Source organism: Uloborus diversus, chromosome 4 (genome assembly GCF_026930045.1).
Source record: "Uloborus diversus isolate 005 chromosome 4, Udiv.v.3.1, whole genome shotgun sequence".
Classification (NCBI taxonomy): Eukaryota; Metazoa; Arthropoda; class Arachnida; order Araneae; family Uloboridae; genus Uloborus; species Uloborus diversus.
Genome location: NC_072734.1, coordinates 142,925,016 through 143,069,194, shown reverse-complemented (window position 1 = coordinate 143,069,194; position 144,179 = coordinate 142,925,016). Strand labels below are relative to the sequence as shown.

The window sequence follows — 144,179 nt, the reverse complement described above, 5'->3', positions numbered from 1 at the left end:
CCTCTTTTTCAAATGGATGCGTCGTAGGCAAAAGAAGTTGTAATGTTAGTCGGCAATTTGATATACACATGGTCTCCACATGGGGGAGACCAGGGGGTTACATCAAAAATGGGGTCCGGGATAAAAATAAAAAAAAAAGAATACCGGAGCATACCGGCATTTCAACATTTCAAGAAAAAACTTAAGTCAAAATTATTTTATATGGATATTTTAAAAATTGACAAAACTTGAAGGGTATCACAGCTTGAAATTGCAAGTGGACTTCTTGTAGGACCTTGGATACGTATATTTTGGTATACGATACCAATATGTATGCATAGTTGAGATGTGAATGCAATTTATAATGGTTGCTTCTGAAAAAACAATGCAACTTGTACCTTTAAATATCACAAAATATGTAAGCCTAAAAGATAGATTTTTGTTTTATATAACGAATAATATTTAGTCATCAAAACACTAAAGATTCACTTTAAGCAAAACACAGAATGACTTTAGTCATTGCCCATTACAACTTTGCCTTCGGTGTGCAATGGAAAGTTTTAGATCTTGCCTTTTTTCTGCTTTTTATGAAATATTACATATAAACAGCACAAAGACGGAATGTAATTATTTGTGTTCTTTTTCACGCTTAATAGCATGAGCGTAACTTTTCCACAGTTATTTGCAATTGTCTGATGTTTCAGCCATTTTCAGATTGAATTCAAAACGGAAATTATTTTTTTTTTAATATACTATCTTGGATTAAAGCATGACGACGGTTACATTTATTACTTAAAGCCAAAAAAACGATTTATATTTGCAATGTTACAGCATAAGAATTTATATTATGTTTAGTTATCGAATAATTAATGTAAGACTCAATGCTTGATGCAAAAAAATGAGAATTTTTTACTCACACATTTGGCAAAAGGATTATTTTTAATTTGCTAAGAATGTCGTAATTTTCGTACTGGATTCAAAACAAAAATGATATATATATATATATATATATATATATATATATTCATCTTGACGAGTCAAAATTATAATTTTGATATTTTGATGAAGCATGCTTCAAATTTGCAAATCCAATTTAAAACGTTGGCATATTTAGCTTATGTAATCGAATGAGTACTGCACACTTTAATGCGAAGAGTTGAAATTAATTAATTCACAATTCAAGCATTATTTGAAATGTTTACATGTTTATTAGATACGTGAAGCGCTGTGGTAATAATGTTCTGTATTTATTTATTCCTTAGGAAAGCGATCCTGTGCAGGTGAGGCGTTTACAATGATGCAGGCGTTTTTGTTTTTAACAGCAACGGTACAAAACTTTAAGGTTTGCCCGGCAGAAGGATCGGCAACTAAAGCATCAATATTTTATGAGCCTGAAGACATGAAACTAATACTGAAGCCCAGACATCTAAAGTAACATTGAGAGCTCTAACTGGAAATGAAAGTTAGCTCGTCACCGAACAAAGTGTAGAAAACTTCCTTGGAGCATCTTGATGACCATTGAATCAATTGCCTATTTTCAATCACTAAATGTAATACAATAGTCCAGTAAGTCCGAGGTAAAGCTTGACCACGAAAAGAAGCGGATGACCTTGAAGCGAAACATCATTTGTATCATTTGTAATAGGTAGAATCTGCCAGAAAGCACCCGCCTTCTGTTCGTGGTCAAGCTATAATCGTGGCTTGAGCTACCTCGGATTATTGAAAAATTTGGTTATCCGGAAAATTCTTCCAGATTAAAATGTTACAGCTTTTAACTGACATAAGGAGAAGCACCTTTTACTTCCTTTTACAAGGAACAGCAAGTTTTATATTCGTGAAAAATGTATTATTGGAATTTGAACATAAATTTCGCTTTCAATTACTTCTGCGATTTTGACTCGCATTTATGTGGGCAATTTTTTAGGCAACGAAACATTTTGACAGTGCCCGAATCCATTTCGATGAGTGTTGCCAGACCTCTGTATCTATGTGTTTCCGAGGGTATCTATGTATCTCGTAGAACACAAAAACTTTAGCTGTGGAAGTTTAAACTTCATATATACGACTCGCGCGGCGTAAAGTTGTGATTTTTTTTTTTTTTTTTGACTGCAAACGAGTATTCTAAAAGACATATTTGCACGTTCTTTGTGACAAAACAATGTGAATTTTAAGTTATCTCCAAGACATTTCTCAATTCGTATTTTGTAGTCAGAATATTTCGCACTACTTAGGCTAATGGTGGGTAAAAATGAAATTTTTACCAACCTCTGAGTGAATTTTTTTTATTATTATTTACTGTATGCAGTTAAATAAGTTTAATAGGGACGAAAGATTTCGATTTTCATATTTTGATGAAAATCATCTTTAGCAACTAAAAAATATTACTGAAAATGTAAAGTTAGCACCTCGAATCAAGCAGAACATAGAATTTTCGAGACTCAGATTTTCGAAACTATACTGTATTGAATATCTGGTGGTGTCCTACTTAAGTTCGAAAAACACCAGACTGAGTTAATATGATGTTTTGTTTTTGCAGAAATAAAACTCTATCAGTCTAGCATAGTAACCTCTCTAGTATATAATATGTTTGTAAATTTGCAATTACCCTGAAGTCAGCTGTGTAAGTGATGCGTAAAGAATGAACCAGGGATGCAGAATCGGAGGCAAAATGATTGACTCCGATTTCAGTAGTTGCAAAGCCTCCGACACCTGTATACAAAAATCTGTTTGAGCTCTACTCAGCAGCATTTGTAGAGTTGCCAACTCAGAGGGGAAATTACCGCCTCCGAGTTCTGGAATTTTAAAGCCTCAGATTTTTGACTCCTTTACCCCAAGTCAGACCAACTCCATGACTCCGATTCCGACTCTGCCACCATGGAACAAACTCATGTCATTGTGAAACGTTTTTGTTGATGTTCTAATGCAATTTGGGAGATTCAAGCTGCTTTTGCGAAGCAAGAAAGAATTGAGGTAGAAGAGAGCAGCTCTTGAAAAAGTGAGGCTCCACTATAAGGACAAGACCATAGGGGGTTAACATCATTGAGATACCGTAAAGACCTCCATCCCGATGAAGGCGTTCAATGAATGTCGGCAACAGCAGCAGCATCGCTGAGAGGCAAGATCTCTCAGCGATGCTTTCTTGCTTTGAATCTACTAATACTGATATTCGAGAGCTGTTAGAAAAGTATTCAGTATTTGGGGGGGGGGGGAACCTGATGGATATGAATTAAGTGTGCTTGCCTGAGATTAATTTTGAATATTTAAGCGCATGCGTCAATTTTTTCCCGTCTGTCAAAAACGTCAGTCACTGGCAAACACAGTTTGACTAAGTTAGTGCGTTCTCGTTTTTTTTTTTTTTTTTTCACGAAAAATGACAGAGAAACTGGAGCAGTGATGCAGCGATAATCTTTTTTTATTAAGAGACCGACAAGTGGAAACCATTCGCCAATTGCAGACCACTTTCGGTGACAATTTCTCAGCACATTTATCGCACTTGGTTATGATAGTTTTGTCAAAAAAACAGACTCGTGTGGGTCGATATGCTCTATAATCTCCTGATATAGCTGCTTGCGACTTCTGGCTGTTCTCCAAACTTTAGGAGCGATTGAAAAGTACGATATTTCGAAAAAGAAATTTCTGCAATAACAAACAAACTGCGCTCCACTCCGAAGCAAGCTTTTTCTGAATACTTTCAACAACGGCAGCATGGCTGAGAGAAGTTTGGGGAGTCCCAGAAAGACTACTTTGAGGGTGATAAAGTTTTAAACGCCTAGGTTTCCCAGTTTTTTTTTCCTCAGCCAAAGATCAGATACTTTTTTTACTGTCCTCTTATTTTCAGTAGCAGCTGGAAGCCAGATAACAATCATTTCTCATTTACAACTTGTAATTTTGTCTTGGTTAATAAAAATCATTTTTCAACCCAATGTCATTTTCCTAGCACAGTACAGAAGTCTCTTAAAAATCTGGATTGATGTGACGGATGGTCGAACTATAAATGGCAGTTTTCTGAAAACGGGAAGCGCCAAAGGCCAAAAGTACACAATGCAAGTCATTTGTATTATGCGGAAGAAATGCATGGGTTTTACCGATTCTTGATTTTTGAAAATCCAGATTATCAGTTTGCATTTTGGTGATCCAGATTGGTTAGAGTCGACTGTATTTTACTTTTTATTTTCAACTTTTTCAACAAGTACGACTTTTCTACTTATTAAAGCATGATACGTATAAGGTTTTCAAACGCGTAAAATCATTTGAACAATGATAGCTTAGCATTATATAAATTAGAACTTAGCAAGAGATGAAAATTTTTTTGGATTCAGCAATAGTTACCGCATTGATCTTTTTTATTGAGAGACAGACATGTGGAAACTATTCGCCAATTAATTGAGACCCTTAATATTCAATGCAGTATTAATTTAGTTAATATTATGATTATTTGCATTTTAAATAATTTTTACTATTAGTCAAGTACATGCGGGACAAAGTGGATGGGGCAAAGTGAAATAGCTCATTCTGTTATGTCCCTCAATCATTTACTAAACCACTTACATTTTTATTTATTAATTCATTCATTTTCATTCCTTCACTTGGCAATTTGCTTATTTATTGATTCATTCACTTTTTTTTTTATTCAGTCATTCTCTTACTCGCTCAGTTATTTTGCTTCGCATATTAACTAATTTCATATTCACTCAACTTCTTGTTCATTTGTTCAAAAATATATTTTCAGTTGAATAAAGAGTGCATCATTAGAAAAATATTTTATTTTTCACTTTGCCCCACAAAAAAAAGGTGAAAATTTTCCTTTTTGTTTTTTTCGAGAGCGTAAATTTATTTATAAAAATAAAAAATACTGTTTCAATGCAAGTTTTATTAAAAAATACAATGTTCTTTTTGAGTACTGCAATATTCAAAACAAATTGACAGTTTGTTCATTTTGAAAAAGCTCAGTCATCTCCACTATTTCACTTTACCCCACATTCCCCTACATAATCTACAATTGTAAGCAGACTAAAAGTTTTTGATGTACACTGACTGCCTACTCTATAGTAAAAACACCATATTTTGAGCGTTTTTCAGCAGCATTTTTCAGCTACTATGTCTTTTAAAAAACAACCCCCGCCTTCTCTTCTGCGAACAATAAGTATACATTTGTTACATTTGATTCACATGTTATCCAATTGGGAACTAGAAAATGATAACGTCACGGCGCTTCAACCGATTGGGTCGTTAAAAGGTCAAGATATCACTTATCGTTCTCGTCATACCGCAATGAGAAGACATCTATAACGTAAGTTTTCTGCTCTCATTTTTAAAGCACATGTTAAACAATCTCTACGCTCTTTTTGTTAAACTTCGTTATTTAGTGCTATGTTTATAGGCGGTGTTAGAAGGGGCAAGGAGAGGTAGCTGCCACACCCACTGTAAAATCATTTTTACTTTATTTTTTATTTATTTATTTATTTTTTTTTTTAATTTTTTTTTTTTTTTTTTTTTTTTTTTTTTTTTTTTTTTTTTTTTTTTTTTTTTTGTACTTGTTGCTTTCCCAAACTCAAATTTTCTGACAAAATAAAAATTTTTGCTCATTAATTGAGGTTATTTCTTTTTAATTGTGCATTGGATTACAAGCTTAAAAAAAGGTAATAATTAGTAATAAAAAAAACTGGGAAATTACTAAATGTTTCAAAATTGTTTTTAGGTTCAGTGAAAAACAACAACCATGCATAAGCTTTACCAGGGGTGGATACAAATAACCATTTTAGAGGGGGATCATGCTAAAGAAGCCCCTCCCCCTCCCAATAAATGAACGTAGGGCTTTAGATACGAAAAATTTCTGAAACTGCTTGGGGGTCAAAAAAAAGCACCAAATTGGACAGGAATAAGGTACCTACTTGGGGATAAACTTTGCAAATGAATTTCTTAAGCAATGGAACAAAGTAGTAATTCCAACATTTACTTCCAAAAATAATTAGTGAATTAAAAAGATCCTACTGTAACCATTTACATTTTATGCATAAAGTGTTTGAACACAACGTGGACGGATGCTGTTTTCGACGGTTCAGGGGTGGGGGTCATGACCCTCATAATTATCCCCTTGTATCCACTGCTAAGCTTTACATCCTTGAAAAGGTTTTAGGATGAGTGATGAACATCAACCATACAAGAGCTTTACAACCTCAAAAATATTTTTAAGTTGAGCGAAGAATATCAATCACACATGCTGAATCGTTGCTTAGAGATACAGGGTGTCCCGAAATAGATTAACTGTTTTCAAAAATTTATAACAGGAAAACGGTAAATGATAAAAAGAAAATAATTCTTGCAGAAGATTCATGTGGTGAGCCGTAAATTTTTCCCAATGAGTTCCAAATTTTAGTTGAAATTTTTCCAATAGATGGCGCTGCATATAGTAAGTTCGTAAATAAAAAAAGATAGAAAATTACATCATAATTTTTCGAAAATAATGAACAGAAGAACAAAACAATATTTTCAAACAATCGTCGGCTGTAATCACATGTCGCAATCCGAGGAAAAATCAGTGGATTTCAATTCTTTTTTGACTTACAGGCTTACTATGTGCAGTGCCATCTATTGAAATATTTTTGAACTAAAATTTGGAACTCTGAGGGGGAAAAACTTAGCACCCCTGTTATAAATTTTGGAAATAGTCAGTCTTTTTCAGGACACACTGTATAAGACAATATGAATCTTGTTGTCTTATTAGAATGTGTCTTGTTGTCTGTACTATTATTCCTTCAAAGATCAGGGACAATACTTTTTTCTTGAAAGGATTTGAATCATAAAGATCCTTTTACTTACATGTATCGTACTATAGTAGAATTGGCTACCTAACGAGAGACTAAAATTATTCCGGGAGGGGGGAGGAGTGGCCCAAGAAAACAACGCCTCTGCTTGCTCCTTCCTAAAGGGAAGTATGGCTACGCCCATGCTAATGATGGAAAATTCCGTATTGTTGGACTTAAACTGTTTTAAAAAGTACCCATCCGATTTAAGCTGTTTTATAGAGTTTCAACATAATGCTGAATGGTCTGGTTTCCTTCAGTCATGAATACTACTTTTAGTCATTGAAATGGATAGAATGAGCAAAAAAAATAACATGGACGGAGAAAATACTTTCATTTTCCCAACAGTTTTTTTTTTTTTTCAATTAATTTTTTAAACCGCTGATTTTTCAAACAATGCGTGGTCTTGATGACGTCACAAATGATGCACTTGCCGCATCTTTCTATCGCGTTTCCACGCTATAATAATCCATAAGCGAATTAAATATTGCGCTCTACGCTTGCTATCAACCATATCGTTTCCAGTACACGTGAGTAAAGATGCGAATTAAATATTTTGCACTGTGAATGGCAGCACTGAATGGCATTTTATCATTTGTGATTCATCGGCAGAAGCAGTAAATAATGAAGGCGCTCCGATTTAAATATTTTTTTTCAAATTATTTTAAAAATGGTCAGATCCTATGTTTTTAAGAATGCTCTTTCAGAAAAAAATACTTTTAAAATTTTGGAAACGACCCCATTAGGAATCATTCCTAAAAAAAAATCTGCTAAGGATCATTTTGAGAAAATGTTCAATTTTGAATAAAAAAAAAAGTACTGCTTAAGCTTACAATTCCTTATGCTAATGTAGATTATTCTTGCCTCCGTTTCTAAAAAAAATTGACAGTAGAGATGACTTTCCTTAATCACAGCTTTAATTAACTTGGTAAGTTTTGATCATTTGAGGCAATGAGAAGCAAAGGTATGTAAGTGGACATTTTTAAGTTTTGAGTGAAACGCGTTTAAAGATAACATCCTAGGTAGGCTTTCATTGAACGTTGTTTCTAAATCATGCTGTATAGCAGCAACTACTAGGGCTACTAGTACCATCTCTTGCCCCTAGACCAGGGGAGATTTTCACCTACCATGTGTACCTCCAAATTTTTAATTTTGCCACTTACATCCCTTTGCTTTTCACTGCCTCGTTTGGAATATTGTAATGACAGACAGAAAATGTGTTCATAATATTTGTAAACGTTGCAATGAGAGCTAGAAGCATAAAAAAACAATCAACAGCCTAAATGATTAAATAAATGACACAAATTGCTTGAGGGGAAACGTAGAGTTTAAAATCTCTTACCTTCCCCACTCTCCAAATGATCGCTAGATAAATTCAAGTAAGATACAAATCTTTGTAATGTTTGTAATTCGTCTGTGTAATAAACTGGTTGAAATTTAAACTAAGAAAAATTTATTAGTTAAAAAAATAAATATTAAATAAAAACAAAAACCCCAACTGCGTAAAAACCAAAAAAAACTAAAAAGAAAAATGTATAAGCCCAGTAGATTAGAAAGCTATTAAGTACTACTGAATAACTGCACCATTGAAATAGTTTTATATTCGTACACAGATAAGACATATCATAAATTCAAAAACAGAATAGAAGGACCAACAGTCGGGGCCCATTCCTTTTTGAATCAAGGAACCCCGTAAAATTTGAATGGCCCCGACTGTTGATCCTACTATTCTGTTTTTTATTTATGATATGTCTTATCTGTGTACGAATATAAAACTATTTCAATGGTGCAGTTATTCAGTAGTACTTAATAGCATTTTAAACTACTGGGCTTATACATTTTTCTTTTTAGTTATTTTTTTGGTTTTTACGCAGTCGGGTTTTTTGTTTTTGTTTAATAATTTTTTATTTTACACTTTTTAGTTAATTTTCATTGACTTAGTCATTATGATTATAAGACTCGCAATCTTGTCATTTCATTGAGAGAGTTTGCATCGTGAGGTTTATTAAGCAACTTGCGGTGGTTTAAACTACAGATAATTAGTCCCTCTAGGGACTTAACTCGGCTGAAAGCTACATGTGCTTGACCTTTAGCAAAAATGTAGGAACTAAGTCAACCACAGCACAGCTATATAAACAACCTGTATAACTCATGATGATGCGAGGTAGCAAACATCGTCAAACAAATCTTTCTCGCAAAACTGAAAAAGCCTGTCGCGAAAGTACACGCAGCGAAACTCAGTCCCCTGAATCACGACAAAAACAAATGAGGGGAAAGTACATCCGGAGCGAGGGTGGAAGTCCAACCCACCGCCTCAAGTGTGAGAAGTAATCGCTTAGACCACTCCGCCACTGAGGCCCCAATTAGTAGACGCTAGTAAACAAAATATTCAGGCAGTGAAAGCTACCTGCATTTGCCTCACGCTGTGTCGCACGCAGGTAGTGAGCGACACAGCGACTGCGTGCGACCCGATCCCGAAATAACAAAATGGCAACTGGTTGTTGATATGGAGAATTTTGCTTACTGTCATGTGTTTAGAGACACTCCCAAGGTTTAGACAAATCGATTGACGTAAGAATTACCATAATTGGCCAAGGCGTTTAGCCTGTAGAACGCCACATAGAAACGGACATACATACATAGACTGATAAACACATTACCCTCCTTTGTGTCGCGCACGCGCAGTCGGGTAAAAAGACAGTTTCCAAAACATCATAGATGTGCTTTCAGAACACCTCGGTATTAACTACCGTGGTAATGACATTTTAGAGAATTAAGCATATTTGGAGCTAAACCATAGCAATTTAAAACGAATAAAAATTTGTATTCTGAATGTAATCTAAAATTCTTTATAAAGGATCGTGAAATCTATTCCATTTTTGCTTTTCTGTAATACTGATCGTGGTAATTACGCTGGTACTTGGACGCACCTAGCCTTCAGAAGAATCTATTTTCATGAAGGTTCATTAGGTAAAGTAAAAATGAAGACCGGAAGGGAAAAATGGGGTTGCGATGAAGAAACTATAGCGAGTCAGTTTTACTTTTTTGCCAATGGAAAGCAGTTGTTGCCGCAAATTGAACAGTACAATAATAACGAACCACATAATGAAAACTCATTAAAACTAATCTTTTAAGTAATTCAACTCATTCTATCAATCCTCAAAATTGCGTACGTTATTCTTTATAATAATAATAGATATCAGGAATTAACTTTAATCAGCAAATCTGTACTTCAGAGCAAGAAGGACGTAAGTCACATTATGGTAACTTTACAGGAGAGAGTAAAAACTTTTTTCTGAGACGCGAGCTCTTTTAACCCTAATACAAAATTGCAAAGGACCTTTTTTTAAAGAATTGCGTTTAGATGTCTCGATGCAGAATAGGCTTCTACGTACAATGCACTAATAAACGGAAAATCGGTTTTTGGACTTACCTGTCTGGCTCTGAGGTACAGACATTACAAATTTAAAATGTACGTCGCCACTCAAAGAAATTACTTCAATCTCAATTTCAGTATTGTAGCCGATAATAAAATCATTCAGTGAAAAAGGGGTAGAGAAGAGGTCCACACACTCCCAAAATGTTGCTAAACTCGTAAACATGGCAAACGTTCTTTCTTCTTTCTCTAGCAATTTAAACCCTTTAAATCACATTGGCTTCGTTTGAGGCCCTCATTTTTTCCCCAGCCAATTGTCGAGGTCAGTGTCATCTTCTTTGCAGGTACTACAGCCTGTTGCTGGCCAAGACCGTCTCTCTCAGTTTTTCCCACCTAACCCTATCCCGTGCAATGGCCCTCCACTGGTTCACTCCTATAAGTCCTTTCCTACCCCATCCAGCTATCTGACTGGGGGTTTACCTCTTCGGCGTTTTCCTCAAATGTTAGTAAAGATGACTCTTTTTGTACTGAACGTACAGTGGTGGTAAAAAAAATTGCATCACCCGCGTCGCAAAGGAGCAGAATATCATCCCGACTGCATTCAACACACAGTCAAGCATCACGTATCCCAGATGATTTGGGGATGTATTTCTGATCAAGGAGTTGGTGGGCTTCACTTTGTGCAAGGAACAGTAAACGCTCAGGTGTATATCGGCATTTTGAAGGAGAAATTGCTTCCTACTATCCGGGATCACTTTACTTCAGTTCCAAACGTCATTTTCCGGGATGAACCTGCTCCGTGCCATAAAGCAAAACTGGTGAGTAACAATTTATAAACCTTTATCCTGCCATTAGACTTAAATTGACATAAGGTTAAGTAATTTTTCTTCTCTTAACTCACACGCAGGTTCAGAAATGGGAAAATGAGCATGGGGTTAGCAGTTGCCTTGGCCTGGAAACAGATCCAATCTATTTAAACAATTATCGGATTCCTGCTGTTAAATGTTTATTTCATAAGTTTCGCAGAATTTCACATACATTCATCGTTAATCAGTCGACCAAAACTTCTCACATAATCCCATTGTAGTGAAAAGGCGAGGGGGATGCAATTTTTTTTTTTTTACCAGCACTGTATCTTCATATCGAAATATGTGACTCAGCCATCTAATGCGAGACGCGTTTATAACCTTTAAGATGCTAGGTTCACTATACTTGACCATACTGAAGTCAGTGTCAAGTGGCCGAAAATAACTGACTTCAAACGAAGCAATCGTGTCTCAAAAGGTTAAGGCAATAGATTCATTTCTGCCTGCATCACATGTGATTGACAGATACCAACTCGTTAGTCGCACTATGCGTTGCTTCAAAATTATCAATAATGTAAAATAATTTCAATAGTGTAATGTCCAACTTTTTTTATACAAAAACTGTTTGTTTTTTTTTTCTTTATTATAAAAAGTCAATTTTTTCTTAGAGATCTGAAACACTGCTACACTTTAAATTCTATGGATTTTGAGCTGCTTTAAATTTCCTACGTTTAAAATTGTACTCTTTCCATTTTTAAAGGAACCATTCATTCTTCAAAAAGAAAATGTTCCTTTCTCCTGAAACACTTAACTTTACACCAACTACCACCGCTCTTGTCGCTGTTTTCCTTGTACTCATCACAACATACTTCATCCGGAGGGACAGAGGTTTACCACCAGGGCCAACAGGACTACCGTACTTTGGATACTGGTTCTTTCTCAAGAAGAAAGGCTCCCATCTGCAATTGCAAGAGTTGGGCAAAAAATACGGAGATATTTTCTGCTTCAGAGTGACTGGTCATTTGCTCATTAATCTAGGCAGCATCAAAGCTTTGAAAGAGTTTCAAGTTCTTAAGTCTGATTGTTTTGCTACAAGACCGAGTAGTTACGTTATAACTGAGCATGTGTTTGGAGGAGGTAAGTTTTAAAATGATTTTCATTCAATAAGTTAGAACAAATGTAATGCAGGATGGATCAAAAAACTTCTTTGAGACATTTTGCTTTGTGAGCCACACTGTATTTCAGGGTAGTTCAAAATACATGCAGAAAAAAAAGGTTTATCCTATATAACAGGATACCCCTCAATACTTTTAGACTTGTGGATAGAAATATAATGCAAGAATTTTAGCTTCCAATTTCAACTGAAAGAGAGTGCTCACCATCTCCCCCAAACTTCATAAGTATGGGAGGGGATACAAAAAACATGTTGAACTGAAAAAACAATACTGCATATTATAATATACACAAGTAATATGCATATACATTGCAATAAAATAATTATTTACAAAAAAAAAACAGCTGGGGAAAATGAAATGTTTCTAAATGTGTGACATTTTCTATGCTACGGCTAATGTTAGATTAATGGGTCATTGAGCACCCTCTTAAGATTTGAGAAAGAAGCTGAAACTTTTACAGCATAATATTGTAACTTAATTCGTATTTTAAAAAATCTTGTATCACCATGTAAATTTAGGTTTAAACTTGATATACCGTTCCATCCCAGATTTCCCTATACCTTAAAGCTTAAATTTCGAAGGGTACCCCCTTCCTCTTTTTTTTTCTCGCTGCACAACTGTTGTGGCTTTTTTCCTGATCTACTAGTGGACATTAATGTTCTGGAAGCAAACCTAACCTAGCGTCGTCGTAATGCTGTGAACAGGAACTACGTAGCCTTCACAATGCTGCCAGGTTAGGATTGTCCCATCTATAGTCATTTCTCTTCCCCAAACCCTAAAAATCCCAAAAGAGCTTAGAAAGGATCTACATAGAAAAATATCTGTGCACTCTCGAAATATTTTCTATCAATTTGCATAGGCAAAGCTCCTTATGTCCTGTTGCATCCTCTTATAAGTCGACTGACAATAAATTTGGACATCTATGCTTTTTTTATAGCTAGATTACAACCGTTAAATTTCTTATTGAAATATTTTGCAACTAGTGGTGCCCGTACGGCTTTGCCCGTAGTAGAAAACTAAAAGTTATTTTGGTTAGCCTGTATGTTTACAAATGGTGGTGTATAGTGAATTTCTCACAAATTGGCTGTCCCATGTTATGGTTCCACGTTATGGTTGGTTATAGAAAAAAATACAATAATAAAAAAAATAATGATAACAATTCTGTTTAAGCAGTGAGTAAATACATGAATGAAATTATTATAATCAATATCAGCTTGAAGTTAAGTAAATATAACATAAATATTTATTTTTATCTGTTAAAGGTCGTGAAAGCAAAATATTATTTCGCTTCATTAGTTCTCGAAACACGTCACGAAATTTACAACTAATTAAAAAAAAGTATTTATGTAATTAATTCTACAACATTCTCATTTCGTCAATTATTTAAAGGAATAGAAATATTCTAACTCGTAAAAAATAAACATCGCACAGCTCAATATTAATAGCAGACGAATTCGGCAAGTTAGTGATGAAAAATAAAATTAATTTTTCCATCAAAATACTGTGCAAACTTCCTGTGTACGAAAGCCGTACATCGTCCACTATATTGTCCCTTTATTACAACCAATTTCCAGTAGTTTTTTTCTTTTTTTTTTGCTTTAATAGCTGCCTCTAAAAATATGAGAAACTTAGCATCATTTACATTGATCTGCTGCGATTGTCGGGAGCGGCTCGCCGACAGCGCCCTCTAAAAAGGTGAACAATCGTTGCCACTTCTAAATAGGAAAGATTTAATTCCTCCTTTCTACCTCCCTGGTTTTAAGATTTCAGGCGAACTTCGCGCAAAAACTTATTACGCGCAAAAAAAAATTATTGGGACTACAGGGCTCCTGCACTTCTTTAGTTAGAAATTATGCATGTCTACAAAGTTCAAGACCAGTTTTTTCCCATCCTGTGTTACAAAAAAAAAAATGCTACTTACGTTTAAGTCTTGACCAATGCTTTTTGATTGTTCTTCTTAAAGTTTCTATTGAAATTCAGTAATATCATTCAATTCAACCATCATTCTTTTTGAATCAACCTGTGCATTAAAAATAAACAGAATTTGAAATAGAAAATAATTTCAGGCGTGGCTGCTGCGAGTGGGGAACAATCCAAAATATTGCGACGGTTTTTACTGAACGCCTTCAAAGAATGTGGTTTGAATTCCAACGCGACATACCATGAGCGGCTGAATGGCATCCTTGAAGACTTGGGAGCTTCTCAAGGAAACCCCGTGGACATATCAGCCATCGTGATAAAGAGGAGTGCTACTATCATGAGTAACGCGGTATTTGGACATCAAGGATTTACTGAAGACGAAGTAAACGAGTTTAATGAAGATTATGGCAAACTTGCATTGGCATTGGCATCTATCAAGCTTCTTCTTGGACAAATTGCCAGGTGAGTGAGTCTTAATGTCTTCCGTTATGTTTTAGGTTGTTATGAGTAGTTTTTATTTTTCCAAGTTTATTTAAGAAATAATATCAATTAATGAGAAAAAAAAAGGAACTGTTTAACTATAAGTTTTGAAGGTAATAGTGTACTTCTTTTTAATTCAGGAAAACGTTGAACTTCCAACGCTAGGAAAAAATCTTAAAATTTTAAGGTAAAAAAAAACTGACATCCACGTTGCTAGTACTTTTTAATGTAAATTTTATTTTACTTTAAAATTTTACGGTAGATAAAAACGCAAACGGTGTGGTTAAATGCGCTGGTTAAAAAGAACAACATACCAGCAGCGGGATTCAAACTTGCCTACTCTCTGTAATTGCAGCACAATGCGCTAGCTCCTATATATTATAAAGAGATAAAAAACATTTAACCAAATATTTTGAGAAACACTGGACAGAAATAAATGAGATGTGGTATGCAGTTTATTGTACAAAGCCATAATTAAACTGTCGTTTAGTAATACGAGTGATGCCAAGAGTCCTATCAGTTCCAAAATTTAGGTGGAAAGATGGTGCTGATGGTGGAAAGATGCTGCTGATGGTGAAAAGATGCTGCTGATGGTGGAAAGATGCTGCTGATGGTGGAAAGATGCTGCTGATGGGCTAGCATGGCGTATCGTCGCCTCTGACAAACACACAGCGTGTGCAATGAGTCATCATGATGGTAATAAGAGAGTTCAAGAGTGCTTTTGTGGAAGTCGCTCCCACACCTCTTTCATAGCACTTTTTAACCCCTGAACGGGTTCGGGGTGAAGAAAGTCGTGCTAAGGGTTGCCAAATTTAAAAACTGTAAATACGGGACAGACTGTTAAGGAGGAAGGGAGAGTTCCATAAAAAACGGATGAAGTCTGAAAGTTGAATTTTCACAACCTTAAGTTTAATGTTAAATTTTTCTCTCTCATATTCATGAAGAAAAGAACCATACGATAAGCAATGCATATGCAAACAAACTACTCTTTTTAGAACTGCACAGTTATTTTTCATCTTGAATACTACTGAGAAAAGTTCTAACACGGTTCTCAATATTTGGAACATTCATATTTCTCCATTATTAACCCTTTTTCAGACTTGGAAGATATAGCAGTCGTATTTACAGATGACAAATATTTAAAGAAAAACTGCTTCACCAGACAATCGGGAGCTCAAATTGACTAAACTAATTTTATTGCGTCATTAATAAAAAAAATTGACTCTTAAACTGAGAAGAAATAGAATTAAACCTTATAGTTGGGACAAACTAAAAGAAGATAACAAAAACAAATTAAAAGCCGAAATTTTGAATGAATAAAAACTGACCTGTGTTTACTGTAATGCAATAGTTATTCCAATATAATGTTCAAAAACCCTATTTTTTTTAAATAGCTTTTTTGATACTTACTACTGTAACAATTCTTTTCAAGTTTTTACATGTTTTCAAGTTGTGATATATTTTATTGCAACTTATAGTTGTTGAATTGACAAAGAGTTCTGCTTTAACTAACTGAAAAGAACACTAACTTCAGAACAGAAAGACATTATGCTTTAAACAATTTTTACATATATAATTTTACATTTACATATATTTAACTTTTAATTTAAAGCAACCATCTACGAAATTTATAGTAACTTCACTAACCTATTCAAGCAACATTTAGATAAACAAATGTCTAATCAATATATTTCTTTTGAAACGATCCGTCTGAACAAGAACAAAAAAATATATAAATAAATCGAATTATTCCACTTTTGCCAAATTTAACTTTCTTTTTTTCAGTCAATATTATTCTCCAACTAATATCTTGGAAATAAATCCTTTTGTTCTACGGGATGCATCACCAATGCTTGAGAAATAAGGCTAGTTGAGTGATTTTTTTTAGAACAGGTGTATGACTTTTTTAGGACAGGATTATAACTTTTTTTTAGGACAGGAGTATGACATTTTCCGTACAATTTGCCTGTTGCGTAATCCCAGGATTAAAATTAAGGTAACTAATGTTAATTTTCGATTATAAACTCTTAATCCAACTACACACTATATATGAGTAGAATTATTATTTTTCTTTTATTTAACACAGAAATTTTGTCCAGGAGAATGACAGCAAAAATGTTACATACCCATTTTTGAAATTTAAAGTTTTAGTAAGAACAGCAGACAAATCGTATTAACAAAATACTCAAGGAATCCAACAAAATAGTGATAATAATTAGTTTTATAGTACAGCAGATTAAAAATTCCTCTTTTTTATCTATAATAATTGAACTCATTCCTAGGACAGGAGAGTGACATGGAAGCCTGGGGACAAAGTTCAAAATGATGTACCTTGATGGGTTAAATTTTTAAATTTATTTAAAGAATGCTATTTTACACCTTTAAGTATGCTTAATTTTGTACTACAAATTAAATTTGTAGAATGTTGATATAAAATTTTTAAATAATTTAGTCCATTTTTAATTAGTCCATTTAAAGAACGGGTGGGAACACGCTAAAAGTGTGACTTTTTGGTCATTGAAACTTTTTTGTATGAAAAAACTAAATGAGTTATTGTTTTAATAAGAGTAGAATAACATCACATAAGTTATTTCTGACTATTAGAAAAATGAAAACACTTTCTGAGTTAAACAATTTTTGTGTTAGGCTACTGGGACATAATATTGTTAGGATTTTGGAGAATCACCCAGTTATTTATAATACGCATATTAATATCAGCTATTGAAAATATGAATTACTTTTAGGATTTTAAATTGTTTTTGCGCGTTTTTGTTGGAAAATTTTAAGTGACTTTTAACGTTTCAATCGAAACATGTAGGAAATATGGTTTTTTTTTTAATACATTTTTTTTTTCTAGTTGATACTTTGTATCAAGTTATAAAATGGTTACTCGCAGTCAAGTACAAAAGAATTGAAAAAAGTCAAAGCTTAAACTTCCTGGTTTAAAGTGCAAGTAAATACATCCAAATGTCATACCCACAAAAATCGTTTGAGCGATACATAACTTGCCCAAATGAAGAGCCAAACTTTATTTTTACTGAATTTTTTCAGTTAAATATTAAAATTATTTTCGTGTGGTATTTCATTCCTTAACAAACCACTTCACTTCCTTACCTACTCTTAAAAACGATGTATCTAAATTATTTACAATTTTATGTTATGAACCTATGTATCAAAGATTATTTTTCTTTTTAGTGACATGAATTTGTCTTTTGTTTCAGATATACACTCCTTCCATTCTATTCTGGGTATCACGAATCGAAGTTGTACGCAGAAAAACTCTTTCGTTTTGTTCAACAAAAGATAACGGAACACGAGTCGACGTACGATAGCAACCACATTCGAGATCTCATTGACGTATACATCAAAGAACGGAATACCAGAGAACAGAAAGGGGACAGCACATTCAAATATTTTACAGGTAAGTCTATTTTTCTTGGTCTAAAACAATTAAAGAACGCTTCAGCATTCAAGAGCTCTATGGCTTTTATGTACAGTCTGACGCTGATGAGATGGAAAGACTAATGCCAAGATTACTGGAGGAAACGGAAGCATCTATTAGTTTTTAGTGATGCCAGTTTTTGCAGATGTATGTTTGTCTCTAAGTTAAGCAGAGTCACATTAAAATGAGCAAAGTAGGTGCAGCAAATGTTTCCCCTCATTCAGATAGACTCGTTCTAACTGAACTTATGCCAGTTCTACAGTAACCATGGTGTTTGTTCCTGTAATGTTTGTACGGATGTTGGCAAGAAAACTGAGATTTACTTGAAACTATTATATTGACTTAACATAGGTACAGTAAATTAAAATAACATTGTATATAAAATTAAAACCCTTCTTTGTTTTATAAAAATTCTGCGACATGCAGTGTAACGGATGAGTGTCTGAATGCTGTTGAGATACGTCAGGTAGGAAGCCGCCCGTTCTCACGGAGCTCAGCTGTTTTATGCTCACAATCACGTGTGCTGCTCTCTGCGGACAGCGCATTTGCATAATGGCGCATACACATGGGCAGACTATACAGAGATATTTTTTAAATATACAAATATTGTTACATTTTTGCATTGAAGGATGGCCTTATTGAACTTCTAGTCATAATAAAAGCGACTAAGTCATAATAAAAAATTCTCTCATTTACAGCAAGCTCCTATATTCATTGTTTATGTGTGTGAGTGTCATTTTTTCACGTTCTCCAATTTCTCCACAAAATTCTCACTTAGGGGCTTGCAATAAATGATGTCACAGATCTTTTCATCGAATTTGACCTCCTTCCCTCCTTTGACACATTGTGTCACACATTTCCCACACCTCCTTTCTTCACATGTCGCGATATATTTCATAAGCATATTGTAATAAAAAATGCGTAACACCCTCACTCCCTGGTCCAAAACTGTCACAATTCCATGAACCACCTCCCCCCTTCAAAGTGAAATCATTTGGGGATCACACCATTTGCTGAGTGAAACACTTGAAGGTTTTTTTTTTTTTTTTTTACAATTGGCTCCGTACACATTTTTTTCCCTTGCAACTGAAAGGACTAATTAAATGCAAAACAATATTTAAACTATCTACAGTCTAACTGTATTTATATTTTACAGATACAGTTCTGCGTCAGACTTTGTTGCAAATCGTTGGAGATGGTATGCTTTCGGTTCCGGCATTTGTCAACATTTTCTTCAAAGCACTCCTTGATTATCCGGAAGAACAGGATAAGATGTATGAAGAAATTGCTGAAGTGATTGGACCGGATAGACTGCCAACTATCGAGGACAGAACTTCATTGCCTTACGTCAATGCTTTCATATACGAGGTTATGAGAAAATCAGATTTCAGTCCAATGCTTCCAAGTGTTGAATGTACAAGTAAGGTTTTATTTCGTTGCTTATTGCGTCAGCATAACGGTTTATTCCTTTTTGTATCAACTTAACCCTAGTTGATACATTTCGAAAAGAAAATGTAACACATTTTTTACTTTCTTTTACAAAAAAGGAAGTATTGTATTCGCGAAAAAATGTTCACTCAAAACTCAACCTTAATTTCCATTTTGCTCACCCCCGAATGAATGCTGAGTTTTTTTTTTTTTTTTTTTTCCCCCGACTCGACCACACGTAGATAGATGCTTAAGAATGTATAGACAAGCGAAATAACCAATTTGACGATTCCCGGGAAAAAAACAACGAGTTTTCTCGTGACGTCTGTACTCTGTATGTACGTATGTATGTGCGTATGTATGTCGCATAACTCAAGAACGGAATGTCCTAGAAAGTTGACATTTGGTACGTAGACTCCTAGTGGGGTTTAGTTGTGCACCTAGTTTTTTGCTTGCATTCGAATGCTCCAAAAGGGGTCTTTTGCCCTTTTTGGGGAGAAATCATTGTTAATTTTGAGGAACTTAAGTGGTGTCATAATTTGGGGGACACTTGGCGATATATAGCCAGTCTTTTAGTCGCCAAGTTTTGTCGCCAACTAGGTGGCAAATTCGGCGATTTTTTTTTTTTTCATTTTAATTTTAATTTTTATTTATTTATTTTTTTTTTATCTGGTTTCAATTTGACCACTGTTGGTGATATTTAGAGAGTTTAGAGAGTATCGCATTAAAACTGCCAATAATGAGAAAAAGACATTAAATTGGAGCAAAAGGAAGTCATGTGATGCACACATCAACTCGTTTTTTATATATATTCAAAAAAATTACGTCAACAAAGTTTTTTAACTCATTAATTAACAAGAAAATAGTAATAGTTTTTCATGAAATTTTAGTTTGGTAAATAACATTAGCAACAAAATTTAATAAAATCAAAATGTAAAAAGTGTATCAACTATGCCTGATCTCCCCTAATGAAAACAATCATTTTGGTGAGATTAAATTGAAAAACCAGCGTTAATGAAACACAAATTCTAGCGAAAATACAGCCTATAGCTATTTCTGAAGTTTCAGAAGTAGATATATGCCGTATTTTCTTCAGAATGTGTGCTTTATTTATCCTGGTTTTTCACTTTAATCATATAGTAGCACAAAGCTTATTTGATCATTTTTCGGTTCATTATTTTGGTACTTGACAATAATTATATTTTAATATGTAAAATTTCGCAAAAGGTTTTGCAGTTTAAAATCGTTTGGATTGTTTAAGCAATATTTTTATTGGATTTTAAAAAATCTGGGAATTTGCAACGAAATAAAGTAATTCAATTTTTTAAACCTGAGAAAATTTTAGTACTACCGTGTCTTTAATTTATGTATTTGCTTTTCCCTCATCTTTCGTTGTTAAAAATGTTAAATTATGTACATTTTAGTTTTTTATTAGTTATTTTAGCTCTGTCCTCGGGAACATTCTTTTCTGTAAAAATTCAAATTATTACAAAAAGGTGAAAACATTTTGAACACGAACTCGAAAATAGCAAAAGACAAGCTTTTATGACAAAATAAATCTGTTAGTTAACTTCCTAAACTCAAAACCTCAGTTTAAAAGTAAAAGAAAGTTCTTAGTTTGGTCCGTTGCGAGATATTTAATGAGTTAATGAATCAAAATTGCAACCACTTTTGATGGCTCGTAAAATTATTTCGCGCTGGGTTCAATCTGTCCATCCATGATATTCTCACACTAGAACAACTACAGATTACGATTCTAAAAAGAAAATATCTGAACCTAATATTTTTACGGAACTAGCCCCATAGAAGAATGAGTGCCAGTCTGCCAGTTCCTATTCTGAGCATCAGAAGGGGCTTTACAGAGTTGGAAAATCTCTAGACTAGGATTTCTGAAAAGTAAAGCTACTGGCTACCAGAGACAAAAAAAAATGGTTGCTAGCAACTTTTGATTTTTAATAGCCATTTTTAAAAATACATATACTCAGAACAAAAAAACAAATAACCTTAAGGAAGTTTGCTCTGAATTACATTGCCAAGATAGAATCGACTGATGCGCTGAACGACTCAGGTATAAAAGTATGTTGTCGCAGCACGATAAAGATACGATTTTTAACAAAGAAAGAAACATATGGTCGCCATTTTTGGTAGCCATTTTCAATGAAATGGTACCCGTTGGTGACTGTCGACCGCTAGTTTAGAGCTTTAGGAGATGGGGTCGGTCGCAATGCATTTGTAAAGGCCCCTTTATCCATCACAGGGCCATGTAAAACATCTTTACGTTTATCGTAATCTGTAGGTGAGAATATCATGGATATAGTAATTGAGAATATCATGGTGAGTGTGAGAATATCATGGATGGACAGATTGAATCCAGCGCGAAATACTTTTAAGAGCCATCAAAAGTGGTGGCAATTTTAATTCATTAACTCATTAAATATCTCGCAACGGACCAACCTAAGAACTTTTTTTTAACTTTTAAACTGAGGTTTTGAGTTTAGGAAGTTAACTAACAGATTTATTTTGTCATAAAAGTTCATCTTTATGTTTTTGTATCCCCTCGGGGTCCCAGATGATCATAGGTGCCCCTTGCAATGGTAGCATTTCCAGCATGACAAATACACCATTGACACTGTGTCTGCAAAAGGTAAAAAGTCAATGCGTAGTCCCATTAGAATCAACAATGCTGAAATTGTTATTGAAAATTTACACCCAATATTGCAACAGAAAGTTACTACTACAGGCATTATAGAGTTGAACTCGGTTTATGCGAAATGTCAAAAATCCACGAATTTGTTCGTTTTATGAGTGACACTGTGAAAAAACAAAGAAATGCGTACCGGTATTTAAAATCATTACTACTAAGACACACATTGTAATCTAACTATTTGTACAATGAAAACAAACCACTAATTTCTTGTAAATGAATGTTTTTGAAAAATATTGAAAAAAGAAAATGGTAATCGACAATCTCGGAATAGGTTGTAATCCACAATGGAAGATGAAGAGTTTTTATCTTCGGGTAAATTGAAATGTCCACAGATAAATCAATCTACTGGCTTGATTTTCTATGCAAAATATTTAATATTTTCTTCTCTGTACACATTGGGACTCCTACTACCTAACAAAATATTGAGTAATTTCTAAAAAAGTAAATTACGGTATTCAACCACGAATAGTTTGAGTAAAGGGGTCACAAATTTTTGTTCGTCTTAGTCGAGACTTTTAATTTAATGTATACACTATATGACTAAAAATATTGGGACACTTTCAAAAATTCACATTTTTACAGATTTCTCGAGAAATACAAGACCAATTGCTCTGTAATTTTTTTTCACATAAAAGGTATACTTCAGCCGCCATTTTTCAACAAAAATTAGGTCGACTATTTATTTAGGGGACGAACAACAAATTGAAGAAACAAAAAAGGTTTTTGATCATTTTTCACAGTAAATAGCTGGGAATAAACTATAAATTTCAGAAATAAGTTTAAAACCTATCTAAAATTTATTTTTATGTTTTCGTGAAAGTATCTCTTATACCAACAGAGATATAGGCATTTCTTTCAAAAATGCATTTTTTTTTTAAATTTTTTTTAAGGTTTTCAGCTCATATCACGCAGAGTTTTCCGTCAAACGTTTTTAAAGTTTCAGAATATTTGATAGCATATTAGGAAAACATAATAATAAAATTCGATGTTAAAATATTGAAAAGTTAATGAAATATGAATTAATTTTTCACTGCGCATGCGCGAAAGATAGCAATTTATAACCTTCATAATCGGAAGCTCAGATATATTCCACATCTCATAAAAAAATTCCACCTTGATATCTTTAAAATCTAAAAAGTTATCAGCGATCTAATGAATTTTAGTAATTCTGGGCTAGACGACGAAGCATGAGGGATCGTTGGCAAATAATACGTTCTTATCGTGAATCATTTTGTAACGATAGCAGGAAAGTGTAAACGCTCGCTCACTCTGTAACGATAGCTGTTTGCGAACCCCCCCCCCCCCTTACTATTCGTCACCTAAGAATTATAGAAATTCGGTTGCTGATAACTTTTTTAATTTTAAAGATATTGAGGTGGAATTTTTTTAATGAGTTGTAGGATATATCTGAGCTTTGGATCATAAATGTTATACATTGCTATCTTTCGCGCATGTGCAGTGAAAAATTAATTGCTGTAAACGTTCATATTTCATTAAATTTTCAATATTTTAACTTTAAATTTTATTATTATGTTTCTCTAATATGCTGTCAAATATTCTGAAAGTTTAGTAACGTTTGATGAAAAACTCTGCGTGACATGAACAGAAAACCTTCAAAAAAAATTTGTATTTTTGAAAGAAATGCTCCGTGAGTATAAGAGATACTTTCACGAAAATATAAAAATAGTTTTTTGATAGATTTTTAACTTATTTCTGAAATTTATAGCTTAATCCCAGCTAGTTACAGTGAAAAATGACAAAAAACTTTATTTTGTTTCCTCAATTTGTTGCTGATTCCCTAAATGAATAGCAGACTTAATTGTTATTGGAAAATGACGGCTAGAATGTACTTTTTATGTGAAAAAAATTACTTGATCTTTTATTTCTCGAGAAATCCATAAAATTGTTAATTTTTGAAAGTGTCCCAATACTTTTAGTCATATAGTGTATGTATTATGCGTGAAATTTTTAATGTAATTAGATAGCAAAGCAAACTTATCGAACAAAATTTTCGTTTTAGCCGTGTTTTCGTATTAAACATGATCGTATTTGGAGAGTTCAACTGTAATTATTTTTTTCAACAGCCGAAACAAATATTCGAGGATATAGAATACCAAAAGGAGCTGTCACTTTGGCAAACTATTGGGCTGCTAACCATGACCCAGGAACCTACGATGATCCTGAAACTTTTAACCCTTCCAGGTTTGTAGCAACGCCGGAGAAACCTAGAGCTGAGCTTCCCATGTTATTTGGAGTTGGTGAGTTATGTTTAAATATATTTACTAAAACGTGAGTTAAATCAGTTATGGTCATTTGCTGCAGTTAAATAATTGGGAGATTCATTGCAATGTAGTCAGTAAGATATTTAGCGAGACTAATCCCGCTATTTCCAATCTCGCAATTTGGGGATTTAAAATCTCGCAATTTTTTTTCCATTCAAACGTTTTCCAACTTTTATGCCACTCATAAAGTGACTATTTTCACAAACATCATCTGAAATTTGAATCACTTTTTTCGTGTATCTGCAAGAAGAGCAAAAAAACTCTGTCTCCTATGACAAACTGTGGATTTACCATTTGAGAACACAACAAAAATAGTGTATATTTTTCTGAGAATCAATTGGTATTCTCATTTGAGGTTTCAGTTTTCACACGTTCAGCAATAGAGAAAATGCGTATAATTGAATAAAAACGTTTTTGAAAACTATCACTAAAGATCAAAATTAAAAAAATAACGCTGTAGAAAAAATAGGGGAAATTACTGATTGCAAAACCCGCTGGAGTAGACTGACTGAAATTTTGGAGCACTTCTGTAAGTTTAAGGATTGCACTCAAAACCTTAAACTTACAAAAATGCACAATATTTTTTTCTAAAGAAGAAAGCAATGAAAAACCTGACAATATTTATGTTTTCGGCACGAGAAGAGATCAAAACTTGGATGAACAAAAAAAGAAAACTCGCATGACAGTGCAGTAAATTAAACTGCTCTAGTTTTTGAATGTATCTTTTAAGTGAGAGGTAAAATTATCAAAGTTATTCAAAAACTTTTACTGCGACTGCAACTTGGTGAAACCAGGCAGCAATCACCTATTGCTGTAATGAATCAAATGCACTGATAAAATCACAAACGATAATGAAGCCTCAAGGGTATTCTCAAGCAAGTTAAATTGGATACAGCAAAACAGATGTCAAATAAAAATAGTTTTTGTCCGAAATTTACAGTTTTTGACTAAAAACCATGCACAAGAAAAGAAAAACCTACTTCAGAAATTGATGAAGTTTCTCGGAATCTTTTGAAAAATGTGCACGATTATTCATTCTCAGTAAAACCAACTGCACTAGAGTGTTTTCTTCTAGCGCATTATTTTTTGAGCAAAAACCCTTTCTCATTCCACGCGAACAATGCTTTGTTAAGCCGCATCGGACTTTTTTAGCTGACACTTTTGCGTACCAAACGATAATTGCAAATTCAAATCCGACTTTGTAACACTCTCGATTGGCGTACGGAATTCGAGAAAACTACTAATTCAAGTAACAAAAGCAGTTCTTCCTAAAAAGCAAAACTTTTTCTATTTGACATTAAAATACTAAATTTTAAGAAGAATAAAGTCTATATCAGGGGAATAGCGCCTCACAATTCTGAAATCCCGCAGGACTGAATTCGGCGCGTGATTGGAAATCCAAGTTAGAAATTGACTTCAGTCGGTAGATTTTGAAGATGCAGAAAATTGATAGCATCCATGTCGTATGATTATTCAGCATGTAAAGTATCCCTCGAGTACTCGTTAGACTTCGAAACTCTTGCCAAAAATGAATTCCTAGCGCAGTTTCGCTTTGAAGAGGACCCAGGTGTCTCCATCTAAGGGGAAAACAGGGTATCAGAATTACCTTCGCCTCCACCGATGGTGATGCTATGTAAAAGAATGGAATTTTTAAAAAAATGGAAAAGCTATTAATACTACAAGAAAATAACCTACAAACTTTTAATTTTATGGATAGTATACAGTAAAAATATTAATTTGCAAATATCACGATCGAAGAAACGAATTCCTTAAAAAATTACAGTTGCAAAAACGGATAACTAACAAAATTGTTCTGATCAAATTGTTTCATCAGCTCTTTTAATTTTCCAAAACATATTGTTTATTCACTTGTTTTCAAGATGTTATTTTCTGCATTTAAAGGCTCGAAATATATATATATATATATATATATATATATATATATATATATATATATATATATATATATATATATATTTTTTTTTTTTTTTTTTTTTTTTTTTTTCAAAAAATTCAGAAAGCAACATTTTAAGATTAACCTTTTCACAAAAATAACTGAAAATTTCCACAATAAAATGACGACGGAAAATAAATCATTATGTCACAGTTTAAAAACACTTTTAACACAAATAAATTTTATTTATTTGTTTATTTATTTTATTTATTTATTTATTTATTTATTTTTTATTTATTTATTTATTTATTTATTTTTTGGTAACGTTATCCCAAAAAGTGGTATAAAGATAACATACCTAACTCCAAAATTTGTGAAAAAAATATTTGCAAATACTAACAGAAGAATTTTTAAAGTTTTAAATAAGAAGTAGGAAACCAACCCGCTCTCCCCTACTTTACACAAAGAAAAGTTTGAGAGTTTGAAAACTAACTAATTTTGGTCTTGCAGCTAATCAGATTTGCTTTGATGAGACAAAATGTCTTCTGAAAGCTTCTAAAAAGAGTTACAAAGTCGTAACGATTTATTTTATGCTCAAACGTTTCAATATTTATATCTTTCAAAAAACACCGCACTGTTCTTTGAAAATTTCACTTAATTCTCATTTTAAGCCAAAAGCAGAAATGCCGTGATTGGCTTAATATTGTATTTATGATTTCGACTACATTTTTTCTCACTATTTTTCTAGGCAAAAGAGCCTGCCTTGGAGAAATATATACAATGACACAGGCTTTCCTAATCCTTACATCTGTCGTACAGAAATTTCATCTCTCAAAACCAAGCACAGAAGATGATTCTATTCCTGTAAATCCCTGGCAGACATATGTGGTTGCTCATCCAAGAAAAAACAACTAAAACAATTACTATCTACATCACTTATCAAGTTTACATCAGTAGAAGTTTAAATCATTCGATGTTTTTGTAAAAAACATTTCATGTCTAGTAAAATTATTTCTGATGCAAAAGTGTTGTTTCATTACTTTACTTCCATTTCAACCATTCTTTTACTTTACTTCCATTTCAACCATTCTTTAATATTAAATAATAATTTCTTAAAGCAGTGAGTTGCCGCCCTTAAGCCAAGGCTAAGGCAGAACTACAACCCAAATTCAAAATAATAGAATATCAGAACTGTTTGAACAAAACTTGTCCCTGAGTCGGGAAAAATGAACGCATGCAAATTAAAAAGTCTAAAACTCATTATTCATGAATGGGTAAATCAATTTAAACAACTTTTCAGACATTATTTTAACAATTTATGGATCAATAACAAATTGGAAAAATAGATAGATTTTTCATATGGGTCAAAAAATTAGAATAATATATTCATTCAATATGAATTTTAAAAAGTAGAGAAAATATTTGCATACCTATTAACCAATAGTTGGTCACAAGTATGGAGCTTAGAGCCCGGATAATTTTACGCTCTTTTAAAAGCCTTTTATTGCCAAAATTGGTCGTCAAGGTGGTATATAGGGAAAAAACGAAGTTACATATTGCATCATTTCTTAAACTTAGAAAAAAACTATCCAACTCAATTTAAATAAACGTTTCACAATCTATGGTATGTAAGATTTTAAAGGAACATAGAAGGACTGACCAACTAAACAGTAACCGAAGTAAACGAGGTAGAAAAATTGTGGCAGAGATGAACCCAAATTAAAGTAAATCGTCCAAAATAATCGGTGAAAATGCTTCTTATGTCTATAAGTGTTGGAAAGAATGTATAGTTACCTTGTCCTTGTTCACGCCAACTACACTTGGACGATTGCCTTCAGTTTTAACTGCGGATCTACGAAGTAACACCAAAGATAAACATGAAGCAGAAACGTGTACGACTCTTCTGGAGCAAAGAAAAGCTCATACAGGGGCAAAAAAGTTGGAAAAGTAGCATTATATTCAGTAAGGAATCTTTTTTGAAATATCTGTCAACAAAAAAAGGTGTTCGGGTTTGACGTTTGAAAGAAAAGCGTATAAGAAATCTTGTGTAAGACGCTCTTTTCTACTTGACACATCCTTTATGGTTTGTGGGTGCATGAGAGCAATTGGAATTGGAAAATTATATATATCTTAAAATAAACAATGAGAGACTTCCGCTGTTTATCAATAATACTGCATGATACTTCATCTGGGGCACAGCAGTTATATTTAGTGAAACATTTTATCTTTCAGCAAGATTCTACTCCGTGTCATGTCTCTAAATCGACTCATAGATTTTAAACAGAAAGAGAAATTTCGGTATTAAACCGGTCAAGCAACTCTACCAATCTCAATACAATCAAGAATTTGTGGTACCGTCAAAACCAAAGAAAGCGGTTCAAGACCTGGTGCCCGCCAACAAAATTGAGCTCGTTGCCGCATTGAAGAGGGTATGGAAACAGTGTCAGAAATGATTAATGTAAACAGGTGGTAGAATCCGTGAGTGAAAGGATTAAAGCATTGAATCCAGCAAGAAATGACGCATTCTAGTATTGATATTGTTTTTTTTAATTGTTTTTACTAATTTAATTTGAATATTCTAATTTTTTGACTCAATATAAACCTTTATTACTATAAACTTTTGGATTATTCTGTCTAAGATTATTTTTAATTGAGTAGGGTAGACAGGAGCACGTTTACGCAGTGCCCTTTCTTCAAAACGAATTATAACCGGAGAGCCAGTGGTCATAACATATTGATGCTGCTCCCTAGCAAATATCCTCACATGTTTTTGAGCATCAGTCGAGCTTCGGTCTAGCATCCAAAAAGAATAATCTGTTTTCTACCAAGTCGAGTAAATTTTGAGTTGAACGTTTTGAAGCTTATTGTGAATAAATAATACTTAGTTAAGAAATAACCAATATATAAAAATTAGCAGAATTTTATCCTTTTTTGAGAATTGCATTTGTATAAATTGAAATGTCATTAAATTTTTTTTGCACGCAAAAAAATAAATCCAAACTTATCGACGGGGCAAGTTTACACGTTGACGTCTGAGTACCTTTATACGCACGTTCTTACTGGGTCTTACTTCTAAACGTGTCATGACGCTTTTTTTGCTCCGAACTGTCTCGAAACTTTTTAGTATTTTCAGGCTATTTAGTTTTGAAAATCACCATTTTATTTTTAATTGAGTTACAAATTCATATCTTATAGCTTACAATCATGTAGTGCTGTCTTCATGCCCGTTCAACTTTTACTTTATACACTATTCAGTCTGTCATAAATTTGCTTAGTAAGATATTATGTTCAAAACACTCACAGAACCACGTTAGGTGTCAAAATTAATATGGGTAAACGTGCAGCGTGTCCGGGGCAAGTTTACGCAACCGACTTGGACTCAAACCTTGCGTTTGACGAACCTCACCGGTCGAACGGTAAATAACCGGTTACTAACCGCATCGTTCTAAGATCAACCGGTTACCGCACCGGTTACCGTTCTGAGCTCTTGATTGGTTGATTGGGGCACGTGATCATTGGCTGTCACGTGATCAACTAACCGGTCGTTACCGGTCGTGCTCGTCGAACGTAAGCAAAAATAATTTTTTAACGGTTAAAAACAAACTGCGCAACAACTGAATATACCAATTTGACTCCATTAACTGTTTTATAAAACCGCAATGTCTAAAATTTTCTAAGTTTAAATATTAAATTTAGAAAATTCATTGAAAACATTCACGTAAACTTGTCTCGGTCTACCCTATATTTGAAATGAAATGCACACTTTAAGGTCTAAGAAAGGTGGCACGTTCATTTAAATACCTAATTTGCACTTATCTTTGGTTAGAATAAACTTTTTTCCAAAAAGTGAGAAGTATTCTATTATTTTAAATTTGGGTTGTACATACAATGTACCGGCAGTCCATTTATCACATCCAGAGACAGCAACTGCAGTTTCCGGATGTGAGAACCGGGATGTCGGTATATTGTGTGTAGGAATTTCATTCTTTCTTTTTTTAATGTTGTTTTTATGACGTGAATATTGCTAATTAATTACAAATAATAATATCTTAATCAACAATTTACCTTATTATTCACTTTAACTTCAAACTATATAATGTATTAATGTGCATATTTCATAATAGAATTTTTTTATTTCGCGCAACCAGAATTTAGCTTCAGGCTGGAGGAGCGTTCATACCCAAGTTTCGACAAATCCAGGTACCTGGTCGCCCGGGTGACAAAGAAAAAAAAACCTCTTGTAGACTTTTTTTTTTTTTTAGAACAAAAATTTTTCCGAAGGCATGTTACACTAAATTTTCCTGTAAACTCTGAGAAATAATTTGGCACATGAAAAATTTCTGTGGCTTCCAAAACCATTTTTGTCAACCTCTGGTCATAAGTTTTAGCATGTCAAATACGATGGTAAAATTAGCAATACGTGTTAAAACTAAAAGTTCAGGCGGTTGACCCCACACCCTCCTTGTTGTGTCGCTGTTCTTTTGGCGAATATATGAATATGTTTGAACTAAAAAAAATACAAAATTATCATCTAGAACAATCAATCTTGGTAAGAATATCGTAACTAATCACAAATAAACATCATAAAAATGTTGAATTTTCTGACCATTTTGTTGAAGTTATATCAATGAGTGTCCATTTGTATCGAGAGAGAAAAAACATCCTACAACAAAAATAAACTTGGCTTTGAAAGCAATATCATCTTATCCAATTGCGATAGCAGAAAGTTGACGTCATATACTCGAGTTGTGTGGTTGAAAGGTCAACACACATCGTCACTTTTACCATGTGTATTTAAAGGAACACAAGCGAGGAAAAAGTAAGTCTTTTTTACTATTTTCCGTGGCATTCGCTTTTTGGGTGCAAAGTGAAGCAATCATTTTTCCTCACATTGCGAAATACATTATGTAAAATGCGAAGTTTTAGTAATTTTAGTTTTAAAAAAAACATAAAATTATAAAATTTAAAATATTTCATACTATTTCATTATTGAAGTACTCTTTAAAAATATTTACAGGAAGTATTTTTAAGAAGAAAATTAACTTAATACCAAAAATTAAACGAATTATGAATCTGCATCTTGATTAGTTTCTAATTTATACATCTGAAAGTTTTGTTTTTTTTAATGGAAGAGGAGGAAACAAGAAAGTACTCAACAATTATATTAAATAAACTCAAATATGTAAGTATTTCAGTAAAAAAAATTAGCAAAACAAAAGTAATTGACCCCAAAACAACTTTTGAATTGATAAAATAGAACAAATAAATTTGAATGGTAAAATCAGGGGTGTAGAATCGGAGTCAAACTGAGCTTGGGGTAAAATAATTTGAGTTGCACTTATTTTGAGGAAAAGGAGTCGGAATAAGAATCTTTGAAATTCGGAGTCGGAGTCGGTCACTTTCCCTTCGACACTCCGTCCTTTGAAAATTAGAAAATGCACATGAGAGAGAAGAAACAAAACACGCTGGGTGTTTTTTTTTTTTTTTTTTTTTTTGTCATGAAGCTCAAAATATAAATGAAGTGACATCCGGCGGTAGCACATGAAGGTCTGGGTGACGCATCCGGATATCGCATGAAGACTGCAAAAGAGGAAAACCTCGTACGCCACCCCAGTCGTTCCACTGGAAATAGGGAAAAAACATTTTTTTCCCTTCCCATTCATTTCTAAAATTTTTACTTAAGAAAATTATTTTTAACGCTACCGGTTGTCCAAGTAAAGAAACTATTAATTTTGCATTTGTAAAACGCAAAAGTCTCTTCTGACAGACTCTTGTTCTTCCTCTGATTAGTCGTTTGTTTTACAAAAACATACAAGTTTTAAAAATATAACTTGCAAAAAATCGACGAACTTCAGTTCATAAAAATGAGCCGCCTTAAATACTTTTCATACTATAAAAATGCGGGAATTTTTGGTTATTGTTGCTGTTATGAATATTATTATCTTTGTGCAAATAAAATTCATGTAATGATACATTATTATATCAGATGCATTTAGCAGCATCTTAATGATACAATTGTAACTATAAAGTTATCTACCTTAGTACCAAAAGCATCTTGATCTACGATTTCTCAAAAATTTTGTTTCTTCTGTAATTTGAACCTTTTGGTCGATATTATCACGCTACAAAGTGATTTGGAGCTAGCTCCTCTCAATCAAGTCGAGAACCGCAGCCAAAAACCGGTTTCATTTCAAAACGAACTCAAACTATGCTTCTGAAATGAAATCGGGTTTTGACTGCGATTTTCGACTTGATTGAGAGGAGCTCGTTCCCAATCACTTTGTAGCGTGATCATATTGACCAAAAGGTACAAATTACAAAAGAAACAAAACTTTTGAAAAATCGTGGATTAAGATGCTTTTGGTACTAAGGGTCTCATTTTTAATGTAGAGAACCTCATAGTGACAATTTTATCATTACTGTGCTGCTAAATACATCTGAGATAATAGTATATCACTGTATGAATTTAAATTGTATAATGACAGTAGTAATAATAACAACAACAATAACTTTTTAAAAAACATTGTTTTAATTTATCGTCCTTTCAAAATGGCCATGTAACATCAACAATAAAATTATTGTATATTGCTTAACCCACTCAAACCTGTTTGATTTTCAGGAAATTGAAATACCACATGAACTCATTTGAAATTTGAATGAAAAATGAAAATGAAATAAGGCTAATTTTCTTCAAAATTAGCTTAATACAAATTATTTTTATCTGAGAATAATTAGGCGATACTGCTATTTTAAGAAAGAAAACAAAAATGAAGTTTCACACTGAAAGTTATTCAACCGAAAAAACGTCTTTTGGACAAATAAAGTGGGCAGAGAGTAAAAGTTTTCTCTCTCTTCTGTATTTTTTTTCAAATTATAAATTAAACTGTTTTTCTTACTAAACGCCTCAAATAAATTTTTATAATAAGTGTTAAACCAATAAATATGTTTAAAACTTGCCAGATTGACCTACTTACGTATCACTTATATCTTTCATCAAAAACGATAAGAAGTGTACACACAGAAAAAAAAAATGCTTGAAGAATGTGTTGAAAAATAATCAAAATGAAAGTGTTATCTTTTTCTGGGGGTTTCTTTTGAAGAAAGGATTTCTATGTACATGCGCAGTTGTGACAGGTGTCGATATCGGATAAAAGCTTGACGAAAAGTAATACACATTTTTATTTTATGAGACGTTTAGCTAAATCGTTTGAAATTTGAACTGTATTTTTTTGTAATATCAATGCATAGAGCAGGAATTTTTTCTTCACACATTTGCTACTAGTCAAGTTTTTACTGTTATAATTTTCATCCATATTTAGGTCAAATTTCCAAAAAAACTTACTCAAATATCCTAAGAACTTTCGATGTGTAATGTGTAGAATGCTAGATAATAGGGTTGTTCCTTCAGTCAAATCTAGTAATTTAGTCACTAAAATTGATAGAATAAGCAAAAAAAAATAACATAGATCCAGAAAATTCTTTCATTTTCCCAACAGTTATTTTTTAATTAATTTTTTTAAATGTCCGATTTTTCAAACAAGGCGTGGTCTTGATGACGTCACAAATGATGCTCTTTGCCGCATCTTTGTACCGCGTTTCCACGTTATGATAATCAAGAAGCGAATTAAAATTGCGCTCTACGCTTGCTATCAGCCATATCGTTTCCAATACACATGAGCAAAGATTCAAATTAAATATTTTGCTCTGTGAATGGCAACACAGAATGGCATTTCATCATTTGTGATGTCATCGGCAAGAAAAGTAAAGAATGAAAGTGCACAGATTTAAGCAATTTTTTTAAAATATTAAACTTAAACAAATTATATTTAAAAAAAAATGGTCAGATCCTATGTTTTTAAGCATGCTCTTTCAGAAAAAAATACTTTTAAAATTTTTAAACGACCCCACTCAGATTAGTATAAACTTTTAAATTACACGGATTACGTGCGATTAAGACAGATAAATAGACACTGGGTGTGTGAGCTTTAGGGTACCTTAGTCAAACATTTCTGAAAGTTTAGATGTGCAGCCATTTATTTTCAGTTATCTTCCAGCTATTTTAAATGTCAACAATCGTTCAAAAAAACTGGTATTAAATGTACTAATAACCTATTTATTTCTTGCGTCATGAGTTAGACGCTCGCGGCTAGATGTTTCACTGAATCATAGGTAAAATTTGTCCAAATGCTTATCTCTGCAAAAAAATAAGAAATCAGTTCGGAAAATGTACTAATTCTTTAAATTTTTAATACTACCAGAAATGTTGTTTTCAATAGTTTAATTTCATACATATTAACAACCTTCGGGATGCTGTGAAACGTGTCAGAATAGTCAAAATGACCGTAGATCAAATTTCGTTTGTTCCTTGTCATATACAAATGTCGTAAGCAGAACCAAAACGTATTTTTAAAAGTTGTGACGCGACTGGAAATTGAATTTTTTTTTTTAAATAGTAGTACGAATTCACAACATTAAAGTTTTGCCACATTTTCCTGTGCATCAGCTATTGTAATTGGCACAAGAAATAAGCGCTTAGTGTTTTTAACGATACAGCAAAACAGCTTTCATTTTAAGGTAAATAATATTATGAAGGAGCGTGGAAATTCTTCAGGGGGGTCGTAGAGGTGTTACTGTGAAGGTCGAAGATGTGGAAAATGTCAAAATTCACTTGCCAAAGATATCGGCGAAAGACCGAATATTTTCGGTGTGATCCCCGGTGGAAGTCGACATCATCTAATATTAGTCTTTTACTGTAACAGCGCTATTAAATGGAAAATAGTTATTTTATGTAACTTTGCCACTTTATACAGACTTTTTAATAGTCATTTTATGTGCAAGACAGAATATTGCATTAAAAAATTAACAATTAAAAACGGTAACAAATAATTTTTTTCATTACTTTTTGCTATGAAAATTGCCATCAGGTGTAGGGTATGAAATGCCTCAATTTCGTGAAGCAACCATGAAAGCTTTGTTTCTATTAGTATTCTATTTTTTAAGATACTTTCAGGCAAATGAAACTATTATTATTCTATTTTAAGATACCTTCAGGCAAATAAGACTATTATTATTATATTTTAAGATACTTTCAAGCAATTCATGTTATAACGTTCTACGTATAATTTTTATTGATATCTGTCCACGGTGTTTTGCACCGGATGACAGGTCACAGTGAAGAAGAGCTTTCTCTTAATAGTTGAATATGCATACTGGAACAGTTTACTCAATCAGCATGCAGTGAACAAACTGTCCAAAAATAAAGAGAAAAAAAATGGTATCGCAAAAGCCAAAATAAGGAAAGCAAATTTTTCAAACAAAACGCCAAATCGGTTGTTGGATTTCTGAAATGATTCGTGATGCTCCGATGTTCTCTCAAAAAGAAAGAAAAGAAAAAGAAAATGTGATTTTTTTTAGTTAGTTTATTTATATGTTGCATAATTTCAGTAGGTAAAAAACCATACTTTTTCCTTCCCTTCAAATTGAGCATTCAAAACTATAATTTTTATAGTACACAGTCAAAAACTGTTTGCTGGATTTAGTCAGCGTGCTGAAATGTGGGTTTTTTCCGTGTTGTTATGGTTTAAAATAAAATTCTTATTGTTTTCACTTTACAGTAGTTGATAGTCTTTGTTTTTATTTTTATATGCCTAAACTCCTCTGGTTCACGGGTCTCCACGAGCATACCCCTCTTAATCGGTGGCGGCGCCCATGTCCTCTGGTCCAGGGCCTCCGCGAGCATCTCCCTTCCCTCTGCGGTGGCTAGTGCCTCGGAGTCGAATTATTTATAAACGACCTTCTCGGCCTTACACGATCCTTTTTACGCGAAAACAGTTTCCAGCGCACAACATCTAGCATCCAGCATCAAGCCCCTGGCATTCATTTGAGTTTTGGCGCCTTGAATTCAAATTATGGTTTAGATAAAAGTTATTAGTTGAAGCGAGAAACCCAACGAATAGGGTCCTGTCGCAATTTGAAATTGCGAAAGCCATAATTTGAATCCAAAATCTCCAAATTCAAATTTTTTTAAATTATGTTTTATTTTTTTATTGTTTCATGCAAAAAAAATTATAGCGACTCAAAGACTTTTCTTCTATTTTTTTAAAAAATCACATTTGCAATTAATTCTTTTTTGTAGGAAAGTAACTCATCTTAAAACGAAAATGCTGCCATTCTCAGCTCTAGCATTTAACTTTTCACCCACTACCATTGCACTCGTTGCTGTTTTCGCTGTACTGGTTACAGTATTCTTCAGAGCAAAAGACAAAGGAGTACCACCAGGTCCAACGGGATTACCTTATTTAGGATATTGGCCTTTCCTGAACAGCAAAACATCTTACTTGCAGTTACAGGAATTGAGCAAACAGTATGGTGACGTATTCAGCTTCAGATCTATTGGTCACTTAATTGTCAATTTAGGATCAGTGCGAGCCCTTAAAGAATTTCAAGTGCTCAAATCTGATTGCTTCGCTACAAGACCAGATAGTTTTGTGTTGATGGAGCATGTATTTGGAGGAGGTAAGCCCTAATAAATGCTAAATCTTTAGAGAAAATAATGAATAATTATCATACTAATCTGATTGAAACAAGTGCTAATTAACTGAAATAATTGTTTGTATTGATGTTTTTTGAACACCTAAATTTGATATTTGATGTCTCATTATTTATGTTTCTCAAATCCCTTACGTATTCATTTAGTGATTTAGAAGAATTAATGCTATTGCTTAACATGCTATTTCTTCTCTTTTTTGTTTTTACATTCATAATACGTACATATGGTTTTTTTTTTTTTTTTTTTTTTTTCCCATTCTTACATCTTACTGCTATTTTAACGATGATAATCAACATTGGTTCGATACAGCTCATAAGAAACCTTCATCTCCAACAGTCTTACATTGTAACATAATTTGTGATCAATTTAAAGCTGCTCGTGCAAATCAGATAAACGACTTCCAATAATGCAAAACGCATTTCTCATGTCTTCGTAGGAAACACCTTTGCCTAGGGCATTTTCCTCAGCTATGCAAAAGTGCTTATAGTTTTACATTTTATAGCTTTAAAACAGCAGATTCAATCCACGAATTACAGACATATACAGCAATTTTTTAAAGCAGACTTATTTGAATTAAAATAAAGCAAAAAGTAATTAATGGGGATGATGGGGATGACATAATAATAATAATAATAATAATAATAATAATAATAATAATAATAATAATAATAATAATAATAATAATAATCATAATAATAATAATAATAATAAAACGATGACAACAACAATAATAATAATAATACAATAATAATAATTATAATAAAACGATGACAACAACAACAACAATAATAATAATTACGGGACGCGGGAGCGTCCCGCCCCGCCAAGGAAACCAAACGTCAGCAGCCAACAGAAGCAAATCCACCGCCAAAGACGAAAGAAAATAAAAGCGACCAAGAACAAGATTACACGACAGAACAAGTTGGGGTTTTTTGGGTTTTTCACCCCTCTGTATCTCAGCCCCATGAAGGCCCCCGGAGTTGATTTTTGGTACACTCAATCTCTAGTGGCCCATGACGCCGTAAACCAAAATACAATCCCCTGGACCATCAGGGGGAGGAGGTATTAAAGGTATAAAATCCCTGTTCAAAAAAGTTTTCGCTTTCTTTGACAGGGCTACAGCCCAGACGAAAAAAGGAATCAAGCTGAAATTTCGCACACACATTCCTTGTGCCCTACTGATGTGCCTTTTGTGCCATTTGACCCCCTCTCCTTCCCCCCTCGTTTTTACCCCCCAAATTCTACCTTCCCGGGGTTCTATCACAGCCCCCCGAAGGTCTACGGTAATGATTTTCTGTATACATATTCTTGGGGGGCCATTGAGTACATATACAAAAATTTAACCCCCAGGGACATCATGGGCCGGAGTAATGAAAGTTTGAAAACCACTAATTTTCCCTAAATTTTTATGTACTTACTCTCAGCTCATAGGGTTTGTTTATCTCGGACTGCAATTGCAAGGTTAGAACAGATCTAACAGTTATTCCAAAGTTGTCTTAGGAAATGAAATTCAATCAAGACTAAAACATATCCAACAGTTGCAACTATAGACGTTAAATCACGGATATCACAAATTTGCCACAGCGACTGCGCATGCGCGCAGACTTGGCTCATTGGGCTTTATGTTTTCAGATTCTATGTTGTTTGTTTATACTTAAGCAGAGAAACAAATTAATGAATGAGATTAAAATGCTGCCCCCCCCCCCCGCAAAGTTTTGCCGATACGAAATTTCCTTCCCTCTGTTTTTCAATTTTGATATATTTATGGAGGGAAGAAATGTTAAATGTCGGGGTGAAACTGGGGTTAAACCATTACAATATTTTACGTGACAAATTATATGAAACTGTACGCATATGAATACGGCACATATAACTTTTTAATTGAAAGCGAAAAATAGCACTTTTTTATTGGTTTGCTTACTTTCTAAATTAATGGATTTTTCACAAACAACACATAATGAATTGAAAATATATGAAATACGTGTGTGGAAAGCCGTGCTTTGCAGTAATTTGTTAGCTGAAAGTTTTTGCAATTAACTTAAGTAAGACTTTTAATGAGCTTAGTCCGCGCGCAACATGCGCATTCGCTATGGCAAATTTGGGATATCCGCGATTTGACATCGAGTAAAGTTGTATAGATCTTATGACACATTCAAATTTAAAATATTTAATGATGTAGTTTTTTTTTTTTTTTTTTGCTTGGTGATAACATGCGTTATTTCGTTTTTTAAATGAACTTTTAAACAAAACTAGGTATTACACAAGACAAAGACTTCTATCAAGAAAAAGATAAATCACCAAACAAGCAAAATTATCCCATAAAACGTAAAATAATCCACGACTTAAGAAAAAATGTAATTAAACAAAAAGTGAAAAGCTAGATTAAAATAGCCCTCACGCTGTAAAACATTTAAAGAAATCTTCATGAAAATGTTGAATAATCTGTCAAATAAAGAAACTGTAATAGAATTTATTGCGAAGTTGTAAAATACTCGAAAAATATAATTTAAAATATAGTATTTTATTATCCAAGAAGTTTTCTTTGGAACAGAGAGGATACAAGGATTGCAATAAAATTTCAACCTCCCAATTCTCGCAAAATGAACAAAGAATCTTAATAGTCAGAAAATAACTTGACGTAAAATTAGGCTAGCCATTATTGTTCCTTAAAAACACAAAACAGCGTTGTTTCAATTGAAAAATTTCTGACTTGAAGTTCTCAATTCTAAAAATACAGACAAAGTAATAATATCAATGCAAAAAGATGTGATATCTTATCAAAAACAACCCTGTTGTAAAAATTTCCCCGCCAAGAAAACCTTTAACTTTTCCGCTCAAAAAAGAAAACCTGCATCCTAAATCCAAAAACCCTTAGCCATAAAAAGTTATGATATCTAGTTTGCCCGCCAAGTATCTGCCAAACTATCATCCTCCCTCTTCTCCTTTTTCATCACAGCTACTTCCATTAGAACCTCCTCCCACCTTCAACTCCTCAGAAATATGGATAGATCTTTTAAATTGTTTATCTTGTTTGGCGGGAAGCCTTTCAAAGTGAAGTGGTTGCTTGGTGAGCAAAAAGTTTCCCGTCAAACAAGATAAACAATTTAAAAGATCTATCCATATTTCTGAGGAGTTGAAGGTGGGAGGAGGTTCTAATGGAAGTAACTGTGATGAAAAAGGAGAAGAGGGAGGATGATAGTTTGGCAGATACTTGGCGGGCAAACTAGGTATCATAACTTTTTATGGCTGAGGGTTTTTGGATTTACACTGTAACAAATTTCGGAAACGTTTCCGGATATATCGGAAACGTTTCCGAAATAGTAGGAATCCTTCATCCAATAGCGAACTACTCAATATTCAGAAAGCTTTTTGTTATTTCAAAAAATCTAGAAGCAGAAGTGATGACGCAACGCTTCGAAACCTATTTCATCCTTCCAACACAGGCGCCAATGAGTCGGAAATAACGAGAACTTCTTTTTTTCTTATCTATGGTTGCTGCAGTAAGCAACTGTTGAGCATTGGATTGCTTGTTATTTCATGTCTAGAGAGTAGTAAAATGTGTCGAAACTAATTTTACGCCTTTGCATTTTGGACTGCCCTTGATTTTTTAGACGATGTACGCAGCTATTAAGTTAGTTAATAACCATTTGCTTCTTTACAATTTCAATGCGACCATAATTAGATATATATTGTGTGTTCAAGCGTGAATAGTTTCAACACCCGTGTTTATACTTAATGAAACGAAACCCTTTGGATTACTTATTCAGTTGTAATGGAGGTACTTAGATTTTCTTCCGCTCATGTTCACTTGTAAGTATTAATGAATATTTTAAAACATGTTGTTATATACATTTATATTTTTGTTGATTTGCATTTGATGAGGCTCCAATTGTAACTGTTTTTGGGTTTATCGAATTAATTTAAAGTTATCCTACCTACCTATGTGCGCGGTGTACTATTTGTTGTAACCAACTGAAACTGATTAATTACGCAAAAGAAATAAGATTTATATTTGAGAAGCAATCACAGAAAAGTTATTCCGAAATACTTGGATGTACATACATTTTGGTTCAAAAAGAAAAAAAAATCAATTGTTTAATTCATTAGAAATACGGTAATGCAAATATTTTCTAGTATTGTAATATGCTTCACAAAAAATGTGCCGGTATAATTTATCTTTTTTATTATAATTTATTCATTCATTAAAAAATATTTATACCATTAGAAAATGACCATGTTATCTATTAGTAAGAACATAGTTATGAAATTAATTCATCTGCTTATTCATTTTGTTAAATGTGGTTAACAATAAAAAAATTCCTTGACATTAGTTCCGAAAATAACATTTCCTTCGTGGATATACTAGTTTAATGTAGGACAGTCAGGAGGAATGAGTCAGTGGCAAAAATGGAACAGCTGCATTTACATGCCGAAATAAAAACTAATATTATTTCATGTCATCGTTTTAAAAGTGATCAGTTTTTAAATACTATGTTATTAATATGCAATGCACATATGGTGAGAAGACGAGGGGCGTTCACCACGCAGACTGTGCCATTGACATTTTCAAGGGGTTGCTTTTTTTTACGGGGGGGGGGGGCACTTTATATCATTTTATGGGTGCACCATCACTCTTATGGTGGGGGGGGGGGACTCTCATATATATGAAATTTAATAATCATGTAATAGAGTTCAATGTTTTAATAAATAAAATATATAATGCATTTTGCGCACACTCAAAAATAAAATCAGTAACCTATTTTGATTAAGTATCTATATTTGTGATAAACTGGAAAAGGGTAAGAACAGAAGAATAAACCCGAATGGTTCCAGCAGGGGGACTTTGGTGTCATATTTAAATTCATCAATTTCTCTGTTGGTACTTTTCGGTACACTTTGTTCGTCAAAGAAATTGACTTGACGTGAACGAATTTCGGAACGCTAAGTGTAGGTAAGTTCTGTCAAATTTTATCCGAAAATAAAAGCTATCAAGTTTGATACAAGATATGTTTTTAAGTTCTGCATTAAAAATACAATATGTTGATAATTTTGTCTTGAAAATATTGAGAGAAAAACTGAAGTTTAATATTGTTTAACAAACAATCCCACTTTTGAGAAAGTACTTCCCTTCCCTCCCCCGTTATTTTGTGATTATGAATGAAACTACTATATTATTTCATAAATTTTCAAAAATTTATAACTGTGCATATGTTATGCTGTTAACCATGCTATTTGTCATTAGAAATTCAGAAAAAAAAAATCCACGAATGATTCTAAAATTGCTTGTTTCATTGCTCTTAGATATGAAAGAATTGAAACTGATATGGCATGCAATACTATAGTAAAGAATTATTTTTTAGAAAAAATCACGGAAAAAGGATTCCGAAATTCTCAGAAACGTTTTTGAAAATTGTTTGGAGAATTCCGAAATACTCGGAAACGTTTTCGAAACTTTCGTGAACCACAGCTGCACAGAATACTCAGAAACATTTCTGGAAATTACGGAAAGAGGATTCCGAAATACTCAGAAACGTTTCTGAAAATTATAGAAAGAGGATTCCAGAATACTCAGAAACATTTCTGGAAATTATAGAAAGAGGATTCCGAAATACTCAGACACGTTTCTGGACATTACAGAAAGAGGATTCCGAAATACTCAGACACGTTTCCGGACATTACAGAAAGAGAATTCCGAAATACTCAGAAACGTTTTTGAAAATTTCATGAACCGCAGCTGCACGATATACTCAGAAACGTTTCCGAATTTTTTTTACAGTGTAGGATGCAGGTTTTCTTTTTTGTGCGGAAAAGTTAAAGGTTTTCTTGGCGGGGAAATTTTTATAACAGGGTTGTTTTTGATGAGATAATACACTGTAAAAAAAATCGGGAAACGTTTCTGAATATATCGTGCAGCTGTGGTTCATGAAAGTTTCAAAAACGTTTCTGAGTATTTCGGAATCCTCTTTCTGTAATGTCCAGAAACGTGTCTGAGTATTTCGGAATCCTCTTTCTGTAATTTTCAGAATCGTTTCTGAGTATTTCGGAATCCTCTTTCCGTAATGTCCAGAAATGTGTCTGAGTATTTCGGAATTCTCTTTCTGTAATTTTCAGAAACGTTTCTGAGTATTTCGGAATCCTCTTTCCGTAATTTCCAGAAATGTTTCTGAGTGTTCTGTGCAGCTGTGGTTCATGAAAGTTTCAAAAACGTTTCCGAGTATTTCGGAATTCTCCAAACAATTTTCAAAAACGTTTCCGAGAATTTCGGAATCCTTTTTCCGTGATTTTTTCTAAAATATAATTCTTTATTATAGTATTGCATACCATATCAGTTTCAATTCTTTCATATCTAAGAGCAATAATACAAGCAATTTTAGAATCATTCGTGGTTTTTTTTTTTTTTTTTTTTTTTTTGAATTTCTAATGACAAATAGCATGGTTAACAGCATAACATATGCACAGTTATAAATTTTTGAAAAATTATGAAATAATCTAGTAGTTTCATTCCTAATCACAAAATCGTCGGGGAATCGGAGGGGGGGGGGTACCTTCTGAAAAGTGGGGATTGTTTGTTAAACAATCCTAAACTTCAGTTTTTCTCTCAATATTTTCAAGACAAAACTATCAACATATTGTATTTTTAATGCAGAACTTAAAAACATATCTTGTATCAAACTTGATAGCTTTTATATTCGGATAAAAGTTGACAGGACTTACCTACCCTTCGCGTTCCGGAATTCGTTCACCTAAAGTCAATTTCTCTGACGAACAAAGTGTACCGAAAAGTACCAACAGAGAAATTGATGAATGACACCAAGTTCCCCTGCTGGAACCATTCGGGTTGATTTTTCTGTTCTTGCCCTTTTCCAGCTCATCACAAATATAAATACTTTTTCAAAATAGGTTACTGATTTTATTTTTACAGTGTGCGCAAAATGCAATATATATTTTATTTATTAAAGCATTGAACTCTATTACATGATTATTCCATTTCATATATACGAGAATCCCCCCCCCCCCATAAGAGTGATGGTGCACCCATAAAATGCTATAAAGCGCCCCCCCCCCTTAAAAAAGCAACCCCCTGAAAATGTCAATGGCACAGTCTGCGCGGTGAACGCCCCTCGTCTTCTCCCCATATGTGCATTGTATATTAATAACATAGTTTTTTAAAAAATGATCACTTTTAAAACAATGACATGAAATAATATTACTTTTTATTTTGGCATGTAAATGCAGCTGTTCCATTTTTGCCACTGACTCATTTCTCCTGACTGTCCTACATTAAACTAGTATGCATGCAGTAGGTACTGTCCTGAGGAAGACAAATTATAGGGACTTGTTTCTTAATTTAGCCGAGGTAAAAAACCCCTACTTTTAATTTTAGGTTTAAGCTCTTGTTTATTGCATATAGTTTAGCATATGGTGCGTTTGGCCCAATGTAATGCATATATTAGAGCTTAAACACTCTCCATTTAGTAAGTAGTTTAATATCTTTTGGTCTTTTGACCCTATTTATCGAATCTTTCACGGTTGATGAGCTCCGAATTCAACCTTTCAACTTTATTCTAATAACTGCTACTTTTAATTTTCTTTTTCTCATTGCTATTCATTGCTTGTGTATTTCATATATATGCAAAAATATAGTATTGAGAAATAATTCTTGTTTGTTATATTTGCAGCTTCTTTCCCTTAAGGGCAGGTACATTGCAACTGAAATAAATCGTACTAATGAAGCTCTGCTGAGATAAATAATATTTCATGTATAATATAAATTATAAATCAAAGTATCATATACATTATAAATCAAAGTATCATATAAATTATAAGTCAAATACTTTGATATGGTGTGAAAATACAAAATTATTTATTTTATTAAATCTTTTTTTTTTTTTTTTTTTTTTTTTTTTTTTTTTTAAATAAAATTGAGGCTCGTAAAACGAAAAAAATGAAGACACTTTTAAATACATATATGAATCTATTTGTTAAGGAAATTAATACACATTTAACTAATTTAAAGCGTTTCGCTAATGCAAATATTTAAAGAGATATCGTCATTTAGATAATACTGAAGCACTATGTTCCTAATTACAAGAGACAGTTTTTTTTTCTTTTTTTACTTCATACAATCTAGCTACACTGTTTACAAGAGAATGAAAGCATGCAACCTTAAAGACGAACTATCAAACCTGACAATTTGCATATTATAACATTTAATTCATAATGCTTGATACATAAATGTTCAGCCAAGTATTAACTGAGATTGATACATAAAAACAAAGTACAGAATGACACTTATTTAAAGTATTTTATAATCTTCAAGTCATAAATTTTACAGAATAAAACTAGACGCACTTGCACTTAAAATATGTGTTCTATGTAATGTAAAATATTTTCAAATTGTAATAGTTCACAACGAAAAAATGATACTGAGGAAAATAGTTTTTTTTAACGAGATTTATATGAACTAAATCACTTTAAAGTAATGGAGTTGCAAAGCGACTTACCTATTCGTTGGTGGTGGTCTTTTGCAGGCTTTGGTCACCAAAAAGGTGATTTTTATGACAGAATAAAATTCTGCCTACAAAAATTACCCATTTGGTAGAAAGAAGAAAAGTATCCAAGAAAAAAGTAAATTACCTACACAAGTTATGCGACGAAACGAATTTACATGGCGTCCTCTCGGCAGTTATTTGGTTTTTAATTTCACTTTGTACTCCTTCCGCGAGCATGCGTCGAGAAGTTGCACTTCGTACCTAAAAATAAGTGACATAGCTTCAAATTCAATCTCATGACGATACATTAGCAAGAAAATATAAGACTTTAAAATTATCTTCAGTGAATTCATGCGAGGAACAAAACTTCTACTAATGGCCTTGATGAGTGTTACTTCGCACATGAGTCATCACTTCCTCTTGCTTTTCTTGAGAGAAGAACAACTTAATGCTTTAGATCAGAAAAATGCATTTGACAGGAGGATTTTGTTTATTCCAAAGAATTTTTCTCTGAGACAAAAAAAAAATTACCGATTTTTTTTCTTGCGCAATAAGATTCTTGGTTTTCATTGCGTGCTTTCACGAGTTTCAGTTTGGATTTGGTGCTGGACTATAAAATTGCCGTGTGAGCTGCGCAGGCGTCGACTCTTACTTTCTTGTTAAACGGGAAAGGTATTTGATAAGAGCAGAAAACTGCTGAGGGCGTACGAATCTGTTTATTACGGAAAGCTTTTTTGTATATTCAGAGAGCTTTCCGAGATTTTTTACAGTGTACTTATGACTTCACCTTACTCCAATAAACCTTAAAAAATACATTCTGCGCCGGTAGAAATGAAAAATGTGATCCGACTCGGTGACATTATAACATGCATTCTATAGATACATGCTAGATATACATATTGCATCGATAATGATGTTATTAAATCGGTATCTTATATCGATAAAGTTGGACGGTATCGATTTCAATTTGATTTCGAGTTCATTTAGCAGTCCTTTTAGGCACTTCCAAAGCAGTGGAGGAACAAGATTTTTTTTAACAGCAATAAAGTCATTTTTTTATAAAAGTTTTAAAAAAAAACTAACACTTAATTTACAAGTGTTCCAATTAAAAGAATAATAAGCATTTCCATTCACTGTTCTAGGAATCGTTTCTTTGAATGGTGAGGAGTGGAAAATTATGAGACGGTTCTTCCTTCAGGCGTTTAAAGATTGTGGCACAACTTCCAGCGAAGCTTATCACGAATGTCTCAATGCCACCTACGAGGATCTTGCTACTTCCCAGGGAAATCCCGTAGACATGACAAACATCATGCTTGACAGGTGTTCCAAAATTATGCGTGACACAGTCTTTGGACATGAAGGAGTCACCGATGATGAAATAAGGGATCTGAATGAAGCTTATGGCAAAATTTTGGAGACATTATCGTCCACCAAACTTTTCCTCTTCGGAAAAGTAGCAAAGTGAGCAATAGAGTTATCTATAGTTATTAAGTGAGTAATAGATAGGAATGAGGCTTATGTCAAGGGTTTGGAGTCATTATAGTCAATAGTTATGCTTATTATAGTTATGCTCGAAGAGCTAGAAGTGTTGTCAGTATTAATGAGGGAAGAGCTAGGCTCTAGCTTTTCCCTCATAAATACTGACAACACTTCGGCACTTGCTTCAGTTGCTAAGAAATCACTTCCCTAGAAGCTTCGTCCACATTGCCACTGAAAATTACCGCCGCATATACGGTCAAAACGTTTGGAATTACTGCACCCAGACCCCGACACAACAGCCCAGAATCTTTTACTATTATTTTATATTCATTTACTTATTTGTTTTTGCTTATTTATTTATTTAAAATTATTTTCAGGAAACTATTCTTTCCCTTTCTTGGTGGATATAATCAATCTAAAATTTATCGACAGAAAATGCTGGATGTTCTGCACAAAAATATTGCCCAACACGAATTTCGATATGATGAAAACAATATCAGGGACCTTATCGACATGTACATTAAAGAACGGAAAACGAGAATTCAAAAGAGAGATCCTATAGCAAAGCATTTTACAAGTAAGGACTAAAATATTCAATCCCTATTAACAGACAAGTTTCGACGAGTAAGTTACCGCCCTAAAGCCAGGGCTAAAGCAGAACGGCGTGAAAAATGCTAACTGCCCGTTTGCGTATAAATAACCTTTACTCGGCTAGAGACCTCGTAGTAATTTTGAGACTATTGATTGACCAACCGATGTAAATGCATCGGCCAAGTTTTTTTCACATTAATGGCGTATGAACAGATTTCGTTCTTCAAAAATTCTGAATTCAGGCTTGAAGTTCTGAATTAGTTCCCCCTTCGAATAATGTCTAGAAAATCTTGCTTCGTTATAAAGCAATGATAAAAGCATGCAAAACAAGCTATAAAGGAAGTAGATGACGTATTTGTGGGATAGCCAATCAGCAGTCTCCAAATTTTACATGTTCTCTAGCAACGTAAAGGTTGTTTATATGCTGCCCGGTTATGTTATCCACAAACTGCAGATTTACCATTGAAAGAAACTGCAGTCTGTGGATGTCATAACCGGCCAGTCGGTGTTTTCCATGTAGACAAGTAAAACTTGTGTACTAAATCATTATTATTTTTAAACATTACATAGTGTATATCATAAGCAAACAAAAATATTTCAAAGTTATGTAAGCATAAAACACGATCGATACATCAGTACCACTGAAAGAGTAATAAGAATTTTGAATATTAAAGTATTTTTAGTAGTGATTAACTTCAGTACAAGCAGAAGCATGTGGGCTTAATATACTATGAATAATTTTGTTTCATTCCTTATTTTACTTAGGCGATAAGTGAAATAACGCTTTATAGTACTAAGGATATTTTTAAAATACATTACTCTTATTTTGAAGGTATACTATGTACAGATTATTATGCTTAACAAAAATATTTAGACTAATATGGTAGCTGAATATTAGTATTTTTGGTGCTTCATACATTTAGCGACACAAATATATTGTGTCTTCAACGACCATTAGTGCTTATTACGCCTTGCCTTATTTTCCTCAGAATAAATGAAGGGCAATATTTTCACTATTTGGGAAAGGTGGAGTAAGATGACGTATCTAAGCTTCAAAAAACGTTGTAAAAGTATACTTTTCAAGAGACTATGATCGAAACTAAATTTTCGACTCCACGTTTGGTAGTTAAGCATTAGTGTAGAACGTGACGTAGGGAAAGGAGCCGAAAGTCCCTAGTGTCGCACGGTTGCATGTGGTCACTATCAGGACATGTGCATTACAGTTAGGACATCGTAAAATCAGGTTCAAATGTTTAAACAACGTGTTACAAAGATGCAGACAAATGTTTTACTGCTAAATAAATGCTTTAAAGTTGTTAAAAAAACAAATATATAGGTTATGTGATAGTTTTGAGTTTTTTTTTATAGATGATGTTTTAGCTTGTACTCTGTTACAACTTGTTGGAGATGGTATCCTCAGCGTAGCAGCGTATGTTAACATCTTTCTCCAAGGTCTCGTTGAATACCCAGAAGAACAGGAAAAGGTTCACGAAGAAATCATCGATGTCATTGGACCCGATCGACAACCAACGATGGACGACAAAAATAAACTACCTTATACCAACGCCTTCATGAATGAAGTTATAAGAAAATCAGATTTTACCCCTATGTTGCCGAGCGTTGAATGTACAAGTGAGTAAATGCATTTCATGTTTAAAACATTTTATAGCTTAGTGACAAAAAAGTTCATACGATTATTTTTTTAGAAAAATTTTTGCTCCAACACACACACGATGGAGTAAAATTTGTGGGTTTGTGATACAGTCTAAAAAAAAGAGAAACTAAAAAAAATGTTGCCTTCATTCGACCGGTTTTTAAAGTTTATTTCTATCTTAAGGTTCTGCCTTGCGTATGAATGACAAAAATAACTTAACTAATTTACCATGTGTATGTATTCGTTTCAGCAACTGATTGCAGCTCATTTCAATCTCTTTGCTAATTGTCTTATAAAAAGTAATGTAGATTTAAATTAGGATGCAATTGGATTTTTTTCTTTTCAAAAAGAAAGAAAGACAAACACTGAATTTTAAAACGATATCAAATCAGTTGTCTCAAAACAAATATTATCTGATTTCCTTCTAAAAGATTCAAAAATGTTGAAACAATTTGTGAACATTTACAACTATTCATTTCTACAGCCATTATATATTTTTACAGCTGAAACGACTATCCGAGGACATAGAATCCCGAAAGGAGCTGTCACTTTACCAAATTATTGGGCTGCTAACCACGATCCAGAAACTTATGATGAGCCGGATGCTTTCAATCCCTCCAGATTTCTAGCAACTCCAAATAAACCAAGAGCAGAGCTTCCTGTTTTGTTTGGTGTTGGTAAGTCTACCCTTTGAACTGTTTCTTTAAAAATATTACGTCCGTTTCAGTTAATAACAAAAGAGATACAATGTCATTACCTTACGCTAACTATTCATTCATAATTTAGTTTACTTAAAATGACATTTTTCAAAGCTCATTAATATTACCAACAAAGAGTAGGTTAACAAAAAAGTCGAAATGCGAAATTAGTGCGAATAAAGCAACTGCATAGAAGCAGCTACAATTTGTTTATGGAACAGTTGCAAAGGTGTTAGAGAATTCTGATTTCTGCTCAATTGGTGTCACTTATTTTTCATGCACCTAGATCCCGCATCCTTTGAGACAAACCGGGTAAATCTCGGAAATGGACAAAAAAGTTACGAATGAAATTTTCTGATGATTTAGAGATTGGCAATTTTTTTTATCCATAATTGAAGATATGATGTCATTGACAAACTAAACCAAATATAGGGAAAAAACAAACAAACAATTACGGACAAATAACGAAGATGCCGTCCAATGAATTTCTTATTTACTTAGGGTCTTTGGAATTGTTATAAATCGTATTTTAGACAATGTAATCACCATCTGAAAAACTACAGATGATCAAATCTGAAGTGTATAGAGAAGTCAAAATATTAGCTTTTATAAGCAAAATAGATAAGCAAATCATTGTGGGGTCGAAAGTAGGTCATCAAATCAACGTCTCCCAGTTGAGTAGAAAATGCAATATTGCACGAACCAATTAACTATATTAAAATAACTTTATTGACAAGACAAATTGCATCCTATTAGCTATATTGATGAGAAAAATAATGGAAAATAAATAACTTTTAAGTCACCGGGGGGGGGGGGTCGCGGGATGTTCTGTAGAGTTTGACTTGGCGTGTTTGTTACCTTGCCAGCAAAAGGATTAATAGAAACGATGGTCAATTTTGTGATGGTGAGCCTACGGTTAGTTGGCTTAAAGCTTAGTTAGCGTATGTGTCCTGCTGCCGTGGAGCTGGGCGTTGTCGTCCAGTTGGGGCAAGCCTAACCTAGCAGCAGCGTAATGCTGTGATCAAACCTGCGTAGCCTTCACAATGCTGCCAGACTAGGTTTACCCCAACTATAACTACTGGAGACTGCATATAAAATTGTGAAATACTGGGAAATTTCACTCTGATTAAAAGCATTAGAAAACATCTTTTTTTAATTAGTAAATATTATAATTTTTTCTAATTAATAATTCCTGTCCTAAATTAGAAAACTAATTTTCCAATTTATAATTTAGAACAAGAAGGACTCTTCAACGTTTGGCTGACTGGTGAGGTTTTTCTTCTTTTTTCGTAATCCGTAGATTATATTGATACGCTACTGATGGTGCTTTTTCGAAGAGTGGTTTACTGTGATACCATGTATTATGATATGATATTTCGGATAGAGTGGCAGCAATCTTCTTTTAGGAATAACGGTGGGGTATGGGGCTAGTTCATGTTGTTAGGTATGGGATCATTTGGCATAGACGTGGCTAATTTAATGAAGCGCAGAATTTAGTTTTCCTGAAGATTTAACTATTTGATCAGGTATACAGCGGCTATAAATTTAAACAGGCAGTATTTTGTTCAATATTTTTTTTTATTTTGTATTCATTTGGTTCAGTAGCATTATTTTTCGCTCGGCATAGCTCAGTTTTTCAAGGATTTATTCTTTGAAATTAAAGTAACTTCTAACTCATTAAAAAAAAGTGTTTTTAGTTGAAAATTTCTGTTTTTTTTTTTTTTTTTTTTTTTTTTTTTAAGTATTCCTATCCATTATCACGTTAAGCGAACTCAATCATTGGGTAGGTATGCTTACCAACCCTGCAAGCGGAATTAATTAGCACAATTGCAAGATTTTTAAGAAGTGTTTTTTGGATTCCTTAAACATGAGTTTATTTAAAGGATACTCTACATGATTTTGCAATCGAAAAGTTAAATAATCCTCCGCATTTGCCAGAATCTTTCGATATGTTGCCTATAAAATGGAAAAAAACTATGCAGAAGTCTCTCTAACTCATTTTCATTTTCAAAATTCATTGTAGTACTTATACTTCATAATTTAGCGAGAGACGCTATTTTTCCAAAGCAAAAAATAGCCTTTTATTGCTCTCATTTTTCGATTCCAGAGGGTCATTTTTAGAATGATTTAATGTCATCATGTCAAAAGTCTTTATATCAACTTTCGATCACTCTAAAATAGCAAAACATATTTTCAGCGAAAACGGTAGTATTTGAAACAGTTAAACATTGTTAAATGTATTAGAAAATGCGGCTTAAAACCTTTAAAATAAATCTTGCGTTTCAGAGAAACAATGTGGAACATGTATAAATGTTTTAGTGTCACTGAGCTAATTAGATTATCATCATATATATTTCATATTTTTTGCAGGGAAAAGAGCTTGCATTGGAGAAACATTTACAACCACTCAAGCGTTCCTTTTCCTCACAAGTATCGCCCAGAAATTCAAGCTATCTAAACCAAGCGAACCAGCTGACAACGACTCCGTCTCTTTAACACCTGGGCACACTTACATACTCGTCAATTCAAGAAAAGAGGGATGTGAAATAGATCTTTCCTAAGAAATAACTGAGTCTGTGAGATGCGAAACGCCTCTTTGATAAGAAGTAACTAAGTGTTTGTGAGATGTGAAATAATTCTTTCCCAAGAGGTAACTGAGTATTTGTGAGAAGTGAAATACCTCTTTCACCAGAAGTAATTTTGAGATGCAAAATAGCTCTTTCCCACGAAGTAACTGAGTGTGCGTGAGATGTGAAATAGCCCTTTTTCATGAAGTAACTGACTGCGATGTGAAATAGCCCTTTTCCACGAAATAACTGAGTGCGATGTGAAATAGCCCTTTTCCATGAAGTAACTGAATGCGATGTGAAATAGCTCTTTCCCACAAAATAACTGAGCGTGCGTGAGATGTGAAATTCCTCTTTCCCAAGAAGTAACTGAGTGTCCGTGTTTCTGAATTTCGCAAGAAGCAGTCTTTTGAAGTGCATACATCTGTTTTAGCATTATGCGTGGATTACTGTGCAGGCCAAATTATTAGACTAAAGAGGTGTTTTTTTTTGTACACTATTTGTACTAAAATACTATTTACTGTACACTAACTATTACCTTATTTTAGCATAATTTAATGTTTGCAGGTGGCAGCACTGTCTGCTTTGTTTATGTTCTTTGTTTATCTTCCTACCAGGAACATAACCTCAATCAGCTTAAACAGTTCACTAGTTTTTTTTTATAAGCGTGTTCTGTTATATTTAAAGTTAGTTTTAGGTAATTAGTGAGCATGTGTATGTGAGTATATATAATAGTGAGTATAAACAATTTTTTACCTCATTTTTTAAAAGCTGTTAAGAAATGGTGGAAACCTTGTGAAAAGTATGCCAAAAAGACTTAAAATGCTCATCAAGAACAAGGGAATGCATACTAAATATAAGATAATTATTTCACTGTTCGTTAATATGACTATAGTTATGTAATCAATAAAGAATTTGCTTTTAAAAAAGTCTTAGTCTAATAATTTGACCGGCACTGTAGTTTAAGTGCCGAAAACTGAACTTTGTGTCTTTATCAATCGCTGGAAGAAAGACCCAGAAACAAGCCCTAAAACTCTTAGCAATAATCATTCGGAATTTTAAAGCCTCTCAGTTCCCAAAGCAATCAATATTATGAAGGAAGAAATTAAGAATACAAACTATAAACTGCTTTTAAAGATGAATTACAAAAAGATTCAAAAAGTAAAGTTGCTCTTTTGAAGTCTAAATAGATTATTTTTTATCATTGTGCTTTGCCTTGAATATTAAAGATTCATGTATCATGAACAAATTCCAATCGCTCAGATAGCATTTAAAAGTTAGATATAATTGTTTGCTGATTATAAATTGTAATGTTCCTAGCAGGAGACTCGATATAAAGAGACCGATGCACCCACCAATTTTTTCTTTTTATTTCTTTCTTTTTGTGGTTGTCTTATTTTACACAAGAGTAGCAAGAGGGGGATTGATTCGTAACGCATATACATACATACATGGACATACACACAAATCTATGTAAATGTATAACTATGATGTATCAATAAAGATTTTCAATTGCTTCTCTAATTTCTGTATACTTTAATATCTTTAATTGAACTTTCTACAAAAGATAGTTCCTGCATTGTCATTGGTATAGTGAATGTCAATTGTTCTTTCAATTCTGGACTTTTAGACGCTACAAAGAAATATTGTTTATTATCAGACATAATAACTGGCATCATTTAGCCGTGGCACGTAAAGAGCAGTAATTATTCATTTTTTATGTTTCATTTGTTGCATTCTTCTCACCTATTGTACGTTAGTTTCCTTGTAGAAGCTGGCTTTTTTGGTTTCCGCTGAAAAAAACCGCGAAAAAAACATCTGACTCCATCATTTTTTAATTGTTAGTATTAAATTTTAAAACACGTTTCTTCAAATATCTCGAAAATTCATTTTATGATACTGCCGTTTACTTGCCCATGGCAGTATTAGCTACTATAAGTCATCATTATAAACACGAAATTTTTGGGGAACACATTTTACACAAGTTTTGTAGCATAACTACGGTAAATTAAAACTAACTTTTTACCAAATACGATTCTAAAGATAGTAATACAATATAGTGGGGTAAAGTAGCCGTATTTCATCCCCGCGTCCAATTTCGTTCCCCTAAGTTTCTCTGGTCTAACACTAGGTGTCGCCATCGATGATATTTTTTCCGGATACGGTTGAGAACATTATTCATTTGTGGAAGTTTCACGAGTCTAATCCGCTGCGTTGCCGATTGGAAGTACTTATTCTGATTTTTGAACTTGAATCATAGTAATACTATTTGTAAATGCATTTTATGCTCTGTAAGAATGTGTTTATTTAGTTGTATTTTACACACATGTTTAGAGTATGCTGTAAACTGAATAATCTGAGTGCTTTGCTGTGTTAGGTTCCCTTCACCTAGAGTAGGAAGTTACCATATTGGCAAATATGATATTCCTACTTTCGTCCCCTACCAAGATTGGAGAGACATTGATGCAGAGAATCTTATTTGCCAAAAAAGTTTTTATGCAGACAAACATGGAGAAATATAAATACGTTGCCCTCAATGCGCCTTGTGGCAAACACAAAATGTGCTCCGGGGCGAAGAAGGAAAAAAATATCCTTTTGTGCCGCTTGTTTGGAGGCTTGAAAAATCAATCTTACATTTGTTAATCAAGTACTTATTTTTAAAAATGCACAATTTGCGATGTATTCTCTCGTGCAATTTCCTATCTGTGCTTATTCTTATTACTAGATTTTAAATTCATTATTACCTCTTTTATAGGGCGTATTATAGCAGGGACGAAAGATAGACAACAATTTTCAATTCTTGTAAAAGTACATTTTTTTTTTTTTTTTTTTTTTTGTGAAAAACAATTTGTGTTTCATGTATTTAAGCTTAAAAACCATGTACAGACTTAGTTGGTAGCGTAATTTTTTTTTTTTTTGGATTAATTGATCGTAATACGTGCAATTCGAATGCCAAAAAGGTAAAGTGGAACAAAATACGTCGCTTTTACCCTAAAATAAAGTACAGTCCCAATAGATTTTAAACGAACAAATGAATTGAGTTCGAATAAAATATGTATTCTTAAGAAAACTGTGCATAACAAACAACGTGGAGTGTGGGGACGTGGTTTAATTTCGTTCATGTGCTCTGCACAAGATGGTAGAATTAACGAGCTATGACTTCCTTTTACACTAATTTAATGATAATAGTGGCTTGGAATAAGCAAAGAAACACTTTAAATATTTTTACCCCAAGTTTGTTGCGAACTGAAGCAAAAAAAACGTTTTATACAGATTAATTTTCCTAATATTGGACATTTTAATGTGATTCAATGGTCTACTCTCTAAATATCTCCAATAGTGGCCAAAATAAGTCCCAGACTGAAAAAAAACAAGCTGATGTGTGCATTACATGACTTCCTTTTACACCAATTTAATGTTATTTCCTCATTATTGCACTTTTAATGTGATCCAATAGTTAACTCTTTAAATATCACCAACAATGACTAAATTGAAACCAGATTTTAAAAAAAAAATCCGCCAAATTTGTCGCCAAGTTGGCAATAAAAAGACTGGCGATATATCGCATAGTGACTGCCAAATTATAACACCACTTGAGTTTGCATCGAAATTAACAATGATTTCCCTCCAAAAAGGTGCAAAAGACCCCTTTAGAAATACCCGAAGGCAACCAAAAAGGGAGGTGCACAACTAGACCCGACTAGGAGTCTAAGTGCCAAATTTCAACTTTCTATGTTAACGTTCTTGAGTTATGCGACATACATACGCACATCCGTACATACAGAGAGTCACGAGAAAACTCGTTGTAATTAACTCGAGAAACGTCAAAACGGATATTTTGGGCGTCTATACATTCTTAGGTACATATGTACGTGTGGTCGGGTCGAAAAAAAAAACTCAACATTCATTTGGGGGTGAGCAAAGTGGAAAATAAGGCCTTTTTTTGAGTGAAAATTTTTTCGCGAATATAATACTTCCTTTTTTGTAAAAAAAAGTAAAAAAGAATTAAATTAAAAAACCGACAAATTTGTCGCCAAGTTGGCGAAAAAACTTGGCCATATATCGCCTAGCTAGTTTGCTAAATTATAACACCACTTGAGTTTGCACTGAAATTAACAATGATTTCCCCCAAAAAAGGTGTAAAAGACACCGTTTGAAACATCCGAATGGAAACAAAAGGGGAGGTGCACAACTAGAACTCACTAGGTGTCTACGTACCAAATTTCAACTTTCTAGGACATACTGTTTTTGAGTTTATGCGAGATACATACGCACATACATACGTATATACAGACGTCAGTAGAAAATTCGTTGTAATTAATTCGGGGATCGTCAAAATGGATGTTTCGGGGGTCTATACGTTCTTAGGCACATATCTACGTGAAAAAAAAAAAAACTCAATATTCATTCGGGAGCGAACAAAATGGAAATTTAGGCCGATTTTTTTTTGGGTCAAATTTTTTCTCTTATGCAATACCTTCTTTACTTCTTAAAAGGGAGTAAAAATTGAAAAAACTTTTTTTTGTTTTTCAATTGATTAAACATTTTTCAGACCGACTAGAAACATGCTTCGATGTACATGGGTTTCAGACCACCTTTGTTACAAATTCCATGACTGACAGACACACTAACACATATAAAAACAAACTTTCTTTTGTACAAAGAGAAGATGTGTCCCTAAAAATAAATCGAACATTAAAAATGAACGTTCATTGTCTTTCGAGAACCAATTTATTTTTAAAACGTGTGAAATGACTGATAGCAAATATACAAAGGTCAAGAGCACATAAAAAACGGAAAGAGAGAAAAGAATGGGAAGGAAAACATAACAGACAGCAGGATATTGAATTTCAAGGCCGAGCGTTGAGAGTAAGTGTCAAGTTCTTATCTGAATTGTATACACATGGCTGAGTTAACGGAGAAAAGTCAACTCCTCGCTTGTGTGCTTAAAAAATAGGAATTTAAAACTTTAAAAGTGACACTTCATGAAACTGCCTTTACTGTAAGTTAAAATTGTTATTTTATTGTTCATTTGAGTTAGCGATTCATATGACAGTATACTAGTTACAAAATCTTTTTTACCACAGAGCAATAATTGTTCTTAATGTGAATGAGATAAAGTTAAACTTAAACTGGTGGGATGGGTGTTTTATACCACGAGAATTGGACCTTTGGTTTCAAACTTTTGGCAATGCTTACATGTGTGGATGTATACTGCCGTGGGAAGGTAAAGGGTAGTAACGGTAAATTTGTCATGTTTTTACTTCCTTTTACACAATAAAGGAAGTATTGTATTCGCAAAAGTACGTTCAAGGCAAATGTCGGCCTAAATTTTCATTTTGTTCACTGCTGAGTTGTTTTCTCGACCGCACGTGTACGTGCACCTAAAAACGTATGGACGCCAGAAATGTCCATTTTGACGATCTCCGAGTTAATTACCTCGATTACCACGAGTTTTCTCGTGACGTCCATATGTACGTATGTGAGTATGTGCCTACAGTGGCTCCCAAAAGTCTTCGTACACCTACGACTTTCAACGAAATAGGCCCCAAATCATTGGTTAGAATTAATATTTCGGAATAGGTATTTAATTATAAGATCTATGATCAATTTTTAACAAAACTGCATGAAAAGTTTTTAAAAAATATTAAAACTTAATTTTTAAAAATCAAAAACCGAAAAGTGCCGGAAATTTTATCTCACAAAAGTCTTCGTACACTTTATAAAATGTCTATATATTATTGAATAATCTAACTTTAGATTAAATTATCAATTAGTAGAATATCATACAGTATTCATAACACCTTTTAAACGTCTGGGAATAGATTTCATTCTTTTTCTTTCTTTTTTAGCGTAATTTCTGAGTAAGTGTTCTACCACACTTCAAGTATTACTATTTCTAGCTCTATTTTCGTTTTAAAGCCCTATTTTCGTAATCTAGCCTCCAGATATCTCTAAATATGTTACATTAAGTTACAATCTGGAGATTGAGTGGGTATTTTCTAAACTTTAGGACAATTTTCGAGGCACTAGACGCAAACGTTGAAAACCGTGTGCTTCTTATCGTTATCCTGATAAAAAACAAAGTTGTTTCCAATAACCAAATTTTTGGCTAAGAGTTCAAAATTGATTTTTAAAATATTTAAAATAACAGCATGATTCTTTATTTCATCAAAAAATTACAAACTACCAAGTCCTGATGCTGATATGCACCCTCACACTAAAACACCTTCACCGTCCTGATTAACTGATCCAACTAAGTTCTTAAGTTCCTAATTTTTTCTTCTACTTACAGTTATACAACAATTAAACCAAAAATGTTGAATTAATTTTTATCTGTAAGTAAGACATGATTCTAAACTGTTTTTAGCTTATTTATCATTGATTTTGCGACGAAAAGCGTAAGCTTTCTGTTTTTCGCACGGCCAAGAACATTTCTGCGGGAAGAGGTCCCATTTAATCCAGCAAATCAAAGAACTTGGCGAACAATTTTAGGTGAAAATTAAATTTAAAATGTTTCATTTAATTCTGCAGAAACGTTTACAGTACTCTATTGTGTATTTTTTATAATTTTTTTAACTTTAAATCTACGATCACGTTCTGTCAACTTTGCCGGTTGACCTTTTCTTACCTTGTTTTCGGTCCGATTCCTTTCGTTAAAGCATTTTATCAAGCACTTTACAATGCAAACAAATAAATGAACTAATTTAGAGACATTTCAAACCAATTTACCACTACTGTGGGAAAAAAATTCAAATTTTGAATGACGTTTGCAGTTTTTTAAGAATATCAGCCATTTTACAGTAAAAAGCAATATATTAAGGAATAAATAAACAAAAAATTAAAGCCAAATGACTTATAAGGGTCAACACAATGTAAAAATATTAATAAAATGGCATATGATAATTTTAATCATGAATTTATTCGAAAATATTTGAGTGTACGATGACTTTTGTGGCGTGTTATTTCTCTGTCTCTTCGTTTTCTGACCCATTTTAAAAAAAAAGGTCAGTCCATATTTTGAAAAAAACCAATGGGTTATATTTAGAATGACATAGCAATGATGTGAAAAAAATATTGGACTTTATATTCGAATTCAGTTTTGAGTTATTTTGGTTTTACTAAAAAATTTCAAAGTGTACGAACACTTTTGGGAGCCACTGTATGTATTTCATATAACTCAAAAACGGTATGCTGTAGATAGTTGAAATATGGTATCCCCCTATTTGGTGATTCCTAGTGGGGTCTAGTTGAGCACCTCCTCTTTTAGTTGCATTCGGAGGTTTCAAAAGGGGTCTTTTACACCTTTTGTGGGAAAGGCAGTGTTTATTTTAATGCTAACTCAAGTGATGTTATAATTTGGTGAACATTTGGCGATATATCGCCAAGCTTTTCGTCGCTACGTTTTGTCAACAACTTATAAATATATCGCCAAAATGGCGATGAATTTGACGAAAAAAAATATTTTTCGAATTTGATTTCAATGTGGTGCTATTGACGTTATTTAGAGAGTTATCCATTTAATCACGTTAAAATTGTCGATACTGGAAATCTCTGTAAAACTTTTTTTTTTTTTTTTTGCATCGATTGGCGATAAACTAGTTAATATTTGAAACTTTTTTAGATTCCTTAATGTGAGTGACGCGCCCGAATCAGGTAAGGTTATGGTGTTGGTGTATTTCTGAAAGTATCGATTAAATCAGAAACCATTAAATTGGCGTAAAAGGAAGTCATGTAGATTACACATCAGTTCGTTTTTTTTTTTTTTTTAATTTTTGTTCTCTATTGTACTTCAGCTTTTATGAACAAGCTTGCTTATCTAGTTTCTGCCAAAAATAAAGCACGAAAAAACTTCAAGCTCCAACACTTTCCTATTCTTAGTATAAAATAACAAACGCATTTCTTCGAATATCTCAAAAACTCATTTCTTCAGACTTTCAAACCTTCAAAAACTCATTTACCTTCCTACGGTAGTATATGAATATGTATATCACACGTGAAACTGTTTCAGTTGTATTTTTTTAATACTACAAAAAGCTTGAGAAATTTTAAAAGTCTGCTAAACTTTGTGAAGTTCACAAGAATTAAATGGTTGAGGTAATATACATATTATTTAAATAATACAAAGTAATTTTACTTTTGAATATTAAGATGTAAAATTAAATTATGAATAGACTATGAGGTTTTATATATATTTGTAACGACGTTTATATTCTTCTAAAACGTGCTTTTAACAGCATATTCAACTGCTAATACCATTATATTATTGCAGTTAAATGTTTCCTATTAATTGTCATCTAAGTACATTATTTTTAATTGATGTGTCTCCAAGTTTGTAGCAGCACTCTAAAATTACCAAAACCTGTAACTTTGAGTTCAAAAACAACAAAGAAATGATTTTCACTTGTTCGTTGACTTCCGATATTTTTAAAGGTTAAAATGAACTTATGCTTATTTTTTACATCCTAACCTTTCTATTTTTTTAAAAGTCCTTTAACGCTTAATTTAATGCTACTTTAATATTTTCATTGCATCAAAAATTATTTTTCACAGAATTTTTCAACTCTCAAATGTACTTTTTCATTATAACTATATTTAGGTCCTGTAAACTAGATCACCTTTTGGAAAGTATTGTTTTTGAACAGAATAAGATAAGGATAAATTCTGAAACAAATAAAGATGAAAGCCAAAATAATTTCAAGCATTTAAATTTTCTGCCAGATTAAAACGAAAGATATAATAAATCAAACGTCTTTGCAACTGCACTTCTTTTTGACTTATGGTGTTAGGTGCTGATATGTACTTTTATCTTTGATCTATACTTTTTTCTTTCTGTGAAGAAAGTTAGCGCAGAAAATGCCCCTTTTTCTTACTCTGTCGGACATATTTTCCCGTGGTTAGTATGCAGCTCGAGTACTCTGTGAACCTCGCCATCTTTGGATAAATAACATCTCAATTGTTCAAAATCAGGATATCATATAAAAAATGATTTTTACATGAAAAAGTCTCTGTTTTAGTGTACATTTCGCTTAATCTCTTTTTATATTGAACATTTCTAATAATTGGTTCAAATTTTATAAAACTTCAACTGCCCTGTTGATTTCTTAGAAGAAAAAAAAGCTTTCTTCACGGCAAAAGCAATATTGAATCCGGCAACTGGACAAAACTCATTACAGAGCATTATTAGTGGATTCCAGAGCTGTTAGTAATAATTCCATTAAGCTGCAGCATTTACCGGAAGAGAAACTTAATATTCCACAAGGTCCTGTTTAAAAACGACTTTAATCAGAAAAGACATTTATTTATGTTGAGAGTAAGCTTAAAGGTACCATACGTCCGGTTTTCCGGTAGCCTATCTCGTAGCCAGGGTTGCCAGACATCCCGGATTTCAAGGAACAGTCCCGTATTTTGAAAAATTGTCCCTCGTCCCGGGGAACTTCCAAACGGGACGGCTTAGGTCCCGCATTTTAGCTTGTTACAATATTTTACAAAACGAGTCATTATTTTAAGAGAAAAAAATTTAAGTAAAGCGAAAAATGTGAAAAAAAGAGCAAAAAAGAAAATTATGTGGCAGCAAACGTAAAAATTATTTTCGTTTTAATTTGGTTTTTGTTTTGGCAAAAGCGCAGATCAATGATTACTTCCTCTTTGCTCATTGACTAATGTTGGAAATATACCCCTGCGCATGCGTCGGCATTCGCAATGAAAACGTTTTTTATACTTTGATCGGCGACATTTTGTAAAGTTTAATGCTTTCATACGATTGAATTCCTCAGATTTTTCATGAAGAAACGTTCTACGTCGGAAAGCATCCCTTAAAAATACACCATATCTAGTAATTGCCCTCTGCCTTAAAAAATATCCCCCCCCCCCCCCCCCCGCTTTCAGTCCTAGAAGCCCTGCCCCGTATTTACTGTTCTTAAATCTGGCAACCCTGCTCGTAGCGTCCCCGCACATAGCTTTGGGACGCTGAATGTCTTACTTTTTGAAGTGACAGAATGGACCATTAGGTGTGTTAAATTGAAAGTCGTTGAGTGGAATTATTTAGGAATTTCCATAATTTGAAACATGCGCACTTTTTCATAAATGTTGAATGTATATTTTATATTTCTCCGACTCTGATGCACCAGCAGGAAGTGATATTTCTGCGTTCGAATAATTTTTGGACCAACGAAAAAGCTTTTTTCTAAAGCAGTTGTTGTTGCCGAGTCGTAGTTGAGGAGGTGCCAATCAAAACCACACATGTCCAGCTTCAACGAAAATTGGATTAGCAGCATATTCAAAAATTACAGAATGGTTCCTATAGCAAGATATAGCTAATTTAAGCCGAAGAAATTAATATCCCATTTAATTCTGTTTTCAAACAAAAATCTAATCATACAGGAAAACCTAAATCAAACAAGAATGTCCATAGGCCATATATCAGAAAACAACATGTCCATTTTGCCAATAGGAGGTTCATATTTTGGTCACGTGATTTAAAGCTGATTTACACTGTCCAGCTTTGCACTTGCTGCTGAGGTTATGGTGGACGTCTGTGAATGTTTTTAGGTTCTTAGTTCATTTAAAAACAAAAATGTCCATTACGATTTCAACCAAAGAAAAACATGTCTATTAGACCTAATCAAAGGAAGATACGTCCTAACAAAAAATTAATTACAGCTTTATTAATCTTGAAAGCTTTTCTTAAGAATATTAATGAGACTAAATAAATCTGTATAAATATACTAGCCACACCAGCACGGCTTAGTCCGTAGTAGAAAAGTAAAAGGTCTTTTGATTCGCCAGTATATTCACAAATAATGGATGATGAATTTCTTACCAATATGCTATGTTAATTTATTCGTCCATGTTACGTTAATTTGCTCGTGTGTGTTATGGTAGTTTACTTGTCCATGTTATGGTAATTCGCTCAGTATTGCTGCAGAGGAATTTAAACCACCAATGGTGGCTTAAAATTGGAATAGAAAATTAACAAAATCGAATTTTGGAAAAATCTCTTCTACGTGCTCACCCCAATGCTGCGAACTAATTTTGCGCCAAATTTCATGAAAATCGGCAGAACGGTCTATGCGCTAAGCGTGTAATAGACATCCAGACATACAGACTTTCAGCTTTATTTTTAGTAATTAAAACTACTTTTTTCCGAAAAAGGTAACAATAAACAGTTTTTGTGCATCCTCAAAAACCATTTGGAAGACAAAAATTTTAAAAAATATACGGCTTTTTTTGATGCATTTGAATTTGCCTTAAAATTTTTTTATGTTCCGTTTCGAGGAAGAAATATGGAAATATTAAGTAAACTTCTAGTTTCGGGGTTGAATGGTATTCCCCAAAAGTAGGGTAAGTGATCCAGTAATCGGCGAGTCTCCAGTAGTCGGCCGAAATGACATAAAACTGTTTTGTTGTTGTATTGATTGCTGAAATTTATAGGTTAACAAAAATCTACAACCGATCTCTTAAATGGTCGGCTACTGGTGATTTTAACCTATGTATGAAACGTATATTAAAGACGTTTTTTGCAGGTTTTTAAGAAGACATATCTTCGAAAATGAATTCTAACGTCATGGAGAGCATTAACGTTCCTCCTTGGCCCATAACGGCAGCTGTCTTAACTTTGGTGACGGCTGTAGTATATCACTATTTCACAAAAGATAAAAAAGTACCTCCAGGACCAATTGGAATACCGTATTTCGGGTATTTCCCGTTCTTGGAAAAGGAAAGTCTGCATACTCATTTGGAAAAAATCGGGGAGAAGTATGGAGACTTCTATAGTTTTACCTGTTGTGGACAACTCTACATACATCTAGGATCTCACAAGGCAGTTAGAGAAGTCTTGGTGTCAAAGAGTGACTGTTTCGAAGTGAAACCTGACTTCATGGAAACTGTGTTTAAAGATGGTAATTATTCTATTTTTTAGTTATTTCTTTCTTTTTTCTATACCAAAATAAAATGTGAAAATTTACTTTAGGACTACCAGAAAGATATGGAAGAAAAGATAAACTTGCCGCTTGCTTTGTAGTCTATTTTAGCGCACATCCTTATTTTCAGGTGCATTTGGAAAGGGGATGCAGAGCTATATCTTCTATTTTCCGAATCGGGGCAAATTTTGAAACTTCCACGCTTACTCATCTTTATTTGAGATTTTATATCGAGTTTCAAAGGGAAAAAAAACACAGAAATAGGGTGAATTTGACACCTGATCAAGGATTCCGACATGCTGCCCCTACCCCAGATCCGGCAGTGAAGGGGAAAGGATCGCCTATATTTGAATAAATAAAGTTGGTGTGAAAAGCCTAAAGCCTACAGCAAAGCATGGAATCGTAGAATCAGGCGCAATTGACGACCTAATATTATTTTGTGGATGAAAAAGCTGTATTAAGTGTGATTTAAGAGCTGTACGAAACTGATTCTTTTGGCATTATCTATTTTAGGACTAATTCTAGATAATGGAGAATCCTGGAAAGTCCTCCGAAAATATTTTAACCAATACCTGAAGGACAGCGGCTTTTCGACCATTAAAGAGGAGAAGGCGGGGCCTTTCTATGACTCCACGCTCGCCATCATCTCGGACCTGACGAATTCAAAAGGCAAGTCCGTAAACATCACAGAGTTCGTAATGGAGAAAAGCATCTACATCATCCGTAAGATTCTTCTTGATGAATCTTGCATGACGGATGACGAACTTCACTCATTTGTTGCGGATTATGCAGAAATGACGGCAGGGTTATTTGACATGCGATACTTTCTTTGCTCCAATTTAGTCAGGTAAGCAGCTGAGTTTTTATTTGATTGTTTTTTTATTTATTTATATTTATATATATATATATATATATATATATATATATATATATATATATATATATTCATACACTGGTGGACAAATGTTAAGGACGGATGGCAATAGCAGCGTTAGCAATTACAAAATGGAAAGCAAAGAAATATGGAAATGAGCATAAGTTCGGGACACAGTAAGACGTGTTGTGAGTATGCAAATTTTAGACTCACGACGTTGCTGGTCACGTGATAGCGCTGAAAAGCGATGTAAAGGATTTGGCGCGTGACGACCAACGTTGTTCAAAAGCAAAGTTTGACGGGAACGAATTAATTGACGAAGTTGCATTTTTCGGTATGTCTTCCCTATATCCCTTAGATGATTTTATGGGTGGCCGTGTGGTTGGCAACATCGAAGACGGTCAGAAAGATTTAGATGTTGCCGGGGTGTTCGACTTCAGTCGCAGGGTTGTTTCGAGAGATTTGGAAATCATTTCAAATAAATGGAATGTGTTGCAAATGTCACGAGGGAGATCGTGTACGCAATACGACATCAGCAGAAGATTGGTACTTAGTGCTTGCAACGAAAAGGAACCAGCGCAACACAGCTAATGAGGTAGCAAAGCAGTTTCCACCTGCTACTAGCAAGCGAAAAACTGTAGCCAGACGTTTAAATTTAGTAAGACTATACGCCCATTAGCTTGTTTCGTACATCTCATTGTCGGCAAGTCAGTGTTTTGCTCGTTTGTAATAATGTCCTCAGCATCGCATTTGGAGAGAACTTGACTATGCTTGTGTACTATTCTCAGATGAATGCAGGTTCAGTCTGTCGTTTAATAGTGGACGACAACTAACCTGGCATGATAGTAGTACAGCATACAAGCCGGCAAAATTAAAAGAAAAGGACTAGTATCCAAAAGTTGTGTCATGGTATGAGTAGGATTATGATCGATGGCCGTACGTCGCTCGTGTGCTTCCAAACAAGGCTATAACGGCTAGTGATACATTAATGTTGCTCTACTGCCTTATGTTCACGAGTTCTGGGGTGCTGTGAGCGATAAATTGGTTTTCATGGATGGCAACGTATCATGTCATCGACAATCGACTTCCATGATTGTCCAGCTCACTCAAAATATTCCACCCATCGCATGGCCAGCACGTTCTATAGATCTGAATCATATTGAAAATGTTTGGGATGCTTTGGGGAGCAGTCTTGCTGGTCGACAATGCCCTCCAATAAGCAAGGACACCCTTATCTGTGACTGACAGAAGAATGGGATGAATTACCCCAACAGCTGCTGTTAATGTTGTGTAAATCATCATATGACGTGTGGAAGCTAGCATCGCTCTCCATGGTAGCCATATCCAATATTGACATCTTACGCCGAAACGTTTCATCCTCTGAATACTTTTAAATGTCTTCTGCATTTTAAAGCACAATAAATTATCGTCATTGCAATGTTCTAGAGTTCTGGCATTAGTTTATTTCACTTGGCATCCAATTACACTTCTTTTTACGCGCTACATAGCACATTTGAATCCGTCCTTAGCAATTGTCCATCAGTGTATATATATATATATATATATATATATATATATATATATATATATATATAAAATTAAGCAAACAGAATTACAAATATTAAACAAATTATAAATAACAAAAGATGATAAAAAGGAAAAATGCAAACAGCTAATAAGTAGGAATAGATAAAGAGTGAATCCAGAGCTCATCAGCCGTGGAGGATTCATTAATTATGGTCAAAAGACCAAAATTTTAACTATAAACTAGAAGAGAATGTTTAAGCTCCAGTACATGTAATATAGAGTAACAATGGGCAAACGCACCACTTGCTAAACTAAAAACAATAAACTAGAGCTCAAACCTAAAACTAAAAGCAGGGGGTTTCGCCTCGACTAATTAGGAAAACAAGTTCCGATAATTAGCCTTCCGCGGGACAGTACCTGCCAATAACAAAATTGTCTTACCTTGAAATCCGCGTAAACAAATCCTGTCCATTGTTCAGCCTAATAAAAAAAGCCAATCCATTCGTCAACAAAACATTAAAAACATAAAAACATATCCGGAAATCGGTCCAAAGACATACCGAGTCGCCTGTTTCGCACGTGTAAAATTTATCCACCACTGTGATTCATAAAAAAATGGTTTGTCACGGTTGTATCATACATTTACACAGTTAAACAGTTTCAAAGGAAGCGAAATGTTCATCGAAGGCTATACTTAAGCAGATGTTTTCAACTATCTCTGTCATTCTCTTCTAGTTTATAGTTAAAATTTTGGTCTTTTGACCATAATTAATGAATCCTCCACGGCTGATGAGCTCTGGATTCACTCTTTATCTATTCCTACTTATTAGCTGTTTGCATTTTTCCTTTTTATCATCTTTTGTTATTTATAATTTGTTTAATATTTGTAATTCTGTTTGCTTAATTTTATATTTACTTGGCTTTTTAGTTTTGCTGCGTTGCGCATCTATGGGCTCTTGGTGTGGTCTTTTCAATATTTTTCACTTTTATTATTATTATTATATATATATATATATATATATATATATATATATATATATATATATATATATATATATATATATATAAAGGGTGTCCCAAAATTAACGCAAGATTTGAATTTTCCGCCATTTTTGCAATAAATGGTTGGCAACCCTGAAAAAAGAACAATTTGACAGCTGAGAGTTTAGGGTAATCAAAAATGGAGCGTTATACGATACAATAACGCGCTTTCATTATTGAACAATTGTTTCGAAAATAATGAAAGTTGAAGCTGGTCAAACAGTTACTGTTACTGGCGCTCGGTATCGCAACACGGTAATGCACGGGTGGTTGTGGGCTTGTTGACATAGACCTTTGAATTCAAATAACCCCATAAGAAGAAATTTAAAAATGTTAAATCACAAGATCTAGGGTGCCAATTCTGATGACCGAAATGAGAGAGTACGCGACCAGGAAATGCCTTATGCAGTAATTGAAATGTTTCACTCTCTCTAGCTGTATGTTACAATAACACCCCATTTTTACTAGTCCTAAACTCTCAAAACTCTCAACTGTCAAATTGTTCTTTTTTCAAGGCTGCCAACAATTTATGGAAAAAATGGTGGCAAATTCAAATCTCGCGTTAATTTTGGGACACCCTTTATATATATATATATATATTTGTAGTTCGTAATGCAAAATAAAATTATGATTTTTTTTGAAGTAAAACATGTTATGTGAGGGCTTTGAAATTCTGATCCGCAAGCTTTTTGTCTGACGGAGGTAACTTAGTTATCTTTTTTTAAAATTGTTGGCAAAAACAATAAAAAATAATAGCAGTTATTCAGTTAGTTTTATTAACGCATTGAAAAAATTAATTGTAAGTCTGAACTTAAGCAGAAATTTTTTTGCATAGATGTACTATAACTAGATACACAACTCCGTAGCGAAAGCCACTGGCCGTCATTTTGAACGAGCAAAACTTTAAATAGACGAACAAAAGCGTAGCCTACGTGGATGCAACTCTATTTGGATTCCATAAGGAGTACGTCAAAAGTTGTTTGCATGCCTGTGCCAAGCCATGAGCATGCGCTTTTCGGAAATTCGCCCGTCTATACTGGAAGGGCTCGTTGTCCATGAATCCGGTTTCTCGTTGTGTTTCTAGTTAATACAACATCTATGAAACTTTGTGGTCATCAGTTTAAAAACGTAATGTTAACAAAACTAACTTTATAATAAATAATATTTTTCATGGGTTTTTGTGAGCAATTAAAAAAGCGTGTTTCGAGTATTGTTTAGTTTTCTCGTTGTTTATGTTCTACTTTCTTCATTAAAATATACATTTTTTATTCGAATATGCCTAAGTCAGGCGTAGAAAGAACAAGAGAGTGGTGTGAGAAAAAACGTGTGGGTTCAGAATGTAAAAGAAAAAATATCACTTCTATCATGTCTATATAACAGACTTTTTGTTTTAATCCAACAAAAATTTGTTGACGTCACAACGAAATCTTAACTTTTAATGACATAAATATGGATTTCCTCACTCTTTGGTCATGACGAGCAACGATATTGCTCCAAGGTTCTTTCCTTTTTGCATTGTGCTCTGAATAAAGAAATTTAGGTTTGGAGTTCGTTTCTGCCGGCTGAGTACTGACTAAGGCCGACAGTTTACAACATTGAGTGACCATACTGGTGAAGCCAAAAATTATTGAACTTAAAACAAAAACCCTTTATTCCAAAAGAAACAAATAGTTTTACTTATATAATAAAGCAGTCCGTTAGCAAATGGAACATTAATAAACATACTTTTCAAAAGTGGTAAATGCATTTTGTTTATCTGTAAAGTTCTGGTAGCATTTTACGCAGCATTAACAGTTTGCCAAAGCATAAATTATGCTCATTTCTCATTTAGGACTCTTTTTCATCCACGGAATCATGTATTTAAAGTGGCACAGAAATACCATGACAAAATAGAAAACTTGTTATTGAAAGTCATGCAGCGCAGCGAATCGACACTAGATGAAAATCATATACGAGACATATTTGATGCATATATAATGGAGCGACTTTCCAGGAAAAGAAAAAATGATTCGACAGCGGAACACTTTTCTGGTAAGAAATTGTTCATAATTCCCATGCGATCAACGCATTTTAGTGCTTTCACATCTTTTAAACGTTATTCTTTTTTTAAACGAGCTTATAGATGTAAAATCATTTTTCGTATACCCTTTTGGTAGATGACTTAACACAGACAAGCTTGCACAGCTCTGCATCGAAAACTGGGTCCCTTGAATCCTAAAACATGTGTCTGAATTTCTTGGCAAATTAGTGCTTTTAACGTTGTAACTCTTATTACTGTTATTTCGTTTCTCAAATGTATATTTATTTATTTTATATTAAACTTACATTTAAAAAAAGTAACATGATTTACTGCTTGCAGAATTAACGTAGAATCTACAACCCTAGGAAGTTTTTTAAATAAAAATTTAAATTTCAATGTGCCATAAACGATTCTATGATTTTTGGCACAATATACATACTTATCAGTCGTATAATGCATATATGCGTACATAAAGTTTGCTAAAAAAGTAACCTACCTTTGACTGAAAAAAAATTCTGAAGCGTTGGAAACTTTCACCCCTTCAAAGTAGTCCCCTCAGGACTCCACACCTTATCCTGACACAATTATCCTAACGCTGCTGCCACTATTGGAAGTATTCTGAGAAGGTCTGTATCGGAATTTTGTTTAGTTTGGCTGTCGTTGCAGTCATAATATCCTCTCATGCCTGAAATTCCGTTGCTTTCAAGCGCCCTTTACATTAAGGGAACTTTCAGAAGGCTTAGGGTTCCATATCAGAAGAATGAGGTGACGACAGCGGTCTGTTTTTTTTTTTTTTTTTGAAAAAAAATTCCGAATCAAGAGCGAGAAACTTACAAGAAAATTGCCACCAAAAACCAGCTCCATCTACCGAATGTTCTACATTCAGCTGTCGCCCAGTTTTTTGGCAATGCGATGCAGTAGCATTGCTCCAATCATTCCGTCATTTTCCTAGAAATTGAAAAATTGACGTATGCACTACACACTGCCACACTCAAACGCTGTTTGTCAACGACCAACGCTATAATAAACAGAAAAGAAAAATCCCACAAGCGAAAAAGGTTCAAGATGAACCCATTCAAATGCGCTTGATTTATATCCTTCATATATTGAGGACATTCGCAAAAAAAAAAAAAAAAAAAAAAAAAAAAAAAGAAGAAGATTCGATAATTTTTAACAAACCTCGTATTTATAATATAAGTTATTTATAAAAACAAAACTCAAGAAATAGCGCTTTCTTTTTATTAAATTACCAAAGCAAAAATTTTCGCTCATTAACTGCATTTTTCTTTCCTCTTCAGACAAGCGATTCACGTCCTCTGTGATCCAAATAATTGGAGACGGCATAACTTCTGTGGCACTGTTCACGTGTAACTTCATCAAAGCCCTCCTTGACCACCCGGAAGAGCAGGAAAAAATCTATCAGGAAGTCATCAGCATTGTTGGCACAAATCGACAGCCAGCGATTGCGGACAGAAGCAAGCTACCATACACAAATTCATTCATGTACGAAGTGATGAGGACAACACAATTCTTTCCTCTAATTCCAAGTTTACAATGCACGAGTAAGTTTTTTGTGTACATTTTCTTGTTGCTGCTTGTAAGACAAAGTGCACAGGCAGAAACGATGACAAAAATTAGACAGTGTCAAAGATCTTATCTGTGCATAATGTATTACTGATGCAGTCCATGTTAATTTGGAAATGGGTACGAGCAATGGAAGGGCAGCTAGAAAGGAGTTTGAGCTCCAGCACTGTGCCTGTGCAGTGATTGCGCTCCCCATTTTGCACTCAACCAAGGGAAGTGACACAACTCAAAAAAAAAAGACAGCATTGAAGAAAATCGAGGTTTTACAGAACATTAGTTTTAAGTGATTTTGTCTCAAATATGACAATATGCGCAAGAACTTATGATGTGATGTTTACTGGTTAGTGTTTGTTGTCTACGTTAATAAAAATTTCTACTTAAAGTTCGAAATTGTTTCTTCTAAATTATGAAAGTTTAATGATATATTATGACTATTGCTTACATCGCGTTTACGTCACCACGCACCAGTTATGAAAGATGATGCGAGTTTTGTGGCAAGCAAGAGCATTACATGTAGATTTTAAATCAATAGGTAGTACGTTTTTCTTAAATTTTGAGTTGTGTCACTTTTCTTGCCGAGAGGAATGTTCTTGAGCACTTCAAAAGTGTTTTGCCCTAGTCTGTTTATGATCGTCTTAACACCTCAAGGTTGTACTTTAATTCTTGTTAATTTTACTAAAGAGATGAATTTCATAGCATCATCGCCAAGAGTTTGTTAAATATAGCATTGGGATGCGTCTTATTAAAGTTCTTACAAAATTCGTTTAACTGGTAGGAGAAAAGGGTGCTCATGAGAACACGGGGCACATGTGAACATGGTGTGTTTTTCTAAGATCGCTTCAAGCAAAAAACCTGGAAAAATTCTTAAATAAGGACAGTACCAGTTGTACCTCTTAGACAAACATTTAGAGCAATAAGCCATTTGATGTGTCTGTGGTGGCAACTTCTTTGTTTTGGCAGGTGTTGAAAAAAAGAATTTAATTTTTTCTTCACGTGAAAACATTTTCAAAACTAACTACAATGCTAAACCTAAGAATAACGAACCACTGTAAGAACATTCAAGAAAATTTATGACAATTTTTAATTTTTTTTATTAAATTTAAAAAAAATTATTTTTGCGAATTAGTTCTAAAGCAGACGATGGGGCACTTGTGAACACAACATCTGGAGGCACTAGTGAACAGTTCTCGTAACCGCTCTCCGTAATATTATTATTAGTGAAAGATATTGTTAGTGCTATAAAATGTGTTAATATTTATAATTATTATTTTCCTATAATTAGGTTGTAAATTTATTGTTAATTGTTATTAATATTATCAAGTATTTATTTATTTATGTTTATTATTTTTATTTTTTAAATTTTTTGTTACTAAATTAATTAATTAATTTAATTTTTAGTTTAGTCAATAATTTAGTGTAATATAATATTTACAGGAAACAAAAAGACACAAAACATTTTCATTTAATTAAAATCTGAATCATTTTAAAGTACATTATCAAACAATGTATGAAGCCTAAAAGCAAAATATATATAGAATAACCTTTGTATAATAAGAAGTACTTTGTATTATGTAGTCATATTAGTTTTTTTCTAGTCCATTTAGTGATCAGAACAGGCTACGATTCTTAAGAATTTGACAGTGAACAGTTATAAATTTGGGAAAAAAATATTTAAGTACTGTACAATTGAAACTGACGCAGTATAGGTTACAAACCCTTCAACGTATTTGTTATTTAGGTATATGTTTCATAATGAAGAATTTTTCCTTTAAAATGTTATGCTTCTTTGCATTTTTTACCCGTGTTCATATATACCGCAAGCCTGTTCACATGTGCACCTCTATAGGGGCACATGTGAACAACTGAAGACGTCTCTTAACAATACCAAAAAATATAGGAATAATTTTTTAAAAAGTCCCAAAAAAAATTCATGACACAAAGAAATGTTTATTCAATCATAGGGACACTTTTGTGTTGAGAAATCGATGTTTTTTTTTTTTTTTTTTTTTTTTTAATAAAGAATTAAAAAAATTGTTCACATGTGCCCCCTTTAGCCATATTTAGTTTTTCACTATTTTAAGTATTACTTTTGATCAATAAAAGTTCATGCTCTGAAGTTCGGCTGACTTTTCCTTGTTTTAAAACTCAGGCGTTTGATATCAAAAGCAGTTCAAGCCATTCATTCTTAAAAATTGTTTTATTTCATAACTTGACACTTTTGGTACATAGATAAAATTACGCTACAAAGCAATTTCAAGCACATCCAGTTTAATCAGGTTTAAATTGGCTGTCAAAAATCATCTTTCTTTGAAAAGCAGCTCAATGCGTGACTATTTATTCTTTTCTGAACAAAGGGAGCTGGTCTTAATCTTAAACGCTTCAATCTAAAAAAAAAAAATAATAATATTTTTTTATGACAAGCTGAGTTGTTTCACATTTTTTAAGAATAAATTTTTATGAAAGAGCATGACCGAAAACATGGGTTGAGTTCCTTTTTTTCTTAATTTCGACTTATTTTCTCTTTTAAAAATAATTTTAAAAGACGTTTAGTCGCTGTTTTCATTTCCACTGCTGACGTCACTAGTGAGCAAGTAGCTATGGTTACTAGAACAAAGTTTCAGGACATTGTTAATCCTCACCAAATTTTATTTCATAAACAATTCTCATTCTACTAATAATTGCTCACAGTGAAAGATCACCAAAAGGCGATATCTTGCCCCGATTCAAAATGACTGTCTTCACTTGTGACGTCACACGATGAAGCATCTTGATTTAAAAATCTGACATTTAAAAAAAATTCTTAAAAATTAAATGTTGGGAAAGCATGAGTATTTTTTAGCTCCAGATATCTAACTACATTTTCTGTGAAAAAACGGTACCTAGGTTTCCACAAACAGTTTGGATAAGCTCATCTTCGACTGGTTCCGCTCTATGTCCGTAAAAACTAAATCGAAGTAACATGAAATACAATGAAATACTAAAATTAAGATTATTTTCCCTCACGATAATATGTGACCAATTTAACATGCTAAAAGAACACATAGTTTTAGGTATTAAGTTATTTAACCAAAATTAGAAACTTTTCTATTTAATTGGGGAAAAAGCCACTATCCAGTAATTCTCTAGTACCTCGAGTAAAAAAAGAAGAAAAATGTGTCGCTCAAATACGTTTTCTACTTCAAAAATGTCTATGTAAAAATTGAAAATGTTGACAACCTCCGATTTACTGTATTTGTTTAATTTTCAGAGCAAACAACTATTAGAGGCTACCGAATACCAAAGGATGCTATAACTGTCTTCAATTTTTGGGCCATAAACCACAACCCCCAGACATATGAAAATCCTTATGAGTTTAAGCCTTCAAGATTCGTTACAGATCCTGGAAAGCCAAAACAAGAATTGCCCATAATTTTTGGAACAGGTAAGCATACGTAAATCTTTTAAAAATAAAGCATTTGTGCATGCAGTCTGGAATAACCATAACTGAGCTGCAGGCAAAAAGCTTCATAAATAAAAGATGCATATCATCTCAATGGTAACTAAACATATTTTAGCACATGAACTTTATGCTGCCGTGGGCAGGTAAAGGACTGCAAATTTTTTCTTTTTTATTGTTTTGCATTTTTGTCTTTTATTGTACGTTAGCTTTATTGTGCAAGCTCGCTTATTTGGCTTCCGCTGAAAAAACAGCGCGAAAAAAATGTGTAATTCCAACATTTTTCGAATAGTAGACTATAAAGTGCTGTCCAATGAGAGATCTACCTTGACCGTACAAAACTGAAATGTTCTACCTCTTTGGATGATTTCTTAATTTCTAAGGTGACGTTTAAAGCTCTAGAACCAATACCACATTGCGAATTCCGTTTGTTAATTTACATCTGCTTACCTCCCCTTCATAAAGGTGAACTCTTCTAAAATGAGGCGCAGTCAAGAGAAAACCAAAGGCAGCTGGACTATAAAGGGAAGCATACTTTCAATTTTAAATTTTAAGTCCTTCCCTTTATTTTGAACTAACTGCGTTGCCCGACTTTGCTCGGTCCACCTTGAAAATAAAAAATGTGTATAACGTATATTCAACAATCAGGCGTAAAAAAAACAAAAGAAAAAAAAACATCATGATTTCCCTTCCAAGCAATGACGACAGATATTAAAATACTAATTTTATCAATAAAATTTCTCAAAAGAGAAATTAAGTCCAGAAAGATGGATTTAAAATGCGTAACCATGGAAACACAAAATAAAATAAGGAATTAAAATGCGGAAGAAAATGGTTCACATTTTAAATGGAATCGAGATTTCTTAAACTTGATTTAAAAATGCTTGTAACTTTTTTTCCTTTTGAGATAAAACCTTATTTTTTCGACCATAGGTCGAGTTAGATCTGGAGTAAAAAAGGTCGCTTTTTCAAATGGCGTCAAAAAAAAAAAACTGTGGGACAATTCCTTCACTTTTTATGGATAAATTTAATGAAGAAAGTAGTGCCTAAATTTCAGCTAAGCCTAAACAAATTCGAGCTAAAAACGTAAATAACTCCCGCCGCAATTAAGTTAGAGCGTTGGAACAAATTGCGTAGAACGCGGAAAATTCTTCCCTTTCCAACGATATGTAATATTACTAATTGCGAGTAATTTTTCACCCCCATATTCGGGAATTTATGTGAAAATTGGGCCTAAATTGGAATAAAAAAAGAACTATTCATCGAATTGTTTTCGAACTGGTCTGCAAACCTTCTCGGGACTTAAAGGAACAAATTGTGAAAATTTCAGCGAAATTGGCCGGGTAGTTCTCGAGTTTTGCGAGTTCAAACACACAGACGCTTTTTGGACACTTCATTTTATATATGTAGAGATGCATTGCGACATAAAATTTTGTGCATTGTGTCCAAGACTACACTACACTCTCTGAAAGTAACTGGGGAAGAAAAACTTCACGTTATGACTCTTAGTAGCGAAAGAAGACATGTTTTCTTTTACCCCAAAGTGTTTCCTTGTACCCCACAGACTATTTAGGTAATGGAACCACCTCATTTATTTCCACATGAGACTGCACATAGGTAGATAATCACACTATACATGACAAGTTAAAAAGCTCAAGAAATTCCACACCAACAGTACTCTATCTGTGGCCTGTAGGTTGCATACGACCCGCTAATTTTTTCAAATGTAATCTAAAATCATTCAAGAAAAAATTAATTTATGCGCTGAATGTATGTAAAATACATACAAAATTGTCATTTACATCAAAATTAAATCTTCCAAAAAATAGGAAGAATGAAAAACTTAAGTTGTTTCCATTTACCCCAGAGTGCAGTATTTGTGGGGTAAATATAAACATCTCAATTGCAGATCCAAAATAGCTGAAGAAATGAAATTCATAAATAAATACTTCTAGCAACCTTCCACATGACGAATAGAACTATGTAAAAACCAGTTACTTTGCATTTTGTAGACCTGCAGGAGAGGAAAATGTAAGATCACTAAATTTTAAAAAACACCTTTTTTCACAGTGTCTTCTTCAAACACTGATGACCTTACACAGTTTCGAAATACGCGAAACTCTGAATCTGTTCCATATGTTACCTAGTCTTTACCCTTAAATCGGTTAGTTCCCAAAAACTACTACGAGTGTGATAATAGCGTTTGTTTCAATTGATTCTCAAAATCGACTACTCTCTCGGGAGAAGCATTTAAAATGCTTAACCAAATTTGTTTTAATGTAGTTTTTGTTTGAATTTACATTTATCCCAGGTTAAATAACGTTTTGGATTGTTATAATCTTGTGCGGGTATTACTCTTTTGTTCATTAATTATGGAATTATCCGATAATTCAATTACGGATATTACTTGAATTTACCTCGAATAATTTAAAAATGAACGCAAATAAAGACAATAATAACAGCGTGTATGTCTCTATACTATTATTGTCTCTATACTATTATTGACGCATATTGTTCTTCTGTAAAATCATTTGATGTGGTCAAAATATTAGTGCTTTCGGTTATTAATAAATGAAATTGTAACTTTTTGTATACTTTTATTTCTTTTCTTTAAATGACATTTCTGAAAGACTTACTGACTTCTGGGCATTTGGAACCGCTGAAACAAGCAATTGTTAGGTGTCAGGTCTCTTATCATTAAATGATATATTTTGTCATTTCAGGCAAGCGATCGTGTATCGGAGAGTACTTCACGATGATGCAGTCATTCCTCTTCCTCACCACAATCGTCAAAAATTTCAAGCTCTCTTATCCCGACGATGCAAGGAGGAAAGATCCCGTCAGTTTCATCGAAGGAAATATATACGCAATAGCAGAACCTAGACAAGACTAGAAAATTTCATGCAATCATCGAATCAGTGAAAGCCCTTGAAAAGACCTTCAAAAACTGGAAAAAGCGGTCGCTGAAGCTTGTTTTCCAATTTGAATCAGATTTTCAATCTGTTAAGACTCACGTTAGAAGGACCTAGAAGTTCACATAGCATATTTGAGGCAGTGAGAAGCAAAGGGATGTAAGTGGGCATTTTCAAGTTTTAAGTAAAACGAATAAGATAAGGTCCTAGATAGGCTTTCATTGAAATTTTTTTCTAAATCATGCTGTATAACAGCACCTACCAGGACTACTCGTACTACATCTTGCCCTAAAACAGAGGAGAGGGTTACCTACCATTTGTACTGGTTACCTCTAAGTTCTTAATTTTGCCATTTACATCCCTTTGCTTCTCATTGCCTCATTTGAAGATATTATACTCACTGCCAAAAGTTAAGCACGAAAAAAAAATGTTATTTTCTGGAAGTCAATCTGAGTTGGCAACAGAGAGGCTCCGAACAAGACCTATTTCTCATACATTTATTACACGAGTGATAAATAAATCCCCCCCCCCCCCCCCCAATGTCCACATATTTTTTACAGTCCACATTTTTGCCAGATCATGGTGCGGTCCCCTTTGGAGTTTTGTAAATTTCACATTTTAAAATTAGTTTCATCCCATTTTTCTCATACTGGGCCCGCTTTCCATTTGAATCCCCTATTGCTGTTGTCTTTCTAGGCTCTCTCATGTGGGGACACAAAAATTCATTGCGACCGCCCTCAAACCTGAAAATCCACTGTTGATGAAGAAGCTGTAATTTTCTGTAAACGTATGAGCAATGTATTTACCAATGCGTACTTAATTTTTGGAAGTGAATATCTATCTGACTGATGCCAGTTACGAGAAAAAATGCCTACATGCGTTAATATGGAGACGAATTCATTTCATTCATATCCTTAAAACTTGGTACACAGATTGAATAAAAACTCAATGTGTGCTGCTTAAAGTTTGAATTAATTTCAATTTAAAAAAAAGTGTTATTGAATGTTTCGTCCTGCTTTGACTGATTTTCGAGCTTATTTACATGTGAAATAGCTTTATTGATTTTGGAGCAAAACCCAAGTGCTGTTCCATAACTTAAAGTTTAATCAAATGCTGTTCTGTCAAATAGAGAACGAACAGTTTCCAATTTCCTAATAAAATTTATTTTTACTGTTTGACGTAAATGACTTTTGAAAAATTTTAAGAAAAATTAAAATCTTTGCCGAAAAACAACAAACAAAAGAAAAAGCTTGAACAAAAAATGTAAAATTTCAAGGAAGTACAAGCGAACCTGGATTCGTGGGTTCTATTGATTTTAATGACGCAAGATCCTTAAGAGGTGCCCCAATATTGTCTTTTTGTATGTTTTGAGCACTAAATAAACATTTTACCATGATTTCGAACAAATTCGCAGAATAAAAATAAAAAGTGTTTTAATTGACTTGTTCATTCTCTCTCTCTCTCTTTTTTTTTTTTTTTTTGGCTGATGAACAGTTTGAAAATTTCATCGCACTTAAAAAGTTTCTTTTTTTCTTCGGTCTTTGATTGAATTTCATTATCTCTTGAAGGTAAATTTCATTTCTTCTATGGTGTTTTTATATTTTTTTATTTTCTGTTTGGCTGAACATAATCATTTTAATTTAAATTAATCTTATCTTACCTTTAAACCAGCTTAACTCATTGGTGAATTCAACATTGTTTGACAAACCAACTTCAATATGTCTCTTCCCAGTTTCACCGACACGAAATTTTTTCCACTCCTGTTTTTCAGTTTCAATAATACCTTTTGATATATTAAAGGGGAGAGGAAATTTAAAATGCCAACGAGAATGGGGATAAACCCTTCAATAGCTAGGTTCAAACTCAAACAACAAACCCTTTTTGTGCACTTATATTTGATTTAAACTTTAAGTAATTACAACCACTAAGTTGACTAAACATAGGGGCACAAAAAGTCCCTTCCAATAATTGAGGGACTAGCACATTAAAGAGAGGCAAAACACTAGGACAGGGGTTCTCAAACCATTCCGAATGGCGGCACATTTTAAAGAATTAGAATTTTTTCACGGCAATAGTTCTACCTCTATTATATAGCCCCCCTTCCCCCCAACATAACGTCAGATACGTCACTGTGTTTACTAAAACTGCTCTCGAAAAACACTATAGAGCAGGGAGGGGTTCCCAAACTTTTCCAACTCGTGGCACACTTTGAAGAATTAGAATTTTCTCAGGATATGGAAGTATCTAGTTCTGTTATATACTTATCATTGTTACCATGGACGCTTCGTGGCACCCCTCAATTCTTCCAGCGGCACCCTCGGGTGCCGCGGTACCCAGTTTGGGAACCTCTGCTGTAGAGGTGCTGGAGAGCTAATTTTGTCGCGAATGGCAGAATAAAGGACATTCAAGCGATGTGTCACAATTTTCTCAAGCTATGATGAATCCATTTTTCAAGAGGAAACCTCAAAGTTTCAAACTCAATAGTTAATACGAATATGCATAATGGGAAATTCTGAAGTCAAGTAACAGAAAATTTGCTATTCAGTTACTAATCACGAGTTATGCCGGGCATTCACAAACTTGGAAAAAAATGAATCCAATACAGAGCATTCTTTAAATCGAACTAATCTATTGAAGAGAAGAAACGTGGGATGAATCCACACTAAATGAGGTAACATGAAATCACATAAGTCACCTGTCAAACTAACTAAACTACGAACTCTCTTTTTACGCACGAAATTTGTCCCTTGAGCTTCGTCATAATAATGTCATAACGTATCCTTAGTTAAAGACAAAAAAAAATATTAGGAAAAATTAAAAAAATGCTTTCTTTTTTTCAATAATCAAAGGATTTGAAAGATTTAAACATATCATTTGAACAGAATTTTTTTTTTTTTTTTTTTTTTTTTGAAGTGAAACTTTGTATGCGAGGGCTTTAAAATTCTAATTTGCAATGGGGTCGTTTCCAAAATTTTAAAAGTATTTTTTTCTGAAAGAGCATACTAAAAACATAGGATCTGACCATTTTTTAAATAATTTGTTTGTTTAATATTTTTAAAAAATAACTTAAATCGGCGCGCTTTCAATGTTTATGCTTCTATCCAATGACATCACAAATGATGAAATGCCATTCTGTATTGCCATTCACAGAGCAAAATATTTAATTCGCATCTTTACTCACGTGTATTGGCAACGATATGGTTGATAGCAAGCGTAGAGCGCAACTTTAATTCGCTTCTTGATTATCAATAACGTGGAATCGCGGTAGAAAGATGCGGCAAGGCAAAGTGCATAATTTGTGACGTCATCAAGACCACGCCTTGTTTCAAAAATCGAAAGTTTTAAAAAATTAATTAAAAAATAACTGTTGAAAAATAAAAGTATTTTCTGGGTCCTTGTTTTTTTTTTTTTTTTTTTTTTTTTTTTTTTTTTTTTTTTTTAAATCAATTTTAGTGACAAAAAGTACTACTTATGACTAAAGGAAAAAACCCCATTATAAAGTTGAAATTCTTCCGCTTTTTAATTGCTGCCAAAAATAATAAAAAAATAATAGCAATTATACAGTTAGGTTTTTTTTTTTTTTAGTTAAGAAATAAATTTCAAGGCTGAATCAAAACAAGCATATATGTATTTGTGGACTTCGTTAATTTTAAACCTTTCAAATAATGCAGGTTTTCGAAGATTTCTTTGGTTCAAATCAAGTCGTCAGTTTTAAGGCGTAATCCATATTGCATAAGTTCAGCCTTGAAATTAATTTGTTAACTTTTATTTTTCTTTGTTTTTGGCAGCCATTTAGAAGCGGATCTCGAGTATTGTTCAGTTTTTTTGTTGTTTCTAATCTATTTTCCTCCTTTGAACATACTATTTATGAATATGTCTAAGTCAGGCGCAGAAAAAACTAGAGCCTGGAGTGAGAGAAAACGTGCGGGTGAAGAGGCAGTTCAGAACTACAAAAGAAAGAGAAAAGTTTTGAACTTCTATTGTGTGTCTTTACGTCCCCTTTTATTTAAATGTAATTGTACCCGTTACAACTTTTTTTTCTCTTTTGTTCTATTGCATTAAAAGCAACAGTAAGGCAACACTTTTTTAAAAATACATAAAAACGGGGAATTTCTCCAATTTTTTCATTTATTACACCGCTTTGCGGAATCGTAAGATATTATCCGATTTTCATAATAAAATTTCGGTGTGAATTCTTTTCTTACAGCAACGTTTCAACGCTATAGCAACTCAGAAGTAAAAATTGTGTACCTTTAGTACCACTCTAATATTTATCTAAGATCGGTGCTGATATTTCAAGTCATTAAATGACTGATTTGAAAGACAAAAAGTAATAACAAAAAAAGAAGAATGATAAAGAGAGAGAGAGAGAATCAACACTGCTGCAGGATATTAACCTTCAAGGTTGAATTTAGATACGAGCTGCATTGTTACATTTTTATCTTGACTGACAGCATACGAAATCGGTGGTGAAGAAAAGTTAGGACTAATTTCCTTAATGAACTCATAATAAAAATTTTCGGAAAAATCAAATGGGCTTTGTTTACAAAAGCATCTATATCAACCTTCAATTTTATTAGAGGTAAGTTCATATTTTTTTATGTGTTGATGAGTAAGTTTATCCAGTTAGGAGCAAGCACGTAGCATTTTAGGAGTATGAAGTTTCAAAACTATTTTTGTAATATGTATTTTTACCGTAAATACTACTTTAATTTTAGCTAATTTTATTCCTTGACGTTGTTCGCTTCTGTATTATAGATCTATAGAAAAGTTATAAAAAAAGGGACACTTTTGTTTCTTTCATTTTTGTAATATTTTCTATTGATAATTATTTTTTTTCATTTATTATTTTTAACTGTCAGGATAATTTTATAACACATTCAGCAAGATATGAGAAAGTCTAAAATTGATAGGTATGCAGGGGTGCCCATATTGAGCAATAATAAAGAACAAAACTAAATAAGTCAAATTGCCTATTCATCCCTATGGGATTGAATGGGGCACTCATGATGATGAAAACCTCTCTATTTTAAAGTACGAAAAATGTCTGCGAAATGATTATTTTTATTTATATTATGAATGCTGACATGAATAAGTGACAAAAGAGTATTGTGTTAATAGCTAAATAAGGAAGAAAACAAAAATGTCTGTCCATTCAAAATTTGTAAATAACATCAAAAATGTTTGCCTTCTGTAAGAACTTATTCCACTACCTCGATTGAAAATAAAAAAATTTGAGTATCTGAAACTAAGAGCTAAAATATTTTTTGTACAAGGTGGTTGTGACCAAATAAGGCTATAAAGCCCAATAAGGTCAACCCACAGTTTTAACGCGGTAAAAGTTCGCTATATCTTGATTTTTATCTTCATCAGAAAACCTAACCGGTGATAAAGTGTTTTCAACAAGCAGTTTGTTGCCAACTGACAACAAACAAAGTCTTTTTTTTTTCGGAAGAGAGACAGCCTCGTTGGAAATATAATTGAGATATCATTTTTAATTACAAATAATTGTTTTAAATCTTTTTACCGTTAATTTAAATAATTTTTAATCCTTTTTTACCGTTAACTACGAGTGCAGAACCCATCTCTCTTTTTGCTCGTTCCGAGAACAAATCTCTTTTCGACGGGCCTTATCCTCCCGTTAGTCACCTGGAATTTACTGGCCCCAGAGAAAACATGCGATCACTCCTGTCTTCACGTGTTTCATTAGTGGTCAGCTAAGCCTGAGAGGGAGGCGGACACTAGATTTAAATGTGTGTTGCCAAACTTTAATGCTAGATTCTGAATTTTGCGAAAAAACTTGATAACAGAAATCGAAAGTCTCCCACAAATAGCGTTTTAAACAGAACATCAACCATTGTAGATTAATCTCTTCGTTTTTATTTTCATAATTTTATTAATTTATGCACATGTGATTTTTCATTTTGCTAAGAAATATGGGAAAGTGGATTACCAACCCCTTAAGAATTCTATCTAGAAGAAAGGACAATTTTCGCTTCGATTGGCTTTTTTTTTTTTCTTGCTAATACCACGAAGCGGTTTGGCGATTTTTTCTAAATTTTACCTACTTCGATTTTACAGTTTTCTACCAGAAAAAGACTTTAAGAACTTAAAAAATCATGTTAGAGCGATGTTTTCTCTTTCTGCATCCACTTACAAGTGTGAACAGACGTTTTCAAAATATATAGTATATTAAATCTAAGTATAGATCTTCTTTATCAGACGAAGATTTAAAATCACTCTTAATGATTGGCAGTACGAAGTTTGTCCCTGAATAGAGTGAAATTTTAAGTGGTAAACAAATGCAATCCTCTCATTAATCTTTCATATTTTTAAAAAATTTTAAAAGCTTTACACACATACGTGCTGTGTTCTCATTTATTTCTAAGTTTTTAATCATCATTAATTCAATGAAATAAATTTGTAGTACATTCCAATAGTTTTGTCTTGTATCAATCACTCATTAGTCTTTATTTCAGTTTTCTGAACTATTCTAAATTTTACAAGATTCCCCATCGTTATACTATAAGAGCTTTACGGGAGCTGGAAATATAATTTAGTTTAGCTAACTCCAAATATGTATAAGGAAATATGATAACTTAGAAGCAGGCCCAGAAATTTTCGAAAACCACCCCTGAGAGCTTAATTAAAAAAATATGTATGTATATACTCGCGATGCATAGTGGGGGCTTACGTTAAATAGACTATCTGAGCTAAAATATTGTTGGACTAGCCCGCCTCACCTCCAAAAATTTGCAATGTGGCCCGCGAGCGAAAAAGGTTGGAGACCCCTGTACTAGGGTATGAACCTTAAAGTGACCTTTATTCGGTACATTTATTTCAGTAGTTCTTAAAAGATAAAATGACTAAAATCCCAAAGCTTTTCCCCAAAATATAGTTTTGAATACTTTACTTTACAATTAATATCCTTTCTTGCGACATTGAAAGATATAACTTGAAATAATTAGATACCAAACCTTATAAGAACTCGGAATTATAAATAGAAATACTAATAATATCACCTATTACTTTGAAGCAAACATAAATTGTACTTTGAAGTAAACATAAATTGTTAATTTAGGGACTCAGAAAATCATTTCAATTACAACCCGAACATGTGTAAAGAACTTCTCAACTTTGTTTTAATCAAAAGTAATTTTAAAAAAAGAAAAATTTTTCAAAATTTCCATGCTGGAAGAGAAATAGGCGTGTCACGTTCATGTTTTGTTGTCTTTATGAAACGTTGTTTTGCAGAAAGTGCATGTTGTTTGAATACAATGACCATACAAAGAAATCAAAATACTTACACTACAATACTATACAAAGAAACCTAAAAGCTGTGTTAGGATGTTATGAAATGCTGGGCAACTTTCAAACTGACATTTTAGCCTAACATATTTAAATGAACTTGATCCAGGCCTAGTACAACTTTCTTCACTCCTTACTTACTAGACGGAACAGGGTTTCCTTGCTTCAGAGAAGAAATTGTCAAACATCACTGGGTCTTCCTAAGGCATCCTTTACATTTTCAATAGAAACTGGGGAACGTGATGCGATTCTATGCAATGGGCACCTCCAGCGTCGAGGCATCTTGTTCGACTTCGGTGTCAAAACTTATCATCCATAAAACAGAGGATTTTGCCAACAGCACCTCAGAAAAAGCGTAAGTGTTCGAGAAGAGCGTCATCAATGTCCCATAGACCGGAGTACATATCATACATCCTTAATCAAGAGCAAAGAGATCCGTACTTACACGTAAGCAATAACGCTTGCCTACAGTGGTGGTCAAAATTATAAAGACAAAATGAAAAACCACCAAATCTTCGCTGCAGTTGGTCGTAAAGTTATACAATTTTTATGACTGGTAACTAATAGTAAATGAAAATTATTTTTATAACATTTATTGGAAATATACAAAGGAACTTCTTATTCGTAGAAGGAAGTTTGAGTTCAGACGTCCGTGTGATATGGGCAAAATTATAAGGACAATTAGATTTACGTGTTCTGAAAAGCAAAATTTGTATGATTTTGTTCTGAAAACTGCGCTACGTAAAGATATAATTGTTTAGTAAACGATTGGGGAAGTCGCGTTATATTTTTAGTCATCTCGCTGGGTACAAAACTTAAAGAATTTGAGAAAAGGAAAGTGGTTGCTTAATAAAATTTCACGACGTATTGTACGTCAAATTGAAGCAAATTTGAATAGATAGAGATCGGTCAGTTAGAGCTTTCTCAAAAGTTCTGGCAAACAAGGTTGACAAAGACGAAAAAGTAGGAAATCTCTTGTTTCTGTGTGTGTGAAATTAGTGGTGATAAAAGACGAGCTTGCCCCAAAAAACAAACATCAAGAGATGTTAAATGGGAATTCAAGTTACGAACTGTTAAACATATTTTACAAAAAGAGAAAAACTTTCATTTTGTGAAACTAATGTCATGACAAACTCTAATAAAGTTCATAAGAGACCAAGGGTTGAGCATGCCAAAAATGCGTTGTTATGGGTACGAAGTGGGGTAATGTAATGTTTTTCGATGAGAAAAAGTTTAATTAGAATGAACTAGATGGTTTCTGATACTTCTGGTACGAATTCTGTGAAGGAAAAAAATCTCAAAGTGTATGTACATTTGGAGAAGGCTCAGTAATGGTCTGAGGAAGTTTGGCAACGGACGGAAACTGTACCAATATTTTTTGTGCAGGGCAGAATGAATTCTGAGAGCAATGTTGATGTACTGAGCAATATTTTTTTAACCAAAACCACTGTTAGTTACGAATTTAAACTATTTTTACAGCAGAATAATGCCTATTTACATGTTTCTTAAATCTCAAAACCATTGTTTGATGCTTATTTCATGAAATTACTGTACTGGCCGAGCAAAAGGCTCGATCTAAGTTTAATAATAATTTAGTGAGGTATTTTGGCACCCAAAGTATGAAAAAGTTTTATTCAGTAATCAGTATCGAAAAAAGCTAGGATTTTCTGTCGAAAAAGCCAGGATAAAAGTTTTAAGGAACGTTCTTCAACTTCCATGACATCAAAGTGGTTGAAAAAAAAGGGATATTGTTGATTACTGGATTTTTCAGGGCTAAACGCTCGTTGTCTTTATAATTTTGCCCAGTTTAAACAATGCCTTTTTTTTTATTATTCACTGCAAAATATTTATATTTCGTATTTACAAATGTTCTGCATTCCACAATGATTTCTATAATAAAAAGGCATTTTGTATATAAATTTCACTGAGTTATTTCAGATTTTTTTTTCTGTGCAATTTTTCTGCTGGCCTTATAATTCTGACCACCACTGTAGTCCATAACACTGTAAGTAGCGTATCTATACTTCTTGAATATTTTCCTGATTCTAGCCAAGGAAATCTCCAAGCAAATCAGTTTACATCTACAATCTAACGACAAACTGAATCTACTCGTACCTGAGAACAGCATAGTGCACTATTAGTCAATAGACCACTTGCAATGAAGATGGCGCCATTGTAAACGGAGTCTTCGATGGTTCTTTGAGAGTGGAACACATACAACAATCTTCGGGCGTAACGATAACTTTTTTGTAAATGTTTTTCAACAGTTTTTTGATATAGTTAAGCTTCCAAGGCGGCCCGAAGTTATTGTGCCTAGCCGGTTTCTTTTCTGTGAATCATCGTCTATTCTTGTGTGAAGAATAGACGAATTCCATTTGAGTTTCTTACTGAAAGAATGATTTCCTCTCCCCCAATATGTCTGCTAAACTGTTCGTTCATTTCAAATGGTGCAGAAAGTCAAGAAATGATACAGTGAGCTCTATATTGAATGCACAGGCAACAACTGTAATTTGGTGCCCTTCTCCTAACTTTCCTGTTTTTTCTTGTTTTTTTTTCCCACCAGGAAACTATCTAAATAATACCCAGGAAGATATGCCCAGAATTTCACTCCTTCCAAAAACTACTCTTTCGTCGATTTCCAGACCTAACGAGAACTCATTTTACTAGGAGATTCCTCTTAAAGTCTTACTTTGGGACTACTTACATTCTTTGGGAAAACGCAAAGATGCAGTTAGAGTTATTTTTATGTGTTCTCGGCATAATTTTTCTCATTACTAATAACAATTTGATCGTTTCCATCTCTAGCTTTGCAAGAAGCATTCTGCTGAAAATGGATCCAAAAGTGTTGGGAAGCATTAATATTCCACCTTGGCCTATAACCGTGGCCATCACAGCCCTAGTCCTAGCAGTAATAATAAACTATTTCACGAAAGATAAAAAATTACCACCAGGGCCAAAAGGGCTTCCTTACTTTGGATATTTACCATTTCTCAAGAAAGAGCGTCTCCATGTTCAACTGGAAGAACTCGGGAAGAAATATGGAGACCTTTTCAGCTTCACCAGTACAGGGTTGCTTTTCCTTCATTTGGGATCCCACAAAGCCTTAAGAGAAGTCTTAGTATCGAAAAGTGACTGCTTCGAGATCAAAGCCAAGTTTGACGGTATTCTGTTCGATGAAGGTAATTTCTGCATTTATTCTCTATTCGTTACCTCTAAAACCTCTCTTTAACACAGGCTCTTGTTAAACATATTATGCAGTTTTAAATTTACAGTATGTCAGAGTAACTATTTAAAAAATAAAAAATATTGGTGTCTTCTTTCTAGCAAAAAGGAAACAATTCATTTTTTCCAAATTTTCAATTACTCAGTAGACTATATTAGAAGGACGAGTTAAAATTATGGTAACAGAAAATGGCTCCTATGAAACTGAGGGAAGAGGGAACGGCCACATAGGGAAGAATCAGGCTTTTGAATTTGATTGGGGAGATAACAGCAACATTTATCAGCACTTCCGCAATTTGGGCATAGTTCTAGAGGAAGTCTTCAGGAACACTGCACCTATCATAATACTGAAAACAGAGCTTTCGTACCCCCGAATTTAACAAGCGCTTTACGCGTACCCTGTATGTTTTCTTATTTGACTGTACAACACGGGATGGGTCTTAATCTGAAGACAACCCTCCTCTAGACAACTCTGTCTAACCTTTTTTTTTTTTTTTTTCAAACTGATAGTCTTCATGATTTGCAGGTCCTCGAGGACATCATCTCGCCATTTTTTTTTAAATCTTGATTGCAGTTTATTGCACATTGGCTTCCAATGTAGAATTCTTCGATTCTTGCCCCTTAATTGTCAGTATGTCTCTAGATGGGGTGAAACTACGATAATCGCATCGGAGGTCATTTAGCGGCACTGAGATGCGAAAGTTGGACTTTCCAAATTCGATGCCTTGTTCACTTGGCTACCCATGGCCGATCCGTTTTCTTCGTAGTTCGTTTTCTCTCTAGAGTCACGCTTTTTTTTTTTTTCAACTAACTTATACTCACGTTTTAAATCGACATCTGAAGATAACAATATTTTTATTTACTTTTAATCGTTTCTTTTTCGCAGGCCTGTTCTTTGTAGATGGCGAGTGTTGGAGAATCCTCCGCAGATTCTATACCCAGTACTTGAAAGAGTGCGGCTTTTCTTCTGTCAAGGATGAGAAAGCGGGGGCTTTTTATGACTCCACCCATGCCATCATCTCAGACCTCAAGGCATCGAAAGGCAAACCATTCAACATCACAGACGACATGATGAACAGAAGCACCTACATCATGCGCAAGATCCTTTTCGGTGAATACGGCATGTCAAACGACGAACTTCGGGACTTTAACCAAGTTTACGAAGAATTGTTCAGTGGTTTAACTGACATGCGTTTCTTTTTGTGCTCTAGCACAATAAGGTAAGTAAGTACCTCTTTCCAAAGTAAGTAAGTGCCTTTTTTGAAATAACGGCTCCTTCTGGAATTGCGTTAGCTAAATATCTACGACAAAAGTTGTTTCGATACATTCTCCCCATCTCTTAAACAAAAAAAAAATGAGGAAATGTTTAAATATTTGATGCCATTCCTCTCCCTCCCCCACCCTTTCTTCTTTTTGAGCAATCACATTGCTTATTGTTCTCACTTGACGGTTTTGATGTCTTATGATTTTATTTTCCCCCGCCTCCCTCTGCAGCACCGCCGTCGACCGGTCTCACGATGTCTAGCGAAAACCATATCCAGGTTGCGTCCATATCCTACTCACACACGCATACATACACACACCTACACATACACACAAGCACACAAACACACACACATACGCACACACACGTATACATACACACCTACAAAAACACACACATACGCACACACACATGCACACGTACACACACACACATACACACACACGCACGCTCACACACGTATACATACACACCTTCACAAACACACATATACGCACACAAACACACATATACGCACACACACACCCGCACACACACACGTACACACACGCACGCGCACACACACACACACATATACACACACGCACGCGCACACACACACACACATACGCACACGACAGCACACACAAACGCACACACACACGCATACACACTCACTCATGCCTGCACACATACGCACACACACATGCACACGTACACACACACACATACACACACACGCACGCTCACACACGTATACATACACACCTTCACAAGCACACATATACGCACACAAACACACATATACGCACACAAACACACATATACGCACACACACACCCGCACACACACGTACACACACGCACGCGCACACACACACACACACATATACACACACGCACGCGCACACACACATACACATACGCACACGACAGCACACACAAACGCACACACACGCATACACACTCACTCATGCCTGCACACAGACACAAACATACACGCCTACATACAAACACACTCGTGATTGCGAAAAACATAATTTGAATACAAGATGTCAAAATTCAGTTTTTTTTTTTTTTTTTTTTTTTTTTTTTGATAGAAACGACCTTAGAACTTTTGATGAATGAAAAATGTTGCATTGTTAATATTTTACTAAAGCAAACGTAACATGCACTCAATTAAGACCACTAAAATATAAACTTTTTCTTATAGGAAACCTCTTTGTTTTATCAATATAACAGCCAGAGACCACATGCACTACGCTAATCAAAAATTCATGAACGCCGAAAACGCCCAAATTTGAAGTCACCGCAAAGCGATGAAGCCTTCAAAACACTAGCATATCCATACGCTTCACCACAAGTCTGTGTCTTTGAAATCGTTGTTCTTAAGAATCTTACTAATATTATATATGCGAAAGTTTGTCTGTATGGATGTATGGATGGATGTATGGATGTTTGTTACTCTTTCACGCAAAAACTACTGAACGGATTTTGATGAAACTTTACAATAATATAGCTTATGCATCAGAATAACACATAGGGTAGTTTTCGTCCCGTTATGGGGGGCAAAACCCCCTTAGGGGGGCAATAAAACACAGTTTTTGTATAAATTCTCTAATATTGGGATGAAAAAATGCTTGCACATATTTACATTATATGTCCATCGAAAGCTCTGATTTTTCTGCTGAAGATGGCACCTGTTCAAAATTTCTAAGTAGAATAAAAAACGAGTTATGAGCTTTTTAGATCCATGTTCGAAGGCTTTCCTCAACTCAATACAGTATTTAGTGTATCATCTCAACTCCCTGTCGATAGCGACAATTGTTGTATTGTTGACTTTCTTTGCTTTTCGTGATTGTTCAAGGCTTTTCTCAAGTCAAATCTTGAAGTAAGATTTTTGCACAAGATTGGCAAATAATACATGATTTGGCTGATGATTTTCCATTTAAACGGAACTTTAAAGTAATTAATGGTTTTTATTATTATTTATGCTAATTGAACACTTACTCATTATCCAAACAACCAGCAGATCGCCAAAATTTTTGCAGAAAGATTTCCGTAGCTGATGCATTTGGCAGTTTTTTCAACGTTGCTGTTTTTGAAGCCGAAGACTACGTCATAATGTTTCTCAGCTTTCACCATGTAAACAAAATATCGCCAATCAAAGAATTTTCAAAAGACTTTTTTTACTGTGTTAAATAATCCAGCAACTAAATTAGGCAAATCCATAAACAGCACAAAAACTTCCATTAATTTTCCTTTTTGCACAATTTCAAACAATCACCAAATTTTATTACTTATTTTGGTAACATTTCGGATGAAACTGTTTAGCGCCATTTTATGGTGACCAAAAATATCTCAGCATCTGGCGACGATATCTCTGTAACGAAAATTAATATCATATCGTTTTACAAAGTAAGGAAAGAATGGGGGAGCATCATCGAAGGTACCTCGAAACGACTTTCGCAAATTCGGTAAAATCGCACCAAGAGCCACAATGATTGAAATTTCCCGAAATAACTAAAGCAAGTATAAGGGGATTACGAGCGCAGCTACTTTTTTTTAATCACTTCGTACTTCATTAGCCATACAGAGAAGGTTTTAGATTCCATGTTTAAAAAAAAGTATCAACAGATTAATCTTTTTAAACATGAGAAGATTAATTTCATGTTTTTTAAATTTGTATATGCTTAAATATAGTGCTTTCGTTTCTAAATCAATACTACTTTGTTTTTATACTTATTGCTATTTTAGTTTTATGGGTAAGGAAGAAACTCGATTTTTAATCACGTCAAAAAGATGTGTTTTAAATTCTTTTACTTAAAACAGAAAACAAAAGCAAGTAACGATTTTTTCTAATAATTATTACTGACCCAGGCAACGCCGGGTATTTTTGCTAGTTAGTAATATTTCTGGAATGTAATAGATTTCTTCTATTTTAAATTAACATTTTATCTCAAAAAATCTTTTCAATCGTGAATTTTTATTTATTTATGCTTAAAAATAAAATTATTGCCCTATTGAGTACTCATACTATACTTGGCCAATTTGCTGACTACTCGATACTCGGCAGATATTTTTATTTTTCCTCCTCTTTTTTATTTGAACCTTCTTTTATTGCAATCAGTTAAGTAGGTTTTGATACTGTTTTGTTGATAGAAATTTTAAAACGATGTTTTTCACATCCTTAGGAAAGCGTAAATATATACGGTCAATTTGCAGTTCAAATAAACTGTTAGGGTTACTGCAGTAACTGACCAATGGCTGCTGAAAGAGGTAAAGCAAAGACCTACCCACTTACATCTGTCCAATTACACATCTGCCCCATCCGATCAAAACTGAAGTATTTTACCACTTTGGCGAAAGACTTAAATCACCGGAAGGTGGCGTATCCGATGTCTAGCACTACGAATTGTTTAATTTCCTATGACGCTTTAGAACAAAGAATATTTTTAATGCTGCAGACGATAATTAAGTCCTATTCTAAGTTACTGCCAGTCACTTTTTATTTTTAAAATAAAATTTAAATTTATAGTGAAAGTCGAATCATTACAAAATGAGAAAACACATGTTGCAAATAAAATTATATTTATTTATGATATACCAAGGCGAGCGTGGCAAAACTTAAATAAAAGATTGATCTTAGATGGTTAAAGGAAAAGAAGAAAAATAATGTTATCTATTTTCTTTAGGAGTCTTCTTACCTTTCGGAATCATGTTTTTAATAATGCACTGAGAAGTTATCGAAAGCTGCAAGACGTATTGCTCAAGATTATTCGAAGGCATGAAGAAACGCTTGACGAAAATCATGTACGAGACGTTGTCGATGCATTCTTAATGGAACGAGTGATCAGAAAAAGGAAAGACGATGGAACTGCAGAATTTTTCACGGGTAAGCAATTTTTTCATGATTGACTTCAGAATTGGTAATTTCAAAACATCAAAAAGTAAATCAATGCTGCCAAGCTTTACGTTACAGACTTACAGGATAGAATATGTTTGTAATTTTACCTTTTATTGATTTGTATCACTTTTACTTCCATGTGCAGGAATTAATGTATTCGTGGATATTTTTTAACTCAAATTTTGATTTAATTAATATTTTTTTACTCACCCCAGAATAAATGTTGAGAGTTTTTTCGGTACGTCCGCACATCCACTGCAGTGTACCCTACGAAACCCAGGTGAAATAATCATTTTAACCAAACCAGAATTAATTGTAACGAATTTTCTCGTGACATCTCTATGTGCGTACAAATGTATGTATCTCATATAACTCGAAAACGATGTGTCATAGAAATTTTAATTTTGTGTACTTTGAGTGGGTTGTGCACCTCCCCTTCTGATCACACTCGGATCTTTCAAAAGGGGTCTTTATTCGTTCTTTGTGGCAAATCGAAGTTAATTTCATTGCAGACTACAATAATGTCATAATTGGTCTTATATCGCCAAAATTTTGATCGTCAAGTATTTTTCACCATGTTGGTGACACATCGGCAAGTTCGCAGCAAAAAAAAAAACATTTTTTTTTTTTTTTCAAATTTTGTGTCAGTTTGGCGCTGTTCTCGAAACTTAGTGACATACATTTTCAATCGACGTTGAAACTTAGAAAATGAATGGATGTGGTCTGAATATAAGTGCACCAGTAACAGACATGCTTAAGACATCGCTCTCAGGTTAACTCAATTTTCTGACCCTTTTAACGTATTTAGAATTTTTAAACTATTTTTCACTCATGCAACTACATTTCATCTAACTTGTGGCTGCTTCTGAACCCTCTGAATTAGTTAATTCTATTTTTATTTGAACAATTTCGAAAAAAAAGTCCGACGTCCAGTAACAGACACCGAAAAATCTGATGACACCCAGTAACAAATATGAGAAAAGAAGGAGTAATGGACAAAATTCCCTTTTCCTCTTCAAAATGTGAAAAAGTTCTTTACTTTTCAGAGCTAAATCCTTATTTAATTCAAATGAACATAAAATACTAGCTGACCTCGTGGTTCCGGTTTATAACCTTCCACCACTGCCTTGTAAATACCAACTGGCTAAAAAAATTCACTCTGATAACACTAGATGGTTGCACCGTATTCATGGGCCATAACAACATCAGTTTTACCAGCCTAAAATTCTTATTATTTAAAACCAAACTTACGACTGTCTGTTACTGGACCCTTGTCTGTTTCTCTAGTACCATAAACGCAGGCAACTTTGGCCCAGATTTATAACTTTTCGCATTCTTTTCTGAATAACTTTGTAACTATTCATATTTCCAAGCTGTGGAAACTTGTTTTACGCATCTAAAAGTCTCTTAATTTAATTTTTGAATAGTGATCTGTTTATTTCCAAGTATTTTTACACTTTATTAGTATTTTTAATTTGGGCCAATGTTACCCTTGCGTTTGGGTTACTTTGACCCAAAGTGGTTTCCTCGTTTTAAAATCGCTGTAGAACTAACTAACTAGAGTCAAAAAATGCATGTGTTCTTACGAAAAACTATTTATTTGAATGAAAAATACATTTTAAAGTAGTTTGAGGTAATACATATTTGTTTTAAGGAAAATTATTATTATTATTGTTTAATATGTGTGTGCATACTTAGTTATTGCCTCAGAAATTACCAACGGAGAACAGTCAACTTTTCATCAGTTTTGGAGGTTGGATAATTTTATGAAAACAACACCAATCGTAAAACAAAGGATCCTAAATTTTCGGTCACTTCCAAAACTTTTTGATGCATTCCATTTGCTCTCAAAATTCGCTCCTTGTTCTCTCGCATCAACAACTATCTTTTTGGAAGCCTGAGCTCATTCCGTTCTACAATAATAAAATTTCAAAAACTTTCCAACAAATTTAGCAATATTTATAATATGTAGATGCAACTGGGTAAACCTTTTACTAAACCTCCTGCAATTTATAATTCCTCTTTCTCTTCCATAATGAAAGCCATGTAACTGAGCCCTGATGAATTGAGACTGCAATCTCTCTATTTATCCGTTGGCAATAATTTCAGGGGGGGGGTTTGTTTTTCCTGTTTAGAATCTTAATTTTAGCTACTCATTACTTTTCCAAATCTCTCTGGCAGATTTTTTCAAGTTTTTATGCTGAGCCAAAGAAGGTCGTAATTTTTAGGTAATTAGATATGTTGTCATTGGCATTTTATTAAAAAAAACCTAAACAAAAATCAGAAGTAAAACTATACAGCAGCATAGAGTGTTAAATAGTGCTCGTAAATAGGTGCTTAAAAAATTCTTAGCTGATGTAGAACTGCTTCTACATGGAGAAGTTTGAGAGGTTATGAAGGCACGTGTTAGCACAAGGAATGCAGAACCACTAGCTTTGCTTCTTGAGCAGAGCTACCGAACTGCTTGGTATACATAATTGAGTGCTTGGGGATGCTCTCTAGTGAAGTATGTCAAAATATGTTGAAAAAATTGGACCCTGAAAGTTGACATAGGACGTTATATCTTTTTATCCATTTGGGCCAAAGAAGGACCCTAAGGCCAAAGTAGTCCGCGTTTACGGTACCGTTACCCTATTTTCTGTATCGGTTAATGACAAGCTAAGGATGTAATTATTTTTTTTCTCACTCTAAGCCACTGTTTTATTGCACCTTTGCTCTTTATAGAAAATAGAACTCGTAAGTAGGCTTGCCAGACGTCTCGGTTTTCTGACAAAATCCCGGTATCCCGGCCGGTTTGCTTCACGTCCCGATGAAAGATGAATTTAATTATTGATGACCAAAAATGTATAAAAATAATTAACTGTAAAATATTATGTAGGATAGCTACTACATAATCTTTTACAGTTAATTTAATGTGATTTAAAGCATAGACTTCTAAAATTACTGTCGGACCAGCTTGTGAGGATTTTTACAGCAAGATTAAAAGCAAAAAAGACTTTCTAAAAACGTTCTAGCTAATGAAAAATACATGTAATTGTTCAAGTGTAATTCCTCATTCAAAGTATTTTATATCACTTAAGTAACCAATAAATATTTACCAGTAAGAAATAGAATGTTTAAATGTATCTGCTTGCTTCATTTATTATTTATTACCACTAGCTTAGGCTCATAATTGGTAACCATTTATTCATAGCATTGAGAATGAACTACCCTCTAAACCACGTTAAAGCCAGCCAGGGGTTGTTCCCTTTTGAATACTTGCGCCGGGGGAAGGGGGAGATTCTGGTGTCCCGGTTAAACATTTGAAAAATCTGGCAAGCCTACACATAGATTTTGTGTAATTTTAAATCTCAGACGCTATAACAAGGACATCACCTTTCCTTACATTTGAAAGTGCCATTCCCTATATATTCACCTTACTTTTATAGATGCAGGAAACTGTCTAAAAAGTTTATGTATTAAAGAAATGTAACTTCTAATGTGCGTATTCATCGATTATTTAATAGGCATTCAGTTAAGTAGTTTGAGTTCCACAAAAAATTTAAAACTCAATTTTGAATACTAGCTCTACTGCAAGCTATCAACAATGATGTAAAATAGTATAAATTTTCCATTGTATCATGTTTTTAGTTGTATAACCTCATAGCTTTTTAATTTTTACCGAAAGAAAAAAAAAGAGAAACAAGAAGTTCCGCCTAGAACTATACGAGCCTACTTTCCCGTATACCCATACTACTTTCTAGTACCTGATCAATATTCTCAAAAATAGCTAAAATCGCAAATTGTTTCAAACATATTTTTGCTAATTTCTAGGAATAAAGTATTCCTCACACATCTAAAAAAATTAGGTGCGTGAAAAAAAAAACAGCACCTTTTAAACAAAGCAGCTAATACACTTTTTTCCCTTAAAAAATTTCTTTAGCATCTTTCAAAACGAAAAAATAATAATTAAAATTAATAAGCTTATTAAAATAAATACATCATATCAAAAAAATAATCGTTTCTTTTTCCCCTGTTGCCAAAAATGATTTTTTAAATGAATTAATGCACTTACCAAAATAAATAAAAAGAATAAAATGTCAACTTAAAGAAATACTTTTCATTGTCAAAAAAAAAAGAAATCGTCTGCTCATATCGTTATGTAGAAACATAAATGACTTCGAGTTTATTCGCCGAAAACTGAATACATAAATTAAAACTGTAGCGTGAAAATTAAAACAAATCATATCAACAATAATTATTTCACAGTGAAAACCATAGCTGCGGAGTCGAAGTCAGAGTCAATCTCATTTTGGGATAAAGGAGTCGGAGACGAATATCCAAGAATCGGAGTCAGTCATTTGTCCTCCGTGTATAAATTTTTGCCAAAGCTACGAAGTCAGAGTCGAAGTCGGGGAGTCGGAGTCCGATTAATTGTCGGCACAGGAGTCGGAGTCGGAGTCAGGTGCCTCTAAATTCTCGGAGTCGGAGTCTGGAGTTTGGCGTCAAGAGCTATTTCCAACAAAATTAGTTTGAAATAAATCCGCCTTCAAGTACGGAATCTACATTGACTTTCAGTTTCCACGTAGGCGCTAATGTTAAGTTTTTTTGAACTGTTCAAAATTGAACAAAAAATAGTTCAAATCAAAAGGTGAAATATGGGAATGAGGTGTCCTCGCCGAGATCTTTCGAACAAAAAAAAGTTTGTTTGAATCGAACTATTCATTCAAAAGTTAATAGGGGGAGACAGACAGACAGACCGACAGACATTTTTCCCCATCTCAATACCAGTGGCGTAGCTAGGGAGGGGCGGAGGGGGCGGTCCGCCCCGGGCGGCACTTTTTGGGGGCGGCAATTTCACGCTTTTGATACGAAAAAATTTAACGCGTTTTCTCAATAAGGAAATCATGCTTTTGATCTATTACTGGGGGCAAGAAAAAAAAGAAGCAAAAATGGTCTTCGAATTTTAAGGTTTTTGTACGACCATGATAATAAAATTACTCTAGTACAAAACAAGTTTTTGTGGACATCTCAGCACCATTGTTTGTTTTCCCTTCTTCGTCTGAAGTTACAGACTGAGGGAGGTGGTAGTGTAAGGTCAATGGACCATGTTTTTCTTTCGTTTTTTCTTTTTACTGTTAAAGTTAACTATTGGTGAGAAAACAATAAATATCATAACCTTTCGTTCTATGATGAAGCTACCACTTGATTTTAAGAAATTTCCTTGAAAATCACCTTATTTAAAAAAAAAAAAAAAACTTTTTATAAAGGGAAAGTGACAACAAGAGTAAAAGGAGAGTGGTCTAAAATGGTAGAAGATTTCTTGCTCATTTTCAGGATAGCATTATCTGTTTTATCAATTGCTTTGATTGGTCACTGATTACAATATTCACAAGACAGAATGAATTTCATGTTCATTTAATAAAAATACGTATTTAGAACTTGGATGATAATTACTTGTATTACTGTTTTACATCAACAAATTCCTTTAAAAAATGATTTTCACATTTAGTCATTCAATCAGTAAACTGATCTCTAAGCAGAACCTTTCACATTTACATCAAAAGTAATGATTTTTGATGCACAACCTTTTCTTCTCATGACTCACAGTATGGTTACTCGAATGTAAAGGGCCTCTTTATCTTACCGTCCTCTATTAGTGAAAAAGAGATTCATCCAAATTTGTGGTAATATAGCAGTACTGGATCCATGGAGGGGGTGCGACTTGGTCGTACCCTGGGTGGCAACTTCTGAGTTTGCCAACATTGAGTGATTCGCTCGAGCACGGATCCAAAAGAGAGGTATGACCCCCTTTGAGAAACCAAATTGACCCAAAGTTTTAATTTCTAAAACTGTAAATTAGGAAAATTTCCCCGGGCTTTAAACTCCTTCCTACTGTCACAAAGCTTAAAATGCATTTTCTGGACTTGAATTTTGAAAAATTTCCGAAGGAGAGCCATTTACCATCCCTTTTCCCCTCAACTTGGCCAAACATAGCATAAAATAGTGTTTTGGGGACTCCATTTTCATCCCCCCCCCCTTTCGCTGTCAAACGTTGCCAAAGTAAAGCTTCAAAATGTGCTTTGAGGGCGGAGAGTTTTACCCACCGAAGTCAGCTTAAAATTACGTTGTTAAACGCTCAATAAATGTCACATTTTTCGGCAGGAGCAACCGAAATTTCCTATCCCTTAACGTCCCCAAGAAGCCCAAAAGTGCAGTTTTAGGTCTTGAATCTCGAAACATTTCCAAGTGATAACGTTCACCTCATCCCTTCACATCTCATCTTTTCGAGCCTAATATTGAGTTTTTAAAACTTCAATACAAACAAATTCCTGAGGGCGGTCAAGCCCTGACCCTTCCTGTAATGTGATTAAAGATAAGTCTAAAATGATTAATTGGGACATCAACTTTGAACTTTAAAATCCCATCTCATCCAATGTCTCCAAAAATAGCTGAAAGTTGGGTTTTTGATACTTAAATCAACACTTCAATTTCGGAAAATTTGCTTGAGAAGTCCCGACCCCCTAACGTCACCAGAGAAAGTATAAAACTGATTTTAATTTTGAAAAAAAAAATCTGGAGGGAGCTCTAAGCCTCTTTTCTATAAGCGTTACTAAAAATTGTTTAAAATTCCGAATTTTGACTTAAATTTTGGAATTTTTCGGTGGGGCTCTGTATTTTTTTTTTCTGCAAGAAGAATAAAAAGAAAAAAAAAATGGTTCCTTTTCTTTAAATTAAAATCTTATTAAAATACTTTGGACTCTTTAGTGCATTATGATTAAAGTGAAAAATGAACGTAAATAAAACACAAATTCTAAATAAAATACAGCATATAGCTATTTCAAGGCTACAATGGAGCTTCTTCGTCAGTGCAAAAAGTTCACCAATACAACCAGAAAGTCGCGAAAGAACTGATATAATGTATTAACTATTTCCCATCAAAAGGGCGGCAGAAAGTGTAGCTACGCCACTGCACAATACCCTACTTTCCAATTTTTAATTTATCAATATTTATTTAATTATGTTATTTATTTATTTTTTTTTCCGCGACATTTTTAAGATGCATTAAGCCTTCTTTCATGCTTTTTTCTTCTTTTACTGACTTTTACTGGGAAAGTAGGCTAAAAATGGAATTTATATTTTTAGAAGGAAGAAACAAAAAGACATGATTAGCTTTGTACCTGATATTTTGCAACGATTTCAAAATTTTACTGGCATTTACGATAAATTTTAATACACTGCTTGACAATTGCTAAGGAACAATTACGTTTCTTGGAATAGTTAAGAATAGATAATGATTAAAGAAACAGAACGAAATATATAGTTAGTAGGGAGGATGTGCCTTTATTATAAGTACAAAATAATACAGATATTACTGCATTAATGAAGTAAAAACGTAAAAATTAAATAGTTCTACTTAGATGATTTTCATACAACACCAAAAAAATTATCTAGGTCAAAATGATGGAGACATGAGTACCTTAATATGATGTATGATTACCAGGGACACTGATGCACAATTTACATCTGTTTTCCATACTCCCCATGAATTATTGAGGAGCGCTTGGGGGATGTTTTCCCACTCCTCTCTCAATGCGGATTTGAGTTCTTGTACTCTTCTGGGAGGGATGGTTCTTCGCACAACACGTCTGCCAAGAGCCTCCCAGGTAAGTTCAATCGGATTTAAGTCGGGAAAGTAAGCAGGTCACTGCATACGGAGAATGTTTTCACTTCGCAATGCGTCTGACACTTCAATGCTCCAGTGTGGCCGTGTATCGTCGTCCGTAAAGAGAGCATCTGGACCGACAGCCCCCCTAAAAAGACGAATATGGTCCAGCATAACATCTCTGTAATACATTCGCGACGTATCGCTTTCTTATTTAAAAATGTGAAGCTGTGTTCTGCCATTGTGCATGATGCCTGCCCACACCATGACGCCTGGGCCGTACCGATCACGTTCGCAAACAAATTTTTGTGCATAACGTGTTCCACGCTCTCTCCACAGTAGTTGGTGACCAGAATCACTTATCACACTGAAACGAGATTCGTCAGAGAACATCACTATAGACCAATTTTGATGATCCCACCAACATGTTCCTTACACCAGCGTAATCTCTCTCGACGATGGCGTGGCTGAAGTTGGATGCAATGTACAGCCTTCCGTGCATACAAACCGACATTATTTACACGCCGTGAGATGGTTCTTGCAGAAACATGCTTACCGGTAACGGTTGTTAGATTTGCAGCTATCTGTCCAAGAGTGAAATTTCTGTTCCTTTTTGCCACGAGGATTACATAGCGATCCTCTGAAGGTGTGGTGCTCCTACCACGACCCCCGGCATGTTTTTGCAAAACATTTCCATCTTCAGCGGCCATCTTTAATCGGAAGATGGTACTTTTTGATACACCCATTGCAGCAAGCCACAGTGGTGACACTTTGACCTGCTTCCAGTCGTCCAACCGCTCGTCCACGATCGTAGATACTCAAATGATGTCTTACTGACATTTTACTCTTAAGTATTTCGAGAACCAAACAGAATTTCAGAGAAAAATCTTTTTTAACATCCAGTGCAATTTTTGTTAAAAACCAAACAGCGTAAATTTTCGGACGAATTTTGAGCGTGTATGCACTGTCTTTTATACAGATAACGAGTCTTGGTCTACCACGCCATCTGAACTTGAATTTATTTCCATTGGCCAGGTAGTTGAGGTACAAATTTGCATAATTCACTTGTTCCTTAGCAATTGTCAAGCAGTGTATTTTGTGATACCCCCTCCTCGATGCACTTTTTTTTTTTCAAAACTTTGGAAAACTGAGAATTATAACTCGTTTCTTTTTCCAGCAGATATATACCCAAATGTTCCTCAATTCAAACCTGAATATCAGCGACGTGTTCAATAACACATTTGATTTTTCTTTACACGTTTTTCTTGAGATTTAATTATATATTAACAGTTATAAGAACATAAATCAGACTACACCATTGCAGAAGAATGCCAAACTACGACTCTCTCATTAGGCAACAACTATAACTGCCATATCCATCACCCAAGTTAAACTTCATTCAGACGCCCAAACCATCGATTGAAGCCTTCTGATTGATTGAAGAAGGCTTCTATCGACGGCATATGTACCTGACTGAGGTTCATCTCCGCTGGTGCATATGAACTAAATGCCTACTCATTTTATTTTACCCTTCTCAGACAAAGGATTTGTGGCTACATTGATTCAAATAGTTGGAGATGGTATTGTGTCTGTGGCCCTCTTCACCTCAGGCTTTATCAAAGTTCTTCTGGACCGACCCGAAGAGCAGGAGAAAATTTACAAAGAACTCGTCAACGTTATTGGCACCGATAGACAGACTACGCTAGAAGACAGGAGCAGTCTGCCTTACACGAATTCTTTCATCTACGAAACAATGCGGACATCAGAGTTCTTTCCTCTTTTTCCAAGTGTTCAATGCACGAGTAAGTATTTTGTACGTAGCTAGGCTTGTTTTTCTAAAGTGTAAATACTCTTTGACATTTTTTTGGGAATGAAAATCATTTTGGAGGACTGAAACGAAAGCAGTAAAAGTCATAATGTAATCAATTAAATAAAAAAGAGAGTGAGTTGAATGTATACTGTTTACAAGCCTTTTGTCTGACAGATATCCAATCACTTACTATGCTTTTCAGTTTTCTCCTCTTAAAATAATTACAGATTGAAGTTGAACATTCTGTTGAACAAGCAAGAGCAATCAAAAGTCATGAACAACCCAACCTATCAATCTGGTGTGGAGTGTGCTTTGAAATGTTAAATGTAACTATATTATAAAAATATAATGATGGTGTCGCAGCATCCAATAAAATCGTTGAAACTTTATGACGTCAAGAAAAAATAAGGCTAAATTTCTAAGTCACTGTTTAAAATTTCATGCAAAAGCATAAATGAATCTTTTGCTATTGTCAGCAGTATATTTAAATAAGACTGGAGTAACTGTTTCAGACAAATTTGTTGCACGTAATTTATGCCTTTATTTATTAATTTTATTCGAAATTAGAGTGAGGGTAGCCCAATGGTAACAGAAATTTCAATAGGTCAGATTTTGGCACTATCATCATATTTTTAGCAAATCATCGTTTCATTCTGGAAGCAATTTATTAAAAAAAGGTATTTATTGTTAGTAAGAGTATGTTATTGAACCTGCACCTGACAAACTATAATGATGTAGTATGTAGTGAACAAGGTGCTGAGTGCGAAACGCCAAGCGAACTCAATATAACTGCTTCGCTGTAAAAAAAAAAAAAAAAAAGTATCTGAAATGTTCCTGGAAAATAATGGGCAGCTGATGGGCCTAATTTATGCTAATAACATGTCTGGAAAGAAACAGGAAAATTTCCATCTAAAAGTTGGTAACCATCCTGAAATTAAACTGGAATTTTTCTGGAAAACTCATAAACCTTCCCAATAAAATTCAGTTATTTTTCTGGAATAACTCAAGAACCTTCAGTGAAAACTTATATACTATGTATGTAGAAATATCTTGCCCCTTCCTGATTTACCAAGAAAGAGCTCCTAAACAAATATGGCAGAAGCTTGCAAACAATTCCTCTAGAGACTGTATTTCGCCCTTGATTGGGACTCAGTCAATCTGGAGGGTCGTAACATCTAATAAAGATAGAATATTTTTACACTGGTAGTTAAAAACGTTTTTTACCACATTGCACAACATGTAACTTGTTGCGATTCAGGAAAAGTTTTCGTAAAAAAAAACCTTGTCTTTCATAGGAAACTGGTGTAACCCTTGAAATCCCGGAACGTTACCTGGAAGTGACGCTTCGGATTTTTTGCAGTCTTGCAGGCGGGGTTAATAAGTGATAGCGCGGAGGATTCGGTAGCCCCTAGTATCTGATTTTTAAAAACAAAATTTATTTTTAACTCATTTTGTAACTTTTTGTGATTTTCAGGGAGAACAACTTTGCGTGATTATAGAATACCCAAGAATACGGTAGCTCTTATAAATTTCTGGGCAGTAAATCACAATCCAAACACATATGAGGATCCTTATGAATTCAAGCCTTCAAGATTCATTACAGTTCCTGGGAAGCCAAAACCAGAGCTACCAGTCATCTTTGGAATGGGTAAGTGAATCCAATTATTCATTATGTCTGTGCGAAAGTAACATTACACTAGAAGCCCTCTAACCCATCTATTCCTAACGATTTTTGAGTACCGTCGGCTCACAAAAAAAAACGGGAGGGGGGAGTAGGGTGGTCTAATAGCCATGTGATTGAAGCATGTACCCAACGTATATTGTGCACTGCAAGTTCTATTTTTGTTTCCATTTTAATTGTATTTTTTATTGAGCAATCAGGCATTGCATATTATCCTCACTTAACCAAAGTTGATGTTTCTCTGATTTTTCAGATTACCATGACAACAGTCCTTTTCAATATTATTTTACAGAGCGTTTTTTTAAATGGTAAAAAGTTGTAAGAAAAGTTACATTGAAAATGTTACCTGATTATTACACTGGTCGCATTATACATTTTGAAAGTAAAAACAAAAGATTTACAAATGAATAGTAATCAGATTCAAATAATGAAGTACTTATCACCAATGGTGTCCCCATAGGCTATACTCCGTATACGCCGTATACTCTCAAATTTTTTTAAACATATAGCGTAGACCTTCAAGCTTCTAAAATGTTCATATTATGACATATTATGTATATGATCTCACACACATATTGTACGTAATGGATTACTGTTAGTATACCCTCAGAAAAATTTATGGGAACTTCACTGCTTATCACTAATGAGACTTTAATTAACAGTTTCATTCCCGCTGTTGACAGCAAACGGCGCAAAGTTTCTACCAGCATTTCATTACTTCTCTACCGGAAATGCGATCCGATCAAATCAGAAAAATGAACATGGCCGATTCTGCTCGTTTCGGATTATGCAGAACATCGAATTAGGAGAAGGCGGATTAGAGAGTTTTTAGTGGAGTTTGTTACGCTTTTGTTAAAACTCGCGGGTTTCTCGATCATTGGCTATTATTTATATGAGGATTATTTTTGAAAGCGATTAAAGATTTTTTAATAGAAGATAATATATTAGTTGCTTTGTTTAAAAGGTGCTGCTACTTCATTCGTTCTTTTATTTATTTATTTATTTATTTATTTTTAATTTTTTCACCGCATCTATTTCTTCAGGCATATTTTATTTCTACATATCAGCTTAAAATGGAAGAAGTTATTTTCGAATAATTTGCAACTTAAGCTAATTTTGAGAATACTGATCACATACTAGAAAATCGGTATTGGAATATGGGAAAGCAGGCTCATTTAGTTCTGGACGGAATTTCTTGTTATTAGCTTTTATTATACTTGCTTTGTCATTGGTTGGTGGGTCAAGCTTTTTAATCGTCGTCAAAAACAAAAATGCATAATAGTAATTACAGGCCCGGACTGGCCAGGTCGGCTAGTCGGCGATCGCCGAGGGCCCCCAAATAAAGCAAAAAAAAAAAAATGTAACAAAAAATGATTTTACAATTCTTTGATTTCCTTGTAACTATTTCAATCTGTTTCCTTATACGTTTTGCCAGGATCAGGGCATGATTACTGAATGGATCAACTAGACTGTTGTCTAGGGCCCTTGCTTTTTAGGGCCCCCCAATGGGTAAAGTTGTTTTAGCTAATGACTAAAAGTAAGATTTGACTGCATAGCGGCTTCAAAAAATCTTTGCTTAGAATCTTCCTATATCTTTAATCAGGCCCTGTCCGGGATGCTTTTGATCAGTCTTTCTAGTTTTATACAAATAGCACACTGGGCCTAATTAAAGCCTGGTAGGGGCCCGGGGCAAACATTAATTTTAGGTTAGGGGCCCCTAGGGCTTTAAATTCTCTGAATTTGTCCCGTAAACAGTGCCGGATTACCAAATAGGCAACTTAGGAATCGTCTACGGGCCCCAACAGAAATGTTCGGCCTCCCTGCTAAAAATCTTCAGGGCCCCTAACCGTCCACTGAATTGCCCCCCCCCCCCCCCCCCCGCTCAAACGAAATTAAAAGAGTGGTTTTTTTTTTGTTTTTGTATGCTTCAATATTTCTACTTATATTTTGAATTCATATGTTTAAATATTTTTATAAGTTTATTATTATTTTAAGGTTTTGAGTAGTTATGTGGGACTTTAAATCCTGATTTTTTGGATGCCCATTTCAATTTTAAGTTATATAAGCAAAGAAACAAGAATTTCCCAGGACTTAACAGTATTCTAATAATAACTGTTCTCCTCTGTAAATCTTGGTTTTGAAAAAAAAAAGTATTCACATTGTATGGAATTCATATTGATTTGGTAAATGATTTAGCTTTCGTTCTGTATTTCTTATAAGTTTGAGGCATGTTTTTTCGATTTGAGGGTTTTCTTTGAATTCGTTTTTGTCTCATTAATTAATTTTATTTCATTTATGTTGATGTTGATGGCATTTAAGGTTTGGGTCTGTGATGAACCGAAATTCACAGAATTTTTGTTTACCTGAACTGGTCAAAACATTTTTTTGTGAATATACTTCGACCAGTTTTCACGGCATTTTCAATTAAATTTCGAATGCTTTAAATCCGTTTTTTGAATTTCATTTTATTCCTTTATTAACCGGGATGATTAGAGGTGTTGTGTGCCTTTTATATTAGTGGATATACAAAACATTAACATCAATTTAAACTTTTGTTTTCATCCTTTTAGAACTGATGAGACTATCATTAAGAGATTAAGCGGTGCCCAACCCCCCAAGAGCAAGGGCGCTCCTCCCTAAATATCACGAAGACCCCCCCCCCCCCAAAGATAGAGCCCCTACAGAAAAGTAAAACATACCCCTCAAAACCACCCCCCTAAAACTTTCAATGGCGCAGTCTGCGCCTTGACCCCCTAGTTGGGTACCCCTGAAGAGAGATTTTAAAACTTTGGATTTTTCATGCTTTCCGTACATATATTTTTTTGTCTACTTAAAAATGTGTTTAAACGTCACAGTTGCACAGTTTAACTGCTCCTGGGTTAATGTGCGTTGAGTTTCGTTTTTCCTTCAAAGATTTGCTAAAACATATTTTCAACTTTTAAAATTTCAGCAAAGGTATTAGGGGCCCGATTAAGATATCGAAGGGTCGTATTAGGCAAAAAAATTTTTGAGGGGCCCTGTAGTCACACTCTATCCATTGGCTAAAATAATTTTAGCGGCAAACTAAAGTAGTTTAAGCCATTTGACTGCCTCTAAATATCGGGGGTCCTAGGCCACGGCCTAGTTGGCCTATTCAATAATCAGATCCTGCAGGTGTTTAGCTGTTCGATTTATTTTTGAAAAGATTCTTTGGTTTCTCGGGCCTTGGGCATCTTAGTGGTTCCCCCCCCCCCCTCCCCCTCCTCGCATTGCGGAGTCTGCGAGCAGGGTGGTCTGCCAGTACGCAGCAGATCTCCAGAGTAATCCTAAAGTTGAAAAAAGTTATCTTTTACAAATTCTAACAAATAAAATTTTAACGAACTACTTTTCTTTCCTTCCTTCTTTCTCCAAGTGTACTACCGACGCCTCCGGGGTTGTCGGCGGTACTACACAGGAGATCTGTCTTTGTCAATTGGGTTCCACGCATGGTTAAGTTACTCCTGTGACAGGAGTAAATTAGGACCCCTCGGAGAGTAATGCCAGCCTTTGTGATCCAGGCCGCTAAAAGTGCGTTCTCCACGTTTCTGCAAGTTCTTGTAGAATCAATAAGATGAGATAAGATAGATGTGGATATTGGGTATGGATGATGGCCGTGTGAAAAAAACTCGAACAAAAGAGAAATGCAGATGTAATAAAAAAAAAGGAGTCAATAAAAACTTCATGACTTGTTCAAGACTCAATGGGTTCATGTAGATTGCTTTAGTGAACCATCTCCTTTTGCTTTTAAACCAGTAAATAATTGGGAAAATTGAATGCACATGGAAATCTTTCCGATAGGGTCCGACGGGATATTGGCCATTCTGTATTTTACTTGCGTGCAAGCTAACTATAATTTTTATTATGGAAATTAAAAGATAGATACATTGGGACAAAATAGTGACAAGATGAAGTAAAAAAGGTATGATAATTTTTCTACTATTAAGGCATTGTTTTAAGCTTAAAATAGCGTGTGATAAAAAGAAACTCAGCCCCTTCCAACAGTGGCTCACCCACGGAGATGATAAGGGGCTCCCTCTTAGAGACTAAGCCCCCCCCCCCCCCCCCATTAGGTCTAAAAATGCAAAACTTTATATCTGATTTTCAAAAATTTCCCCGGGGGAGGCCCCCGGACCCCTAAAATTGGGGATATTTTATAGGCACTTTCAGAAGGCTTTTACGCAGAATTTTTTCAATGATTTTTCTAAATTCTATTTTTTAGGAAATTTCAGGCATTGCGATTTTATGAAGCATTTAATGGAGTCAAGATTAGTATATTCAGTTGTTGCTCAGTTTGTTTTTAACCGTTAAAAAAATTATTTTTAAGTTCAAGTCGGTTGCGTAAACTTACCCCGGACACGGGGCACGTTTACGCATATTTATTTTGACACCTAACTTGGTTCTGTAAGAGTGTTTTGAACATGTCTTACCATCGTTAAAATAAAGCAAATTTATTACAGACTGAATAGTGTATATAGTAAAAACTGAACGGGCATGAAGACAACTCTACATGACTGTAAGCTATAAGATACGAATTTGTAACTCAATTAAAAATTAAAACAGTGATTTTCAAAACTAAATAGCCTGATGATGCTAAAAAGTTTTGAGACAATTTGGAGCGAAAAAAGCGTCAGGGCACGTTTAGAAGTAAGCTACAGTATAAAAACGTGTGTAAAGGTGCTCAGACGTCAACGCGTAAACTTGCCCCGTCGCCAAGCTTGGATTTATTTTTAACGTGCAAAAAAAGTTAATAACATTTCAGTTCATACAAATACAATTCCCAAAAAAGGATAAAATTCTGCTAATTTTTATATATTTGTTCTTTCTTAACTAAGTATTATTTATTCACAATAAGCCTCAAACCGTTCAACTCAAAATTTACTCGACTAGGTAGAAAACCGATAATTCTTTCGGCATGCTAGACCGAAGCCAGTGTTGCCAGATTGGGGGAAATTTCCCCATTTGGGGAAAATCTGGTGATCTCTGGGGAAATGAGTTTTGAGGGGAATTCTTTAGGGATTTTTTTTCGGGGGGGGGGGGAACCTGGGGAAGGAAAAAACCTCGGGAAAAAGAATTTTTTTCGTATTGAGATTCACGAAAAGAAGTAGTTACATTGTTTGTATCAAACAGCGTTGGTTTAGCTTTGATCAACTTGATGGAATTCGCATTATGTGGAATATTATGCTACGGAATTCGCATTGATGTTCTGCGTGAGTAACTAGTTGATACGTGAAACAGGTAAAAATAAGCGTGATGAAGAATGTTCTTGGATAAATGTATAAAAAAATCATAGTTTAAATGTACATACAGAAGCAGAGTAGTAAATGCAAGTAGAAAAAAAAAACATTTGGATAATTTCTTATCGCTCGGTCAGGCGCTTGTATTTTGACTAGTGGCACCCGCACGGCTTTACCCGCAGTAGAAAATTAAAAGGTGTTTTGGTTCCCCTGTATATTTACAAATATATATTTACAAATAATACATGATGAATTTTTTGCCAATTGGCTTACCCACGTTACGGTTCCACGTTATGATAGCTTGGTAATTTACTCGTCCATCTTATGATAATTTTGCACGGGAAAATGTTCTTAAAATTGGAATAGAAAAAGAACAAAATCGAATTTTCGAAAAATCGCTTCGAGGTGCACACCCCTATGTTACAAACTAATTTTGTGCCAAACTTCATGAAAATCAGCGTCTGGGCGCTATGCGCGTCACAGAGATCCTGACAGACAGAGAGATATCCGGACAGAGAGACTTTCAGCTTTATTATTAGTAAAGAAGATAAAAATAAAGGTCAAGAAAACAAAAAATAAAAAGTAAAAATGAGAAGAAAAAAAAAGTTGGGGAATTTTATAAGCAAACTTGGCCATTTGGGGGGGGGGGGATTTCAGGAGACAAAAATATTAAAGGAAGTCGATTCATTTTATGAAAATATTAGTGGAAAAATATTTTTTGAATTTGGGGAATTTTGATAGAAAACATCGCTTTTTGGGGAAAAGTAGGAAGGGAATTGGGGAATTATGGATTTGACCATCTGGCAACACTGACCGAAGCTCGACTGATGCTCAAAACCTTGTGAGGATATTTGCTATGGAGCAGCATCAATCTGTTATGACTGTTGGCCCTCCAGTTATAATTCGTTTTGGAAAAAGGGCGCTGCGTAAATGTGCCCCGGTCTACAGTACTTCACTGAAAGAGGTTGCCCTGCACCACTGATCTGAACTAGAATTAGTTACTAGAATTATTATTTATATATTATTTATATATTTTCTATATTATTTACTAGAATTGGGCTATATAGAGTTCAGTGCCCTGCACAGAGGGTTGGCTTTTTCCCGTCCAAAACTTGTTTTTTTCATCCCGCTGGGAAATACTGGGAAGAAGTGGTAAATACCGGGAAAACTTCTAAATAACAATATGTAAGGAATATTTTGGCTATCTGAATCTGATGTGTATAGAATGAAGGTTAGAAATAAATAGTTATTACAAATTCCCCTTGAATTTTAAATTATTTTGTAGGAAAGGAATATAAATAAATAAGAATTATTGCATTTAACATAAAATTTGCTCACAATGTTTTTTTTATCAATTATTAATTTCCTAAATAAATATTTCGATCTCAATAAAATAAAATTTTTAAACTTAAAAATATCAGGGTTATCAAGAGCAGCAACAAATGATTTGTGTTAAATTTAAATAAAATTTGCAAAAAGTCTCTAAATTAGTGTTTTGTTATATGATGCTAAGATCCAATGTGGAAGTAGAAGACGAAGAATATGAACACGATTATGATTCGTAATTTGTGTATTGTCTTTCAAGCCATTGTTAACTTAGAACTCAATTTTGATACTTTAAAAGATTGTTTTGAATTTATATTTTTTATAATCAGTTTTTCCCTTGCGGGAAAAACACAGTATTTCCCAGGACGGTAAATACCGGTGGTGGGAAAAACCTTTCCAACCCTGGCCCTGCATCACAATCCTTCTACACACAGTCTCCGCTTACTAGGTAAATAAAATAAAAAATAAATAAATAAATAAAATAAAGGAACAAGAAAGAAAAACGTTCAGTTCAGAAATAATGATAAATAAAATAACGCACCTTTAATAGATTTTGTAAAAATGGTATGAAATTTCGTTTTGCTAAAGGGTAAGTCAAGTAAAACTTCAAACACATGTTTTTTATACATAAATTTAACTTTAGTTTTATTATTTAACATGTCCAAAAAGAAAAAGCAATTTTTGAAACAATAACTTTCTCACATTTTCGCGGGAAAGGGCCCCCGGAACCCCCATACCAGGGGGCCCCTTTCCAGTACCTAGCCGACCACCCCAGAAGGAGCCAGTCCGGGCCTGAGTAATTATGAAGTTCACTCCTAATACAGTTAATAAATTAATTTCCAGTCTGAACTTGAAAAAGCATAGATTAGCGGTTTTTGGGCTCGTGAAAATTTTCCTGTTACACAGGTTTTCTTCTTGATTCGCGTCATCAGTTTTAAAGAGCTTTTAAAAGCTTTTTTTTTCATTATAAAATGTGGTTTATTGGTTATCTTCAGCTCCTCATACATATGCGCACACGATGTACAGTGTGGCCCTGATAAGTTAGGCTATGACCTTGACCACTTCCTTTTAGGGAGTTCAGTGAAAAAAGGCAGGTGATTGTGTCGATGATTTGAGTTTGAACACTTGAGTAAAACTTCCACGAAAGTAATATAAGTGAACTTAATGCCAATTCGTTCGTGAGCATGTAAGCGGCAGTATCTGCAGAAATGAGCTTTCGAGATATATAAAGAAATGTGCGCTGGATTCAATACTAACAATAGGGAAATGTTGTAATTAGCTGTTTCTTTCGTGTCTTTTCTTCAGCGGAAACCAAATTAGCAAGCTTCTTTACTAATAATAAAGCTCAAAGTCTGTCTGGATGTCTGCAGGAAGTCTGGATGTCTGCAGGATGTCTGGATGTCGGTAGGATGTCTGGATGTCTGTAGGATGTCTGGATCTCTGTGACGCACATAGCGCCTAGACAGTTCGGCCGATTTTCATGAAATTTGGCACAAAGTTAGTTTGTAGCATGGGGGTGTGCACCTCGAAGCGATTTTTCGAAAATTCGATTTTGTTCTTTTTCTATTTCAATTTTAAGAACATTTTTCGGAGCAAAACTATCATAAGATGGACTAGTAAATTACGAAATTATCATGACGTGGAATGGGAGAGCGAATAAACATAGCCAATTGGCGAGAAATTTGTCATCCATTATTTGTAAATATACAGGCGAACCGAATGACCTTTTAATTTTCAACTGCGGGCAAAGCCGTGCGGGTACCACTAGTGTACAGTAAAGCTAACGTACAACAGATGAGAAAAACTCAAAAAAATGGAAATTAAAAAAATTACAGTTACAGCCCTTTACCTGCCCACGGCAGAATTAACCATTTCTATCACCTCAAAAGGCGGTAAACATTGTCAAGGCCATATCTTAACTTACCAGAGCCACTGCAAAAGTATACTGTGAGTATTGTGGCATCCTCAGATATGCGCCCGTTTTGAATGCCGCGAGTCCACTTCGTGAAAACAATCTCTTCAAGCAGCCGACTGAGCTCTGTGTTGACGAGACATAGACAGCCAATTCTTCTACGCCTTTGTGCCTTTGTTGGAATACCGCTTCTAAATAAAGGACTAGACTGTCTGGCACCACTTCGGACAGTTTTAAAATTGGGTGTGACGAGTTTGCCTGACAGCCCTGGACGGTGTCCGACTTTGTCGTTGCCGAAAAACCGCAGACGTGGAGGCGTACTCCATGTTAACGAGGCGCCGGTCGACCAACGAATCCGGGCCTTGGTTTCTTCTACAAAAACAACGTAGCAGTGTTCGTCACCAAGTTTCCACCAATGGGATTTTTGAGGGGGCTTAGTGGACAAGCCCCGTTTCTTCGAAAAAGACCTCGATCCACACTTTTAAAAAGCAGATTGCTCTAGGACTCGAAAGAAAACAGGTGCCCTTAGGCATTCTCCGGTTTCGTTGGAAACCGTGATTTTTTTTGTGACCACCACGGAAGCAACTGTGTTTGCCTGAATTTGTAACCCCATCAATGTAACGATTATTTTTTTTTTTTTCTGTAAATAAAATTTTTTTTCGTTAATTTTAAAAAGGGGTTTAGTCCTTCCTTGTTCGTGGTGTGACTTGATTTAATGAAAAGATTGGAATTGTTAATCTTTACATCTGTGACTCACGACGTCACAGTATTTTCAGCTGTGGCAAACTTTTGCTCAACTCTAGTAGGGGAATGTTGGGCAAAGTGAAATGGTTAAGACGACTGAGTTTTTTCAAAATGAACAGATTGGAAATTTGTTTTGAAAATTACAGTACATAAAGAGAGAACATTCTCTTTTATAATAAAACTTGCGTTGAAACATTATTTTTTATGTTTGGCACTAAATTTGAGTCTTCAAAATAAATGGAAAATTTTCACTTTTTTTCAAGGAGCAAAGTGAAAAATAAAATATTTTTCTAATGAAATATTTTCTATTCGATTATAAAACATATATTTGATCAAATGAATCAGTAAATAAAAGGTTTCATGAATAAATGACGATACACTGAAACCATAAACTGAAAAAAAATAGTTAATTATTTAATGTATGAAGAAAAATAAATGAGCAAACAAAAGAGTGAAGGAATGAATAAACAAATCAAGTACTAAATGGAAGAATTTAAATGAATGAATTTATAAATGAATACGTTAGTGATTTAGTAGATGATTGAGTGAGTAAATGAAACAAACTATTTCGCTTTGCCCCGTACGCACTTGACTAATTGTACAATTTATTTAAAATGCAAATAAGCTTAATATTAATTAAGTTAATACTGTATTGAACATTAGGAGGTCTCAATTAATACATAAAATGTTGATAACAAGAACTTTATCATTTTATAGTAACAAAAATAACTTTTGACTTATAACAAAATATTACAATATGAGTATCAAATTTTTTGAATTGCCTGTATTACCAAACGCTTTAATCTTCGGCGGTATTTTTTTCCGGGCTGGAATATACTACATATTCTACTATATAGTTAAAATAATACCAGGTAGGTGGAGCTAAATGCAGAGTAAATACTTCACCATTTCAACGTTGCCCTATGTTCCCCTATTATTATGAAAATAATATATTACGACAATCTGAAGCTGCTGTTTCCTTTTTACAGGTAAACGAGCTTGTATTGGTGAATACTTCACAATGGTGCAAGCATTTTTGTTCCTTACTACAATCGTTAAAAATTTCAAACTGTCCTATCCTCCGGAAGGAAAGAAAGAAGATCCCGTTTTCTTCACGGAAGGAAAAATCTATGCGATTGCAGAACCAAGGCATCATTGAAAACATCCAGTTAATGAACACTCAACACTCATTTTACGAATGTATATGAAAAACTATAAACTTCAGAGAGGCAAAGGAAATTTTGTGATTTGTAATTGTAGAGTGATACTGATAAAAGAAAAAAAAATGTATCTTTTCTCTTCCGTTTCATTTTTCAGAAACTATATTTGATGTATGCTTCATCTTATATATTAAGACGGGAGAATATCTATATATCTATCTATGTATGTTACGAAAGCTTCTTCTGAATGCCTGAGAATTGACGATCGGAACTGGTGTCGATTACTTCGTCGTTTTTCGAAGATCATGTTTAGGCAGTTTTCGTCTTTGCACGAGAGAAGATATATACATTTTTTTTTTAACCAACTGATACTGTTGAAAAAAATTGTTTTCTTGCCGATTTTTTAAAAAATACAAAAGTTTAAAACATATCTAAAAGTTCAAAAAAAAAAAAACGATTTGCTTCAAACAAACTTTGTTGGAAGTTTGAAGCAAAAAAAAAATAATGAAGCTCCGCTCTTCTACTCCACTTTTGATGATGGAAATGTTCAGAAAAAGTTTTTGATTTAGCTAGTTTGAGGGAATTTTTTGAACAATCCAAAAATATTTTAACTTTAACATTAACGCGAAAAATTATTTTTTGACATCAAAAAAATTGGAAACATTGTGCAGATTCTGATGTCTGTGACTTCTGATTCTGAGAGTGTGTCGTCTGTATTCTCAAATTATTGAAGGTTGGTTTCAAGAAATAGAAAAAAGTTATGAATAAAAATCAAAAGAGCATATTTCGTAGACTTAATACTGATGCTAGTCAGAGATAAATATAACTGAGTCCAAAGGAAATAAATTCAAAGGGCAAATGTTTTACCAGTGCTGTGGAGTCGGTGGGAAAATGGCTAACTGCCGACTTCGACTCCTAGAACTTTAGAGTCTTCGACTCCAACTCCTGCACCACAAAATCAGTTCGATTCTAACTTTGGGTGCGCAGCCTTGGCAAAAATACAGACTGGCAGGGAAAATGACTGATTCCGACTCATGTAATTTTAAAGCTTTAGACTCCCGACTCCGACTCTTTTATCTCAAAATCAGGCAGACTCCATGACTCCGAATCCGTAGCCCTGGTTTTCACTGTGAAATAATGATTATTGAGATGATTTGTTTTTAAGTTCATTCTAAAGTTTTAATTTATTTATTTTATTTTTGGTAACGGGGATTTAATAGGAAATTAGGAATGCTTTCTTTTTTATCAGAAAGAAAGTGCTGTGCAGAAGATTTTGAAGAAAATTATTTATATAAGAGCACATATTATTATTTATTTATTTATTTTCTAAAGTATACTTATTATTATATATATATATATATATATTTTTTTTTTTTTTTTTTTTTTAGTTTTGGCAACGGATAAAAATGAAACCGGAGACTTCCTTTTACTCAATAAAAAAATTTAAATAAAAAAAATAGAACCGACTTCAAAAACTGCAGTTGGAAATTGCTCCGAAAAAAAATAATTTCAGTCTTTGAACAATATCTATACTAGTTTTTGAACATAATTTTTGAAGTCGGCACAAAAATGATAGGGAAAATGATGTGTAACCATTTTTCATTTACATTTTTCATGAAAACCAGTCAAAGTTCGAACGAAACGTTTGCATCGATGCACAAATATGTTGTTAAAAATGTATGTGAATTCAATTGAAGAACCTAGGTCAATTAAAATTTACGTTTGTCATTGAATTATGTTTAAGTATGATTTTATCTAATGTAGTTCCATTTAGTTTCTTTTGATGGTGCAACATTTTTAAAACAATGTTCATTATTTTATGTTTTAAATAAGATTGTATTTAGTTCAAATGAAATAAATGTTGTTCTTAACTTGTAATTAAAGTCACTTTACATATTGTAGATTTTAGTTATTTGAAACACTTCCTGTTTGTGAATAATTCTGATCAAACTAAACACAACGGACATTTGCTTTTCCACTTTGCTTAATATACTTATTAAGATATTGCACCCATACAGGCCCTTATTAATCCAATTCATAACTCGTAACACCTGAACAGCAACGCCCATTTGCCAAGCAGGACCTAGAAAAAGCAAAGGGGGAAGAAAACGGATCACATTCAGAAGTTTGACAGACACCCCTGTTAATGCTGAGATGGAAAAAATGCATAACATTGAAAAGAATAAGAAGATTTCCAAAAATAGTTTTTAAAAGCAAACAGTAAAACGAAGATTACACTTGTATTCAAGCAGTGAGTAGAAATGTGAAATATTCGCATGTCATTAAATAAATTTATGGTTTTTCTTTTGATATAATTGTTGTTTGTATCATATAATAATAGTAAATCAGACATATTAACATTTCAGTACAGCTTTTATAAATTTTAATCTATGTTGGTCAAACCTCGTGGGGAGGTTTGATCCAGTTTGGACACTCTTGAAAAATCGCCAATAAAAAAAAATAACTTTGAATTTAAATAAACGAGCTGATGTGTGCATCACATGACTTCCTTTTACTCCAATTCAATGTCATTTTCCCATTATTGACAATTTTAATGTGATTCAATAGTTTACTCTCTAAATATCACCAACAGTGGCTAAATTGAAACCAGATTTAAAAACTAAAAAAAACGCCAAATTTGTCGCCAAGTTGGAAAAAAACTTGGCGACCAAAAGACTGGCAATATATCGCTAAGTGTCCGCCAAATTATAACACCACTTGAGTTTACATCGATATTAACAATGATTTCTCACCAAAAAGGGGCAAAAGACCTCCTTTGGAACATTCGAATGAAACCAAAAGAGGATGTGCACAATTAGACCTCACTAGGAGTCTACGTACCAAATTTCAACTTTCTAGGACGCACCGTTCTTGAGTTACGCGACATACATACGCACATTGCATATACATACGTACATACGGACGTCACGAGAAAAGTCGTTGTAATTAACTCGGGAAACGTCAATATGGATATTTCGCGTGTTTATACGTTCTTAGGCACTTTTCCACGTGTGATCGAGTCGAAAAAAAACTCAGCATTCACTCGGGGTGAGTGAAATGAAAATTGAGGTCGATTTTTGAGTGAATTTTTTTTCGCGAATACAATACTTCCTTTTTTGTAAAAGGAAGTTAAAACAACAGTGTAAAAAGTTACTCAGGTATATTTCCTTTCGAAAAAAGTCAACTAGGAATTTTTCTTATGGAAACTTTTTTTTAAAAAATTACCTTTGTAAAAAGTGGATCAAACCTCCCCAGTTTTCCCTACTAAAAATTTAACCGCTCCCTTGGATTCGCTCTTGACTTATGAACTTTCCCCCTTCCGATTTCTGAGCTCGTATTTTAATATTGCCGCCCTCCAAAACCAGAAGCTGGATCCGTTCTTGCCCACCTCCCATGCCTTCAATCAAGACAATCATTTAATCTAACGGCATTCATATCTGAGACTAAAAACAGCATGCATTAAGCTGTCAATCTGCCTCTCCGTATCTGTATCGTTAACTCCGGCCATAAAGGAAGTGACATCACGCAGTCAAGAGATGTAAGAGGTCCAAGGCATCCAAGGACACATTACATACATTCGTAGATAAACTGAAAATGAATGTCAAGAGTGTGCTGGAGTTCTTATTCATAACAAAATGTAGGCGGGATTTAAGGTAACGCATTTTGCACTTTTTCAGTTTTCACACAAATTATTTATTGTCTTGTGCGTTGAAAATTTGTATGAAAATTTTCGCAATAATCTCGAAATCAAATTATTTCTTCTTATTAAATAGTAAAATCTATATATATATATAAATGAATGTTTGTCTGTATGTCATCCATGAACTCAAAAACTACCCGGCAGATTTGGCTGAAACTTTCACCGTTTGTTATTTTTGGTACTGGGAATGTTTATAGACCAGTTAGAAAAAAATCCGATCGATAGTTCCTTTTTTATTCCAATTTATAAGTCACAATCCATTGGATAAATACGAATAAAATTATCGGCTGCAGAAATTAATTCGTGTGAAAGATCTCATTGATAAGAAGTTAGCTGTTGCCATTTTTCTTGAGTTTGAACAAATAAATTCTTTCTTTATTGTTTTATGGCTTTTCATGCAACGGGGGGATTTAAAACTTTTTCTATTTGATATTTTTAACGATTGATTGATCTTGCAAACTGCGTGAGTACAAAGTTTGAGTATAGTCACGGCTTCACTTGATACCTGGACCGATTATTATGAAAATTGCTATATATATGTATTTTTCCACGGAGAAGGTGCATAATATGTTCATTGAAGGCACTCGCCACCAGGTGGCACTGCAGAGTAGCAACTTCTGCCCCGTTCAACCGATCGTCATGAAAATCAGTATAATGATGTATTTTTTTGTTGGCGTAGCAACGCGCGTCGGGTACAGCTAGTTTAATATAAAAATAACACAGGAGAAAAAAAAATTTTCTTTTTACCCAGAGTTTGAGATTTGATTTTAGACATGTTTGGAGCTCTGAATCGAAATATGACATTAGTTTTTCTCTATCAGCTCTACTTTTTTAGATAAGTACTGCTGTTTCACCCAAAATGTGCAGTTTTAACTTTATTTTGCGCGTTTCTAAAGCAAGTGAAACAAGGATAGGCTTCTTAAACAAGGATTGCTTCTGGCATATTTACCCTGTTTTCAGCCTGCAGTCTAGTAACTTAAAGGAAAATTCACCAGATGCAGTAAAAGTTTTACAAGTTTAGTAATAATGCTTCAACAAGTTAAGGTCAATTTGTAAGTTCTTGACTTGCATATATTCACTTCGCGCGATGTGTGATGAGCTGGATCTTTGTATACAATATTTTTCAGGGCCTGATTAATATAGAGAGACCCGAGTTAACCATTTTTTGGGGGGGCCTCTCAAGTCAAACCTTATAAACATAAACATTAATGGGGAACCACCATTTCAGGGGTGTTGAGGTGTTTTACCAGTCGTTCAAAGTATTTGTTGGGAGACAGAGTATCCTACACGTAAAAAAATGTAAATAAATAAAGGAGAAAGTTTAAGAAAATGAAAAAAAATTAAGGTGAAGTTTTCTCAAGTAAGACTACTACAATTTTAGTCATTTTGAGGCTCTTAAAAATTAAGGACCCATGTCCAAGAGCCTAATTGGACTGTTTGGTAATAAATCTCTTATTATTTGTACAATACAATAGGAATTTAAAAAAATCCCTGTTTTGTGTTTTATTTGATCTATAGATGTAACTTAAACCTGTTTAATGTATATTTAAATGTTATATCTTAGAAATTTGAGCTTCTAGGCAAAAACAGATGTCATATTTTAATTCAGGGTACCAAATTCATACGAAATCAGTTCCAAAAACCCAAGCACCAAAATCACTGTTAACCTGTGTAATTCATTTTTTACTTTCTTCTATATCTAATATATAGAAGAAAGTATTGGATTCGTGCAAATTTTCGAATTTCGAATTTTGACGGATTCGAACGTTTTGAGGTGTGCTGAGTCCATTTCGACCATTTTTGGAAAATGTCTGTCTGTCTGTGTGTATGTGTGTGTGTATGTATGTATGTGTGTGTGTATGTATGTGTGTCACGTCTGTGTGTGACCAGTTTTTTGTGGCCGCTCTACAACAAAAACTACCGCATGAAATCGAACGAAATTTAGTACACATATGTGCCCCTATGTGAACTTGTGCCCATTAGTTTTTGGCGCGAATTCCTCCAAGGGGGGTGGAGCAATGGGACGTTTTTCGAGTTACGCGTGCTTGCTATTCCTCAGGAAGTTACTGGCGGAATCAAACAAAATTTGGTCCATATGTTGGTATTAACAAGAACAGGTGCTGATTCAATTTTAGTGTCAATAACTCAAACGGGGGTTGAGCTGTAGAACGTTTTTTGTCGTCAATTGTGACTGCTGTATCTCAAGAAATAATGAACGGAATGAAAGAAAAATTTATCGGCAAGTAGCCCTTAGTGGGTATAAGAACTGATTTTATTTTTGTGTCAACAGCTAAAAAGGGGGGTAGCGCAATCACCCGTTCTTTTTTTCCATTTTGAGTGCCCTATCTCAAGAAGTAATGCTACGTTCTGGTTGAAATTTGGAGTATATGTGAATCCATATGTAAACAGGCTTTGGTTCTATTTTGACGCCGATCGCTCCAAGAGGTGTTGATTTTTTTTTTTTTTTTTTTTTGCGAATAAAAATATTTTTATTAATGCAACAATAAGAAAGATAAATCGTAATAGATTGTCGTCTGCGTATTTCTCGTGATTTTAATTGTATGGAAATGATAGGAAATATTATCTCAATGATTTAAAATTTTTAACTGTTGCCATCTTATGTTTGTTAACAAATAAAATATTTGTAATTCATTCAAGCAAGGCTTTTAAAATAACTTTCAATTACTCTTTGCTTTGCTTTTGTAATAATTCAGACATTGGGTCAAGTTTTTGCATGTGTAATTTTGTTTTTGTTGGGAATATTGCTTCCTCGTCAAGCATGGGGAGGGATCAGAAAAAAAAAAAAAAGAAAAAAAGAAAAAGAAAATATAGAAGAAAGTTTCGTGATGGCCACAACATACTAGTTTTAAATGGTAGATGTAATTAGCAAAGGAGTAGCTGAGAAGATCGATCCCCTTCCCCAACTGCGCCTGATCGATTCTCTTATAGCTTGTGTGGACGGTGATTTTCACGGATTTTAAGATCTCATATTTCGATAACGGGGACACGAGGGAGAATACTTTCTGATTCCAAACACATGTTTTACTATGACCTTTCAATAACTACTTATTAGGGTTCTTTTCATTACTGCACTATCGTGTAGTTTCTTGGTAAGAAGTCACCTCTACTCTTCAAACAGGGGTACCCACGAGGAGGAGGGGTTCATGAGAGATTGAAATTTTCACAAGGTGTTCTAAAGAGTCTTAGTCTGTTTTGAAGGTGTTCCGTAGCATTTGAAAGGTACACCATCACTCTTGGCGGGGGAGGGGAGATGGGCACCCCTGCTTAAGAAGTTTAAATCTGCCCTCTTTGAATAAATGTTAGTTTGTTTGTTTGTTTGTTTTGTTTTGTTTTTTTAGGTTATTTTCCAACAGATAAAAGAATCCAAAATGGTTCCAGACATCAGCATTGATTCTCCAGTGTCAGTAGCTGTAGCTGGTATAGCTGTTCTCTTGGCCATTACTTATTTCACATTGAAGGAGGCTGATATTCTCCCTGGACCATCAGGTTTTCCGTACTTTGGTCTGTTACCATTCCTTGATGACAAAACTTGTCACGTAAAAATGCAAGACATGGCAAAGAAGTATGGCGATCTTTTTAGTTTCAAGTTCGCTGGTACGTTGTACATCTGCATGAATTCTGCAAAAGCTATGAGAGAAGTTCACGTTACAAAGTGGGACTGCTTTTCCGAAAGATCAACCAGATTTAGTATTGTTGCTGCTTTGCTTGGAGAAGGTAAATTGTCCTTTTTCTGTTAAAAAACCACTTTTTCTTAACTGACTAATTTTCTTCCTAGCTTCTAGACCGTGGTTCATCCATGATGTTTAGAACCATCATTTCGCCGGACTTATATTCCACCATTATGCGAATTACTGCGCATCAAAAGGACTCTGTGCCAAAATTGTCAAGCATCCGACCTAAGCTGTAGATTTGTATACGGAACGTACACAAACACATAAATGCATCCATTTTGAATATATATTACACAGACAGTGGCGGATACAGCCGGCGGCCAACCGGGCATTTGTCCGGTGGGCCGGTCATGCTTCGGGCCGATCAACTAACAGCAAAGTCTTTCGGGCCTGTCTACTAACAGCAAAATGTAAATTTTGCGCGCATGTGTTTAGAATAACGCAAATTCGCAAAACACAGCCTCAGCTCCCCTTTACGCATGGGCTAAACCTTGTGGGTGGAGGGAGGCAGGGCCGTCACCAAGAGGGGGGGGATTTCTGAAATGGGGCTGTATAGGGCCTGATTACCACACAGGCTGACTACGCCTAGGCCTGGGGCCCCATGTTCCTAAGGGGCCCCACATTTTTGCATAGCATTGCAACGATATGAAAAATGCATGTATTTAAAAAAAATATGACTTATTAATTGGAAAAAAGTTCTTTAAAGGGAATTTTTAATCATTCTGCCAGTAACGAATTTACTTGGTCACTATTATGAGGGGGCCCAAAGATGATTCATAAATGCACATCAGTGATTTATACATAGTTGTGTGATTAGACAAAGAGGCCTCCAAAAGTGCATTTGTGCTTTAAAAATGTAAATCAAGCACTACATAGTCTTCAGGGGGCCTCCAAATTAATGTGGGCCTCGGCGCCTCACTTTTAGTTAGTCAGGCCCTGGGGCTGCCAATATATTTTTAGTGGTATAATAAAAAAAATGAATAAATTAAAAATAAAAAAAAACAGGGAAACCTTAGCGGTCGTAAAAAGTTAAAATACTTTTGACGCTTTTATTTATATATTCACAATTGCTATAAAATGCAGCTTTACAACAAGGGTCGACGTGAGTTCATGTCAGCTTAGTTGAAGAATAGGGGCCCGGCTCGGAATTGAACTTGCGCAGAGAGTAAAATATCCTAATGGTGAAAGGTGTATAGAAGGGGGCCTGTGAAAAAATTGATCTATGTCATTTTTCTTCCGGATCCGCTTTTGCTCTCGGCAACCCTGTTTATAATAATTGGAATAAAAGTGACAAAATATTTTTTCGTAAAATTATTTTTAAAAAATGCATTCTTAAAATACCATTGAGGAGCACGAAAGACTCCACATTATTAAGATTATCAAATCAAAGGTCAAAGACAGCCGAAATGCGAGTTTCAAACATTTTTTGAAGAAACTGTCAAAGAGTTTCGAGAGACGAGTATTCTGTACGCTGTACAAACTCACGGTTTCGGTCCCCTCAGTTAAAAAAGAAAATAAGTTGATAAAAACCAATGCCGAAAGAATACCGGTGGTCCCCAGAAACTCCCCCCCCCCCTCCTATTATCATCGAAGATCGTGTAAAATTTAAATTTTTGGGCTTCAACTTTGAATAACTTCATAAGAGAACAGCCGAATCCACTCCCGCCATAACATGGAACTCAAGTTTCGAAAATTTGCTGGGGGAAAATACTCAAACCTCTCCCATTTTTTTAACATTTCCGAAGTTGGTCTAAAACTGTGTTTTTAAATTAACAGTATCAAAAATTTTCTGGGAAAATACCCCGCCCCCAACTCTCTTTCGGCATCATCAATGAAGAACGTTTTAAATCTCGTTTTTATGCTTCAATTTCGAAAATTTTTCGGGGGTGAGCCTCCTGAAAACTCTTTTTCTTAACATCACTGAAGGTCAACAAAAATTTCGTTTTTGGAACTTAACTTTCGAGTAACTGTTGGTGCTCTCGTCTTTACCAAAAAAGGCTTTTAAGACTTCAATTTGAAAATTTTCTGGTGGATGGCCTCGGACTCTATCTCGACTTAAAATCACCAAAGATCTTCTTAAACTGCGTTTTCGGAGCTAATATATATTTTTTTAATTTCAGAGGGGAGCCCCCGGAACCGCTCTTCATACCATACACTCGAAGAAAATTTAAAATTCTGTTTTTGGATTTCCACTTCCGAAAAATTGTAGCAGTAGAAACCCTGAAACTACGCTCCCCTAACATCACCAAATATTGTCTAAAATTGAGTTTTTAACACTACAATTTCGAAAATTTTCCGGACGAGAGGCCCCCCCCCCCCCCGGCCCTTCCTATTTCAGACTCAATGTTAATCTTTCCATTAAGTTTATATTGCTAATACTTTAATGACTCCAAGAAGCCATAAATCTAAGTCCACTCTCTCAATCTCTTTGTATTGATACAAAGGGGGGGGGGGGTTGAAAAAAAATTGAGGGGCTGCCAAACTCGTACCAGACCCCTCCCACCAGGTTTTTGATTTCGCATCGAGTTTGAGGGTCGTCAGGGTATGGCAGTATAAATATTGAATGTTTGTGACAGGACCCAGTAATATGTGTTTGTGTCGAGGGACCCATCACGTTCTAAGACGGCCCTAATCTTTCACCCATGCGAACATCGCTAGATCAATTTCATATAACAGGGCAATTAAGTTACTTGTTAAGAACTGCAGAAAAGGGCATACTAGCCAAGTAGTGTTATCATTACGGATATATCGAATCAAGTTCCGAGCATTACAAAAATACTTAAATGGACAATTACAATCACAATTTTTCCCCAAAATAAGATTTAGCTAATACTGTATTAATTTGTTCACCATTAAAGCGCAGAAGTGTTCCTATCTGTTAAATTTTGTTTTAATGAAACATATTTAGTTGTTAATCATAATTTCCTCATATTTAACTGATATCCCAATCGTTAGGTAAAATTTAATATCTGTAAGAGCTATGGGGCCGCTACATCTCCTAATGCCAGGGCTGATTTTTTTGAACCAATCCGCCACTGTACACAGATTTTCAAAGTTTCCGCAAGCAAAAGTGATATAAACGCGGCACTGATAGGTCACTGATTGTGGGGGGGATTGAACCAGGGGTGCCCTCCTAGGAGGGGGTCATGGCGCAGACTGCGCCATTGAAATTTCTAGGGGAGTGTTTTCAGTAGTATTTTTTCCTTTTTTGAGAGGCTCTTACTTTTGTGGGGTCTTCGCGATATTTAGAGGGAAGGTGCACCTTTGCTCTTAGGGTGGTGGACACCCCTGATAGAACACATTGAGTTCCTTCGACTGAACAAAAAGAATTGTGATAAGTTGAAGCACCTGATGACTCAGCATCTAGGACCAATAGTTGGTGGAAATTCATGCCGGGAATATTGCCCATAATTGCTTGGACCCTTTTCTTTTCTAGCATAAATCTTTTTTTGATACTTTTTAATCATACTCATGCCATGAATTTTGTTCATACTATTTTGTTTTGCATTAGAGATCAGAACATGATTGACTCTAACATGAGTCGCTTACAGGATTGAAAAGGAAATGTTTTCTTCTCTAGGCGTTGCAGGTGTCAATGGAGAAGCTTGGAAAACTCTTCGTAAGTTTTTCATCCAGAGCTTGAAAGAATACGGAATGAAAGAGAACATGGGTCCTGTCTACAACTCGCTGTCTGATACTATGGATTATCTTCGAAGCAAAAATGGGGATCCAGCTAACGTTTTACAGTTGCTGACAGACAAATGTACCGTCACTATTCGAAGTGTTTTGTTTGGGGAGAACGGAATATCTCAAGAGAGTATCGAAAGTGTGAACGATGCCTTAAGTGTAGTACTAGGAGGACTTACAAGTACGAAATTAATGCTTTACGGCATTTCTGCACGGTGAGTATGCAATGTACTAGAGCTTCAGAAATACCCGGCTGAATAATATGTAATTTAACTAATATCCGACGAACAAGGAAGGAGGTTTTAAGTTTAACGTGATGGGAGGTCACGGGGCGTCACTGTGCCCTTCCAAAAATTTACTTATTCGTCAAATTTTGTCTGATAATTCGGAAAAATTATCATCATTCTGCAAAATTAGGAGTTCCATTCGGCAAAATTACCATCATTCGGCAAAATTTAGAGTTTTATTCAGAAAATTGAGAATTTCCGCCCTCCCAAAAATTAAATTTCGGAGCGCCCCTCTCTGTGCGTATCTAACTGTGGCACCGTAGCTCCTAAACGTTTGAACAGATTTTGATAATTCACTCTTTGTTCGAAAGGTGACTTGATTGAGAATGTACTTAACGAAGTCTTACCTTTGTAGGACTCTAATTGCTGGAGATATTAATTAAAAACTCCAAAAATTAATACTTTTTTGCAATTTTAGTAGTGAAAACTTACTTGCAGATTTAAAGTACGAGTGCTGAAAGAAAGAGTGAATTTTTCTGCGTCTGATGGAATCTGTTTGGAATTTTCAAGATAGACTGGAGTTATATAGCCTTGTTTACTAAATTTTAAGTAACATTCCGAACCTTTATTCAGCCGATTGGTAACGGTTTCATTGCTGAAGGAAAGAAGGGTCGATTATTCGAAATGTATGTCTGCTGCCATTTTATATTGGCTAACAAACAAAGTAGTACCTGCTTGTAATCATGGTTTCAGTTTAATAAATAAAGGCTTTAAAATTAATTATCAATTTTCCCTCTTGATTCTGCTTATGTGACTGGCAAAACTTAAAACAAAACTTTAAGACTTATTTCGGAAAAGTTCGTTATTCCATCATATAAAATCCAGTATTCTTTTTACATAAAATGTTATTATTAAAGAACATAAGTAAAACGTGGGTTTAGTGCTCTATAGCACTGTGAATAATGGGCTCTATAGCATTTACAGATTGCCTACATATTTGGGATAGGGGCATTCCACGGTATTTTGGACATTATGTAGAGTCCGTAACGTGACCTTTTTTTGCCATAACTTTTTAATTTACCGTTTGTTTTGCAAATTATTTTAATTTGAGCTGGTGTGTTGGTAGGAAAAGATCAAAATAAAATAATATGCTAATCAAACAGTAAATTAAAAAGTTATGGCAAAAAAGGTCACGTTACGGACTCTACATAAATGTCAAAAATACCTTGGAATGCCCCGATAACGTGCTTATATGATATCTAGAATCGCGAACCCCTATTTGCATCTCATACTCTCCAAGTTTTTTTCCTTTATTGACAATTGACATGGACCTTTTGCAGACTTGCATGGACCACTGGAAGTTCCTGTGGACCACTTTGGAACCACTGATTTAAACTAACAAGCAGTATGTTATGGCCCTTAAGCCAGGGTTAAGTCAGAACTACAGTTCGATGAGAGTACAAAGCTTATCCTAATTGAGAGTACAAAGACTTCCATCTCGGTAATTGACAATTCATTACTGATAAGTCCATAAAAAGGACAAAGCTGCAGTCGCTGCATGTCATAACCGGACTGTCGATATATTGCATGTATAATTTAAGCTATTTACTTAGATGATGCAAGGCAAAAAGCCAGAGCTCTAAACCAAATTGAGCCTTCGAAGTACTCACAAAGATTCATTTCTGAACCTTGAAAGTGTTCATGTTACTTTAAAATAATGTTCACGAAACCCGATTTTTTTTTTTTCATGTATGTGTAGTTAGCGTAAAGGACGATATGCTGTGTACTTGAAGGTACTCTTTACTGAAAGGTTTCTCAATAAATGTCACACGATAATTGCTTTTAGTGTAAATTAATCATCTCTCATCAATTAATATAAAATTTTGATGCATAGTTTATAATTAATTAATTTTTGTTGATTTTTCAGTATTTTCCAATAAATAACAATATTATTTAGAATATCAAAAAGCTCAAAACTATTTCTTTCAGCTTCATATGCACGTTTTCAACCAAGTATCGCAATATTCTTAAACGTAATGAAGAGCTGACAAATATTTTGCTGGATACTGTAGCAAAAATCGAGAAAAAGATGGACGAAGGTTGTCCGACTTGTGTTGTAGAAGATTATTTAAAAGAGCGGAACAAAAGACGGTTTAAAAAGGATCAATCTGCAGATTATTTTTCTGGTAAGTTGGGACTCTTCTTACGGAATCTTCATCTATATAATAGCCAATCATCGAATAACCCGCATGTTTCAACAATGAAACTCGCGCCGCGGCATGATAATTTGATAATATGTTTTGGTAATGTTTAACATGCAGAGAAAGGCTTTATTGTGACAAGGCTGAACTCGATCCGGTAGCTTAACTGTTTTACTGGTAAAACTGTCATTTTAGGGGAATGAATAAACAAAAAAACGGTCAACAATGAACGCTACCTTACCTACTGGAGTTTAGGGTTAATCCACTGGAGTTAGAGTTACCATTTCAACTATCAAAATATTACCAAACAGGCAATGGCTTCGTTCAAATGTAGAAGCAATTTTCACCCGTCATCCTTGACGGGCGATTTTCTAGTCGTAGAATAAGTAGCGACACGTCCGCCATCTTGGGGCTAAACGATGCTTTCTTCCTATGTCTCTATGTCTGCTATGGTGAAATAGCGTGCTTTGCTTCTTTATTGTTGTTTCTTTTTAACTCAATGTTAATCTACAAGTCAAGAAGCAAAACAAGCTACTTTACCATAGTGTATACATAGGAAGAAAGCATCGTTTAGCGCCAAGATGGAGAACGTGTCGCTACTTAATGTACGATTCAGGGCTAGATTCTTATGTATCAGCTACTTTCATGCCTGTCAAGATACGTCCACAATTTAGCATGGCTCACTTCACTGATCAATATCTGAATTGTTACTTTAAATTTGTATGCATCTTCCCAACTTTGGACTGGCAGAATATTGATCAAGAATCACAGGCACTACGTATAACAGTACATATATAATACCTCTGCTGAAATGGAAATAGGGAAAGAACACAAGAATTAAACTCACAGTTTTATATCAACAACGTCAGGAATTTTGCATTGAAAAGAAATGTTTACAGTTTTTTAAACGATTAAAAATTGTTGCTGCAGCTTAAAACTTGATTTAGAAAACAAAACTTGTGATACTACAATTACTCTATCGTAGTTCAATTTACTATAACTGAAACTTAAAGATGTGCACATACACTGTGAGAAACACACACTGTAAGAGTGTCCTATTATTTCTTAGGTTACCTGTTTTCGATTTTTTCTTTCGTCCAAAGGAGCTATATACTTGTTTGCAATGTTTCTTGATAATGGATTTATGATGCATGGGTTTCAGGGAGGAGTTTTGATGAGACGTTACATTTACTAACTATACCTACTTGTCGAGTTAGAACGGATTAAACTCTTTGTGAACTCTTACTGGTTGGAACGTTCGATTTTAAATGAATGTGCCATTTTGCACTGCACCACTCGGAAAACTAAAAATATTTAACAACTTTCTAAAGTTATGGCGAAAAAATTCTATGCATACTGAGTTTAACAAACTCGACATTTTTTCTCTAGGAAAATTCTTAATTTCACTCAAAATACGAATACCTCGCTGGGAACTACTATTTCCCTTGTTGTCAAGAAACGTTACGATCGAGTATAACTGACTTGTAAAGAAAAGAATAATTACTTGTAAAGGAGAAAATTTCTCAACTACTTTACCTTAGACAATGATGTGCCTGGCGTACAGTTTAGTGCATTCCAAAATATGCAACCTAATGTGCAATATGCATGGCAGAACAGCTAAACTTGTCATCATCGAAAAATCACCCCACTGCGTCATTAAACAATATTTGCGCCGCAAATTCTCTCCTTAAAAATCATTACCATCGACCTTTTTTTTCGTTTTTTTCCCCCATTACCTTTTTTTTTCCTTTTTTTAATACCTAATTTTATTTTGTGCTGTAAGGAGTAATAACTCTCGAAGGGACGAATTCAAACAATATTCAAACTATTGGTAACACACACAAAACTACTAATAACTTTACGCTTGTTCTTGAATGATCCTTTAATTTTTAATTACATTAAAACACGTTTGCTGTGTGCGACTTTCAAAATTTGAAAAATTTCAGAAAGTAAAATACGTATTTGTAAAAAAAGAATGAAAACAAACCATATTTTATTGAATTTAAATCAAAAACAATCTGATTAAAATCTTATGTAAACTTTAAACCTCGTACATAACAACTTTCAAATAACAAAAGCTGGGTTCTTAGCATCAATGCCACATGTTACACTTCAGTTGATGACCAAATCAGATACATAACTTCTCCCCCCATGTTTCCATATTCCAGACAGGGCCCTCGTATCTTCTCTTTCTCAGTTTATTGGCGATGGTATCCTCAGCACTGCATTTCTGATTGGAGCTGCGTTGGAAACTCTGCTTCAGTATCCAGAGGAACAGGACAAGATCTATCGAGAAGCCTTAGAAGTGATCGGGAAAGACCGGCTCCCGACCGTTGAAGACAAGAGCCGCATGCCCTACACCAACGCCGTTCTTCAGGAAGTGGAAAGGATGGCGAACATTGTGCCCTTGTTCCCCAGTGTCACATGCATTAGTGAGTTCAAACTTCATTCAATACTTTTTGCAATATTAAACAGCTACTGCTTGACCACTAATTGTATGTAATTTGCCAATTCGCAACTCCAATATACCATAGGGGCGCTGCAGTCACTGTCTAATGGCGGATGAAAAAGGTAAAACAAACAAATGCCGTAACTTATAACTTGCTTTGACGCTTAGTGAACGACAGTAATTTTTCATTGTGTTTGTGGGAAGCTTTCTTTTATATTCTTTTGAAGTTACATTGCATCATAAACTGTCTGAAGCCTGTAATTTACCCCAAAGAAAACGCGTGGAATGGAATGTTTTACCTTTTTATTTAGTATTGTTAATCATTGCAAGGTAGCGTATTCGAGCTCGGGAGTTGCGAATAGGCCAAGTTAAGACGATTAAACCTGAATGAATCTAGCAGGGGAGATGGAAAAATAGCGATCTGATTTTGATGCACGCGTTCCATAATTTCACTAGGGCCTTATTTAGTTATTGTCTTCATTGAGGGAAAAATGAGTGGAAACAAAATGAGTTTCTATGGAAATAACAAAAAGGAAATAAAATGTTTTCATTTCAACCGGAAATTTAAAAGCAAAATCGTAAGCTCAAAATTATGTTGTAAACAAAATAAATCAATTAATTTTTGAGTGAAAATATCGATGGAATATAGTTTTGGTTTTAAAATTATTGCAGTAAATAAATTGTCAATTTTATAAAAATGATTAAAAATAATTCTGGGGCAAACGCGCAAATCTTTATCAGAAAAAGTACTATCCCTGAAAAGTAATAGGCACGTCCATTTCCGCCTGTAAACCAGATACTTACTGTCTTTCCATGTAATCCATGGTCAGACAGTATGTACTACACGTTTATTAATTATCTACCAATCAAAGTTGAAGAACGCTTTAGACGTATCAGATATACATAATGTCGTAAATGATACTCCAAGGGGAAAATCTAATGCTTTTGCAAAGAAGGATGAAAAGAAAAAGAAATTCCTCGTTATCATCATTCTTGGCGCGACAACCCTTTAGTGCGCCCTGTGGCCCTGTTAAGCAAAGATCGTCAATCTCCAAACAAATTCAAAGCAAACTAGTATGTTGTGGCCATCACGAAACTTTCTTCTATATTTTTCTTTTTTTTTTTTTTTTTTTTTTTTTCCTGATCCCTCCCCATGCTTGACGAGGAAGCAATATTCCCAACAAAAACAAAATGACACATGCAAAAACTTGACGACCATCCCAATGTCTGAATTATTGCAAAAGCAAAGCAAAGAGCGAAAATTGAAAGTTATTTTAAAAGCCTTGCTTGAATTAATTACAAATATTTTATTTGTTAACAAACATAAGATGGCAACAGTTCAAAATTTTAAATCATTGAGATAATATTTCCTATCATTTCCATACAATTAAAATCACGAGAAATACGCAGACGACAATCTATTACGATTTATCTTTCTTATTGTTGCATTAATAAAAATATTTTTATTCGCAAAAAAAAAAAAAAAAAAATCAACACCTCTTGGAGCGATCGGCGTCAAAATAGAACCAAAGCCTGTTTACATATGGATTCACATATATTCCAAATTTCAACCAGAACGTAGTATTACTTCTTGAGATAGGGCACTCAAAATGGAAAAAAAGAACGGGTGATTGCGCTACCCCCCTTTTAGCTGTTGACACAAAAATAAAATCAGTTCTTATACCCACTAAGGGCTACTTGCCGATAAATTTTTCTTTCATTCCGTTCATTATTTCTTGAGATACAGCAGTCACAATTGACGACAAAAAACGTTCTACAGCTCAACCCCCGTTTGAGTTATTGACACCAAAATTGAATCAGCACCTGTTCCTGTTAATACCAACATATGGACCAAATTTTGTTTGATTCCGCCAGTTACTTCCTGAGGAATAGCAAGCACGCGTAACTCGAAAAACGTCCCATTGCTCCACCCCCCTTGGAGGAATTCGCGCCAAAAACTAATGGGCACAAGTTCACATAGGGGCACATATGTGTACTAAATTTCGTTCGATTTCATGCGGTAGTTTTTGTTGTAGAGCGGTCACAAAAAACTGGTCACACACAGACGTGACACACATACATACACACACACACACACACACACATACATACATACACACACACAGACAGACAGACATTTTCCAAAAATGGTCGAAATGGACTCAGCACACCTCAAAACGTTCGAATCCGTCAAAATTCGAAATTCGAAAATTTGCACGAATCCAATACTTTCTTCTATATATTAGATATAGAAGAAAGTAATAAACATTTTCCTACTGTGAGAAAATGAAAGGAACATTTCAATCAGTTTAATCAATATGAAATTTAAACCAAAAAAAAAGAAAAAAATTAACGCTTTTTTATAGTGGGTTTTTTTTTTTTTTTTTTTTTTTTCGATTACTATTGCAATATGTCATACAGTACCGCATTTGAAATGGAGCATTTTGAGAAAATTTAGAAACTTCTGTTAATGAAGAAAATTTTATATAACATTTTTCAGTAACAGAAAGATCATGTCATGACTGTATAAGGCTCGGTTTTTGATACAAGAAAGTTACCTGCGGGCTCGGTTACAAATTTTCGGGCTCGGGTGGGCCTGAACTCTCAAAAATGAGCCCAAACTCATCTCTACTGTGGACCTGCGGTAGGAAAGCAGACACAACTCTACTTGTATAGTTGTGCCACGGACAGATGACTGATGAACTAGAAGCGGAAACAGGACACTTCATTTTGTATTAGGTAAGATCAGCGAGAACGCGCAATTGGCGGAATCATTACTGCTTGCGTAACTGCCTACTTACTGCAAGATGTATTGTTTTGTTTCCGCTTCCAGTTCATCCGACATCTCGCCCTGGCTATTAGCACCGAAAATATTTTATGTTTTAACTAAACAACTATGCCCTTATAATTCAGCAAACAGTTTTCCTCGAGTCGCATTATCATACACAAAAGCAGTTCCTAACTATCAGACTATTGAGTTTTTTAATATAATATACATGTATTATTTCCGTAGAAGAAACAACTATACGAGGATACAAGATACCAAAAGGAGCGATGACGTTGCTAAACTTTTGGACCATTCATCGGGATCCAAATACTTACGAAAACCCAGATGAGTTCAATCCTTCCCGTTTCCTTTTGATACCAGGAAAATCAAAGGCTGAATCACCAGTTACTTTTGGAATAGGTAAGATATGTTGTTTTCACCTTCTGTTGCGGAATGTACCATGTACAATGCTTCAGATACTTTCACTTGGTTGTAAAAATATGCAAGGTGCTTTAAATTGTGGCGCTCAGGGGAAAAAAAAAAAAAGCTGAATGCCTTTTATTGCTAAGGGAGAAAATTAACAAATTGAGGTTACTTCGACAATCTGAATAAACCAGGCTGTGGATGAGTTAGAGTCGGACTGATTTTTGGGTAAGGGAGTCGGAGTCCGTCATTCCTCCGCTTAGTCGCAACTCTGCCAGTGCTTGAGGAGTCGAACTTATTCTTTGGTAAAGGAGGCGGAGTTGAAGTTAAAGGTTCTAAAACTCACGGAGTCTGTCATTTTCCTTTCGATTCTGCAGCCCTTAAATCAGGGATACCCACCTAGCGGGTGTGGTAGACTGCCAGAATGTGTCATTGAAATTTTTCGGGGGTGTTTTGAGGGATATTTTCCCCTTTTTTTAGGGGAGTTCGCTCTGGGGAGGGATGTCGTAGTATTTAGAGGGTCCACGCTCTTGCTCTTGGGGGGGGGGGGGGGGCACCCTTGCCGGAATGAGCAATTGAGTCAAATAAAGAGCAGGCATGTCGTTACAATCGACCGCAGTTGCAACAGAGTTATAATTCAAGGCACACGCGCAAAACGTAGACGAATTTAGTTTTATCTATTTTTTATTTTGAAAGGTAAGAAAAAAAAAGATCTAAACCTGTACTCCAGCCATGCGCGGTTATATCAATAATATAATTCTTTTTGAGCTGAATTATCCCAAGTTTTAGGGCTAATAATTACAGAGATATTTTTTAAGATTTGAAAAGCGCCAGCATTGAATCATATGAAACTCCACTCATACAGTTAAAAAAGAAAAAAAATGATTTAAATCTTAACAAAATACAGTTGGATAAAAAAACAAATACCCTTAATTTTTCACTTTTCTGGTGGTTATGTCTTAATTACATCGTCTATTCCGAGAACTTTAATTTTCTCCGTGTAGAAAAGTTTGCAAATTCACCCTATTTCTGTATGTGTCTCTATGTGTTTTTCGTTGAAACTTGATTCAAAAGCTTGAAGGAAAAAGAGTTAGGAGCAGCAATTTCAAGTTCTTGTCCCGACCTTTAAAAAACAAAGATCCGGTGCTGGAGCATTTTGTCAGCATAAAATAGCAATGTAAACTATTTTTTTATTCTTTAGGTAAAAGAGCCTGCATAGGAGAGGCTTTAGTCAAGACTCAAATATTTCTGTACATAACTTCAATCGTCAAAAATTTCCATCTTTCTGCGACACAAGCAGGAACAACTTCGTTAATGGAAGGAACATTGGAAATATGCTTTCTGCCAAGAAACAGTCAGTAGAAAATACATATACAACTTGTTTTTATGTTTCATGCACAAAGGATTTCTTTGTAAATACTTAATGTAGATGCAAGAATAAAAATATAGTTTATATTTGATGTTGCTTCATGCTCAGTTTGTCAATTTAATTGAATCAAAAGTTCACCCCTGTTTTGCCGACGCATAAATTTCCAAAAGTGTCTCAAAAGAGAAGATTGAAAGGAAAAACAGCGGAGAGGGAAGTTTTGTGTCGGCGAAATGGCGGTGGATGCAATTTTTAGACTTCGCGTGAATAGTCGGTTACAATAACTACGTATTACTGTGGAGTTTTTTTTTTTTTTTTTTGGAATTATTTATAAATGAATCAAAACTGCGTTTTTCGTAAACTAGAAAGTCGCCTGTCAAGGTATAATGGGTGAAAATTGCTTCTACTCTTCTACATTTGAACGAAGCCATTGCTTGTTTGGTGATATTTTGATAGTTAACATTTTAACCCTAACTCCAGTGGATTAACCCTAAACTCCAGTAGATAGCGTTCATTGTTGACCACTTTTTCGTTTCTTCATTCCCCTGAAATGACACAGTCTTACCAGTAAAACAGTTAAGTTACCAGATCGAGTTCAGCCTTGTCACGATAAAGCCTTTCACTGCAGCTTAAACATTGACAAAACATATTATCAAATTATCATACCGTGGGGCGAGTTTTATTGTTGAAACTCGCGGGTTACTCAATCATTGGCTATTATATATATGAGAATGTAGTACTAGACTAGTCATATAGCAGACGTTGTGCGATCAATAAAAGAAATGGCCGAAAAATATTTTATTGTTCCTAAACTTGTCTACCTAAGGGACATGAAGAGAAGAATTTCTTACAATCAGATCAAGCTCACGAGTAAGCTTAGTTCTATTCATTAGCTATTTATGTTATTCTTTAAGGTAAATTAGTTTTTTGTCCAGACGATATTTTTTATGCTGACATTCACTCGGAAATGGATTAGATTTTATTAGATTTTTGTATCTTTATTATTTAATGTGTGATAAGAAAAGCTTGAATAATTCCCAAATAGGCATTTTATGCCTTTATAATACTATGAGAAATCAAGTATAAAATAAGGAGTATAAATCAAAGTAAAAATAAATCAAGTATTACACCATACTACATCAAAGTGACTTCTATTTAATAAAAAAAAAATCTGAGTGCATTACACTAAGAAGTTTGCAAGCTAAAAGGAAAAAATATTTTAAGGTGTAAAGTTTAATCCGAAATTAATGAAATGTTCATTACATGCAATTAAATTGCGTTTACCACAAATGAAATCTTAATATATAAAAATCTTCTGTGCGTACGTTTGTCACCATAAGGCTTTTTAACGGCTGGACCGATTTTGATTAAATTTTTTGTAAGTAATTAAGTTGTGGAAAGCATGGTTTCGAAGTGCGATGGATCGAATAGGAAACGTTTTTGTTAATTAATAAATTAGTTTAAACATTGGATGGTTAAATCTCCCAAATGATTAATATTTATTTTAACCTATTGTTGAGCGAGAACTGAAATAAATATTTAACTCGCTGCCAAAGGACAATCAGAAAGCCAACTCTGCTTTTTATAATGAAATTTCCTACTGCTGATATATCAATTGAGAATAGATAAAACGTAGAGAGAGAGAGAGAGTGAAACCTTCATTTCTTGAAAGCAACGGTTTTAGGTCCACTGATATATTTTAAAGTAAAGAACTGGAAGGTTCACGCAAAACGTGTGTTCTGTCGTCGTAGTTGAACCATGTGACCGGATCGGCGCTTTAGGTTTGCCTAACCAAATGATCAAAAAATACCGTACATATCAACATTTGTTTCTCGGATCAAATCCATCTGAGTTTTGGCACCAATGTCAAGAATACTTTAAAGATTATCAAACTAACCAGTACATTATTAAAGGAAAAGATAATGGAATTTTAAGGCGAAACAAATTTTATTTTCGTCCAGATAAATTATAAGAGTGTAGTTCTGTACACAAAAGATCAGTGCAGTGGAAGATCTTTATCCTTGGTGGACCAAATTAGGCAATATATGAACTTTTAAAAGTTTTTGTTTAAAAGATCGGACCTCTAATCGATCAGAGATAGCTTCGCTCACTGATCGGCTGGATTATAGTAACGTGGTGGCTTGGGGACTTTGGCTATAAACAATAGAGTTACGTGATCATTTGTTTACATTTTAAAGCTACTGTTAACGTAATTTATCGTATTTTTGTTTATTTGGCGAAATATTTCAAATTGCAAAGAATTGTATTTTGTTTTTAAAGCTGTTTAGCCATTTTACTTGAAAAATGATTACTTTACATCGGGGGGAGGGGGTGAGTGATTTTCGCTTATTCAGAGAACTGTAGCTACCTTTATCATTTTTCTAAACGATATCCTTTCGATTGTTTTATTCTTTTTCATATGGGGGATGTTACAGCGGGATTTCCCGTTTGTTCTAGATGGTTAGTTAGATTTTTACACTTAATATCTGAGGACGCTTTTTATTCTTTGAGTATGGCTGAAGGAACAAACCATCAAGTACGGGAGAAAAAATATTTAGTAACACAACTGCTCAGTGGTCATTAGATAAATCAAGTTGTAATAAATATACGCATTCTGACACCATAGCTGCTTAAAACATTTTTTGAGCAATCACGATTGCTTATTGTTCTCACTTGACAGTCCTTGATGTTCCGGTTCCTTTTTCAGCTTGAACCAGGGCTGCAGCACCACCGTCCACCGGCGGCGGCGCGGCTGGTCCTGAGCACTGTCCCCCGGAATCCACTTTTGCTGGGCGGTGGCGTCCATGTCCTACACACGCATGCGCATACACAGTCGCCTACGCGCGCACGCCTTTACACACATACACACGCCTACGTGCACACACGTAAGCCTACACACACACGCACACAACTATATACACGTAAGCACCCAGAAGGAGGGACATGCTTGGGCGGGGGAGCCATTTCTAGAAACAATAACTCTAACCAGTAGAGTCTTGTCGCAACTCGTGATTGCGAAAGACATAATTTGAATTCAAAGTTTCGGAATTCAAATTAGAGTTAATTTTTTAGTTATTTGTTTCAACAAAACGGTTCAAACACTTGATAGTTTATTGAAATTTTTTAACTATTCAATTTACAAAGTTTGAACAGAACAACGTCTGTCATGTCCTTTGGTATCTTAATATAAATTTCCGATCATGTGGGAGCTTTATAAATATTCTTAGGCTAGAAAATTATTCAGTCTTGAAGAATAGCAGAAATGATTAAAGAATGAAATTTATTTCCTGAGTTTGAAGTGAAAAAAAAAAAGCAAATGCAGCCGAATAAGGGACACCTCTTTTTAAGAGACATTCTTTCCTGTCTCAGTCCTTTTGAATAGGAAACCTCCATATATTTGCATCTAACTAAGGGATACTATGTTTGTGGGGCAATCGTAGGTAAACAAATTATAAAAAAAAATGTATGAGTGCGTAAGAAATAGTGAATTTACTGGAATTCAAGTTTCATTTCTCCTCTAAAAATTATTTGAGGAAAGTTTGACAGTTACATATGATGCTTTGAGAAGCAAATGGATGTAAGTGGACAAGTTCAAGTTTTCAGTTAAACGAGTTTAGAGAACCCTAGGTAGACTTTCATTGTAAAATTTTTCTAAATCATGCTGTCCAGCAGCACCTACCAGGGCTATTAATTCTATCTCTTATCCCAAGACAGAGGAGAGGTTCCCCTACCATTTGTACTGGTTATCGCCAAATTTTTAATTTTGCCACTTACATCCCTTTGCTTCTCATCGCCTCATATGTGAAGGAAACAATTATGTATTGTAAAAGTCTATCTGAAATTTGCATGCATGATTTGCCCTCTCAGCAATTTGTTCAAGTAGACTAGAGCCGACCTACGGAGAGAGCACAACTGGCATAATATATGAAACTTGGTTTGCGAACACTAATTATAGTTCATATTGTATTGCATTGTAAATTACTTAACATAAAGCTTGTCCATCTAATGAATTACTTAAAAATAATATATGTATGCTTCAAAACATTGCCATTACCAAAGTTTTGATTAAATTTCAATCTATACTATTAATATAAAGCTGTAGAGTTTGTTTGTTTGAACGCGCTAATCTCAGGAACTACTGGTTCGAATTGAAAAATTATTTTTGTGTTAAATAGTCCATTCATTGAGGAAGGCTATTGGCTGTATAACATCACGCTATGACTAAAAGGAGTGGACAACAATAAAAAATGTTATGAAAACGGGAAATTTTATATTATAATATAAAATGCTTAGAACGCAGAGTCTGTGTAGCCACGGTGACTCGACCTGAGAGCGCGTGCTTTGCGATCCAGAGGGCTTAGGTTTGAGTCAGCCATGAAGCAAATCTCGAGGGTACTTTTCAGAGACAATCCTAAACGATGCAAAAACGATTTGTGAAACATAATAAAAAGGAACTATCTATCGGATTTTTTTTTCTAACTGGTCTATAAATTTTTCTAGTACCAAAAATAACAAACGGTGAAAGTTTCAGCCAAATCTGCCGGGTAGTTTCTCAGATTTTAGGGAACACCCCCCTATTTACCAACATCCATTTTTATATTTATAGATTTATTACACGCAGGGTAATGAATAAATTGTTTTAGAACCAAAAACAGTTTGTACCAGGCTCATGGATTTAATTCTTCAAGAATATTTGTGCATTTGTTTTTAGCAAAATATGTCATTTTGGCGACAAAATAACTACCTTTCTCTGAGAAAATACGTCACAATATAACCCCTTAAAACTCAAGATGAGCCTTGTTTTATAATATAAAAGTATTACTTCCATCTTTAGCGAAAACACGTTGCAATACAAGTCTAAAAATCAAAAAAAGCCTCGTATTAGAATAGGATGCTCTTTATTGTTTTCTTTAAAATTGGAACAAAAATCTTGAAATACTTTTTTCCGGAATGAAAGGAACTCTATATTCTGTTTCGCTCCCTTGGCAACCTTTGTACAAAATTTCATGATGATTGATTCCGGTTGAGTAGATAAGGCATGAAAACCTTCCAAACAAATGAACTCACTTTTGTATTTATAGTATTCGTAAGGATCATAGCAGTTCACAAAATGCTTTCATGAAATAATTTCTCAATCACTGATTTGGGGAAATGAACCTTCAACAGTTTGGAGTTCCCCCATTTAATTTTTAGACACGGTGTTGTAAACAAATGATGTCACGCCTTGGGAGGGGCGTGAAATTGTAATAATTCGTGACGAAGGGTAGAGAGGGTGTAACATATGGGTGTATGATGTGATAGTTTCCAAAATTTATAGCTACATTCTTTAAAGATTTATTATTAGCATGTACTTAATGTTACTGAACTAAGAAGTAAAAAGTCTAAAGCAAGAGAAATTACATGACTAAAAATAAACTATTTAAGACGTCAATACGAAATATAGTTCAAAGTACATTCAAATTATTGAGACTGCTCAAATTGAAAGATTAAAACAAAATATTGAATTGAATATTTAACACTTAGCACTTTTGTCATGCATTGAGCTATACCATTTGCACACCTTCCTCTCCCCCCCCCTTCCAGGAAAGTTTTGAATTAGAGAAATAATTGTATTTATTATATTTGGAAATGTTTTTTGTTGTTTTTCGATATATTATGCTCTATACTATAACCTTTCTACCCCCCCCCCCCAATGCAAAATGCAGATTTTGATAACATAATTTTTGAACATTTTCGTGAGGGGAGGACCCCCGCACCCTACCACAGGGGGCACCTTGCCGACCACCCCAAAAGGGGTCAGTCCGGTTGAAGAAGACATATACTAAATTAGTATCATTTCCTCCTTAAATAAAGTTTTTAATTTTAAGTTAATAATTTTTGATGTTTTAATGTATTAAATATGGTATATATAATGGTAATAAGGTAGATAATAATGTATGGTATATATTATGTATTATAATGTATTAGATATTATTAAATATATGATATAAACCGCTCTGGGCGGCACAAACTGTAGCTTTGCACTTCGGTCAATATCTGTCTATAAAGTACTTCCCTGGGGCCGTGGTGGCCTGATCAGTAAGGCATTGGACTTGGGGCCGGAGGTTCTCGGGTTCGATCCTCGCTGGTCAAAGATCCACCATCGTCATTAATGATGACTGGGCGACGTTAAATATGATCGTGGTCACAATGTCCTCCAAAAGAAACGATACCTCTGGGGGTGCCAGACCAGAATGTTATTCGGCTCCTGGCCTGGTTCTAAAGTCTCAACCTGTCCATAGATGGCACCACCATCTATTGTGTTGTCTTCAGAAGGCAAGGCACCTGGCAAGCAGTCCTTCATAGCTTGAGGGCCAGAAGTCCATTTGATCGTTGAAAGTTAAAAGTACTTTCCTAATTTTTTTCGTAGATTTTTTTTTTTTTTTTTTTTTTTTTTTTTTTTTTTTTTTTTTTTTTTTTTTTTTTAAAATCTGCATATTAGAAAATTTCTCGTATTCGCAACTCCAGCGCTCGAATACGCTACCTTGCGGTGATTTACAAAATTAAAGAAAAAGGTAAAACATTGCTTTCAACGTGTGTCTGTTGGTAAACATAAGCAGTTTGTTATGAGTATTTATTAACGCATTGCATGAAATTAGCAACGATTATTCTATCTATTCGATGCTTTTTTTTTTTTTTTTTGAATGAGGATAACGTTATACCAGGTAATCTTTTTTATTGTTTTGTGTAAATTTGTAAGAATATGGGTTTTTTTTTTTTTTTTTTTTTTTTTTTTTTTTTTTTTTAATCTTAAGCTCAAAAGAGGGATTTGATGACATCAGCAGAAGAATTAGGGCTTTCATCTCCGAGTTTAAAAATAATTAATTTAACTAACCTTATTTTACTGCAGCATTTAGTGGGAATGGACAGTATGCAAAATATTTTCTTGAATATATTATCGTAGAACGAAATGAAAAATGTTTAACGCTGAGAATTTTCATCGCCAAAATAGTGCGATTATAGTTTAGAGTTATAGTTTTAGTATTGTGATAGCAAAGAACCCTTGGCGAGATTTCGCATGTCAGTTGTAAACCATTTTTATTTTTTATCATGTGTGGAATAAAATGGTAGAAAGATTACGGAATTCGATTAGTTAAAAAAAAATAATGGAAGATCAATTAAAAAGAAAACTACCACCATGTATTAGTGATGGGCATAATCGAGATCTTTTGATAATCGAGATCTCGGGAATCGAGTACTTCTGATAATCGAGTGATTGATAATCGAGATCTTTTTAAGTCGATCACTCGAGTGATTGATAACCGAGATCTTTTGAAATCGAGAACTCGAGCGATAGACTTCTCGAGATCTTCCGAATCGAGTACTCGAGCGATTGACTTCTCGAGATCTTTGAAATCGAGAACTCGAGCGATTGACTTCTCGAGATCTTTTGAATCGAGTACTCGAGCGATTGACTTCTCGAGATCTTTTGAATCGAGTACTCGAGCGATTGACTTCTCGAGATCTTTTGAATCGAGATCTCGAGATGTTTTAAATCGAGATCTCGAGATGTTTCAAATCGAGATCTCGAGACGTTTGAATCGAGTACTCGAGTAGTTCATTTTCTGAGCTTTTCCAAAATTGAGTTGACTGCTACGGGGGTGCCCACTAAAAGGGGGTGGGGCATGGCGCAGCCTGTGCAACTAAAATTTTTAGAACCGTTTTTTTTTTTGAGAGGGTTTTTTTAATCTCATTTTCGGAAGGGGGGAGGGGGTCCATGGCGCAGCCTGCGAAACCGAAATTTTTAGAAGCGGTTTTTTGAGTTTTTTTTTTTAATCTCATTTCAGGAGGGGGGGAGAACTCTTTCTAGACGGATGCTCCGTAACATTTGAGAGTGTGCGCCATCGCCCTGCGAAAGGGGGGAGGTGGACTCCCTTGACTTCAGTTGAATTCCCGAGTTGTTTTGGCTTGGGGTGCGCTCGAGATAGGAATGTGACATTTAGCCTACCATTTAGGGGTATAATAAGGGTTGAACCCTCCTGGCTTTTAGAAGTTTTAGGTTAAGTTGGGGGGGGGTATTGACCCCCCCTTTTAGAAGGGGGATCAATACCACTCCCCCCAAATTCCATGAAAAATTCTAGTTTTTACATTTAAGTGGGTCTAGTTTTTTGTTGTTTTCCGATAAAATGAGCAGATACACCTTTTGTCCCCTTACCCTCCGGTAAAGTTCGAAATGCAAGCTTGTTTTAGGGGGTCGATTCGATAGATTTTAGTCTTCATTTTGGGGTCGCAATCCTTGGGGGATGCAGGTTCAACTAGATTCCATGTTAGCTTGTCAGAAACTAGGAGCTCGGCATTTGGGCGACTGAGTGATTTATTCGAACGGTTATGCATTTAAACTAATGATTTTCAGTTATCACGTGATTATTTCGAATGGTTTCGGGCTCTCAAACAGGAAGTTAATAATGTAAATAAGTAGGGGATCAGTTGCTCTGAGCAAAAGTACTCATTCTTTCCTAGTTTATAGCTTTGCTTTTTTTTTTAATGAGGAGGGAGGGTAAAATATTTCTGATTGCGTTTTCCAGAGGATTGGGATTCCCGACGCATTGAAAAGTGTACAAGTGTGGCTTGAAGTGCATTGAAGTTCATGATTATTTTTTTCTTTCTTGATCCGCTCTTTTTTTATTTTTCTTTTTCATTCGTCGACTTTAGGAATATGCAATAACAGTAAAAGTGTTGGGAGTGAAGTTGAAATGTTTCTGAGTGCATTAAAAAGAAATATTGAAGTTTGTCGTGTGGGATTAATTTTAGCTTAAACTCTTCGGCACAATTTTTAAATAAA

General features: G+C 34.3%; 6 protein-coding genes across 6 annotated transcripts in view; all 6 read left to right on the top strand.

The window, feature by feature from the left end:
• The window catches only part of LOC129220887 (cytochrome P450 1A1-like), a 12,502-nt gene extending 10,641 nt beyond the window's left edge, over window positions 1-1,861 (top strand). Inside the window, exon 4 of the mRNA XM_054855322.1 lies at window positions 1,242-1,861. Within this exon, the coding sequence (XP_054711297.1) occupies window positions 1,242-1,414 (173 nt within the window). The 3' untranslated portion in view covers window positions 1,415-1,861. The remainder of the gene's footprint in view (window positions 1-1,241) is intronic.
• A 3,368-nt stretch (window positions 1,862-5,229) lies between these two features.
• LOC129220886 (cytochrome P450 2J1-like) lies at window positions 5,230-18,246 on the top strand. The gene is made up of 5 exons (XM_054855321.1): window positions 5,230-5,269; window positions 11,725-12,101; window positions 14,206-14,521; window positions 17,761-17,960; window positions 18,206-18,246. Exons 2-5 carry the CDS (start codon window positions 11,750-11,752, stop codon window positions 18,244-18,246), a joined length of 909 nt encoding a protein of 302 aa, XP_054711296.1. The 5' UTR covers window positions 5,230-5,269; window positions 11,725-11,749.
• An 886-nt stretch (window positions 18,247-19,132) lies between these two features.
• Window positions 19,133-27,308, top strand: LOC129219641 (cytochrome P450 1A1-like). The gene is made up of 3 exons (XM_054853908.1): window positions 19,133-19,401; window positions 24,201-24,374; window positions 27,041-27,308. The coding sequence occupies exons 1-3, from the start codon at window positions 19,182-19,184 to the stop codon at window positions 27,205-27,207; spliced, it is 561 nt and encodes a 186-aa protein (XP_054709883.1). The 5' UTR covers window positions 19,133-19,181; the 3' UTR covers window positions 27,208-27,308.
• A 20,017-nt stretch (window positions 27,309-47,325) lies between these two features.
• LOC129220885 (cytochrome P450 1A1-like) lies at window positions 47,326-53,826 on the top strand. The gene is made up of 5 exons (XM_054855319.1): window positions 47,326-47,389; window positions 48,772-49,035; window positions 49,561-49,734; window positions 50,990-51,022; window positions 52,126-53,826. The coding sequence occupies exons 1-5, from the start codon at window positions 47,326-47,328 to the stop codon at window positions 52,314-52,316; spliced, it is 726 nt and encodes a 241-aa protein (XP_054711294.1). The 3' UTR covers window positions 52,317-53,826.
• A 3,386-nt stretch (window positions 53,827-57,212) lies between these two features.
• Window positions 57,213-79,078, top strand: LOC129220884 (cytochrome P450 2A9-like). Its single transcript, XM_054855318.1, has 7 exons — window positions 57,213-57,324; window positions 63,848-64,222; window positions 64,757-65,090; window positions 69,517-69,716; window positions 71,004-71,267; window positions 74,537-74,710; window positions 77,449-79,078. Exons 2-7 carry the CDS (start codon window positions 63,874-63,876, stop codon window positions 77,616-77,618), a joined length of 1,491 nt encoding a protein of 496 aa, XP_054711293.1. The 5' UTR covers window positions 57,213-57,324; window positions 63,848-63,873; the 3' UTR covers window positions 77,619-79,078.
• Window positions 79,079-81,988: 2,910 nt separating this feature from the next.
• On the top strand, window positions 81,989-135,422 carry LOC129220883 (uncharacterized). The gene is made up of 13 exons (XM_054855317.1): window positions 81,989-82,219; window positions 87,751-88,124; window positions 89,054-89,387; window positions 93,105-93,304; window positions 102,500-102,763; window positions 104,246-104,419; window positions 114,676-114,836; window positions 121,906-122,281; window positions 125,819-126,140; window positions 128,142-128,338; window positions 130,522-130,785; window positions 133,816-133,989; window positions 135,194-135,422. The coding sequence occupies exons 2-13, from the start codon at window positions 87,776-87,778 to the stop codon at window positions 135,352-135,354; spliced, it is 2,976 nt and encodes a 991-aa protein (XP_054711292.1). The 5' UTR covers window positions 81,989-82,219; window positions 87,751-87,775; the 3' UTR covers window positions 135,355-135,422.
• Window positions 135,423-144,179: the final 8,757 nt, after the last annotated feature.

Excerpts from the sequence above, each read along its gene's own strand:
- LOC129220883 (XM_054855317.1), top strand. The coding sequence starts at position 87,776 with ATGGATCCAAAAGTGTTGGGAAGCATTAATATTCCACCTTGGCCTATA. Across the intron at positions 88,125-89,053 it reads CGGTATTCTGTTCGATGAAG|GCCTGTTCTTTGTAGATGGC; the intron begins GTAATTTCTGCA and ends TCTTTTTCGCAG. Across the intron at positions 104,420-114,675 it reads ACCAGTCATCTTTGGAATGG|GTAAACGAGCTTGTATTGGT; the intron begins GTAAGTGAATCC and ends TCCTTTTTACAG.
- LOC129220884 (XM_054855318.1), top strand. The coding sequence starts at position 63,874 with ATGAATTCTAACGTCATGGAGAGCATTAACGTTCCTCCTTGGCCCATA. Across the intron at positions 64,223-64,756 it reads GGAAACTGTGTTTAAAGATG|GACTAATTCTAGATAATGGA; the intron begins GTAATTATTCTA and ends TATCTATTTTAG. Across the intron at positions 69,717-71,003 it reads GACAGCGGAACACTTTTCTG|ACAAGCGATTCACGTCCTCT; the intron begins GTAAGAAATTGT and ends TTTCCTCTTCAG.
- LOC129220886 (XM_054855321.1), top strand. The coding sequence starts at position 11,750 with ATGTTCCTTTCTCCTGAAACACTTAACTTTACACCAACTACCACCGCT. Across the intron at positions 14,522-17,760 it reads CTTCTTGGACAAATTGCCAG|ATATACACTCCTTCCATTCT; the intron begins GTGAGTGAGTCT and ends CTTTTGTTTCAG. Across the intron at positions 17,961-18,205 it reads CACATTCAAATATTTTACAG|ATAGACTCGTTCTAACTGAA; the intron begins GTAAGTCTATTT and ends CCCCTCATTCAG.
- LOC129220885 (XM_054855319.1), top strand. The coding sequence starts at position 47,326 with ATGTACATTAAAGAACGGAAAACGAGAATTCAAAAGAGAGATCCTATA. Across the intron at positions 47,390-48,771 it reads TATAGCAAAGCATTTTACAA|ATGATGTTTTAGCTTGTACT; the intron begins GTAAGGACTAAA and ends TTTTTTTTATAG. Across the intron at positions 49,036-49,560 it reads GCCGAGCGTTGAATGTACAA|CTGAAACGACTATCCGAGGA; the intron begins GTGAGTAAATGC and ends ATATTTTTACAG.
- LOC129219641 (XM_054853908.1), top strand. The coding sequence starts at position 19,182 with ATGCTTTCGGTTCCGGCATTTGTCAACATTTTCTTCAAAGCACTCCTT. Across the intron at positions 19,402-24,200 it reads TCCAAGTGTTGAATGTACAA|CCGAAACAAATATTCGAGGA; the intron begins GTAAGGTTTTAT and ends TTTTTTCAACAG. Across the intron at positions 24,375-27,040 it reads TCCCATGTTATTTGGAGTTG|GCAAAAGAGCCTGCCTTGGA; the intron begins GTGAGTTATGTT and ends CTATTTTTCTAG.